We start from the raw sequence: 144179 nt of genomic DNA on the forward strand, positions 1-144179 counted from the left end.
CCATATTGGCAAAGTGCTGGAGCACTTCATGGAAAATTTGCAGCAGAAAGGTCCACATAATTGTAAAAACTGCCAGCAAAATGCTCTGTATGCCTCTGAAAATAAATAGTTTCTGAAAAGATACAGGAAAAGCCAGTGTCTTGTGGAACTGGATGAATTCTTGGGCTGTACACTAGCCAAAATATAAAAATTAACATGTAATTCAGCTGGGGTTACTATATAGTCTTCTATTTTTAGAGACTCTTTACAAAATTTATTAATAGTGTTATAAATTTAATTTCATTTCATTAATAGTGGTATTAACATTACAGCTTGGATGGCCTCCACACCACTTGTGCTCAGTATTGTACAAAATTATTGTGAAGAGTAACAACTTTTCTAAACAATCTACAACTAGACCCACTAGACACACTTCACATTTTACCAAAGTTTCCCTTTCTCTGTCCACATTTATGCCCTCATTTATCTATTGTGCCTGTCTTTTCTCATGTTCTTCTCTTTTTTGAAGCTGCATGTTCTTTGGGCTGAAAAAGTCTCAGGCCGCAGTTCCTAGCAAAAAGGGCCAAATCTTCAACAGAGTTAAATACTGGGGGGTTCTGTGGTGAAAACAGGACTGAGAGATAATTTAAAGGTGGTCTGCTGCTCAATTATCCCAGTGTCATTCCCTGTAGGACCTTTTTACAGGGGGAGATGGAGAGAATTGCAGTTCCAGAAGCACGCTTTCCATGTCGGAGGGAGGCCATTGCTTGTATCTGACACCCACAGTTGTGCATCCCTCATTAGACTAATCACCCCTCTCTCCTGAGAAGGATCAATTTCTCTGGTTTCCCTCCAGAGCAGGGAAGAGCATTGCAGCTGCCTTCTGCTGGATTTAGCTCTGTGCTTCCAACTGGAGAGGTAGAAGTCCTCTTTAAGGCCTGTTTACCACAGTGACAGAAATGATAGAAATTGGCAGGGAATTTGTAACAGTGATTACCTTTTGCCTAATTGGCATCGCCATCATTACAACTAATAACGTGGCAAGTTGTTCAGCTTGCTTGTCCATGATGAACAGTGGTCAATAGCTTTTATATCTTCAGAGGCCTTGCTGTCAAATGTGAGTTCTGCAGTAACTCTGGAGCGCTGTGGAGATCGAGGAATAATGAAACCTTAATGGATGGTTCTCTCTGTGAAAAACAGTTTGTTTCCATTGTTTCAAAGTGAAGGGACAAGTCTACACAGTCTGTCAGCAGAAGATTTTCAATAGGGGTTACATCTCCAGGCTGGCTGGTGCCCAGGCTAGATTTGCATCATGTGGGAGCCAGCCAGGCTTCCCTGAGGAAGGTGCAGTTTTAGTGGTGGAGAGCAAAGAGGCCACTGGCCCAAAGAAAATAGGTTTAGATTAGATAATAGGAAGAAATTATTTACTGTGGCGGTGGTGAGGCCCTGGAACGGTCTGTCCAGAGAAGTTGTGGATGCCTCTTTCCTGGAAACCTTCAAGGCCATGTGAGATGGCACTTTGAGCAGCCTGATCCAGTGGGGAGGTGTCCCTGCCCACGGTGGTGGGGGTTGAAACCAGCTTGTCTTTTAGATCCCTCCCAACCCAAACCATTCTATGATTCTCTGATTTGCAGCCTGACTTTATCATTCTTCATTTAAGCCAGGTATCCTAACAAGGGCTTTCCTCTTGTCAGCACTACCCTTGCTTGGGTCCTAATTATGTGCTAAGCTAAACTCAAATATCAGGTCAGATCTCCTTGATTTTGAAAAGTCATAGAGATCTCTATTAAAACAGGGGAGTGAGCATGGCTGCTCCTGTCAGGACAAAAGCCATCAGGTTAAAAGGCTCTACACGTGTGCAGAGTGTATCATCAAAGCCAATCCCAGATAGTGTCTGCTTTGTTTCTACTGGAGAAAAGTTGCAGCTCAATAAATAGACTGATTTGGGGATTTGGGAAGCAGCCAAGATTGAGCATAATTGGAGATTCAGGAAACCTGACAGCCTTTTGTACCCACTTCTGTACAAGCTGGCAGGAAACCTTAGAGAATTGTTTTCCCCTTCCTGTGTCTCAGTATCCCCATTTGAAAATAATATCAGTCTTCCTTATAGTATTTGAAATGCATGAGGAGCTGAATATCATTACACTTACTGGCTTTTACACTAGAACTTCACATGGCAGAAAACAGGCTGAAAAACCCATCAATAATCTTGCAATTTTACCCTCACACACTTGACCAGGGTTTTAAAATTCCAGCTTTCCTGAGTTCACATAGTGAGGAGCATTTGAAATTTTTCAGAGGAAACCTTCTAAAATCAAAGCATCCAGTAATAAAGGGAAACAAAGAGCAAGAGTACTATTTTTTCAACAGCAACTTTTACATCCAAATATTTTATGCATGCAAAAATATGCATCCATGCCTATTTTTTTAGATTTGTTTAAAATGCAGATAGCTAGAAAAGCAGTTGCTTATTACATTTCTCATATACACTTTCAAGGGTGAGTTACAGTGATTCTTTTTTTCCCAGATGGTAACTGATATTATTTTCTCTTTTGTTGTTTCTGTTTATTGTATAACATGTAACCAGAGATTTACAAATACCTGATTATTTATTATGCTGAAAGAAATTCTTCCTTATTAAATGTCTGCCTTTAATAATCATTTCCTCCATCAGTTAGATATCAATATTAGACTCTGTGATTAAATTTATGGCTTAAAAGCATTTGCTTTTAACTCTGGGAAAGTCCTATTTTATATTTTTTTTTGCTTAATCTATTTTTCATTTTCTGATTACTCCATTTTTTTAGGCTACCTTTTTTTGTCTCTTCTGATTCCTGTTTCTTATGATGTTATATCTAAAGATTACTAAAAATGGTTATCTGTTGCAAATGGCAAATATGACTATATATATTTCCTAATTGCTGTATAACTAGGATAAAATTTACAGGCAAAATTAAGCCCCTTAGGAAGTGCTGTGCTTTGATCTTTCTAAATTATAAAACCTGTATTACCAACAAGTGAAAAATGTTGGGTAGTAGTGTGAGTTGGTATTTAATGGATAGATAAACTTCTGCCATTCCTAATGTATTGTTTTTATCTGAAATCTCCTTATATTAAATGTGATACAGACTTTCATCCTGAAATAGCTTGTGTTGGATTAGTATGCCAAAGAATGGTTGTTCTATCCCACCAACCCACCTAATCACCTGTGCTGGAGATATTGATGAGAGTTTGGTCACTTAGTTTCAGTGTCATGCCCAGTGCTGTCTCTGGAGTTAATTCTAAGGGGAGTGCTCTTCATTTTTGTTATCGTTAATGAGAACTAGGAGAGAAGGCTCTGCATTTATTTAATGAGAATGTCACGGTTTGAGCAGAGCTGGAGAAGTGAATTTGAAAGGCTGATCTTTATAATGAACCAGAACATTGTCAAATCACATCAGCCATGATATGGAATTGGGTTTAACAGCTCTGTGTCTTACATGAGGTCGAATAACTGTGTGCACATGAATTTTGCATGTTTAAAAATATAACCTTTGTCTCTTATGGAAAAATTTATTAAATATATACCTTTACATGTGATACTGATCAAGCAGAGTATGTAGTGGGTTGGCAAATGCTCATCAGGGAGAACAAGGAAAAGAAAAAAAATTAACACTGCCACTGCCACATACTTTGTGCATTCACTAGGAACTAACTCTTAGAGGCAAAAGAGAGTAGGAACTGACATGGCTTAGTCAGTAGTGTACTAAAGTAATTTTGTGAGACCTTCCTGATGAAGGCTATATTACTTCTAGGCATGATGGAAATCCACAGGAGTGACATGGTAAGTGAGACAGGATCCCTCTGAAACAAAGAACAGTGCTTGGTTTGTACCTCACATTCAGCTGATGGCAGAGAAGATGCACAATGCACAGATGGACCAGAAGTCCAAGAAAATAAACTGCTTCCTCAGTCTTGCCTCTCAGTTTTTCACCAATTCTAGATCTGCTGTTGAGTGGTGAGAATAAGTTTTTCTTATATAGCAAAACCATGGGAAGATAATTGAAAATGTGTTCTTTATTATTCATAGGTATGATGGGAGCAGGAACCTGAAAAGCCTGAAAATTACAGAATACTCAAATAATTATCTTATGACTAAATACTTCCTCTCTCTGGTCTCTCCATAAAGTTAATCCTATGTGTGGTCTAATCCATGTGGAAGAATGAATTAGCATATCCAAGGAGCATTTTCTTTGTTGTTTACATGTTGGAGGATCTTCTCAGGAATTAAGCAGGATTGTTTCAGCTCAAGTGAGATATGAAGACTACTTAACTCTACTTAGAACATAACCACAGAGGTATTAACTAGGCCTGATCCTCCTCTCCTGAAATTGGTGGCTGCTCTTAAAGACAACAGTAATATGCCCTTTATTTGCACCAAAATTCTGTGGTAGATAACAATATAATTTCCCACTTGCAGTAATTTTTCAGGCCTGCACCTGAGAGATGCAGAAAGTCTACAATACCCTTGCTGCTTCAGTTCCTATTTTTGGATTTTACAGTTCACACAGAGCCCAAGGAAATTACTGAATTCATCCCCACTGATTCAGCTAATATGGAAACTGCTGGAACGCTGGAATAGACAATGCTCAGGCAGTGTGGACTGGTTTCAGCAATGCCACACAGCCCTCTTGAGCATTCCAGCTTCCTTTCTGGTTCATTTAACCAAGTGAAAGCAGATGAACTGATCAGCCCAGGCCTCCCAGGGAGGCTGGAACTTGCAGAAGAAAGTTGTGTAGTTCTCCAGCATGGAAAAAACCATTGGCTGCTAACAAAGCAGGGGGATATTGCCAGCAATTCAGAGTGTCTGTTAGTCTGTGAGCAGTCTGTTTGTGTGTATTTGGCATTCAGGTGAAACCTCAGGTGACTTTCACATGCTCAGCGATGCCCTGACTTCTGCACATTCAGGTAAAGTCAGAGGCAATGGCAGGCAACGTCTGGTACTGAAGCTAAACTTCTGGGATTGCTCAAAAAACCTGCACAATGGAGTTAAATAAGTGAGGTGATGATGGTTCATCCAAGATACAAAATAGTAGCAGCTACTACTTACAAAGCCGTCTGGTCTCAAAGTCTACCCATATACTTTACATACAATACAGATTACCACTCCAAACTCTGCTGAAAATGCAGCTATTGTTAGGGGCCTGATATTTTACAATATTTTTCCGAATAACCTATGACAATGAGCAGCTCCGACTAATTTTCCTTATCCTTCCTGATTATGCAGATAGTCCAGAGCCAAAGATTTGAGTTGCTATTTTCACTCTACTTTTTTATTGTCCATATCTTTATTTCAGATTGGAATTTGAAATCCAAGTGCATAACAGGAACATACTGCTGTATTTGGACATGATGTCTAGCTAGGACACTACCTTACCTGGGTCTTGAATTTGATCCAGGGAATGGAATGGAATGGAATGGAATGGAATGGAATGGAATGGAATGGAATAGAATAGAATAGAATAGAATAGAATAGAATAGAATAGAATAGAATAGAATAGAATAGAATAGAATAGAATAGAATAGAATAAGAATAGTTGCAAGGGACCTACAATAACACTCTAATCCAACTGCCTGACAACTAATGTCATCCACTTCAGAGGTTATTTAAAGAAACCCTACCTATATTCTCAGAGAACACACTTCATTGCTGTACTGAGGGAATAGTTTATGCCTTAAAAGATTTTCCTGCACCTTCCCAGACTGTGAGTAGTATCAAAGGCTCTAACTCAGGTTCCTTTGAAAGTTCTAGCTTCTCTTTGAATCTGGAACTCGGTGTGACCCTGTACCAGAGACTTGCCTGTCTCACTGTACAGTGAGAGGTTTCTGCTCCACAACTTGATTTTAGATACGTTTCTGTGAGCTCCAGGGACATGAGTGGAGCTGGGCTGGGAAGTCAAAGCTGGGTTAGTGGGACCCACAGATAGACTCGAGGACAAAGCAGAAGCAATCACAATTTGAGAACTAATTCCAGGAACAAGCTTGTGGTCTCACTCCAAGCCCTCTCAGGAATGGCAACCCATAACCCACTGCCCACACCTTTCTGCACTGCCTGTTCCTGTCTGGACATTGCCCAAGGGCTGAATTTTTGAAATGGTGGTCAAAACCCCACATGCTCCCTATCAGATCTTCTCTCCCTTTGGAAGAGCTGAAGCAATCACCTCCCCATTTTGGTCCCATATTATAAACTCCTATAGGAATATAGGAGAGCTGTCACTGCTGGCAGAGATGTCACCATCTCAGCCTCAGGATTCTCTATCCCTCCAGCTTTCCTTGCTTCAAGGGCCCTGGTTTTATTAGGCTTAGCTCTGAATCCTGATCCCCACTGCTTTGCTGGCATTGACAATCTACCCTCGCTTTCCTTTGTAAAGGTTAGAGTTCCCTGTCACTGGTCTCAGTCAAGAGACAGCATGGGCAAGTCCCCCTGCTTCTCTGCATGTGAACATGACTCATGCTGCCTTTCAGAAGAGCAGATCTCTGTGAGCTTGTTCCTGCTTAAGGCAGTGAGGGGAGCACCTGCAAATGCAGCTGCTTCAGCTGGAGGTGACAAGCAATAACAAGGCCTTTGGGGAGATATGTTCTGAGCAGGGAAGGCCAAAATAAATGAGACACAGAAGGGGATTTTTGCCCTGCACCTCAAAACCTACTGCTGCATGTATGCCATGGATCTTGCCTCTGTATGTGCATTGGTACAGAGCTGGGTGCTGGTATAGAGCAGCAGGGTGCATAAAAACTCATCTCCCCAAGGCTTTTAAATCCTGCCAGGCTGACTGCATGATTTGGGACCATATGCATATCAGCAGCCTGGCTATACAGTCCCATCACTGAGCTCCTAGCTGAGTCCTTGCAGAGGCATTTGACATATTTGTTGCTGCAAAATGCTCAGCCTGTTTCCTGCAGAAATACACTCCTGCCGCAGTTAAATACAGTGGCAGTGATAATGGTGAGATATGACTGAAGGTTCTGCAAGAAAAGCCAGGTGGTTTTTGTCCTGCTGAAAAATACGTGCATGATGGAGACACCTTCATCACTCACAACATGCGCTAATTTTAGTGTATAGGAAGCAGATTTGGCTCCACCTGCTGGCTTCAGACCAGTTGCAGGCCAAGCTGATGTTTTCCAGGGAAAATTCTGAAACACGCAATTTAAATTTAAATAAAAACGAGAACAAATAAAAATTCAGTTCTTTGGGGTAAGATAGCAGGCTATCTGGACGCAAAATTTAAATAAAAACAAATAAATTAAAATAAAGGAGAGGAAGATAGATATTTTTTCCCCATAATGTTGAGGGAAATTCTTCCAGAGGTATTGTTGACTTCAGGGAATATTGGAAGGAATGCAAGAGGAATTTTCTCTGAGCTAGTGCCTGTTTTGAATGGTCTGTTTATCTGTAGTCAAACTCCCTGTTAAAGATTTAGTGACATTCTAGCTTTTGGGTGCATAAGCTAAAGATACACATTCTCAATTATGTTGTAAAGTCAACTGCTCTCTAAAAGCTTATTACAATTTCTAGGGTTTGTGAAAATGATGATTATGGTGATTGCTACCCAAATGCCTTTCAATTTACTAATAAAAAAGTGTGATGAGTTTCTTATGCTGTAGCCATCTGCTCAATACTGAGATGTTCAACACTGACAGATGAGAGTTCTACTTCTGTTTGGTTTGGATTTTTTTTATAATAACTTTCAAGATCTGTGTAAATTTTAATTATGTATTTTCCATCATTTTTTTTATTCCTTGCTTCTGTGGGATAAAGGAAGATACGCAAAGAAGACACATCTTACATATAAAGAAGACTGTAGATTCAGATCCTTTGTCTGTCAAAGATTTCTTGTGTTATTTTATTGTGGAATTGAGGACTCTCATATTTGCTGCTGCTAGGGACCCATGTCTGCTTTAGAATAAATTTTCTGGGAAGCATTTCCTATTATTTTGTATGTCCGCACCTGTTTTTAGGAGAGATTTTGTTGTTAGTGAATGCTGCAAGAAGCAGGGCAGGATTGACAGCAGCAACAGCACACTCTTATACTTTGCATAATGATGAACTTTGGGTAGTAATTTCAGAACAAGAAAAGAGAAATTTTGTGAATTCTGAACAGCTTTGCAGGAATGGACACTTCTTTATCTGTTAAACCTGGGTATGACCTTTCTGCTACTGCCTGGAGGACAGGTTCTGTCTCTCTAAATAGTCCCTTTCATTTCTGCTTTTAGACCTTCTTTTAAACTAAAGAACTACCAAATCATTCCTGTGCACGTCCTCAACATTACACCTGACTATACAATCAGAACCATTTATATTTCATTTGGACAAATTGAATTAATCCTTCTCAATGTATGGGATAGAAAAGTATTTAGCTTATTTATTTTAAAGGCCTGTGGTAGAAACTGTCGGTGGTAGTTGGATCATTTTAGTCTTAAGTTTGATATACTGTCTTGGAAAGAAATATATAGATTAACTAGGTAGCTATAAGGTCTCTGACTCTCTTATCCCAGTGCTCTGCTTTTGAGGCTTATATTTGTGTTTCCCCTATTACTATATGGCCTTTCTGTTTTGACTGTGCCTGCATCTGACTGGAGAGAATTTGGAGAAAGCCATGCCCATATGATGGTATTGGTGATTTTGAAGGACACTTTTTGTTAGGTCCTTGACTTGCCATAATTAAAAGTAAGTCTCCTAAAAATAATCTGTGAACAGACCACACCCCAGCCATGCAAACCCTGAGTATCAGAGATCCATGACCCCCTTCCCAAAATCTATTCTGTGGAGCAGCTGTGGTGCATCTGCAGAGTCCCCCTCTCAAACAGCAGGCTTGCCCCTGCTTCCCAATCCCAGCTGCCCCAGACCTGCATGGTTTGGTGTCCTTCCTTCTCAAAAGGGACTTCAAGATGATTTCTTTCCTTGGCAGCACTTAACACAGCCCCAGATAATTCTAGGGACATCTCAGTCACTACCATAAATACAGGTTACAGGCTGGAAGAAAAAATGACATTATACTATCCATGAAATAAAGTAGTCTTTAGGGCAGACTCTCCAGCAAGAAAAGATTCCCGTCGCACCTTAGCACAGCACAGTGAAGAAGTGCTCTGTGTCTGTGATGTTCTGCAGCCCCCAGCCATCTCTGCTGCAGCTGACTCCAGCCTCGAGTCAGCACCAGGCAAAGACATGACCAGCACCAGCACAAGACTAAGCAATTCAAGGGAGAAACAGGGAATAAATAATTTGTTCATATGTTTTGACTGAAGTAACGGGTCTTAGAGGCAAAATAATAGATGATCATATTGGAAGTTGCTAACTGGTGGCCAGTGACAGATACCAAGGAAAGGAGAGGACAAAGGTGTGAAATGTCATGTGTCTCCAAAATTTTCTCCTGCATCCTTGTCAATGTCTGAGGTGCATCCTGGAGGAAATTATGTCTTTTCATTTAATGGCTTTTATGGGCTTTGCTTCCCTGGATGTACCCGATTGCTTCTTGGATCCACATACATTTTTATTTTCTGCAACATTCTTTGGCAAGCTGTATTTCACAGTTTAACTCATGCCATAGAGCCACAGAACCATTGAACAGTTTGGGTTGGAAGGGATTTTAAAGATCATCTAGTTCCAAATCCCCTGCCATGGGCAGGGACACTTTCCACTAGAGCAGGTTGCTCAAAGCCCCTTCCAACCTGGCCTTGAGCACTTCCAGGCATGGAGAATCCACAGCTTCTGTGGGCTGCCTGATCCACTGTCTTGACATATTCATAGTTAAAAATTTCTTCCCAACCTAAATCTACCCTTTTTTTCAGTTTAAATCTGTTACTCCTCATTATTATATTCCCTAATAGAATCTCCCTCCCCATCTTTCCTGTAAGGTCCTCTTTAAGGCTGGAAGGTTGCTATGAGGTCCCCCCACAGCCCTCTTTTCTCTAGGCTAAAGATCTTTTTTTTCTTTTTCTTTGCTCAAATGATGTCAATATAATTGTCTTTACTCATAAAAAAGCACCATGTAATATTTATATGCAGTGTGTTTATTATTAATAACTACAATAGTTTTAGAGCATAGGTTTGGGTATTCTCTTGGCCTCTTACTTCATTTCCTGTATATAAACAATTAAGAAAAGAGTAAGTGATGGTGACAGGTGGAAGACAGGTTTTGGAAGGCTTACTTGCCATGACTAGGAGCTGCAGAACTGTGTGAATTCTGCAAATTTCTCAGGGCTATGTCAGTGAAATAACTTATATTGACTTTCCCTGTAGCACAAAACAGCACTTTTTAATCAGCACCCACAAATTCTCTGTAGCACTCTCTGTGTTTTGTTTTAATCACATGATATATGCCAGACATTGAGTCATCATTTGCTAAAGCACATAAAATGGTATTCAATCTTTATGCTTCCCTAGCTGTACTGCTTTGCAGATTATTGTTTTACTGGTTCTTAGGTGATTATCTTACCCATACAATATTACACTGCATAAAACTGTTTCTCTTCATAGGAAATTGAGTTCGCATTGTGATTCATACTTGCAATTATTGTCTAAATCCTTTCAATGAGTCAAAATGACACAGTTAGTAAAAAAAGCCAAACCAATCTCCATGGCTAACATATCTGCCCCTTGCCTTGAATTTTTGATAACCTGCACTATTATGGTAGTCTTGTGAGCATAATCTCTGGAACTTTTTCATACTTCTCTCTTCTCCATGGTCATATAAATGGTGACCATAAATTCAGACGGGAAAGACCTCTGGAATTTCATAGCTGGAATTTAGTGCACTAACATTTCACCTCAAGGACTTTTTCACATTCCTTTAGTGTCTCAGTCTAGTTTCTCATTAGGCAGATTTCTGAAGACTGGGGATACTCCTCTGTCACAGTTTGAGTCACAGTCTGGTATTTCTGTAACATGAAGGCCTTGTTCTGTAGTTTATCTGATCAGTCTGGTACTCTTCCAGTTTTTGTGTTAGCACAAACATTTCAGAGTTTGAATACTGCTCTATCAGAGAACCTGTCCCAACTGGAGCCTTAAAAGAGGGTTTTCCCTCCAGAAAAAGAATAATGGTGTCACCTCTGCTGGCTTTGTTGACCTCACAAGACAAGAACACCTTTGCTCAGTAAGTGCTTCGCCATGGGAAACCATCTCATTTCACCATAGAGAGAAAATTTTAAGCCTGGGCACTGATTTGTTTTGGTCTGTTGTTATTCTCCCTTTGCATGGATCAGCACAGCACAGCTGCAATGTGACTCTAATAAGCTTCACACAGTGTATGTGAGCTTGGTTTGGTGTTTAAAAGCATTTGGAGCTCTGTACTTGCAGTGAAGTGTAAACGGAGAATGGTGTTTTCCTTTGGCAGGAGAGATGACATAGGAGGACTGTGCTAGATCCTGAGAACTTGGTCAAACTTCTTCTGAATACAGGCCTATGACTTATTGGAACATCTTCACAAAAGGGATCCCAGACCTGAACTGAAGGTTTCTGTGGTTTAAATCATCATCTTTGTTCTTCATAATTTGTTCCAGTGCAGTGAAATGGTTCTTGGGGAGAAAAATATGTCATGAATCTCACTGGGACAGAATAATCTTAGGCTTGTAGTGGTGATCTTCTTCAGTGGGAGGATTTGGAAGCAATATTTCCAGATAGTGTGAATATATTAAAAAAATATTATGTCTTAGCAGATATAAAATTTCTAATGGCCATGACTTGGGTGAAAATCTATCTCAGTTTCAAATGAAACTGTGGAATTAAAATTTCACATCTATTGGATTCTTATTTACTTCCATACATGCCCTTTGCTTCCACTCCCACAGTGTGGAGATGTAAAATTTTTCCTGGTCACAGATCAATCTCACTAGGCCTTTCTCCAAAGCTGTTGCTGTTTCTATGTAGAAATAGTCTCTGACCACTGACAAATATTCACATTTAAGCTTGGAGGAACACATCACATTTCTAGCAGTAATGTGACTATTAAAATATTTGATAGTTTTATGGCACAGATGACATTGAATATACAAAGTCAATATTTTGAACGAGGCACAACAATCAATACTTGAGCTCCAAAGGGGTTTATAAAATAAGTCAATATCACAGGTCTGCCCAAGATGTTTTAATTTGGTTGCATGGAATGTTATTCTTTAAGGAAAAAAGAAACACAAAAGCATGGTTTAAAGAGCACAGCAACTAATTGAGAAAATAGCAAGCATATTCTATTTTTTTAATTAAGTTCATTGACCTCAATACATATTTAGCATGATTCAGTTATAGGTTTTTTGCTTTGATAGCAGTTCTTCATAATTTGAAACAATGGCTCTACTAGGTCATGCAGTAGTGGGGTCCCACACTTGCCACTCCTTTCTTCCACTCAGTCTGCCATGCTTAGCATATGCATGACTTGGTGTCTGGGCTGTCTAAAGCACTCTGTCTTTTATACCTGTAGTCTAGCAGGATGAGTGGCAGTTTTCCTGAATTCAACCTGCATGAGTGACAGCTTAACTTCACAAGGTGGCACGTACCTAATCTGATTTCTTTTGTAGCTGGGTGGTTGTAGCTGGTTTCCCCTCTTTTTTTTTTTTTTTCCGTCTTCCCATAAAATAACTTTTACATATGCTGCTGAGCTGTAATGGAGATGTGTGAATGGATAAGAGTGTTGGGAGAAGCCTCCATCATTCACTCCATGCTCCATGCAGATGCAGGGTAACCAGGGGTGAATCCACCCTAAGGCTATTGATTACCCTGTCACTGTTACACACTGTTTACACATTATCTCAAGTGGCTCTGTCCTCAGTCTCCAGAGGTTGCTCCTGCTACCCAGCCAAACACAAAGAAAGACTCTTCTGCCAACTGCTCTTTCATTCCATGATGGATTTCAGAAATCCATCAACAGCTACAGCACCTGGTGCTACTTGGGCTTGGCCCACTGCTCTGGGCTGTCCTACAAGTTTCATAAGTAGAAATGTTTATATCTGTAAAAAATGTGCATGGTTTGTGCATGGCTTATAATAAGTAAGACAGAGCAAGCAATGCATTGTAGTGCAATAGCAGCTGGTTTCACTGCTGTGCATTGTCAAGATGACAAACTGCAAGTTATCTATCACACAATCTCATCTGTCAATCTGTTAGTCCTCGTTATCATTACTGGATGCAATTCAAAGACAAAATGAAATACAGTCAGGAGTGGGGGAGTTCTCAGTGCTTAATCTGATGTCAGTTGTTTGGCTTATGTGTATTTTAGGTTTCAGTATCTTTTCTGTAACACAGAATAGTTTTTCCACAAAAAAGACCGTAAGAATGCAGAAATTCATATATTGGATATCTGGAGAAGAGATGGTGCAGTGGAGTCTTTTTTCCAATTTTCAGATAAACTTATTTAAAATGAATAAATCAAAACGTCTCATGTAAATACATAACATATTTTCCCTTGCTTATCTCAAAATTTATAATGAGGAATAGGTAAGTATTTTACTATGACAGACACTATCACTGGTGATCTTTACCCATTTGTATGTACATACAAAAGAATGAAACCCTCACTCAAGGTACAGGTACATAGGTTGAGTGCCTGAACATTTATATACCAGTTAGACAAAAAAATCTCTGTTCCTTTAGTTTATCAGTGATACGTGAAAAAAATTTAAGGCACTTTACAATTTCAATTTTCCATGCCCTCATGTGAAGATTAGACAAAACAGGACATGCGACAAACTTTTGATCTTCCCTCAACATCATCCTGTTGCCTTGAACTAGGAAAGCATGGATTGTCTGATGATGAGAGCCAAGTTAATTCTAGGAATTGAAAATTTTTAGCATCTGTAACAATTCAGGAATGTTGCTATCAGACACACATAACGATTTTGGCATTTCTGATCCTTTGCCATGTAGACTTGTGTAATTGTTAGCATTACAAGGCCTTTCTTCTGAGGAGTAATGAGGTCTTTATCTCTTCCAAGAGAAAAAAAAAAAAAAGAATAAAAAAATTGTACTATTTTTCAATTAAATAGTGCCATATTGGTCATAAAACGAATCATTACCATTAAATTAAAAGAAAATGAAATGACACTGCAAATTTTGGAGCTAAAATAGGATTTCTTCTGCCTGGCATTGTTCATAAATCAGTCTACTATACTAATTGCAAAGTCGACATTTCACTAAAATGAAGAAAAGCTTTATCCACCACCTTCCTTCATCCACCATGTGGGTGCCTCCCTCAGCACCATCACTAGCACTCATGAGAAAGAACAGAAATGAATAACAGTCTGAATGTTGTTATAGGCTCTTCATTCTTGTGGTAAAACACCTAATTTGTGCTCCAGGGAGGCAGCAAACCTCCCTGAAAAGAGGGTCCTGTCTGCAAATGGGTGCTTCTGTTCCACACAAGAGAAAACCACCAATGACCATAACTCATGGTTGTTTTTCCTGGGAGCTGGTTGGTTGCAGGTTTTGCTGCAAGGGGTTGGTCTCTGACCTCAGCAAGATTTCTTGCACATGGCTTTGTCTAAGGTACCCAGTGCCCCAAATCTACTCTGTAACACTATCTTAGAGGGCTTTCCCTTTCAGCCCTGTGCTGTAGCCTTCTTACACTTCTCTTGACCCCTTGTAAAGCTTCCTTTCTCCTGGCACAAAGCAGATCCTGGACCTTTTTCCATAGTGGCCACACTGAGTTGGCTTCCATGCATCAGGGATGGCAGAGTACAGCTCCACTGACCAACCTGTCTCTGGCAGATTCTGGAACTTTCCTCAGTTTGCCACCTTCTCCTGCAGCTTGGCCACTGAACAGAGCAGGTCATCAATCTGGTCACCCTTCCTCACAGGCTTGCTTTGGAATCACTTTCCACCTCTCAGAATATCCCTTCATACATCCACAATCAGAAGTCTGGGTGGTCACATGCTTGAGCAGCAGCTCTGTCTGGGTATCTGCATTGTTTCTACTGGGTGCTAAAACCTCAGGAAAAGCAGAGGACACTGCCTTTTTCTGGGTGGTCATGATGCTGCCAACAGCTATTTTCCACTGCTGGACACCTGCCCACTGCAAAATGTAAATGCTTGCCTGTTGCAGTCTTCTGGGCTGATGGGTTTGGCCTGCTTAAATATCCTGCACTGGCAGTGCAGGCTCTGCCTCTTGTTGTTTCTTCCCATCCATGGGTCTCTGTTTTTCAGGGAATAATTCCCCTGTTTTCTCAAGTCTCTACTTGTCCATGAGTCTTCCCCCATGTGTCGTTTTGCTGCTGCTTTTTGCCTCTGCTCCTCTGACTGCTCCGGTGTCTCTTGAAGTCTGCTGCAAGGGCTGACAGTTTTAGGGAACTGTATTCTTTCCTTGCATGAGTATACTCAACTCCTCAGTCCCACAGATTTTCTTGATATTTGAGACAAGACATTCAAAGCAAACATGGAACCAAGTCCACTGTTCTTTCCCAAATGACTCTAAAGATTCTGTACCCATATGTAGCACAATCTGAATTTCCCTTGGTGATAGCCCTTTCTGAAAACTGTACTTGGATTGACTTCAGGAACATCTACAGTTGTGCTTCAGCCTGCAGTTTGCTCAGAGTTGTATCGCTTCCCCAGGTAGAAAAAGCCTAATGCCAAACACAATCTATTTCACTCAGGTTAACGAGTCCTAAATAATCAAAGTAATGACAATAATGGTGAGATTGTAATCACCAAATCAATATGCTGGGTGAGGACTGTATAACGCTCAAATGAATTTAATACACTTTTAAAACTAACAAAGACAACAAAGCCATCTTGTCAGGATTCCTGCATCTTTGCAATATGTATTTGTTCTGATGAGATATCTAAGTCTATGTACATGCAAAAAAGGGATAATTCAGCAATAATTGCATCTTATGCAGAATATATAGTGGGTGGTGGGGGATAAACAGCTTGTGAATCAATAAACCATGAGGCTGCAGGCTGAGTTATTTATTGATTTACGACCCACAGCTCCAAGTTTACTTCATATGTAATGCAATTATACCTTCTGGATTATGCTTCATTTAAGAGGCAAGGAAAATATATCATTTCATACCAGGAAACATGCTGTCTGCATGTTAATAATACTTCTAAGAGTTAGATACAATTTTGCATCTGGATACATTTTGGTGAGGTGTGACACTCAAAATCTAATGTGCTGTCTGCTTGACTTCACCTTTAAAAGCCCCAACAAGATACATTGCATAAGATTTGAAGAACAAACCTATTAGGCTCCATCAAATCATGTTACCACCCCTGACCTGTGCTGTTTTAAAACACTGTGAAACAACATTACCCCTTCAAACCACCACCATGAATTCTGCGTGAGTTAGCAGCCTGTTCTGTGAGAGACACAAGGGACAAAAGGCAGGAGTTCCATACAGGACACTAGACAATCATGTGGAAAGAAACCTGTATTCTTGGGATGTATCTGAAGAAGATGTGCTTTAGAGCACCTCTCAGATTATTTGTACCAAGGAATTTCTAGTGGATTCTTCAGGTCTGCAAGACCACGCTGGATGAGGAAATGGTTGTGTGTAAAGGGGAAAACCTCCAACCAGCTCCACGGAGCAGTAAATTGTTAGGAATGTTGGTTTGTTGGGCTTTATCCCTTTTAATAGTTTTTGGGGTTTTTTTTCCCCATAATAGATGTCCAAGAGCACACAGGGGACAGTTCTCTTGTACACACTGATAGCTTGCTTTGGGATTTATCTTCTGCAGGAAGAACATATCTCTGCTACAGGAGGGTATAAAGAGTGGTGGTACAAAAGCTCCACCCAGAGACAGCCTCATAGTGGCACCTCCTCACATTCCTTCTCTGCATTGCCCTGAGCAGCTCCTGTGTCACAGTCATCTCATCTGGAGCCAGGGGCCATGGAACATTTATTCTTAATACTGTAAGATCATTAGTGGAGTACTCAAATTCTTAGCTAAATCACTCTGATTCTCATGACAGTAATTCATTTCAGTGAAAATGTTTCCTTTAAGCAATAAAGAAATTATTCTCCTTCCTTCACAAGTACAACCCTTCAGACATGTCTCTATAAATCTTTCAATTGTTTTGTGACTTGTCAGAAGTATATTTTCCCTCACCAATAGCCTGAACCTACAAGGTTCTTAAAGTCTCTTTACAAAAAGTCCTAAAAGCCACACAGCTTCATTGTGAATGCCTTCTCTTAATCATGTAGAGTCCACAAGTTGTCCAAAAGAATGATAAACTCTTTAGAGCACATCAAGATGTGAACATTGTCCAGTGGAAATCCTGTCAGCATGTGCCAGTGTTTTGACCACACTCTAGGAGGAAGAAAAGTCTATTTATTCAAAGAGAGAAGGAAAGAGTTAGAAATGTGCTCTGGGACCTGAGTATGGTTTGTGTGAATTGGCATAGCCTGCCATAAATTCTTCCCCTTGTTTTGGGCCCATGACATCAGTCAGTGCAGCCTGGCTTCTCCAAGAGACTTTACAGCCCTTGTAATGTCTTTTAATCTTGTGTTTGTATTGGAGATAACATTTCTGTTCCCTTTGCCTCAGATTCTAGACTGTGTTATAAACACACATTAGGAACACAGTAATAGTATTTTCAGCAAATATGCAAGAGGGTGTACCATAATTTTGCTTCTATATATTTCTTTACATATTACACTACCTATAATCTACCATTGCATTTGCAAAACAATGGTAAGGTGCTGTCATGCTACACTGAGGAATGGCAAACATTTGGTAATGGGGAAGGCAGCTCTTGTGCCTCTCTCCAAGCAGTGTCACAAATGTCACCCTACAAGCAGCCATAAGGTGCTTTTTTTGTTAAACATTTGGACAGCAAATACTGGGAAGGAAGAGGGAGGTGTTTGAAAAGGACAACTTCACTCTCCCACCTGGGTCATCTGCTCTGTATCTTGCTGGACTCCCAAGCAGGGAAGACATTTGGTGAGATTGGATCGATCTAGATCACTTTTTATTAATCAGGTAAAATGAATTTATCCTTGGGACTGCAGAGGAAGATACAAAGCATTTTATCCCCTGGCATGCAGTATAAAAGCCTGAGCTGCCACTGAAGCCATGCACTTGTCCATTGCTGCCTTCTTGCTGTGGCAATGTCTTTAGTCCTGCTGCAGGTTCTCATTTTAAACTCTCATTTTGAAAAGATATAAAGTCAGAGCTGTTAATGATGCGCCCTTGTTGCTATGAGGATTTTGTAGCTCTTTTTTTCATTATTTATTTTTTTATTTATTTAGCTTTTACTCTGTGCAGGGCAGAGGAGTTCTTAATTACAATACAATGACAGCAGACTATAACCCTGCATTTTTAACATGACAAAATTATGTTAAGTTTAGTGCTGCTATTATGGTTAAATCATTTAGTTCAATGCCTGAAATCAACAGTGTCTACTCATTGCAATTAAAAATGGAGAATAACTCAAGAACAGCTTCATTGTGCCACAAGTAAATAAAGTCATTTGCTACAAGTTATTTTTCATCTCAGCAGAGACAAGAGTCTGAGAGCAGATTTTTAAGGGCAGAGGGCGATATGAAAAGCTTAGGGATGAAAATAAATTCTATCATGCTTAAAGAATTATTTGCTGCAAATAAAATACAATTCTCTGTCCCTAATACATTCAACCTCTCTTACTCCAGCTCACTGGGTTCAAAGTAATTATGTTCAAATGCAAGCATTTACTTCACATAGCATAATTCAAGGTGCCAGCTGTAGCATATATTTGTTTCTCCTTTTGATCAGCATTTTGAAGGTATGAAAATGACTGTGCTACAGCTACATCTAAAGAAGCACACAATTCTCTGATTTATATCACCTGGTGTGAAGTTGCAGGCAACAGTTGAGTGACTATCATTAGTATTTCAAAAGCACCAAAACAGCTCAGAAATAAACTTTAGTTTGTGGACAGGATACAAGTTCATACAAGTTGTGTTGGCAGCTTAAACCATTTTATCCATTGGTAAATGGTTACTTACAACAGCCTTCCAAACTGACTTGGTGTTCTAAATGATAGCTGAAATACATGGAGTGTCTATTAATGAATTCCAATAACTTGGAATTAAAGCCATCAGGTGATCAGGTGTAATCTGAGAGTTCTGGCCTAAAACACAACCTGTTAAATATTTAGTGGAAATCAGAAAAAAAGAAAGAAAAATTAAGGTAATCTTCAAAAGTTGTGCAAACCAAAAAACTGAACACAGTTGCTTTTCTGAGCAGGTACCAGGAAAAATGACTGCAGGGAGACTGTCCAATCTACGTGGATTTTAATGCAGTCGTGGGAGCTATTTCTTTCTAATTCACATCTCAAAATCAATTCTTGTAGTAAAACTCTCAGGTGGGCTGGAAAAAAAAAAAGCTGATTAATTGTAACATGGTGGCAAAATAAAGAAATTGCAATATAACCTCTGGTCAGGTATTTCTTGGCAAGAGATTTGTAGTTTTCCAGTGAGAGGCCAAATATTTTTAAGGTTTTGGTTTTTATTGACTTTTTTCTCTTATAATAAACTTATAATTCATAGGAATGATCATGGTAGAAGGGGAGTTCTTTAAAAAGAAAAAAGAGACCAGAAAAAAATGCAAAATTAATTAAGCAATCAAAGCAAGAGTCAGCAAAAACTTAAGGAAAGTTGGGGAAGCTATTTGTGTAAATAAACAAGCTGTGGCAAATGCATTCTGGGTGGCACAATTTCTGGATGAAATGGACCATTTCTGGAAGGAAATGAGGCTGTGGAACTCTTCTCATATTATGCATGAGCCCTTGAGAGTTTACAGAGATGAGATTTAGCCTTAGTTTACCAAATCCAAAGGTGAATTAAGAAATGTATGGTAAATATCTAACATTTTCATATCTCTCTCCAGCACCTACATGAAGGTCTCTGACTGAGCTCCCCGTCAAGACTCTTTGAGATGCATCTAAAAATCACTGGGTGAGGTATGGGCCTTCAGATTTTGTGCTGTTATGACTGATTTAATAAATTACAGCATCAAATATGGTTATGAAGTCCACAGTACAGCTCTTTGCTAAACATTTACATTATATTGCAAAGATACAGCAAACACAGGACACTTTTAGTAGTGTGATACCTTGCACTGATATTTAATATTAAAATGTATTCACAAATAAACTCTTTAGTCAGGACCTGCATTTTGCACAGATAATGTTGTGTTGTCTTGATGGTCAAGCCTCTCTTTTCTTGCAGACTTTTTAATAGACTAGACTAAACTACAATATCTTGAGTTGGAAGGGACCCACAAGGATCATCAAGTCCAACTCCTGGCCCTGAGATATAGTCCAGGGATCTTGACATAATTGAATTTTTTCCTTCAAAGATCCTGGGGGGTTTAGTCTCCATACAAAACAGTCATAAATTTTCTGGTTTTATGGAGACACAAGCATTAGTGTCTAGTGTAGGCATTATTTTGACTGTACCTGACCAGAACCTGTAGTATTTACCATAAAGTTGTCCTTGACAGTATTGACCAGGATGGCAGCATTCTAAAACTGAACAAATCCAAAGCCATTTAGTTCCCATCCTGCCTCCTCCTAGGCACCTGGACTTGCAGAATTTTACAAAGCCTCAATTTGTGTGGGTTTTTTTCTGTACAGACCAGGCATAATCATTATGGGGCCTGGCTGGGCTTATGTCCACAGTCATAAGCTGTGGCATCACACTGATGGTATCCAAAAGTAATGAATTCAGACCATCAAAGTACAGGAATTAAAATATACAAAGAAATTCACAGTCTTGCCCCAAAGTTCTTCCAGCTGGAAAGGCAGCACACAACAGCAAGGTGGAGAATAAACACACTTCGGAATGGTTCAATAGGGAAATGGCAAAATATCTCTATAGTTTAACGGACCCATCATCAAGAGGAAGAAAGGGTCATGCCTTTCCTGTCATGTATCCATTGTCACTACCAATATAAGGCACATAGTGGGGAGAGAAGTGACTGCTTTGTAATTTGCCCTTGGTTTGGACAAGTTTCTGAAATGCTGGTAGCCTGATTTATGAGTCTGTTCTCAACTGGAAACAATTTGATCATCAGATGTGCATCTGGCAACTTGCACAGTGAGTTCATTTTTCTAACCCATCTCTTAGCTGCAGGAAGTACTGCAGATAGCTTGGGAGAAAGACATAGTTATGATATGAGATACTTAAAAAAATGGTTGAGAACCCAGACCTGGAATTTTAAAAAAAGCCAACCAACTAAACAAAAACCCAATAAACCCCAAGCCATCCTAGATATAATGTATACTTCATAGACTCTATTATCAATAATGAAACATACAGCCTAGCTAACACAGAGCATAAGAAAACATTGCTCTTCATATCATTTTGCCCCCAGGAAAAGGGGAGAGAAAGAGAACACAAAGAATAAATATGTAGAGCAGAAGGATCCTCTGAAGGCTTGAACGTGTCTGCTCTGTGCCCAGGTCAGCACACCTCACTCATTCTTTTCTGCTGTGTTTGTGATCCAATATCCTGCTTCCTTTCTATATCACAAGACACTACAGATGTGAGCACTGTGTTTAATCTGCTTGTAGGCTTGCATTTTTTTGTTGCTTAAGTGTGTCTCTTATCTATTCTGATCGTATTTTTGCTTTGGTAGGAGAGGTAGGTCATACCCAACCCTGCTGAAATCCCATCTGCAAATGAATCCAAGTTTGTAATCTGCATGGAATGGACCAGGGTGTAAATCACAAGATCATAGAATCATAGAAACATAGAAACATAAAATCATAGAATCAATCACAGAATCATAGAGTCATCAAATCATAGAGTCATAGAATCCTAGAATCATAGAGTCGTAGAATTATAGAGTCATAGAATCCTAGAATAGTTTGGCTTGGAAGAGGCCTTAAAGATCATCTAGTTCCAAGCCCCCTGCTGTGGGCAGGGACACCTTTCACAAGACCAGGTTGCTCAGATCTCCATCACAAAAAAATAAGTATTAACAACCCTGAAAAATCAAAGTTCCTATTAAGTGCTGGCTGGCAGTACTTCCAATGAACAAATCCCCAACATTGCCATCCATGCAGTTTGGGTGAAAGTTCAAGCAGAAAAAGCACATCCCTTCACAAAGTGTTCTGTAAGGGAGGATTAATGAATATTCATTGTGTGCACACGTCCAATTTGGTAGTGATAGGTTGCAAAATTACAGTGTCTGTCCTGAGGGGAGGATTTGGAAGCATTGCAGTAAATAAGAGTTGGTATGCATTAAATCAGGCCTCACCAGAAATGAAAAGGAAAGAAAAATTAAGAACTAGACATTCAACGAGTGAAGCAGAAATCCAGGAGGAGCCAAACTGTTTATTATTAATAGGTAATGTCCTAAAGTTTGAGCCATGGGAAGGCAAACTAAGGTATCAGAGATAAATGTTCATTCTGGAATTCTCAAACTTTAATGTGCTGAGCTGTACAATGAAACTTCCTTTCATGGGAAAATTACAATACATTATGGCAAAATATTCAATACTCCTTTGTATAAAAATGAAGCAGGTTCAGCCTTAGACTTAACATCTTTGGGGAAAATTATGGGATCAAAAAAAAAGCAAGCGCTCAAGCTGCTAATCACAAATAGTCAGGAATGAACCTTCCCTCAGGAAACTTGCTGGACTATCATTGCTAATACCTAAAGCAAAAGAAGATGGTCACAATTTCTGACACTTGTAAAAGCCATCAGGAGACTGAAGTCACTAAAAGACTCAGCTGAAGGATACGCTGTGCAACTCTAAGGAGCTTTTGTGCTAGAAGGCTTGTCATCTGGAGGCCACTTTCAGGGTCTTTTTCATCTCCTTTCTGATATAAAATACCAGAGAGAGATGCATTTCTCATCCATGCCTCTCACATTTGCAGAATAATTCTGCCTGAGTGTTTCACTATATGGATCTGTGAAAGGCTGAATTTGTCCAGTCCTGTATCCCCAGGCATGTTCTCCTAGCACACAAATACACCAAATTTCTGCTATTATTCTGCAGATTTGGGAGGGACACTCTCAGGGCTTTTTTTTAGTTTTCAGGATCATGTCCTTCCATTTGGCACATGTAGAACAAAAATAAGATTTAGCTGAACAGTTTTGGTTGGTGGTGCCTTGTGCCTTGCACTATTTCTCAGTAGCTTTACATTTGAACAAAAATATTTTAGCTGGTAAGTGTTTTAAATATAAGTCTTTGGGGCTCTCATTCAAAACTGCAACAGCTTCTGTCCTCATCTTAGCAGTTCATGACTCTGGCTGGTGGAAATGCTGTCACAACACGCTCAATGCTTGGGTTTCTGAGAGAAAGTCCCTCTGCCTCTAAAAATTCACCATTTGAGCACTTGACATGGAGGCCACTTCTTACCAAAATGCAAATGAAATGTTAATGGTTGAAAAAGGAGCAGAATATTTCTCCGTATTTCCTACTGGCAGGAATAAAAGGAAACATTCCTCCACACCCTAAAGGCCAGAGCACCTTTCCTCCTGTGAAGCATGAAGTCATCTCTACTGCTATGGTCAGGTGAGATAATCTGAAGAGAAGATAGGAGAACGGTACAGTGTGATTGATAAATTCAAAAGATGTTGTATGCCAAAGATGCAAAACATCATAGTGGAGGAAACTTCTTTTGTCAAAAACTTTGCCTTTTAGTGAGAAGATTTGGACTTTGTCCTATCCCCTCACTCTTGGTAAAGCACATATCCAGTTAAGGGCAAAGAGACATTTTGTGTTTTCTAGCTTGTTGAACAAGGTGTACTTATTTAGGGTCAGTATGAGCAGCCTGCTTTCCTAGCAAACTCAGATATCAAGGAAAGTTGTCTCTGTGGACTGGTGTCACATTTGTTTCTATGGAGCCTGACTAGATCTGGCATTTCCAAATTAAATATTTATTTTCCCCTTCATCTCACCTTATAACTAGTCAATTCTCTTAAAATGTAGGACTTAAAAAACTTGATTTCTAAGTAATAGGGGTAAGGATATCATAGATCAAAAACTGGAAAACTTTTTTTAGCTACTTATGTGTTCTCCAGCTTTTTTTTCTCAGAATGCCTGCATAATTAAGACACTTTAACAATAAGCTGGAAGATAGAAAAATATCTATTTGGAGGGAGTTTGAGGGGCAGGGCAAGAGATTTTTGTTTTTCAGGAAAAGCAGAAATAGCATCCCAATGGAGAGAGGGTTGAAAGCTTAGAAGCAAAACAAAAATTTATATTGGAAATCAGTTGTGCCTCTTCTTGATTTGCTGCTGTTTGAAATTTTAATTCTATTTAGAGTAGGGCAGGAGAATGAAGGGAGGAAAAGAAAACTGAGTTTGGAAAAATGCAAGGCAGTATCAAGGTGGAAAATACAGCCTCAGAACTGGGAGGCAAGAACTTTCCAAGCTGCCTTCACTGTCATTGGATTTGAGAGCAGACACATTGTTTTCTTCCCTAGTTAAACTCCACTCATGGTCTACATGTCTACTTGCAGGGAATGGTAATACACATTTGTAAACTATGTTTCTGGGAACATGAAATTGTCAGGAATTCAGCTGGCATTCCTAACAGAGTGACCCTGCTCATCAGTGGATGAAGAAGAGACAGTGGCAACATTCCTTATCTGGAAGTCTTGGACATCTTCTGAGATCTGTTGTCAAGGAAGAAGATGTAATGGAGCAGAAAAAGAGTGAGAAAGTGGTTCTTAAGCACTCTGCCAAAATGTGCCGTTAACTTTGAGTAGCACTGTAATTCAGTGCCTCTGGATGCCTCCTCTAAGGGGCCATAGTGCTTTGTGGATGTTCCAGGACAGGTGGTGGGCATAAAGGTGAAGTGGAAAGTGAAACATCAGGCTGAAATGTGTCCTTGTAATTACTTGCTTGTTTAGTTGTTTTATGAAGTCGTGGGTTTTTTCAGCAATTTCTACTTTCTTACTGTCTTGTCCTCAACTCTAGACATAGGTATCCTTGTCAAAAACTGCACTTTCTTCCTTCAAAAAGAATTCTTTTAATTAATGCTGAGAATATTTTTTAGAAGGTTGTTATTTTCTTTAATTTCTTCTTGCTCTTCTGGCTTAAAAAGAAAAAAAAAAAATTACATTCCAAGTATTATTCACATTCAACTAATTTTACAAAGCCCTATTATTTACCAAGAAAAAAATCCCATCTCCTGCAGCTTTGGAGAAAGTAGAGTGACAAAGTCAGTCAGCTGTTGTCTCCAGGCACATCTGGGTTTTACCTCATTAACAACATTTTTGCTTCAGTTTGTATCTCATAATCTAGACTCTCCCTGATGTCAATGATAATATTTCTCGCTTAATAACACCGACAGTTTCTATCCAAATCCAAAACCTACAGTACACTCTGTGGGCCCCTAACAGGATCTGTTCCACTGCCCTTCTCTAGAAGTGATCTTGACCCAAATCACTTGTGTTATTTCTTCCCACACCCTATTTGGCATTTCTTTATTCATTGCTCTACTTCAGCTGTACATTTTCTCTAGCTGTATCTTAAGACCAGACACAAAAGAGTTTTTACATAAAATCTACTGCACAGCTGCTTAAAGATTTTCTTACTCCTCTGAGTTTTGGTATCAAGAAACTGGAATCTGAGACTGCTGAGAAAACATGCAAGATGACCTGTATATGTAAACAAATTAATATTGTTTATATGCTTGTCCTTCTCATTAACTGGCAAGCTGTGCTTTAGGGTAAAGATGGTAAAAAATGCTCTGCCTACAAGTCCCATGAGCATCCACAAGTAAAACATTTACGTGGAGGTGTTTTTTCGTCTCTTAGCAATTTCATTGTGCTTTAATTCCTCTTTATTGCATTAATGGTCATAGGTTATTTGGGAATTTAGACCCCCCACAGTAAAACTGGGAAGATGTTTCATCCCTTGGAGAAGTTATACTCTGTCAGAAATGCTATCCAGGCTGACAGAATTTTTATAGATAGAAATCATCACAATCTGTAGATGTTTTTGTTTCCCAAGGAACAGCATTTGTCACTTGACTGGGTGGCAGAAATGAGGTGGTACATCCACTCATAGCAAACTTTTTCCTTCCTAGAACAGACAGAGAAAATCTTGAACTATGTGGCATGTAAGGAGCACAAAGGCTGGCCAATGCTGTGGCACTCAGCATTGTCCCTGCACTGCCAGTCTGGGAAAACAGGACATGTACAAGGGAAGGCAAAGCAAGGATACTGCCTCTGCTGAAGCTGCCCTGCCTGTCAAGATCAGCAGCTGATATTTCCACCTAAGCTGTATGAACCCAACAGAATCCATCTGCTGAACCATCTGTGTGATGAATCACTAAAACTACAGTCCATCTGTTGTTTCACTGCCACAAAGTTTGCCAGCCTCACCCTTACTCCATTATTTGAATATTTTTCTTTCCCTCCGGGCCTCCTCTGTGCTCTTGTCTCTCTCCTTTTCTGCCTCTTTTTTGTTTTGTTTTGTTAATACATTGTCTTTCCAATCTATGAAATGTAAAGAAGGAGGAAGTTATATTCTTACTACTCTCTGGTTAGCCAGGAACTGCTCAGGGCAATATACAGATCTGTTCTGTGTATATCATCATTGCCTGTCTTCACCTGCTCTGTACCAGGCAAGGGATCAAGGCTGTTTCACACTCCTAAAGACTCTCCCCCACATTTAGGCTGCCACATGGAACTATTAGAAGTTCAGATGGTGTGTTGACTTTTCCCTCACTCTTGAGGGAAGTATTTTTATGTATTTTTTACCTCACAATTGAAAATTCAACCTTGCCTTTAGCGCCTAAAGAAAAGTGGGAAATGCCCAGTTACATCTTTACTCACATGTATCTTATATTTGGGGAAGGCTGAGCTGAAGGTCCTTCAGCAGAGGACGAGCTTTGGCTGGCATCAGCCACGGCATAGTGCTGAGAGAGTGGGTATGGGCAGGAAATGTGGCTGTATCCAAAATAGAAGGCTGATTTCTGTGCAGCAGAGTAAAAAAAAAAAAAACAAAAAACAGAGATATAATCTCTTTTACAGTCCTCAGAGTCAAATCAAGCAGATTTTCCTTATTTGCTCTCAGCTTTGATGTTCAACAAGGAGCAAAAGTACAAATTGGTCCTGTGTGGAGGCACAGAGAAAAGAGGAGACCTCCTCATTACTTGTCATAGATTTGGAAAGGAGACTGGTGTGCAAGCAGACACAAGGACTGTGGTATCTAAGAACGTGTCTGTAGTGAGCAGGTTTCTGTGGTGTCAGCATTGACATTGACCCATCCTGGGCTGGGAGGGCAGTGTTGGGCAGCCTGGGTACCACTCAAGGAAAGCATGGTTTGCAGCAGGCCCACATCTGTCCCCTCCTTCTACAGCACCTTCTCCATCTGTGCCCCTGCAGCCTCAGCTATGCAGAGTGATGTTACAGAGCCCTTCAGATCAGGGCAGGGGCATGCAGACATATCCCCAGCTCTCCCACAGTTCTTGTGAGATCACTGAGGGATGGGGGAGCATGTTTTTGTCAAGGCCTGATCAGACTGGAATGCCTCACTGTCATCTGTCCCATCCAAATGTAGAAATGCTGTCCAGTGCTAATCCATAACACAGCAAGGCTGCCTTGAGAGGGGCTTGATGCCTCAACCCTATCCATGTTAAAGAAGCATTTGGACAATGCCATTAGCAGGATGATTTAGCTCTTGGTCAGCCCTGCAGTGGTCAAGCAGTTGGACTAGACAGTTCAACTATTATTTAGGGACATTTTAGGTCCCTTTCAACTGTTTTATGCTATTCAGTTCTTTATAACCTGCAGGCACTGAGATGTTTAGATCAGCTGTTAGGCTTCTTCTCTGCATCCCCTTTGTCTTGAATTTCCCCTTCTCTCTAGACTTTAGAAGGACTAGAGAGACTGATCTCTTAATTTAGGCATTGGATTACACAGCCAAAAAGAGCTGTCTGAATCACTCCCCCTTGCTTTGCCTTGCTAAGGGTTTGAAGTCATGACAAATTCACTATCTGCCACCACCAGGAGATGTTCAAATGATTAACTATATTGCTAAAGTAAAGAAAAAGGCAACAACCTGGGCCTTTAATTTCAGATTAGCTACTATTTAGCTTCAACCTCCAGCCAGTGGATCTTGTTAGACTTTTATCTGCTAGATTAAAGGACTTTCTCCTGACAGCTATCCTTTTGTACAGGAATTTATATTCCCGCACTTGGGAACATCAGAGATTAAAATCAGAACATAAGGAACACTGAAAACTATTGTACTTTGCTTAGGAGAGGGTGGACTTATAAAATACCCAGACTGATGTGACCACTTTTCACACAGAAAGAGTAAATACCAGTGATGTGCTCTCTTGGCAAACAAATGAGAGACACAGCAGCAGGAGGGTGAGCCTGGGGAATAGCGATTTCTTGGCATTTTTGAAAGGACTACCCCTGCCCTTTCATGCCCCATTCACTTTCAAACAATGATTATTCAGTAGTTTATCTCAGGCAAGAAGCAGTGTCTTCTCTACTCCCTGCTCTACTCTAACAGAGTAGTCAATGGAATTATCTAGTACAAAAGAGATGTTAAACGTAAACAGTGACTAGAGAAGCCCAGAAACGGGATCAATTCACTGCATGGATGAAGAAAGAGAATAAAAAGCTGAAATATCGTGTTATGTTTGGGCCCATGGATCTAGCCCAGTTTTCAGAGGTACTGTTCTGAAAAGGTTAAAGGTAATGTTTCTGGGCAAACACAGAACAGCACTGTTCAAAGGACACCTATTTTCACTAGAATGCATCTATCTGCTTAAAATATCATCCAGTATAAGAAAAATTGCTGTGTTTCATGGTTTTCTTCAGTGTCCAACTGACTTGCATCCAGCTATTCGATTGGATTGAAATTTTTTGAGCTCAAATGGGTAGAACATTTCTGTGTAGCAAGACTCGATTATATCATTATAATTTGGAAGGAAGCTAGAGAGATCATCCAGTCCAGCTGCCTGATCACCTCAGGGCTGACTAAAAGTTAAAGCAAGCTATTTGGGGCATCATCCAAATGCCTCTTAAGCACCAACAGGCTTGGGGAATTGAACACATGTCCAAGTGAGAGGGAGAACGAGATGTTCCCTAGCCAGAGAACTGCTGCCTTGGCAGACAGAAGAGTATGGCTGCCTGGAGGAGCAAACACAGGGTGGTTTGCTGTCCCTGTAACAAGAACAGTTCAGGGAAGATGAAGGAGGAGAAAACATTGATCTTTTAAAAGACTGACCAACCAAGACACATGAGAAGGAGCAGCTATGTCCTTTACTCTCTCAGACACCAAGATCCATGGTAGGTAGGCAATGGTGTCTCGCAAAGAGATGTGATTGTGGGACAAGTGCTAAAATCCCCAGCCCTGCAAGCAGAAGCAGTCTCAGTGTGACAGACCTAGCTGAGATCTGGCTTGCTGGTCACATATAGGTGTGTTAAGCTACCTGTTAAGCTACCCCCTGGCAGCTCTGGAGCTGGCATTCCTGCTTGTCCCTGCACTGCACAGAAATGCTGTTGTGCTTATAGCTAGCTCAGGCGTCTGACACACCGCTGTGCAGGCAGGCTGGATATTTAGCGCCCATTTGTTTTTCCAGTTGGGTAATTTATAGCTCAGGATGGGAACTGTCTCAGCAAATGAATCCATGTGCTAACTGCAACCATCCAGGAAGACCCTCTGGTAGCTGTTTCTTCTTCTTGGCTTTCTCTAGGCTGTTCAGTTGATAGGTCTGCAGTGTCTCAGACCTGTCTGCATCTGCACAGATTTTGGTTTTTCTGACTTGGGGAAAATAGGTTGGAGGGCAAATGCAGCCTGCAATTATGTAATCTTTCTCTCCTAACAATAAAATCAACCAATCAAACAAAAGCAAAAAAACAAACAAACAAAATCCCAAAAAACCCTCTGAAGTAAAATCTGTGACGTTACAGCCCAAGGACTCAACCTGGGACGGTGGATACACATGCACTAGGCTATTTTTTTCAATTTATCCCTGTGACAGGTATCAGGTGAAAATTTCATCAACACACATTAATTCCTGAGGAAATATATTTGATTTGGAAAGCAAAAACATTTCAGGGAATTTCTGATAAGCTCTGCTTTGAACTGATGATTTTCTGAAAGTTATTTAAACAACAGAAGTAAATTGCCTCATACAATATGCCAGCTAATTTTTTACAACAACTGATGAAGGACAAATAGAGAGGGAGAATGTGGAAAAACAAATGATTCACCAGAAAATATTTGAGTTCTGTACAAGTAGTCAAGTAATGATAGATCCCAGTCAGAAATAATGTAGTCATAAAAAAAGATGAATTGGATAATTTTCTTGAAACAAACAGAGTAACCAACTCTACTCCACAACCACAAAAAATAAATTTATCTCATAGCAGATGACAGCACTTTCTCAGGAAAAGATATTGTTATACAGTCAGCATATACATTTTCAAAGGAACTGGCATTGGGAAAGAGAACTCTTCAAGCACTTAATAAAAGTGATTTTTCTTTATGACTTTCATTTAAAATACATTATGAAAATCACTTGATTCTACTTGGCTGCTGCCAGATTTTGGATAAATTACTTCCAAGGCCCACCACAATGCTGGAACTGATTTATTATATTAAAAGGAAACACTGTCAGAGCAGCATTTGGCATCAGTTACACTGCTTTGGAAATTTACCACCATGTAAAACCTCCATCATAGGATCACGGCATGAGACATGGAGACTGGTAGGAGCTCATGGAAGGGGAGAACTCTCATCCTTACCAAACATGCAGAAAACAGGTTCAGATAAAGGCCCTTGCTTTATGATTGCCTGCTGTAAGAAACACTTACCACAGAGTTCCCCAAAATTTAGGTCACCATTTGGGTCCAACTGAGTGTTGACCTGAGCTGGAGACTGCCCTTCCAAATGGCCTATCACATTTGTCAGTGGAAATCTGCCCTTCTCTTTACCAGAAAAACTGGAGTCAGTGTCATTTTCTTATGAATGCTGGTTGGCTACCTGCAGCCTGTCTGGAGGGGATCCTCACAGCAAAATATTGAGTTTGTCATGCATCTTGTCTGAAGCATCTCCAACAGAGCAAAAAAATACTGCCTATGAATTGTGTCTGAGGATTCTGTAATATTTAGACACTACTTGCTACCATCCAAATGTTTTTGAAAGAACTGGAGCTGGTCAAAAAAAATCTCATACAAATTCTTATGAACAAGGCCAGATTAAACTTGTCCTAACTTTTCGTTTAAACATTTCAAGACATGATATTCCTCCATCAGTGATGGTGCCAATACTAGAACAAACAGACTGCCAGCAGAAATGTTTATAAGGAGGCATGTCTTCTTACACTTTGGAGATAAACTGGAAGAGGAATTTCGTAAATTTTTAGGCTTTTGCAAATAGCAAACAAAACTTAGCTGGAGGATCTGCTGTCTTCCCTCCTGCCGTCTCTGTGTGTGGTCTCAGGAGGACAGTCAAAGGTGGCAGCTTGCACAAGGCTGAGAGTGTGAGCCAGTATGGGAGGACTGGAGCCTGTATGGCACATTTCTATTATTTATACACTCATTGGTTCAGATGTTGATTTCCAGGTCTACATAAAGGACACTGGAAAATGTTGTCGGTTGCAAGGGACTGTTTGCCATCTGTTGTGTTTGCTGTAAAGCATGAAGACAATTCCTTGATGTAGTCTTGCTCTCCTACCTGCTTCTCCATCTCACATTAATCTAACCTTAAAAAAAAAAAAAAAAGCATCTTTTTATCAGGTTGTACTAGGCAGCAGGAAAATTGTTGTCTTTGTAATCTATTTATCTGCAGATGGGTTCACCTAACCCGAGCCAATTTATACTGGTGATATGGTATCCCCACTAGTCACTGGAGAGGAGACAGGTAATTCACAAAATTATATCTGATCTTCAGATTTCTATCAAAAATGTAGGACAAAGTTATGTCTGCAAAGAAATGCTTTTGTTGTTGTTGTTGTTTTCTATAAACAAAGTAGTAAGCAAAGTGAGATTTGTACAAGATACTACCTACCAGGCAGCTGGAGCTGAGTAAAACCCATCTCTCTCAAGGTCTATTCCCGTTCTCCTTCCAAACAACTCAAACATGCTGCTTCAGCTGTTTCCCCTATAAATGTGTTTCAGTGGATACAATCCACAATTTATCTGCATAACTTGCTGTCTAAGCAAAACAAAATGAAGTACAATCCCTGCTTCACCCCATACCACAAAATTAGAGATATTTTCTCTTCTAACATATTTTTCCCACAATTTTTTTGAAAGTTATCCTTGAGAACATGAGTCCTTCCTTCATTCTTTGTAGATTTCTTTCCTTATGAAAGTATTCATTTCCTGAACTCTTTGACTTTTCTGCAAAATTGATGTGTATGTTTCAAATAGGTTTTATTGCTATAATCCTAGTCTTGAAACCCTCATCAACTAGCCCAAACAGACTTATTTCTGTGTTGAGCAGCTTCAGTCCTGTGGCTGTGAAGCACTGTTAATTTATTGCTAAATGCCTGAGACATTTTTCTATTAAGGAAATACAAGCATCCTCTAGGCTTTGTACCTTCAAGGCTGTTTTTTAAGCTAAATTCTACTGCCTATCAGAGCATTGCACCATTTTAATATCTAACAAGGGCATAATGCAAAGGCCTTTAAAAATCAGAGGCAATTTTTGCAAAAGATTTTTCACTATGCCTCCTGAAATACTACATTTTTGAATGAAAATAAATTCTTGGTACCCACAAGTATTTGTTCAGTGTCAATAAGATATAAACACAAAAGAGTCATGTCAATGGTTAAATTGAAAGATCTCAAGGCAAAAGTATTTACTACCTGGAAAATGGATCCTGAGGCTTTGTAAAAATAAATCACATGACATAAACATAAATGGCACACAAACTCTGTTAAGTACCATAATTTATTCCAGATTCTCAAATATCTTTGCTCACTGAGAGTGCTACTCTGCTGCCCTTCCCTGCAGCTCTTAATGCCACACTGAGAGTCAAGGCTTCATAATAAGGGCACTTACTTATTATATAATATTGATATTTGATATTGATATTTCTTTTTTATTGAATCATGTGGGAGTTATTCAGGAACAGACACTAGAAGCTCTTCCATTTTATCCTTGGGAGCAGGATTCTAGCGTTTCTTCTCGAAAATCTTGTTGCAGTACATGGAACAAACATGCCAATACTGCCTAGTGGTCTTTACAATAAATGGGTATCTGACAGGATTAACAGAGAAGACAAAGTATTTGTTTTGGTTTTCTTTATGGGTTTTGTATTACCAACCCTCAAGATACATCAGTGAAGAGATTTCTGCAGAGAGTGCAGATCATGAGGAAGAATCCCATTCCATTCCATTCCATTCCATTCCATTCCATTCCATTCCATTCCATTCCATTCCATTCCATTCCATTCCATCTCCTTTTGCTCAATTCCACTGCAGTTCTCTTAATTTTGTTTAATTCCACTGCATTCCATGCCATTCCATGAGGTTTCATTCCATTTTATTCTATGAAATTCCATTCCATGCCATTCCATGCTGCTCTATGAAGTTCCTTCATTCCATGCTTCTCCATGAGGTACCATTCTGTTCCGTGCCATTCCATGCCTTTCTATGAGGTTTCATTCCATGGCATGCCATGCCATTCTATGAGGTTTCATTTCATTCCATTCAATTCCATTCCACTCCATTATGTTAAATTCTGCAAAATTTCATTCCACTCCATTCCATGCCATTCTATGATATTTTATATGTAATCAGATCTACCCAGTGCTTTTGGCTTGTTTTCAGCTCAGAGAAAGAGAAAAAAAAAAAAAAAATCCATGAAGCATAAAACCCATAATTCCTTGGGCTGTGTTTCACTAAACCTCCTCCCCTTCTCCCAGGCTGCTCCTCCCTCAGCTCATTCAGTGCACCCACTTGACCTCTGAGCCCCTTAAGAGATTTTTAACTTGCTGCCAGTCCAAAGAGGTCATGTTTAACTCACACGTGGTGACAGATTGTTGTTACCTCCAGCAAAAGTCAGAGGGAATGGTATATGCTTGTAGAGAAGCTTCTTCACCAATTTTTTGCTTCTGTAGACCTCACACCAGGTGAGTAGGACATCACTTCATTTCCCTGACACATATTTTTATATCCTGACATGCCTTCGTTCTTCCAGCTAGTTTCTGGTTCAGGAGCTGGTGAAGCAGCTATCCCTCGCCCATTTCTCCTAATATCTAGCAAGAAGATGGTAGTACAGCCAAATTTTGTGCATCCAGATACAGGTAAGCTCCTGCTCCTTCACCTTGTTCCCTCCCACATCTTCAAAAAGGGGATTTTGAGGGCTGCAGCTCAGTAGGACAATAATTGTGGTGAAGTTCCAGTTGCATGGGTGAGCATTTGGGGCACTGCCCTTCACAGAAAGAGAGATCTCATCTGGACACGCATCATTTGTTCCACCCATTATTTTGGAAATGCCTCCACAGGGAGACCAAATTAAGAAGTCATCTAAATATGCAAAGCTGTATTGTCCTCTACAGAGACCACCTGGGCTTGTTTACCCATTTGCAGTGACCTAAGCCATGTCTCACACTCAAATCAGCCTAATAGGGACCCCACAGCCCCACTCCTACAAGAAAGCAAAACTGTGCTGGTGCCTGTGCTGTGAAAGCTGCATAGTAAATACCTTTTCTACACAGTAAACAATGACAACCTGCTTTGCAGGCTACTTACAGCAATGGGTTTCAGATTTGTAAGTTAATCTGTGACATTTACTTCTGTCTTAAATTGGCAGCCACAAGTGAGGTGAAACATATTTATTCCTACAATAGATGTGTATCTTTGCTTAAGTAGTTTTTCCAATGAATAAATACCTGCTTGACACTATTTCTCTGGGGAGGGGAAAAGCATCCTCTCCACATGCAAAATACAAAATAAAAGTGGGGAGGTACAAAAAGAAATAAAAATAGCATCTGCCATCAGAAGACACTGCCATCAGAAGATCATTTTACTGTTTGGAAAACAGGACATGAGGACCATAATATAAATAAATTATGTCCTTTAATAATATCATAGAAACAAATAAAATAATAACCTGTCTACATTCTTCAAGGAAAAATGCTACTGACTTTTAGCCCAGAGAATTGTTATTTCATGTGACAGAAACAACACAATTCACATGCATATCCTAGGCAAAAGATTACTTAGAAATTGGAATAGTTTATTGTGTTTGTGATGCACGAGTTTCTAGAGCTGTTGAATTTGTCATTATTTCAGTTTCTTTCAGAACAACAATCAATGTCCAGAATCAGAAAATGGGGTAAACATTTTTACCATGAGTGAAATTCTTTCTACATGCTTGAAAAATTCTTATTGAGGTTTAGTAATAAAAAAATTTTAAAAAAATAGCACTCAGCTTTTCACTTGACTGGGGTTTTTTTCAGAGCACTTTATAATCCAAGTTATGCAACTTTGCAACTGGAATTAACCTACCTTCCAAAACTTGAATTTCTCAGAAAAAATAGTTGAAAGACTTTCTTGAAAATATTCAGGAGAAGCATTCCTCTTTCCAGCTACAGAGCAAAGCATCTAACTGCTTAATTTAAAACATTTAATAAAAATATATGACTGAATCTAGGGGATGGTACTAGGTTTTTATGTTCAAAACCTGAAGGGAGCTGATAGGAAAGATTCAGAGAGAATTTTACAAGAACGTGTAGTGACAGGACAAGGGGGGGTGGCATCAAACTGAAAGAGAGTAGTTTGGATTAGGTATTAGGAAGAAATTCTTTATTGTGGTGGTCATGAGGCACTGATAGGGGTTGCCCAGAGAACTTGTGGGTGCCCAATCTGCAGTAGTGTTCAGGTTTGATGGGGCTTTGAGCAATCTGGTCTAATGGAAAAGGACCCTTTAAGGCTTTAAGCTCCCTCTCTAGCCCAAGCCATTATTTGAGTCTGTGATTCTATGATATTCAATGATTTTACTGTCACAGAAGGCAGAATCTAGTTGTCCATCTCCTGACAGAACAAAGTATTCTCTATCTTTGATTGTCTCCTATCTCCATTTTCCTTTCTTTTGGTTCCAGCTGGGAAGTTACCTGTTGTTAACAGCATAAATTATCAAAAGTATGTCCTTGCTAAAGTCAGCCAACAAGCTCTTTAAAACTCAGAAAAGAAGCCTTCTGGTCATTTGGCTCAAGTGGAGCCATATGGACAATCTACCTCCCAAATGGCAGTGAATTGGATAAAGAGATTCCCTCCCCCAACACTAAGAGGTGTTGACCTAATTGACAGATAAAGGATCTGGCAGGTTAAATGGAAAAGAAACTGATACCATCATTATTTGTAATGCTTTTTGCCTCTAGGTTTAAGCAAACAAAAGGAAGTTCCAATAAAAAAATGGAATTATTTGAATCTATTTTATGAAAATGACAGAGAACTTATAATTACCTACACTGTTCCAACGTATATATTCCAACATATACATAGGTATATGCCAGTAGCGTTTCCTGTTGAATAGTACAAACCATTGCAATGAAAGAACCCAAACCAAACCAAATCAAAAACAAAACAACAAACCCCATACAATCAAGACTCAGGAGTTACAGTAGATCAAGCTTTAACCCACAAACCTACAGCCACTGCAGAAGAACAGTGCTGGTGTAAACAAAACAAAGCCATTTATGTAGAGACTTGTCCTGTGGATACTGCATATCACAGCTATCAAGGTCATCTATGTGTGACCTGAACATTAATCTATCCATGACAGATGTAGCTGTTATGGGACTTCTTTTAGTAGTAATCCAACTCTTCAGCTATGGTCTAAGTCTAAACTCCCTTCCTGACACTGCCTTGCGGATTTGAGAGATTCATACTTCAGATACTTGCATTAAATTTTATTTCTCAGGCCAAAAAGCTTTTCCTTTCCTCCATGAGCCCCTGTCAAGGTCTTACAGACATTTTAACACTCATGCCTTAGCTAATGAAGATGCTGCTGAAACAAACTGATTTTTACAACTCCAGTCTTCATTTCTTCTGTTTTCCTAGACTCTGCATTTGCCTCAGATAACGTTGTTATGCCAGCTGCCTGGGGGAGAAGAGAGACTTCATTGCAAGCTGCAACTTCCTCATGAGGGAGCTGGAGTGACAAGTACTGATCTCTTCTCTGTGGTGACCAGCAGAAGGACTCAAGGGAATGGCCTGAAGCTGTGTCAGAAGAGGTTTAGGTTGGATATTACAAGAACACTCTTCACCCAGAGGGTGACTGAGCATTGGAATAGGGTCTTCAGGGAGGTGGCCACAGTCCCAAACCTCAAAGGGCTGAAGAAGTGTTTGGACAACACTCCCAGGCACAGTGGGATTCTCAGGACTGTTCCGTGAAGGGACAGGAATTGGACATTGATGATCCTCGTGGATATCTTCCACTTCAGGATATTCTATGACTGTAATTCTGTGGAAAGTTCTCATTGCAGCCTGTTTCTTTTCTGATTCAGCATTAAAGTTTCTTTTTGCTGCACTTTGAGAAACTCCTCTCACATATTATGACATGCATATTTTATAAAGCAAATTTATATGCTAAAATATGCACAAATTGGTTTGATTTTGCCTAAAGGCATCTGTCCAAACAGGGGGAAAAAACCTTCAGAAATTCATTATTTGCAGTCTTACAAATGATGTTCCTTACATAGAGATGGAAGAAGAAATCATGGCACAAAGAAGCCAAAGAAGGCCTTAAGTTCTTGGTTTGGTTGGCTTTTTTAATCAAAAACTGAATTGGGGAACTATAGAATCCAAACAGGTTTTGGTCAGATACCCAAAGAATTTCCATGTTCAAGAAGCTATTCCCAGGAAAAAGATGGAGATGCTCTTAGGTACAGAGTCCATATTTGAACCCATAATTCTCATTTGCTCGTTTTGGTTGAGTTGAGCAGGGTGCTCTGCTCTCGATAAGACAACCACAGAGAGAAGTGTGGAACTGCAGTGGACACGTGAACTATGAAAGGGAACATAAATATGTAAATGGATACTCAGTGAAGGAAAAAGCAATTATCTTGGACTGCTTCCCTTTCTGTCATTCTGAGCATCAAGAAGAGATTCTTCTGTTCAGTTCATGCTTCCTGACTCCCACCCAGGCTGGAGTCCCCTGGCAGAGCATTGCCACAAGGCTGTTTGCTCACAGCAGCACTCCTTACAATAGAGTCCTACAGTATAAGGTACAAGAAACTCGTTCATCCTACTTGATTTGCAATCTGATCAGTGAAGGAACCATCCTGGAGCCACAAGCTGCAGAATTTACTGAGCATTTTGCTGTTCACCAGACTTTGACTTCTCCTCACTATCATCTGGACAACCAGCTTACTAAAAAAATGCCCAAGGGTGATAGAAAAACCAAGTAGGCACAGGTTTGCTCCATCTGTATCAGGATAACAAAGCACAGACAGTGAAAGCAGCACCACATCCAGAGAGGCCAACACAGTGTTCAAGGCCACTCAAGTGAATGTTCCTAAATTGTGTGTAAAGTTTTGGCTGAATTATTCACGCATATGAAAAACTGCTTGTCCTTTCTTTTTGTGTCTTCTCTCCTTTCAAAAGGGAGGAAAACAGTTCAGGAAAAGCAGAGATATGAAAACTAAAAATCAAAACCAGAAAATTACTGAAATGTAGACAGGGGATGGTGGTAGTATTACACTTGAAAAACTGTGCAGGGCCAGAAGTTGGACTCAATAATCCTTGTGAGTCCCTTCCAAATCAGCTTGTTGTGTGATTCTGTGATTATTTAGAAAAGAACAGTAGCTTCTTGTATCCTATCATCTATTCAGTTAGTGCCCAAGAAGAGTTCTTCACCAAAATATCTTCTATGGCCCTTGCACTGATGATTTCTTGACAAAATAAGCAGGAGACAAATTCATACAGTGGAAGGGAAGAGGATAAGAACAAAATCACTGCAGTGGCAAACTACCCCTATAAACTTGCTATCTGTACCACTCAAAGGGCTTTTCTTCCTGAGATGCTGCTGATCTTCAATATTGTCATTCTTTACAATACATGAGGCAACATGCTGCCTTCACGGGTTTGCAGGACTGATCCACTTCATAGTTTCCATACTTTGATGATAAGGAACATCACAAGGAGGCAGCAACTTGTAAAAGTTACAGTGCTCTGAGTCTATAATCCTCAGAGCAGAGCAGCTGAGTGTCTCCTGGTCCTTCCCATTTCTAAAGCAAGCAGCTCCACTGTTCAAGTCCTGAAATATTCCTGTAGATCTCCATGCTCTACCACATGTCCCTTAACCATGCAAGTAACCATGTCCCTTTATTTCTGAGCTAGGATCTGCATGTGGCAAGCAAATTTGATACTTCCCAAACATTCACTTGCTTTGCCCAACATGACACTACACACCTTCATCTTCTGGAAGATGTCCCTGTGCATTGCATGAGGGTTGGACTGGTAGACTTTTATAGGTACCTTCCAACCCACACTCTTTTCATTATTATGGTAGGGTATGGATACTAGGGCTGTGTGTACATCTGGAAAAGGCAGTGTGAGATGACTGCAATGTGTCTTGCTGGATTTCTGCTGTTACATCACAATAATCTGTGAATAAGCAGAGATGTGGAATTGCCACACGGAATCCTATCAGCACTAACAGCAACCCCGTGTGTTCCTCCATTCAAAGTGATTCATGGTTAAACACCTGGCATTCTCTTGTGGCTCATTTCATAGGCCAAGCCACTGGATCTCTCTATCCAGGATTGTGTAGCTGCCTGGAATTGTAGAATGGTCCTGTTGGGTAGCTTAACTCTGTGCAGAGCATTAAATGAAACAAGAGAGTGAAAAGAAGGCATGTGTCACCCACCCATTTATTCTTCAGTAGTTTTGCTCTGTCGAGAGTGGTGTGCCAGTCCCTACCCCTTATCATCTGTACAGTTTGGTCTGGGTCTATTTTTAATGCTTGAAATACAAAGTTCTGCCTCTATTTTGGCAGATGAACATTACACCAGATGTCAAAACAGATGTGTGTACAAGTTAATGATGGCACTTGCCACAGTCAATTTTAGCCTTCTATAACTTATGCACGTAGAGACCAATGCTTGTTATGTTGAACAGAGACATTCAGAGAATGGTAAATACTGTGTTCCTGTCTGCTTTTAAAGATTAGTGAGATTCTGATCTGTATGATCTATATCTTTGAGAAACATCGAAGTTGGGGACTTAAATCTCACCCTCAACTTGCAAAGACATAAATGGTCCTTAACTTGCAGATTTTTGTACTTTAGAGAAGATTTGACTTAACACTATAAACTTCTTAAACCACTGAAGAAGTTTTGGGTGAATGTAGGAAGAGTGATATTTACTTTTATAACCTACCTCCTCCACTAACCACTCTGGTTACATTTTTTACATGTATTCTTTTCAGGTTTAGATCTTTACCAAGAAAGAGAGGAAGAGTGATAGAAAAGGAACATGCTGTGGCATTTCAGGACTAATTCTTCCCTGTTTGTGGCATGTCCTTTGTCAGATGCACAGTGATGACAGAATATTTTCTGCTTACATCAAATTCCTATCAGTGAGAGAAGAATGAGTGATGCAGCCCCATTACTCAATTTAACGGTAGATTTAAAATACTCCAGACTTCAGCATGCCTTACATCCAGGGGTCAGGACTGATCTGCTTTCAAAACAAAGATTTCTTTTTTCATAGAGATGTTTTTGGAGATAAACATCTTTCTTTGCCATGATACTGTTGGGAATTCAAATTTGTTTCCAGTTGTTTATAAATGCTCCAGGTAGGTAATGACTGTTGTAGACAAAGCTGCACCTGCTTTGTCGATACAGTTCCATGTAATAGCCATGAAAATACTTTGTGGCAATCCACCATTTCATCTTTCTGTAAAATTACAACGAATTTACAATCACTCAAGCATGAAAATCTCTTTTTTCAGGGCCTCCTTTTATAGTGATTTTTGTAAGAAAATAATCTGTGCTCTAAACAGGCCTGTTCATGAGTGAAAAGGTGTCAGTAAAAGATCGAATGGTTGTTAGAGACACCCAGAAGAATTCTTCCCAGCCTTATTAAAAAATAGAAAAACATTTTTTTGACTGCTTGGAAAAACAGATCAAACTGTGACTGCAGACAGAAGATCAAACAGATCCCAGGCAGCTCCTTCCCCTAAAGGAGTTAATCTGCCTTCTTTTATTAAAAAAGTTAAAAGCAAAAAGGCCTAATTCTTATCTACAGAGACTCATGGAGTGCTGGTGGGAAAGCAACACCAAGAAGTGGCACAGGAAGACACTCTTGCCCCTCTCTGCAAGCTCTGTGCTCCGTGCTGGCAGAGCAGGGGGTGGGAATGTCTCAGGTATGGCCTAGGAGAAGATGTGACCTGACTTGTTAGACCCCAGCACTTCTACCCTGGGTTCAAAGTGCCCACAGCATGTGGAGAGACGCTGAGCCATTAGAGTGGAGTGGATCAATCTGGGCTGCGCCTGCTGCATCCAGGGCACTGCTGTGGGCAAAAGCTGTCTTTGATGTCCAAATCTGGCATTAGCACTTGCACATCATAATGGCCAGGGTTGAACACGGCTTCAAGCCCTTGCCGGGCCAGTTTTGGCACCTCCTGTGAAAGGAGCACTCCAAGTTGTTCTTAAACAGGGAAGCTGTAGCTGCTGATCATCTTTCTATCCTTGCTGATCACCTTCAGTGTCCCTGTGGCCAGAGTCAGGAATTTTGGGAATTTATCCAATTTCCAAGCAGACACACAGCAGTCCAGCATTATCTTCCCCAGAGATCTCTTACCTCTAGACATGTCAAATTTAAGTATGTGAGACAGTAAGAAAACACCAGCTGCAGACCCCCTTATTAAAGATCCACAACTACCAGATTTTATTATTTTGGCTTGGGAATAGGTGCTTACTGGAAATGTAGGCTATAACTCAAGGGAGAAAATGAAAACAATCCTATTCTCTCCCCATCCCCATCTCCCTCTCCTTCTGCCTCCCCCCCTCCCCCCCATAAAAAAAAAAACAACAAGTCTTTTGCACTATTGCCAAGGTTCTGCTTAAAAGGGCTCCATGGTGCTATGAATTTGACTGTCAGCAGATAATTAGTAGATTTAATTACATGCAGAGAGCAAATATATCTGAGTGGCACATAAACAGAGTGAAATTCTGTGTCCCTGATATGGAAAACTGCCTGTGGATGTTATATTAGGAGGCGGATACTGAGTCAGGAAGGGTTGCAATTGGAAAATGAGGACAGTGGAGAAAACAGGGTGTTGAAATGCTACCCAAAGAGGAAGAGGAAAGGAGTTCAGCTTTCACTGACAAAAAAACCAAAATGCTAAAAAAGTTAAATTGTAAGAGGAGGAAGAGGAATCTATGCCCCTTGAAGAGCTCTAAATGCTGAAGTTTTTTAGGAGTGTAAAGAGGGATGGGATTTGTCAGAGCAGAAAAACATGGGATTGGGGAGATACGCTCAGAACTCTCTTATATATACTGGGCCTTTAAAAGCAGTGAAGACCTCTTTGTTCTCCCCTTTTTTCTGCCTGATCTGTCTTTTTGACGAAGTAATATATCACATATTCATTAAACCCTATTAAAAATAGCTTGAAGATTAAGGACGTCAAAAAGGTGTAGCTGTAATTAACTTTATGGCCATATAAAAGATGTAAGAAAATAATACATCAAATTAGAGAAACTGGAGGGAAAAAAAAAAGGCACAGGTTGAAGAAGATTTTTCTACTTCATTAGTGACACAATTTCAACATAGAAATGTTTTTAAATCTTCCTAAGATTAAAATCTGGTTCTTCCCTGTATCTTCACAGGCTGAATTTTCTGGAAAATTACTTATAAAGAGATGACAAATGAACAGCACCTAAAGCCTACAGTAAATAAACATTTGCCAGTGATGCTACAGCACGTTAGATTTACTTTTTTCAAAGTAAAGCTTTGGAAAACACTTCAGCTGTTAAGTCAGAGTATAAAAAAAGTTAAACAGTTTAAAGTCTTGAGAAAGCATCTGTTAAACTCTATAAAGCAGAATTTGTATGTTAGATGTTATTTTAAAAAAATTTGTGCAGGAGGGAAACACCTTAAACAATTACTCTGCTATAATCAATGGTTATTTCAATCTCACATAAGTCATTTTGCTTTCAATTTAGCTCTTGGAATGGTGTTTCTACAGGTTGGGCAGCTGTACTCTGGGAAAATGTATGTGAATTGTCCAGACACTGAGGTTTTCAAGAGCTACTGTTCCCAAATACTAGTGACATTTCAGCTGTCAGTTATCATTATACATTCTGGAAATCCATTCCCTATTTTTAAGGTGTTTCCAAGTAGTGAAGTCCAAGAATAATTCATTATGGTCTGTTTGCTTTCCAGGTTTTGCTAATTTTTTTTTCTTCTCTCTCGTAAATTATTGGTCCTCCAGATTTCAGTTTGGAAACAAACACATTCTGTTACCTTAGAAACTTGCAAAGATATTTTTATGCTTGTGGTTGTGCTTGTTACAAACATCTAAAAAATCCCAAGATTTGATTCATAAATATGTATATTGTGGGGAGGATAATAAGCATCTTTATAAACACACATACATGCGGAAATATATATTTAGAATTGAGTTTGAGGATATTTCTGTTCTGGGGGAGGAAGCAGCCAATTTTTTTTATTATAAATTCCCATTCCCCACTTAAAATGTAGCCTCTGAGATAATAGGTTAGAAATGGATTTCTCTTAAGAGAAATATCACATAGTGATAGGACTTAAAGATTTTAGTCTTTGAAAAAACATCAGATGTCCATTTTAAAAAGGCGATAAAAGGATAAAAGGCGAGTTGACACAATCCAGGCAGGTGCAATGAAAAAATAATGTCCCATGCTGTTGTAAAAGGAAAACAAGAGAAAAAGCCCCAAAAACTCAACATGGAGAGAAGAGAGAGATTTTATCAATTTCCTGCCCTTTCATTATGGATTTAATGTGAAGAACATGTCAACAGGCAAAATATTTTTTTGCAAGCAAAGTAAATTCCCAATCATTTAAATTAATAGGGAGAATTTTAAGTAGAGGATGAAATTGTCTAGCTTCAGAAGACCTTTTGTATGTGTTCACTATTTATGACAATGGATATAGTGCAGGAAAGGAACACAAGGCCAAGAGAAAATCATTTCCTTTGTATGCTTTTCACACAAAATGTAGTACTTCCCTGAAAGGATAAATGAGCCCCTCTACATGTGTGAAAAATGAGTGTACAGATGCACTTAGTGTATCTGAAACGATCACACATGGTTTGAATGGCAATACAGGAAAAGAAAGGACCAGGGGGGAAAAAAAGAAAACTCATTTTAAGGAACTGTATTCTGGCTGTTTTGAATAAAATAATCACTCAGCCTAAGAAAGCAAGAATCATGTATTAAAGCCAGCCAAATGAGACCATTTTAAAGACAATTTAGGAATCTGATCATTTCTGCCATCAGAAATCAGTGCAGTGAGACGCTTGGACCTTTCTCTGCTGTTCTAAAGGCTCCCCTGAATATGTATTTTGGCTGCCAGTGAGCTGGGCTATTTCCTTTTTCTATTAATGTTGAATGGCAAGTGCCAACACAAAGAGGTGTCAGCACTAACAGAGGCGAGGTACAAGCTCTCATTGCTAAATGACAGCAGGCTTCACAGCCCTGGCTGGTGCTTCTTTCACCTTGTAACTCAAACCTCCTGAGACTTGGATGACAGCCTTCTTTTGATAGCTGGGGAGAGCACTGACACCTCCTATGCATTAATACACTCATCTATTGTGCTTAACACATGGCGTGTTCATTTTCTCCTAGCACTGGCTCTCCTGACTGGGAAGCAGATGTTGCAAAGGAAGGTTTGGGAACAGTAGCAAGTGACACATATTTTGCTGGCGTGGAACAGCAATGCTCCCAAAAGCAGTCTGAAGAAGAAGTTGTAGCCAGATGCAATACATGACAGCTCATAGAGAGTGTGACGTAGTCAGAATATCTCCCTGACCTTGAGGAGAAGAGATAATGTTGGGGTTTGTGGTCAAAACATAAAGCAGTGGTACTGAGTCTCATTTCCACCAACAGTGGTGTGTTGTGGTACAACGCAGCATTTCCAGAGGAAGATTTCTCTTTAAGTCTGTGGAAATTTGTGTGAGATGTAGAGAGGGCTGGATTTAGCAGGGACAGTGAGAACCAGTGTGTGTTTTTGGGCTGTGAAGGCTGCCAGGCTGGCATTTGTATTTTGCCTTGGGGCTTTGTGCAAAATCTGCAATTTGAACTTCTCAGAAGAAGTTGTTCGGTCTCTTCAGATGTTTGGGACCCTGGTCTGGGATAAACATCTGTTGCTCCATTCCTCTCCTGTTATGCTGATGTTATTTCAGTGACAAATAGGCTGTTATCAGCTCTAGTGGCAATAAATCAGCTTTTGATCAGGCGGAGTGGGAAATGCAGGTTCAGCAAAGAGCAGCAGAGCAATGGGGCATTATTTCTCCCTGCTTCTACATCAAATGTCCTATTCAATAAAAGAAAAGGAGCTATCTTGCCCTAGCAATGTGTGTTGTTTGGGAATGCAGGAGTCCGCTCCAAGGTTGAAGATCCCAAGATCAAAGCCTGTTAAACCATGCTACATCAACATAACTCTTAACTTTTTCAAGGAAAACTCAACCTGAAGATGGGGTTATTGTTCATTGTCTCACTCACTACCAGCTGCTTTTGTCAGTTTGCTGCATTGAACTAGAGAGAATTTTGACTTTCCCACAAGTTTAATTTCCAGGGATTTCTCCTGATCTCTACACACATTCCTGGGGCTATGCCTATCTCCCCCTAGTAATGACGTGCAATGATAGGCACACTCACAAAGTGCAAGGAGCTCAGAATTCAAAGGGAAGAAAGTAGATCTGCTGTTCACCCCTGCTCCCTCTCCACTCCCTAGCAGTGCTTAATTCCAGCAGCTCAGCAAAGAATGCAACATCAATGACTTCAATGGTTACAGGTCTCTGGTGCACATCCTGTCTCAGCTCTTGCAGTTTCATGCCCAGAAGTCCTGATTTATTCTGAAACTAAGGTTTTGGATATTGGTGTTATTAGTAAAATCATTTCAGTAAAATTTAATAAAATACTAATATGTGTTGGTTTTCGTGTAATATTTTAACATAGATTTTGATTGTAAATAACAGGAGAGCTTCTCTTTTAAAAAAATCCATTATCCACAGTCACTGTCCTTGTAAAAAAATAAATTACCAAACATGCTATTCACTGCAGTCTAGCAGAGTTAGAATAATCTTCCAACAAAGAATGTAATTTATTTGAAAATAAAATAAACAAGTCACAGACATGTAAAAGATTCAGTAGCAATTTCAGCAGGAAAGACAAAGCACATAATTTCAGCTTTCATGTACCATTCTGATAATGCTAAAATCTTTTCTTTGAATGATTTCATGCAGATGAATGTATGAAAGGATAATTAGACAAATGGTTTGACAGACTTGAAAACATTTTGGTCATCCTAATCCAAGATATGACATTTTAACTTTGAAGAAAAAAAATATCATTTTGGCTTCTTTCTCTCATTTGGGATAACAATAGCATTTGGAGGCTAGAATTCTTTGCAGAATGAAAATGTGACTCCCTAATCAGCTCTGATTTTCAAAGGCAAAGTAAATAGTAATTAACTTAATTTAGAGCACAAAATTACTGCTAAATGCATGGAAAATCTTACTCCTGACAATGTTGACTGATAGGCAAAAATGTGGTGGAATATCTGGTGACAGGAGTTTCTAAAATGGGTTTTAAGAAACATATTAGTGAATCCAGATACAGTTAATTTTCTCCTAGATTAAAGAGGACAATCTATTTGACCTCTGGAACACCTTGCTTTTTTTCATTTCTGTGACTAACCATTGTCACTGCCACAACTGTTGTATGACAAAATCAGGTTAGAAGGGAAGTATATGTATGTGAGAACAAAAGCAATTTTAAAGGTTCAGGAAAGTGATTTAATGACTTCTTTGGGCATATTTTTCCATTATGCAATCAAATTCACCGGAGGTTTTTTGTTTGGGTTGGGACTTTTTTTAATTTTTTTTGCTTTTTTGCTTGTTTTGGTTTGGTTTGGTTTTGGTTGGCTTTTATTCTTGCAATCAGTTAAAGAGCAAGAGAGCAAGGAAAGCTAGCAGATTTACAGCATTGCTTTCCTGGTTAGACATCTGTGTTCCAGCCTCTTTCACATTCAGGATATTGATATTGGTAAAATTGATAATGAATTATGCTCCTTGAGGCTGTGGTTAATTGAATTGTCCACTCTTGTCTTTAGCACAGGCAGCTGGGGATTTCAACTACTTAAATTGTTGACTCCTACTTTGAAAAATTCTGCTGCATGATAGTCATGCAACTCATATGACAAAGATCCAGCATTATTTCAAGCTGTTAACCATTCAGATGGGTGAAAAAGATTTTAAAAATAATTAAAAGCATTTTTAAAATACAATCTCTTTGTGGAATGTAGAATGCCATAAAAGCAAATCAGGTTTTTCTCAACCTGTGTTTCTGGGGAAGTAGTGCTAAAAAGTGCATTGTCTCCTCTTATCTGGCATTCAGAAAGTTCTTGGATCTTTAGGAGCTATTGTAAAGCAGTCAGGAGGGCATTAGGTGTATTTATGTTCACACCTTTCCTTGGGAGCAATATGATGGAAATTCAAGAGCAGCTGGTGTGAGGCTGCTGTGACTGAAGCACACTCAGGACTAAGTATGTCTGACAGCCATTCTTGGTGAAAAGTTTTTCCTTCTCCTCTCCTGTGAGAGTCACAGCATTCCTCTGAAGGAAGAAGTGCTCCTAAACACATGGGAGAACAGGTAGCAACTGGTGCACCTCTTCTGCCTGCTCCAAAAGTAACTATACAAAACCAAGGCAAGCAAAAAGAGAAGTCACTTTCACAGCTTACCCTATTTAAACCTCATCAGTTGCAATAATACCAAGCAACTTACAGGAATTCTTCTCAAGAGCTAAAGTACAACTAAAATGGACAAAGAAAAGACAAAAATGTGATGCCTCCCTCTGGAGTTCACAGTCAAGGTAATGAAATGCAGAAAGATTGGGAAGCACAGGAGAGCGGTGAGGCAGCATCGCTGGCTATAATCAAACCAGGCCATCAAAGTGACACTTTTTTTACCTGACAGTGGTTGGTTATGCAGCACCAAGGCCTTTGCTGCTCCTCACACTGCCCCAACAGTGAGCAGAATGGGGGTGAGCAAGGAGCTCGGAGGTGGCACAGCTGGGACAGTGGACCCTGAGTGACCAAAGGGACATTCCAGACCACACAGCCTCGTGCTGAGCAGTAAGAGCTGAGAAGGTGAAGCAATGAAGAAGTTGAAGTGATGGCACTTGCCTTCCCAAGTACCTGTCATGCAGTAGGGAACCCTTCTTTCCCAGACATCATGGATACCTGCCTGTCCATGGGACGTGGGGAATGAATTCTTTGTTTTGTTTTATTCGTGTCCACAGCTTTTGCTTTACTTTCTAAACTGTTTATCTGAGCACAGGAGGGGTTTTTGCACTTTCACCCCCGTGATTCCCTTCTGCATTCCATTGGGGGGAGTGAACAAACAGCCATGTGGATTTAAATCAGCAGCGTCCTAGATGCATTTGAGGATTTTGAGGTTTTTTTAAAGAAACGGAAGTCAGGCTCTTCAAAACTCTTTAAATAATTCACACTTTTCAAGGACATTCTAGTCAGAATGAAATACTATACATGTAGAAAATTATCCTTAAAAAATGGAATAAAGTATGAAAACCAAGGTTTATACCACTTATTTTAAAGTTGCAGATTATAGGAATAGGAATAGGAATAGGAATAGGAATAGGAATAGGAATAGGAATAGGAATTTCCTTTCTGACCCTCATTTGGTCATTGATCAGACAAGGAATAGGAGAGTTTTCTTTCATAACTTCAGTAACTTTCAATAAAAATAAGATTTTCAAACAAAGTCCAATTTGTACTAAGTAGATTTATCATTGTCCAAAATGAATTTACTACAAAACAAAGTAGTACGTTTTTCCCACCAGAACATAAATACCACTCTGAAAAATGCAAAATTACAGCGCTGTCAACTTTTAAAGCAAGCATATATAATAAGTAGAGATGCCATATTCTGTGATATTTCAGTTCTCATAGGGATTTTTATTTGACTAAGAAAGACTTATTTAGATCTATTTTGCTGTTGCTGCCTAGTCTCTTGACATAATTAAATTGTTCAATTCCGTGTTTTACAAACTTGGAAATTTTTGCACTTCCACTTGTCTTGGGTAAAGTATGTTTTTCAGGAGTTTTGTCCCCATTCATCTCTCACTGACAGTGTTTCTAGGGCAGAGAGCTAAGAGTGGGAATAGGGGGAGGTTTTGCCATCCCTGTGGTCAGGACCTCTAAGAACAAACTGAGCCCAAGTTACTGATCTGTTTTCTCTTTGTGGAGAGACCTCATGTTCTGTTTCTAAACTGTAAGTTTAGCTTAGGAGGAGGCAGCCTTACAAATGTGAGATCCAAATCTCCTATGGAAAAAAATGTCACAGAGACTGCATTTGTACTGCACCTGTATGTCACGTCTTACTACCTTATTCTACAGAGGTGGGAATACAGAGGAAGAAGGTGTAAGTGGTATGTGCTCCCTTTTCTGTACTTTGTGCATCCACAGTGACGGAGACAACCTGTCTCTGTCTTCATCCTGCTCATTCACATGCTGTTTGTCAGTTCTGTGCACAGACTTTCCCCAGCCCCCTTCTCTTTTAGCCATATGTGATGCTGGAATACTTCATCTGTTACATTTACTGCTGTATATATATATATGTGTGTGTGTGTGTGTTTGTGTGTGTGTGGGTATGTATGTATGCATGTGTATATATGTGTATATATACATATATACATATATATGTATGTATATGTATGTATGCATGTATGTATATGCACACACATCATCTTTTAAAACTGGAAACCTCTCCAGAAGTTTCTCAAAATAACTTGACTGGTTACCCAAATCAGCTGTGCTATCTACTTAACAAAGAATCCGTGTAACGAATTGATGGATAAACAATTTTAGATTTTAGCAACTGAACCTTCTACTTTTGGTTTTGCTTTACAGGTTTTGCTGGTAACAGTTTTATGTTAATAAACTTCAATCAGAAAATAAAATGGCAACTGGTTCACTGTTTTCAGTAAGGGTGGAAAATTGGACAGAATTTCTATACTGAATCAAGGCTACTGAACAAAAACTCAGTGTCTGTATGTACCAAAGTTAGTCTTAAAATGTATGTTCACTATGTTGTCTGTAGAGATAGGGACTATCAAAGGTCCTTGCCATAAGCTTGGACCCAAACATCCTCCTGAGTGCAAAGAATATGAAGAGTTAAACACTTCTCAAAACACTACACACAGAGCACAACACTCTGCAAAGAGTATTGACGGTCAAATGACAACTTTAAGCTTCCTGGTGCCAAAAAATTAAAAATACAACACCTTTGATGCATAGTTTGCTTGAGTAATTTTAAAGAGAAGAAAATGCAGGAAAGTTTTACTTTCGAGTGACAGAAAGCCTACCTTTATTTGTTCATTGTAGACCCTCACTGAATTCTGTCTTTATCACTGTTCCCTCCCAGAACATTTAAACTTATTTCTGCATGGCTCTGCATATGCAAGAGATGTAAATGCAAAAAGGAAGCCTTTAAAAACTATCTCCCAAAATATGCTCTGAGTTCCTTAGCACATTCCTGGAATCTCAGTGCTAACTTCATTTCAGCAGTTTTCAAATATATCTTCACAAATTTCAAGTAAGAGAAACTGAAAGGCTTCCTCTCACACATATTACTGATTCTCAATCCTCCCCTATGGATTAACATTTTTTTCATATGTCTAAAACACTTATTGACTGGGCAGAGACAAACTATTCATTGCCTCATGGCATAAATTTTTCATTGAGAAGGAAACACGTTTAAGCACTTCAAAATTCATTAAATAATTAATGTGTTTCAACAGCACAAAAAAAACCCAGAACTAATTACCAATATCTGCCCAGTGAACTTTAAACACTTCAGCTTATTCTATAAGGGCTAATAATTATCTTACAGAAGCCTAGCACCTACCTGCAAATAAGCTAAGATACAACTGTGAATAGTTTCAAGGCTTAACTCTTATGTTCAAGCAGTGACTACTCCTACTATCTCAGGATTCTCCTGCATCCAGAAATAGCAGTTTGGGATTTATAATCACCTGGCACTGCTGCCAGGTTTTTTGGTCTCCAGGAGAAAAAGTCAGATCCAATGTACCTGAAAGAGTTTTACTAAACTCACTCAGACACAGTAGAAACTGAAAGTGACCACCAGAACCCAGCATAGATCCATCTATGCAGAAAAGGAGCATCTGCAAGTCTAGGAGGAAGAAGAAAGTGTGGAGAAAATTGTGCAGGAAGGGCAGAGAAATCTTCTCAGGTCATTATCCACGGAAAATATTTTTTATTGCCAGCACAAAGCAGGGATGTGTTAAGGTTTTGGTACCAGGCTCATATTTCTTGCCAATATCAGAGTTTTTAATCAATGAATCCCAGGGAAAATGAGTAAGAAATTCTCCTTTCAAAGAGACATAGCAGACTGGGTTTGAATTTTCAAACCCAGGAGTGAATGCTGAAATGTATGCAATGGGTGACTGCTTATAGCTTTTTCTATAAAGAAATCTTGCATGATGGCAGATGCTTCAGGCACTTGATATAACTCTCCCATTGGTTTGTGGAGAATTTTTCTCTAAGGAGATTAAAGGTGTGGAAAAACTAAAAAGATACATTATTTCATTTGTATAAAAATATTGTTTTAAATATGGTGCTTAATGCAGCCCAGAAAGAAAACTTGTTTTGCACCAGTCCACCTTGCCACCATCAATAAAAGCCAGGTCATGACTAACCTGCTGTACTACAGCTCCTTGGGCTTGGATTTTGTGTTTGGGAGAAAGTGGTGGGAGCAATTACCTAGTGATCTATGAGAGCAAAAATGTTTGAAGTCATGGGTACCTGACTTTCCACTATCTCTCCACCCCATATAGTCGTTTAGAGTAGCATAATTTTCAAGGAGGTTATATTTTATGTATCATCTCTGATGGGGTGTTTAGTGTGAGCCAACTGACTATCCAGTGCCTCCTGTAAATAAAGAAGTATTATGAGATGTGGCAGACACATGAGCACTGTTTGGACAGGATGCTACAGACCTGTTAACTATCTCAAGGTAATTAAGTCAAGGGACCATGAGGAAAATACCTTCTAAAATGCCTTGAGGAAAAAGTTGTCACGTTTCTGTTTCTTCTCCAAGGTAAATTTATTTTTTTCTTTTTCTGGTCCACCTAAGCAACAGCTGCAGCAACAAGATCTGCAGAGACAAGCACAGGAATTTTCACTGCATTGACAATCATGGCACTGGGCTTTAAACTCCTCCAGAGAATCCACACCACCACAGATGGGATAAATGGCCTTGGTTTGTCTCTCAGAAGAGCAAGGAGGAGACAGAAGGGACTTTTCTCAGGAACTGCACCCATCATCACAGTTCCTTTTCAAATAAATCTGGACTGCAGCAGGATTGATAGTGTCCCTGAGAGCTCAAGGAATCAATACAGGCAGCAGGAAAAGGCAAAGGCAAACTGCTGTAGCTTCTTAAATGAGAATTGATTTTTATCCATTGTCCATTCCCATGGCAAAGGAACAAGCTTATCACTTCAAACCAAGAATAGAAGGGAGACTAATTCTCTGTCTCAGGAAAGGACAGGAGCTCAGTAGAGGTCACTTAGATCAACACTGTATTAAAGAAATCTTTTTTTACTTGACTTCCTGACAAAGCAAGTGGACTTGGTCTACTCAGCTGTCTGTCTTTCCTTCAACTTTGTTGCATGAGGCTGCAAGAAAACCAGGGTACACTGCCAAGGGAAAAAAAAACCCAAACATGTTCATGCATTCCTCAGGAATAAAGGAAGTTCACAACATCTTGCAGGCAGAGAACTCTGCCTCTCCTGGGAGAAGCCCTGGAAGCACCAACAGCTCCATGTTTGGCACCAGCCAACACCATGGGTATCAGGGTTCTGTGGGTTCCCAGATACCCCACCTTGATACTGCATCAGCACTCCTCTGAAAGATGATTCCTCAGCCAGCTCCCTCTGACTGCTTCTACCATATGATAAGCAGCCTAGATGGGGTAAGAAAAAAGTTTTACTTCTTCAGGGCAGAAAGATGAAGCACAAGCAAGAAACACACCCTTTCATTTGTGCCTTTGAGTAAGCTCCACACAGCCCTAAAAATCATTGTATTCTCCCATAATTGCACACCAACTGTTACAATTAAAACAAAAACTATCAGTCCAGCTTTGCTGGTGTACAACTAACGATGCTTTGTGTCTCTAATGCCTTCTGCACTAGGAAAAATATATTCAGACACACATATATTTACATACAAATTTATTCACAAGGGTGTTTCACAAGCATGGAAAGGAGCAGATTTCACTACAACAGAAGATATACAGCACAAAAATATCTTGTTTATCTCCACTGCACTTCATCTGTGGTGTGGTGTGTGCAGAGATGCAGGTGGTCCAAGCTATACTGATATGGAACTGAGGCCAGGCAGAAGCTTAATGACATTCATGAGCCTGCTAAATTTGTGTCAGTTCAAAACCCATCAGAGAAGTCATCTGAAGCCCAGAAAAACAAGTGGTGTTCATTTATAGTCCACGTGCTGGTGTGCTTCTCTCCTACCATAGTGGCATCAATCTTTAGGTGTCGTGAAACTGGGGGGCCTCGTTCCTGAAGAGACAATGCAAGAAAAGTGAAGGAGAAGGGCACTCTTTCTGTACAGCAACATGCAGTAAATACATAGAGCTGTATGTGTTGTGTGTGGCTTTCAGACTGGATGCAGAAAACACTTGTTGGGGAGGACAGAAGACACTGCTCTAGTGAAGAGGATTTTAAAAAATTTTCAGTGATGGTGGTGTGATTTGTAACACACCTTCAGCCCCACTCTCCTTATTCATGGCCCTCAATTCCTTGGTCTTTCAGTTGGGGGCAGCCAGCACGTTCAGTGTGAGTACTCTGAAGTCTTCCTTTGGAGCTCCCAAATGCCTTTTCTTTAGCTTTCTGAGTTTGTTAAATTTTAAAGAAAAGAAAATATGCCAGTGTAAACTGTTCCTTCTCTTAAATCTCCTCTCATTAAAAGGGGTGGCTAAGCATGTATTAAGAATCTCAAATGTTTTATGACCCCTTCCTTTGGCAAAGAAGCATGTAGATATTACTGTGGATTTTGGTGAGGGGGTTGTTTTTGGGGGAGACGAATGAAAAAAAGAAATTCTCCTAGAAAGCATGTTTCATCAGTACCCATGACAGGGAGAAAAGTATTTTGGATGGGAGATAAATCTGTCAAGAAGCTGTCACAACTGACAGACCTTTTTGTTGATGTTATTCTGTCTAGTTTGGTATCATCTTGTCACAAGAGTGTTTCTCTCATAGTTGTTTACAAAAAGGTTTTCTGTCCTATAAAATAATTAGAAGCAATCACAGTCTAGCTTTGTGACTGGAGGTAAGGAGGAGGATCCAAAACACAGCTTTCATGACAGAAGGAGAAGAAGATAATTAAAATTAATTATAAAAGTTCTGGATTAATTCTACAACTTGATTGTTCTTCCCATATCACAGAAGTGGTATGGACCCAGCAGTTTTGGTCACAGTCTTTTCTTTGCATTTGCTCAATGAACTAACACAATGTCACATAATTGGCAGATTTGATTACATGATGATGATAATTGATATATTCGGTGCAAACAGTTCATAAACTGCCAGAAAATCAACCAATTCATTAAAAATCAACATGCCTGCCCCCAGAGATCAAGACACTGGGTTATGTTGACTAAGATAAACACAACTAGTAATTTGATTAGACAACCTATTATATAGAATTAAAGGGGGAAAAAAAAAGAGAAGTGGCTTCAAATGAGGCATACATATTCAAAGCCAGGAGGAAGAATTTTCATCAGTTAAGCTTAACTGAAAGATAAATGATACTCCTTTGAAGTATGGGATCACAACAAGACATTTCAACTCAGGGGAAAGATTTAAAGGTTTTATGGGCATGGTACCACACAGTCCCTGACTGGAGATTTCTTTGTTAGCAACAAGAAGTACCTCAATTAATTCCAAACATTTGTAGAGGATGATGAAGTGCCACTGTATTTTATTGTTTTTTGCAACCTTTGTGGAATATGAGTGCTCAGGTGTCACCTCTGGTAAACACAGATGGGGCTGGGGGATTAACCAAATTCAAGATTAAGGTGTCCTACACTGCTCACGGTGCTGGTGCCAGTGTTTGTAAGGAATCAGCTTAGCAGGCTCTTGGCAGAATTGCGCACGGCAGTAGGATCTTGCCCAATGCATTGCTCATTAAATCTCATGTTTAAGCCCAAATGTGTGTTCAGTACCATCAAGGGGTACGATTAAAATCCACTAAAATATAAAATAAAAAGCTGACACTGTGGGGGTCAATGAAAATGTATTTGTCATGGTCCTAAGTATATACACAGGAAGTTGCAAAGGAATCGTCTGCATCACTTCACACACATCTAAAGCCACTTTCACACCAGTGAGAGCTACTGCATGAAGGACACATTACAGGTATGGATGGATGCCATGCTTTCTTCTCACACCTTAGACAAATTGCTGACCTGAATGTATGCCAGCACTCTGTGAGCAGCATTTTTCTTCTGGAGTTGTTCTAAGTCTGTTCTGTAAATAGGGAAACACATCAGTTACTCCAAGGGAGGGGAAGAGGTTGTGCTCTATACCAAAGGGTGCCAGGTATGAATGGTGTTATTTTCTCACTTACAAACTTCCTAGAATTTAAAATAAGTTTTGAACACACTTTTGATGTGGGATAGAGGTCTACTTACTTACCAGGGTCAAAGGTTTGACACCTGATTGTGCAGCTGTTTGACTCATTCCCCCTTTTGCTTTAAGTACATTCTGAATTAAAATATTCTATCACTTGTTTTGTGCGTGAGCTGAGAATTTTGATCTAATATGCAGTGAAAGCCTCTGACTGACCTATCAAGTTAATTACTCCTGAAATACTGACGTCAGGGGAGGCAGTCCCTGGCACTGCAAGGATAATGGTCACCACCTTGAAAAGCCAGGAGCAGTGTTTGAGTGGGGATTGGTGTCTTTTCTTTTTTTAGAACCTTCTGGTTAGCTCTGGTGGCTCTGAGAATGCAAAGAAGCACCGGTTTGCTTAGAAATTTTATATATGAAGACAAATTAATGTACATTGCAACTGAGAGAAATGAAAACTTGGGCAAAGTTATATAAAAAAGAGGATAGGGATATTGAAGAAATCAGAATCACATGCAAAACACCAAATTTTTTCTCCAAAAACCAGAAATTTTTTCCTTCAGAACAAGCATTTGGTTCATTTATCACTCCCCCCTAGCTCTTTTTACATTAAAATTCTTTCCACATAGCTAAATTAATAAAGACAAAAATCCGTTTTATGACAATTGTCAGAAATCAGAACTGACACATCATATATATGTTTTCCAGATTTAAACCTGTATGTGCTTCGAGCTTCCTTGATCCAGTTATTTATAGTACTTACAAATCAGGTCAATATATAACTTATATTTGGCTGGACAGCTAACAGCTGCTTAGAAAATAAAGATTTATACTGTCTTACCCTTTCAGCATTCCCAACAATAAATTATTCTCTTTATGACAATTCAGAAACCACTGAGAAGACAGGTTATCACAAATTTCAGTCCACTTACAGAAATTTAACTCTCTTTGTATGTTCAGTTGTTTTTAAATTGTACAGTCTAAGTGATAGGGTTCAGCAAAAGAGGGAATGTTTCAATACAAATAAATCAGGAAAAGTAAAAGTTACAAATACAATTTTGGAACTAGAATTTCTGTAGTTTCTGAAAAGAACTCCCTCCCTGATTCTAGTAGCATTTATGCATGATGTGGAGCATCTTTTCCAGACGTGATTAATGGTCTTTTAAATTTGCATCTGTGTGACTTTCTGTGAATAGCTTGGGCACAGCTGGAAAAAATATCAGTTGTCAATGTTCCCCCTGACCCTAAATACAAATGTGCAACAGCTATTCATGAAAGGATAAGAAAATATGGATCATCCCTAGAATTTGTGTATGACATAGTTTTGTTCTTATCAGAAAGTGCAAAGATTCCTACAGCACAGAAAAAAGGATGAAAGCACTTTCCACTGGAGCTCTACCTTTACCAATTTGGCTTCTGTGGAGTGAAGAGGAAGCAAGGGTCTAGCAGACTGCTTTTCTCTTCTCTTCCCTCCATCTAGATGTATTTGAGGCTTACCTCCTTGTCAATCTCTTGTCATCCCTTGACATCTTTGTTCTTGAAAACTACAGCTGAAGTTAATTAACTAGCAACACTGATAACATTATTATCATTTTTCCTACTGTTTAACACCTGCATTGACACATAAGCAAGAGCTATATTGTTCAGGACAGTGCACAGATACTCCAAAAGATGGTATTTTCTTCAAAACATGTATGAGGATGAAAAAGGAGAGGTATGCACAACATTTATCATTTAGCCAGCATGTAGGGCAATTTAACCTATTAAAATGGAAATCATATGATAACTCTCACATTATGACAGAAAGGGTCACAGGTCAGGACTTGAAAATACTAATTCAGAAAGAATATGAGTCTTGCAGACCAGGAGCTTCCACAGAAGCTGAGAGAAGCTTTTATAGAATGTAATCTTTGTCAGTGTTCTGGAGGGCATTTGGGACTCGATCAGTGAGCTTCTGTCTCCCACCCAGACACATACTGGGGGGAGAGAAACACAGCTTGTGCCTCAACAAGTACTTTCAAGGCAGGTGATAGTACAGGTGGTGGAATTCTTCCATTTTAAATGCCATTTTAAACTTCTGATCAGGCAGTGAGACTGCATTCCTCCATCTGATCCCTAACTAGTGAGCTGCTAGACTCCTAGTGCTCCATCATCTCTGTGAGGATCTCTGTGTTATGATCTCTGAATTATTATCAGGAGTGCAGTAATCAAGTGATGCCTTTCTTTAGGAAGGGCAGAGTAAAGAGCAATGTAGGAAGTGTTTTTGTAAAATGATCAGGAGTTCATTCTGATCCTGCATATGGTAAATACAGAATCTTACAACCAAGTCATCAAAAAAAAAACCAAAAATAAGAATATGCTTCTTCAGTGTGTTGTTACCTTTCTAACAAGATTTTATTTGCACTTCCTCGTGTATTGATTTGAGTAGCATAAAAGTATAAAAACACAAGAGTGAATGAAACTCATAAAGTCCTACAGCATTAGTATCTTTTAAGTTTCCTGATACACATTAATGTTTAACTGTAAGATCTTTCAGTTATTTTTAAGCATTCCTTGTACTTACATCCATGCATATCTTTCTCTGCAGTTCTTCACCTTCCAGGAAGAAAAAAATAAATTAACATTTTCCATTCAGTCTGTGTTGTTATAATAAATAATAACAAATTTAAGACCCAGGGACTTGTAGCACAGGAAATGAAAAGCAACTTACCCTGCAAGTTTGGATCATTCCTTGCAGTTAGCAGAGATAACTTAGGATTCTGGGTTCGGGTGTTTTTCTGCTTCTTCAGGACTCCCATTTAGGAGGACACTGAAGGGGTTTAGGATCTGTAAAGACAGCATTGATGACCTGATTTGAATCATAATAAGGATATAAATAAATATCTAAAAGATCCTGGTACCACTAATCATATTAGTGCAAAGGAAAGTTTTTACGGGAGGAGGCAGAGAATGATGCTACTGGAATTGATACTACTGGGATTTTATAAAGTTTGTGGACACAGAGATCCCATTTGTCCCCCATGTAGCTGTTATGGTCCTGCTTGGCAGGAGAGAGGAAGAATCATTCAGGTGTGAAGAGTAAAGAGGGTGCATTCCACATCCATGTCCAGTGCTGGAGCAGAGGAGTGTGCAGCTGACAGTCATCCTGCTCTTGGGATGATGACAGAGGGGAAGGGAATGGGAGAAAAAGAGAGAACTGGGCAGACTTCAACAGAAGGTGACACAAACACTGTAAACTTTTGAAAGTGTTGATACTCACTAATTTTGTTACTGCACAGAGTTGAAATCAAAACACAGATGTCAGATCTGTGTACTTACCATTACCACTGTCAAGGTTTTTAAATGCCTTTTTTTCCCCACTGGCTTTTCATTTGCAGGGGAGGACCAGAAAAAAGTCTCAGCCTCATGTCTGTCAAATCAGCACTTCCTCCCCTTCCCTGTGCAGCTTATCAATATCAATTCTGTCTCGTTATCTGTGTGCATTGCTTGAGATATGGTTTCAAATGGGGCCTCAGGTGCTGCCATAATGGTTTGATCTCCACAAGGAAGTCACCAGGAGCTGTATGAGGGCATTCATATGAAATCAAACAGCTTTTGTGCATGTGATGAAGATCTGAGAAGTGACTCTCCCCCCAGACAAATAACCAAGGCTGAGTGAGAAAGCACAATTACCACATATTTATGGACATAACAAAGGTCTCAAATAATTAAAAATACTGTAGACACACCTGCTCACAACACTGTGGATCACATACCAAATCAACACCAAGCTTCTGCACAAAATGCTCCCAAATTCCTCCAATATCTGCCAGGAGCCTCGTGGCTGATTCAGGGATTTTAACATATTTTGAAAGATGTTGTAACACAGAGATTATCCTCATACAAGCAGTTCTACAACAATCTGCTTCTGATGACTTGTACTTAAATATGCATGGGTTTTTCTTTTCCTATTTCATCCTCTTCTGCTTCCCTTCTTCCTACCATGACGCACAGTCTCAATTCAAAGTTCTGCAGGTAGTGCTGCCTGTAAACAAAGGATAGAGCCCTACATAATAATAACAGCACAACAAAGCTGCTTTAAGTGAGATGAAAAATTTCTACAGTAAACTGTTGGGAAATACTGATAACTCAAAATGAAAATGTCCTGCAGATAAATGCTATTTTCATTCAAATTCGCAGTTGATAGATATTATTAAGTCTTACTATCAGAATATTGACATGTTTCATTGCAAAAAAGTCCAAACTTTTGTCCTTACTGTTTTCTGATTAAATAACAGAATAAGACTATCAGTTTAGCAGCTCTGAACTTAGTGAAATGAGATTCTCTATGTGGCAGAAAGAAAAATTTCTGCATGTTTTGTTTACAAGTTATTCTGAGATTTTCATCCCAATTTAAGACAACATAGAAGTTTGAAATTTCAGTCACTCAGACAGCAATTTCTCCTTCCAGCCCCATGGAGATATCAGAGAAAGAAAACAAAGCACCACAGCCCTCAAAGGAAGGAAAAAAAAAAAAAAAAGAAGAAAAAAAGAGAAAATACAACTGTTGGTAACTACAAAAACAACTGACTGAGAAACAACTAGTAGCTTTTCTGAAGCACTGTGCAAATAAGAAACTTTGTGACAGTAATTTTCTTAAATGTAAATTTTGATGTATTACTTGATTTGGCAAGCATTACTGTGAGATTCTCAATGTAGCTGCTGAATCTCTGTGTTAATTTACTTTTTATTCTCTTAATGCATTGAATATTCCTATTTTAGAACTCACATAATTTTATCAAGGACCTTGTTTGCATGGTAAGCTTTGCATTCTCTTACATACAGAATTATGAAGCTGGCACTACCAGAGACAGTTACAGATGCAAATCTCACTATCAAACCTCTGCCCACAAGCATTTCCAAACAAGACAGCAGGGAGTAGTTTATTCCCATATCTGAAAGCAAAGGCTTGGTGGCTACAAGAAGCAAAAAGTTTTTTTTTCCTGGAGTTGAGTCTATAGTTGTTTATTCACACAGCCAGCCAATGAACCACAGAGAACTGACAGTCACTTGTTCAGTGAAGAATCCCCTGCTGAATGGAGAATTACTCCTCTATTTCATACTTATATTTCTGACAAAACATCTTTCATACTGAACTAAGTGTGAAGAACCAGAGAAATTCCTGGGAATGAGGGGCTTGAAGCTGTTAAAAAGAAACAAAACAGTGATAGTGGGTATAGACTGATGGCAGAAACTCTCCTCCAACTGCCTTCTTTTCATTGCCCACAAAACTGCATTAAGAATTTTAAGAATATATTCAAATTGCCCTATGAACTAGAAGATTTAGTGATTAAACCCTGGAGCTAATTGGGTTATTTAATCATCAATTTAGACTATTTCTAGTTTCAACTACAGGGCTGAGTAACTATTTTTGGATAAAGTTAGTGGAAGGAAAGGCAGGTAAATTGTCTTGCTAGACCTATGAGCTGGGTATGAGCCCCCAAGAACTAGTGCAAAATTTTTGACCCTGCTCTTAGCTTCTCAACAATATTAGAAATGTTATGTTTAGAATATCAGATAGAGAAAGCAAAGGCACAGAGGAAAGGGAGCACAGACACTCTGCTGAAAAGCAATAATCACAAATATCAGCATCATCTCATCTCCTGCAAGATGCCTGCCACCCTTCTCTCCCCAGTCCTTGCCAACACAAAGTCGTACCAGTGGATTCAGTTGTACCAGTAACCATGGAAAGCACACTGCCACAGCTCCCTCCTTTTATAAATAAACACATCTATGCAAAGTCACAACAAATTAGAAACTTCTTATTTCTGTTCATTGAGCTTGATGGAATCAATAGTCAGCAGGGAGTTGGCAATGGATTTATTAAGGCAGCTCTCAAGTCCTCAGTCATTGGAGTGAGAAGTCACCCACTGGCCTCATTTCCCTGTAAACAGGAAACTGGGCTAAAATAAATCTCTGTTCAAGTGAAAATAATGGATAATACTCACCTTACATTGCATTCTTCTGCCATCTAAAACAGCTGAGCTTTTCCCTAAATAATTAATGAAAGGCTGTTCAATGACCAATATCTGATAACTGTACTGTCTCATCTTGTGAAAAGAAACTGAAATAAAACCAGAGAAACATACCTTAGCATTTCACGCTTATTTTTTGCCTGTCTGAGGAACATAAATCCATTTAAGTAGATTTGCTTTTGATTGAAACCAGTGTGTTCCATCTGACACATTAGAAATTCAGATGTCTGCAAAGTAGGTGTTTGTCCTTTTCTCTTGATGTGCAAGTGTATAACACTAGAGCTTAATATTTATTAGATACATTCACTCAGTCTTCTGAGTCTGCAGTTCAGTGGATATGTCACATATTAACAGGGCTGGGAATAAAAGTCAAACACAGTACCAGATGTGAAATATGACAGTGCTGTAAAATGATAAAGGATAGATAGAACTTCTCACTTTATTACTATTGTAACAAACTTTTTTACTGAGGAAGCCACAAACAAATAGAAGAATCTATTGTGCTGGGCACCATTCAGGTTCTTAACTGGGGAATAAATCTTACCCCAAATATTTTTCAATCCATGGCCTTGTAGGAATGCTCTTGCTGACCTTATTCTTGGAGCAGCTCCACTGACAGCAGTGCTGTCACAATGATAAAGTTGTGCTTATATGCACTGCAGAATTGGAGCTTTAAAAGATGAAACAAGAGAAAGAGTCACAGCCTACAGGGATCTGTATTCCCCATCATATTTAATGGCTGGGAAACCAAGGCAGAGATTACTTTGGGCCACCACGGTCGGGGGTCATCATTAGCCCTGGCAATAACTGGCAGACTTTTTTTGGTATTTTTAGCAGGGTGACCAAAGGTCCAAATGGGCTTGGTAGAAAAAATGCTGCTTTGGTAATCTTATAAATTTTTTAATTATTTTTTAAAAAATTATATTTTGCATTAATACCTCATTAAATTTTATTCATAAAAGCAAATTAAGGCAATTCCTCGGCAGAAATGTGAGTACTTTTCTGGAAAGGTAATAATCCAAATGTTGTTCTCAATAACTAACAATAACTTGAAGTTGCTATTCCCACACCAACAGACTTTGGGATAATAAAAAAATAATCTAAATATAATAATTAATAACCTAAACCACTACACTATGAAATGTCAGCCACTCTCCAAATAGTCCAAAGGCACTTTTTTAACAGTTTAATAATAAAAGTACAATTTAAACTACATTAGAGAAACAGAGTAAATTACAAGTTTTGGTCTGAGTATGTAAATTACAGATTTGAAACACTGAAAATTAACTAGGGAAACAATGCAAACAACTGAATAGAACATTTGAATGGGTTGAGGAACTTGAGCTCTGGTCCCAGCTCACTGACGTATTTAATCTTCCTGTAGCACCTGAGTGAACAGCTCTTGACTTTAGAAAGTATTTTCTGAAACTTTCTGAAACATCACTGTGGTTTGAAGCAGGCATAAACAAAAATCAGTGTCTAGGAAAACCCAGAACCAAGATAAAACATCTGTGTTATCTTTTTCTTTTTTTTTTTTTTCTATAGTGGCATCTGATAACTAAGGACTGTTGGGTCCAGTAGAGTTGGTCTCCAAAATAGGAAGGCTTTAGTAGGAAATGTAAAGGGGCATCACTGAAAGGTCATAGTGGAATTCATGCCCATGAGAAGAGCAGGAAGGAACCATGAAAAGCCTTATTTAGACATAAGTGGGCATAAGATTTATGTTGCTTGAAACCACCCACCAGACTCAGTAGAAAAGGTTTTTGATGGAGCCCTTACTAAAAGAATGGTCAAGACACTTGTTGCATCAAAATGTCATATGGCAGCATGCAGGTCAGAGGAGGATATCTCCCCTGGTACCTGTCTCCTTCCAGGGATTCCCATGCCTTGCAGTGGGTGCAGAAGGTTCTGCCCCTCACATGACTCTTTCCCCAGTAATTGCAGGCATGGAGACATGATGGAGACAAAAAAAATTCAGAAAGCATGAATAGTGATCCTTTGTAACAGCTTTCACAGCCACACGTCCCGAGGAAACGACATTCCCTTGTCAGCTGGTGTTTGCATCTTGCAATTAGACTGACTGAAATTATCTCCATTAAAAGAACATGCAAATAGCACCAGGCATAAAGACAGGATGGTAGGGGAACGGAGGATTGCTCATTCTATCTGGAGATGAGTCTGAATGGCAGTGACAGAGAATTCCAGAAGTGGGAGGATTTGAATTAAATGAAAAGTGAAAATTAACAATCCAGTCAGAGTAGTGTCAATAGTGTTAAATAATTTCATATGCAGGTTTGGCTTATCCTAGTCTACCCCTAGTTTGCATGGACCCACTTAGGCTAAATCTAAAGGCCTGTCCCTGCACTGTGGAGTTACTGGAGACACAAGAACGTTCTCTGTTGCTGCCATTCTTCACTTCTCTCTGCATAGTGCAATGTCTTACATGTAGTTCAAGAATTATAGATTGGGTGCCAGTAAATGGGGAAAAAAATGGGTTCGAATAGAACATTTCTTTTATAAATGTGATTTCAGATGAAGGTATATTGCAAGCTGCCACACAACACATTCAGCAAGTACTGCTTTGCTATCATAAGACATCATTCTGCCTCCAGATTTGATTTGTGTGAGGAGGGAACCAGGAGAGTCCCTCCTAAATTACATTGCTGACTTATTTTGCCATTGAATTTTGGCATACGAAGGTTGCATCAATAAACAATGCTTAGTTGCATAACCTCTAAAAGGTTATGCAACTATTATGTCTCATTGCACAGAGCCTATTTCTTCCACCAGAGTTTATATTTATTCAAATTTTACAGTATCAATGTTTTGTCTTTTAAGGAAAATGTTCACAGTGCAGTCTCAGACGCTTTCTTTCACATTTCACATCAAGTTATGCTCTTATGGGAATAGTTATGCTTAGCATTTCCATTTCTTGGACTTCCTATCAAATACTTAGTACTTCATTCCAGTATGCCTTTGAAAACTAATACCTTGGCTTCTTAAATTGATTTACTCGGATCCTTTATAATTTGCACTGCACAATACTGGGGTCAAAAATGATAAAAACAGAACAGAGGGCTACTTTACTCGCCTTTTATTGAATGTGTGTGCTATATTATTTATTGTAAAGTCAAGCAACATTATAGAAACACAGGATGATAACACAGACTCATAGAATGGCTTGGATTGCAATAGATCTTAAATATCATCCAGTTCCAACCCCCAGCCATGGGCAGGCCCATGTCCCACTGGATGGGGCTGCTCAAAGCCCCATTCAACCCAGTCTTGAACACTCCAGGGATGGGACATCCACAGCTTCTCTGAGCAACCTGTGCCAGTGCCTCAGCACCCTCACAGGAAAGATTTTTTTTTCTAATATCTAATCTAAACCCCCACTTTCAGCTTGAGTCCATTGCACCATCCTCCTGTCACTTATAAAAAGTCACTCTTGATTTTTCTTGTAGGCTCCCTTCAGGCACTGGAAGGCTGCAGTTAGGTCCCCAAAGCTTTCTCTTCTCCAGAATGAACAGTTCCAATTATTTCAGCCTTTCTTTTCCATCTCTCTGACCATGTCTGTGTCCATTCTCTGGACTCACTCCCACAGCTCCATGTCCTTCCTGTGCTGGCACCCCAGAGCTGATGCAGCCCTGCAGGTGGGGTCGCAGCAGAGCAGAGAAGAGGGGCAGAATCCCTTCCCTCACCCTGCTGGCCACACCTGACTTTGGATCATTTGTTTTCTGGGCCATATACACATATATACACACAGATATATATATATATTTTAGGCAACTTTTCTGTAGTTTTGGAACTATTTTCTTATCTAAATAGGTTTGTGACAAGATATACACAATAATTCTCTTTCACTGAATGCTTAGTAATGCTTGGTATTTCATTCCCAGAGGGAAGAGGGAGAAGATTTATTCAAAATTGTAAAGGTCTTTGGGAACTGGTATTATTTAAAACACAATCTCTAGGCAACACAAGCTCTTTGCGTGCAGAAATCCATAATGGTGGGCTCAGAAGTACTAGACTGAAATGTCCATTGTCAACTCTCTAGATCCCATTAATATTTCTTATTTCTTGCAAACTGACCCTGTTTTGAATGCAATTTATTTGTGTTTATTTCATAGAATGTCTTTGAAAAGCTAAACAGATAATGACACCCTTACAGCTTAACAATGAGTTCTGCACAGAAAGTAAAACTTTAAATTTCACTTCTCGCTTTTTTACAGTGTTTATCCCAGACCTACTACCCTTGACCTTCCTGCCACATATTTTCTTGTGTTTGCTTTAAGCAAAAAGCATTAAAAAACTCGTGAAGATGAAAGGATGTGTGCTTGATTACTTGATTATAAAGAATTTCCAGTATGTCCAATAAAGCTCTTGCATTCAACCTGTGTCAAGGCTATGGGCAGGACTGAATAGAGGGAAGAAATGAAAAAAAAGAAATTAACAGAACATCTCAAGTCTACTTCAGCTTAAGCACTTACCCTGCAGACTACTTAAAGGCCAATGTTTGCAAGTGACTCATTTCAGAAGTAGGGGTTTAGAGCTTTACAAAGACAATTGTAGTCCCCATGTCCCAATTGTTAAAAAAAGGGTTATTAATGTTTAGAAAATACCTATTCATCTCTGTGTGAATCATCAGACTTCTTGGTTCTTATCCTTGCCTAGCAGAAGAATCAACATACAAAGTCCAGAAGGTGGATTGATTCAAATGGAACTGATTGTGCACTGAAAATGGATGCTTATTGAACTTTTTTGGTCTGCCTCACATCTTCAGACAAACAGGAATTCTTGGTTATGGATAGCAAAGACTTACCCTATGAAGGAGGCATTCAAAACATTAAATTGGTTTTTGGGAGGAACTTTGGAAGCAGTGAAAAAATTCAGGTTGGTATTTCCTGCAATAGGTTATTAAGTGATAGACTTGAGAATCCAATGCAAACTCAATAAATACTAATTTGTAGTGGGATTTAAAAAATCATATTTCTTAAATAACTGTATTGTATTTAAAGCACTAAGAAGCAGGAGGGTATTCCCTGACTAAAGACTATTCTTCTGATTATGTTTTGCTAAGCCAGAAGATACCAAAAATCAAAGGTGAGAGGTTTAGGGCCCATGGAGCAGGCAGTAGACTGGTATGGAACAGGCTTGTACCCCCTGTCACTACACCTACAGAGGGAGTAATATCAGCACATAAAATTCGTAGCATCTAGGAAGAGCCCCACAGCTAAAGTTGAAACGAGTGAAATGAGATCTAAATTGCCATTCTGTTTTGTGTTTCTTGATGCTTGCAGAATCTGAGACCTTTCACAGGTATTCTCTTTTCTTCTACATGAGATCTGAGAGGATGAAGTATTATTCTTTCATGTTCATTTTACAGCATGTTATTTTGAGAGGCAGTATGTGTGGTAACTTGGACTGGAGTTAGTTAATGTACAACTGAAACATATAGGTTATCTCAGATGCCTTTAGTCAAAAAAGCATACAGCAATGTTATCCACCCTGTAAAGCATTTCAAACAATTTTCTAACAATTCCTTTGGTTCCTTATCCTGCTGTAATTCCTTAATACTTTGCAGCTACTGGCAACATATACTATGGAAATGTCATCCTTTTTGCCTACCTAAAATTTGGTTTTATTGTGACATGAAAAAATCTGAAATTACCAGAAACAATGTGAACATAACCAAAACTTGAAACAATCAAGTACCAGAATGCTGAGTGCACCTCTTACACTACTGTTGTCTCACTGTTCCCTTGCACTCACACATCAATCTGTGCTGGCCTTCTTCTGTAAACCAAATGGTGGAAGTAACATTTTCTGATATGTTGCCTAGCTGGTGCCCACCAGGCACCCTATTCATGATCAGGCATCCAAAGTGTTTCAGAACTAGGAATAAATGTAATGGAAATATTTCTGCAAGCTTTTTTCAGATATCCCCCAAAATATATACATTTGTGAGGGACAATCAAAAAACAATGCGGAAAAGTGTCTCCGGTACTTTTATCTCATGGCAGATAGCAGGCACTGGCCCGAGATAAGGGGAAAAACCCATCATTTTCCTGTTTATTTTGATGATAAAACTGAAATCTGCTGGGCTCCACAGATCTTTCCTCAGCTTTGTAGCTGAATGCCCAAGCAACTTTTGATACAGTCTCATAGTGGAGAGGGCTTTGACCTGTGCATTCTCTTGTCTTTTTGCTTCATGCATTTCTCCTTTCTGTCCAAAATGTGCTGATGATTTAGTCCAGCCCTGACTTGGCAGGAATCGAGTGATAACTATATACTCTGAAGGAAAACTTTGGACTTCCATTGATTAAACCATTTATCATATACTATAAATAGATTAAGCAGATCTTTCAAGTCCCAGGGCCACAAAGCACAATTGTAACCCCTCCTGCAGGTTTTTCTCTTGCTGCCATCCTGTTTTTTCTCCTGGAAGCTGATCAATGCGACCTGGCCAAACTGGACACAATCTAGGCACTGTTCTTGAAGTCAGGATTGCCAAAACATGAATTTCACTACACAGCCCATGCAGTCAAAGCACACAAGCTCCATGACTGTTTATCCTAGATTTCTACCACTCCTAACCCATCTGGGCTACCAGATATCTGTCAATCTTCCAGACAGCTGCACTGCATGGATTGGATGAGGATTAATATTAAAGCCCTGTAGTCCTCCAAAACTCATGCATTGCATGCCTCTGTGTTACACAAATAAATCTTGAGTCTGACACTTTGTTTATTCTCTCAGGGCAAAATTGACAAGCAGATCAAACAAGGGGCTGTATGAACTTGTTCTGCTAATGCAGACACAAGGCACTCGGCTAACATTTGTGTAATGCCTTTCTTTTTTAAAAGTATTTGTGAAAGAAGAGAAAACTAAGTTTGCAAAACCTGCAAAAGATCAGAGTTTTAGATACAAGGTCAGATTAAAATCAAATGGTGAAATTCATACTGACAAAAACAGAGAAGGTAGTCCAGGGAAAGAAATATTAACTTCCCCCACCACACACACCTTTCTAAGACACAATTTTGTTGACACTAAAAATGCTGTGACTTTGTGAACAAGTAATGAACTCAGTGTGGGATTATTTTAAAACTGCTTTCTTAAAAATTTTTAACTTCTTTCCAAATTCTCTAATTCATTTACATTCACATTTCAATTTGTATATAATAAGAAATACATTTTATTAAGAGCTGTATATTATCAAATGTTTTGGGTCTGACTGGGATGGGATCAACTTTCCTCAGTGTCTTTGCAGTGCTGTGCTTTGTATTTGCAGCTAGAAAAGTGTTGATAACACTCCGCTGTTTTGGCTGCTGCTGAGCAGTTCTCCCACATCTTCATGGCTGTTCCTCCAAAACCTGGGCCAGGGCAAGAGGTTGGGAAAGGGCATAGCCAAGACACCTGTCTTAAAGCGACCAAAGGGATATTCAATACCATTCAACAATTTTGAGAAAGGGAACATCAAGAATATCAATTAAGGAAAATGAGAAAAGGGTTTTTAAAGGAGCAGAGAGAGGAGGAAAGTAGCCACTGAGGCCAGCAAAGGAAAAGCTGTTTGCAAAGAGGCATAGACTGAGGTGCTGGGCATGATTTGAGTGCAGCTCAGTTCTGTGTATATGTTTTTGTATATATGTTTTATATATATATATATTTTTATATATATGTTTTTGTATATGCTCCTTCTTCAACACAGTAAGACCATACACTCCTTTCCTCATGGTGCTGCCAGAAATAATTTTTTTGCTGATGATGCTGTTTGAGCATGCTGAGCTTCTATGTACCCAAAATAATCCAAATCTCTGAGACAAAACCTGTGACAGAGGAGCCGATCAACTAACAAAGAAACGAAATTTTTAGTTTCTTACTTTTGAAATTTCAACTTGAGTCATATTCAGCAACCAAGTTTGGTCTTTGTCAACAGAACTTTTCATGTAATTCTTCTGTACTCCAGACACAGTATTCATCTCTAGCTTGAAGGTTGATTTTTAGCATTTTTTTAGTATTGTCTGAAAAGCTGTCATATTCTGTGAAAGCAGCAGCTTTTAAAGCTGCTTCTTTATCTAGAGGATCTTTTATGCAGGAAAAAGATTCTTTCTTTTTGCCATGAATTGCATTGGTGCTATGCCCTGTTTTCTCCCAGCTGCTTAGGATACAAATACTTATTACTTGCTGCATTTTAATGAAACACAAGTAGGAGCTCTCTTCCGTGCCAGAATTTTAAAAGATCATTTATCATTGTTAATCCCAGCAGGTGGAAAGCAGTGCTTGTGCTCTGTAACTCTGGCCACAACTTGAGTTATGGTGCTGGGCAGGTGAGAAACCTGTCTTTGAAGGGCACCATGGTCAGTAGACGGTGTCAAACACGTGGATGGACAAAGCCAGCCAGGCCCCAAAGGACCAGGCAGTTGCTGGGAAAACAGGGCTTTTGCAAAGCACTTCTATCAATAAACACTGAAACAGTTTTTTCTCAGCTCTTGGCTTTCAGCATGTTTCTCTGTCTCCCTGGATTGTAGCTCCACTTCAAGGCTGTTTGAACCTGGCAGCTGGGCTTTTTTGTGTTTGGGGTTTTTTTCCTGCATTTTTTGCCCCTCTGTGAAATTCCAACAGACTGGTTTCAAAGAAAGGCATCTGTTACCTTCAGTGCAGAGCTGTTGAAAAGCAAACTGCCATTCTGTGCCTTTGGAATAGCTTTTCTTTGGATTACCTGCAACTTTAATGAGTCAGGATATGGGACTTGCCATATCCCAGCTGTTCATGAGGCTTCCATTCCTTCTGCTGTGAGATTAGTTGAAATAAAATAAACTTGAAACAAACTCAGACTGACTTCAGAGGGATATACACAGCAGAATTAGGAGCTGCAGTGCCATGCAATGTCTGATGGTTCCCTATACTATTTCTCATTGTGGAAGTACTCAATTGGGAAGATGCTGGAATGTTAGCAGGGCTGGACAGAGAGAGGTCATTAAAACATTTCTACTTTACCAAAGGAAGCTAACATACCATCACTGGCATACATGTTTAATTTTTTTCACTCAGATTGAAGTTAAAATATCCATTTTCTTTGCAGTTTTCAATGGAGGAACTGAAATATATTGTTCATTAGATTTTTTCTTTTTTACTTAAATATATGTATTTGCTAGCTGTGGTGCATAGTTCACCTAGTCAGTCTCAGGAGAATGTCTGGTCCATCTGTTTGGGCCTATGGCTCTACGTGCAATTTTTCTGAGGCCAAGAAATATAATTTGTACAGTATCTTGCACAACAGAGACTTTTCTCTATGCCTGGAGTCATAAAATGTGAGAGCAAAATAAACATATAAATGATCAAGCTGTTCCTAAGAAGTGTGTGCTGTGAAGAAACCTGTGAGGAGGATATTCCACCTTGAGCCTGCTCTGTGCAGTCCTTCCACCCTCTGCAGGTTTTAACACTTCCCTTTGAGTTCTTTCATCCACCTTCCAGTAAATGAATAAACACCTGCAACCTCACCTGTCACTCAGGGAAAGCCTTTCAAGGGACAGGTGAGAAAAATAATTTCTGCTTCTGATCACCGTTGCTCTTCACATTGCAATGGTAGAGAAACAACTGCTGTAGGTGTTGCCTTACTTGTCACAGCTGCTACTCCTTTGCCCACTTTACTGGGCAAGTTGAAAACTGAATTGCAAGCACTGAGATCTAAAAGAAGGAGCAGTAGCTGGGTGAAAGCTTCTTCATGTCTGGCTTGAGTGCTGAAGGAGCTCTGTTTGTGGGGTTGGTCTTTGTGCATCAGATATATGGAGAAATAGTGCAAGATTTGTGCAAAGCGTCTTCTACACATTTTAAACTCCAAAGTGTACAGTATACTGAGATATCTTTATCTCTTAATATAATCTCATGCAGTTCACAGCTGTTTGATCAAAGCAGAGTCTCAATACAGCTGAGCAATGTGAGCCAACACCAGAACAGAGAGGAGCAATCTATATTATTGAACTTTGTCTTTTGTATTAACAGAGGAGGAGGGGCAGCCCAGTAGTACCACTCTATCCTAATTTGTCTGTGCCTCTCTCCATTCTTCAATTCTCAACCAGGAAAACATTTTGGTTTCTTTAGCTTTTCCTCAGCCCTATTCACTCTATTAATTCTGCCCTTCAGCATGGATATATAAAGCAAAATTTACTTATCGAATTTCATTTTATCCTACTACATTTCATATTTCAGTTTCTTCTCCTGGGAAGATCCTAATGTCTGATGCTAGAGGGAGCTCAAAACCAGTATGAAATCTCATCTAGGTTACTGGATAAAACTCTAAATAGATTGACAGAGTATTTAATGTTACATAGAGAAATTGTTCATTCTGCTATGATTATTTTTTTTTTTGGTGGGTTTTTGGGTTCTTTTCTGCATCTGTTAGAAGGAGGAAAAAAAACATCTAACCTTGATGGGATTATTTTTTTTTTCCTAGTTATTAATTTTCCCTGATACTGGTGTGACCTACCACAAGCTTTTGTTATTTTCAGGTGAAATGTTTGGATTTAAGTTTCTGGGCCATTTCACAGTGAATAATTTCCAGCTCAATTTCTGATCTTTTTGCACTAGTACAGGCAGTCTTAAACTTACCATAAAGGTATAAATGAGCAAACATTTCATTAAAAATGAAGAGGCTTATGACAATACGTATTCTCCCCAAATGGAACCACCTGAGCTTTTCTAATAGCTGGTGACACCCATTAGCACTTCTCTCAGAAATTGAAAACATTTTCCATCTGTTCATACACACTCATTACAAAGTAGTTAAGAGCCTATGGGATCACACAGACACATTTTTGCAAATTAAAAAATATCAAAATGAGTTATTGAAGAAGCAGGGATGACTTTGTAATAAGCACCGAAGCCTTAAACTTTCCCTTTCCTTAGACACTGCAGACACCCCATTAGCTGAAAACTGTTTAGTCTGTAACCTTCCTGAATATGACATTTTGAAACTCTATGCTCTACATCCTGTGAGAAGTCCAGCCAGCCCTGCCCATTTACACTACTCTAAGAGCAGAAACCAGTCATTTTTTGGCAGACATCCCTGAGGTCAAGTAGCTAAGAGAACGCCAATTAAAATGAAGCATTTACATAAACAATGAGATCAGACAGTATTATATTCATATGCAATAAATTTCATTAATAATGTGCTTGCATGTTTTCATGCCTGAAATTATCTCTAAGCAGTACGTCTGGATTTGTCTTTCCTGAAGGAAAATTTATTGGGTATGGACATTTCTAATAACTTCCTTCAGTCTGCAAGATGATGGAAGATCAGTGAAAAGCTTCTATGGGCATGGCTTCCAGAATGACAGAGAAGGCTTGGTTGGAGACACATGTCAAAAAAAAAAAAAATATAAACACACTATGCATTCAACTTAAATATATTTAGAGGTGTTCCTCAAAAAATCATTCTTCTTGGGAGTGATTCCAGTACCATCTCACTCCATGTATTTCTTCACATAACCAACCTCCAGTCTGTACATGTGTCTAATTGATTACTGAGTACAAATTGAGGGTCACCATATTTTATATTGTTGTGTCCTAAGCTTGATTCAGAGCTCCAAAAGCTTCTGATTTTTTTTCTGTAAAGTCACTGCCACATGTCTTGGTCTTGTTGATAGTAAAAGGCCTTAAAATCTTAGAAAATTCAGGGACTTAGAAAGAAAGTTAGGTTTGAAAAGCCCTGGGAAAAGCAGTCCCTGGAAATGTTAGGCCTTGTGCTTGCTAAAGACCAGGTCAAGCTGCACCTGTGTAGTCAGTATATGATAAATTATACAATTGTTTTATGTGATTAGATATAATTATAGTTTAGAGAACATGGGGAACCATGTTAGGGGGCTAAGGGGGGGATCACAAGAAATCCATGCTTGGGTAAAAACAATGCATACAATAGAACAATGTAAGTTTAAGAATTAATATGTAAGTTGCACAATGATAGAGTATAAAATATGTTCAACTCGAAAATCCAAATCAGGTCAGATTTGGGTATGTGTACCCCTGACAGCCAGAGCTCTTCAATAAAGCACCTTCATAGAATCATTCTGTGATTATGTGTGTTCCTGAACGCTAACATTGTGGTAACCTCAACAAATTAGATTGCAGAGCAATCACCAACTCTATGAAGTTTAACAAGGGCAAGTGACAGATTCTGCAGCTGGGACAGGGCAACCTTGGATGTATGTGCTCAGCAAGTGGGGATCAAGTGGCTGGACAGCTTGCTCAGCAAGGAAATATTGTCTGGGAAGAAGTAAAAGTAACTGTGAAGGATATATAGCAAGGAAGAAGAAACTTTTAGTGTGGGAACCTTGGATTACCCATTAGTGGTGTGCATACTATGCCCATGTTTCTGTCCAAAGTGGGTGTCATTGAACTCCTGGCTGTAGGAGAAAGGTCTGTATGACCTCACTCAATAGAACAAATGTAATCAAATGTCATACAAATAAACATGAGCATGAACAAAGAAGGTGGCACAGAACAGAATGGTGGGTCATCTGCAAAAATGGGATGAAATAGGGTCCAGATGTTCTTAGGATTCATAAAGCAAGAGGCTGACTAAGATATTTCTCTGCAGCCTTCCCATAGTTTCTATTAAGCTGTGTGATGACAACATACCTTCCAGCTCCAGGATCTTCTGTCCTACTATACCAGGTGCTGTTTGGAAAGTGGTTGGTTTCTTGTATTACATGAACACTGAGATTAAAATCTTAACCTGAGCCAACATTTGTCACTGTCGGACCTGAAATAATTCACACAGACACAGCTTAAAGTGTGACTAAAGAAGAAGAAGGTTTATTCTGTCCTTTCAGTATTTATAGATTTTTGACAAGGACCAGGGATTGGACAGTCAAGTCACCACCTTCCCAACCACAATGGCCGTGAGAGACATCCATCAAAAGGCATATCTTTAACGGAATGTATAAACACCTATGTTTATAGTTACTTTCTTGGGAAAGTGGCTAGAAATTATGAAAACAATATCAAAAGGCCTGATTCTCAAGGTGACAAACATTAGAGCAGTCAATTGTTTACTTCCATTTTATATATCAGATATTCTCCGCCTCTGTTACAAATGAGGAGTTTGTTACCAGAAAGCTCCTATTTTTTAACATCACTTACAATATTTCTTCTTAGTGGCCCACAGAGAAAACAAGGAATCCTGCTTTACATAAAACTCTTAGAAGGTGGCTTTGACAAAAGACTAAATCCTTGCTAAATGTTGACACATTGCCAGCAGCATACAGTAACAATGGAGACAGTCAGAATTAATAGCACAATTTAACACTGTGTGCAGAGTAAGAGCAATTGCAGTTGTTAGAAGATATTATCTTTCAGCTGGTTGGTTTCATGCAGACAGAATGAAGACTGAATGATGAGGGAAATGAGAGTCCTCCTGTCAGCTGTGATGCATGAGGAAACCTTCTATATCTTAGCAATGAAAGCCTTTTCAAGCATATGTAAAGTAAGATGAGTCAAAGAGAGGTGATGTCATGCATTATAGAAATGATAATGTAATATATTACTACGGGGGATTATGGCCAACCTTCCCCAAAATCATTGTTTCTGCTCTGTATTTAATCACCAAATGATCTTAGCCAAGATTTTTAAACATAAAAAATATAAAGTGAGTCTTTATAAATTCCCAAGTCATCTGAATGTCTCAGTTGCATAGAAAAAGGGAATTGTACTTTCACTGCCTTTTGAAGAAAGTCTTGTGTACATAATGGGGTGGACAGATTTGAAAATTTCTCTCCTACTTTTGTGATCAGGCTTCCAAATATACACAATATTGGTGAAAACATGAAGGGTGAAACCAGCATGCATAATAAAGGCATGATATTTTTTAAAGGCCCGTTGGATCCTGGTGTTTTTGCTAACATCACTGCTTTAGACAGCAGAACAGACAGGCCATGTACTGTGGGTCGTGGGAACAGGCAGAGTGAGAAGATACTTTGGGAGAATTCTGAATGGGTATTTCCACCAGAACCTATCTGTGCTGAGGCTGTAGCCTCAGCTTTCACAGCTTTCTGCCACTGTTGACACTTCTGCATTAAAAGCCTCCATGTTTCTTACCAAAACCTGAGCAGCCCTATTTTTCAATGCCAACTAACTGCCAGTTTCCTGGATCAAGAACTGTGAGTAGCCTAAGAAACGTGCAGGTCCAGGTCTTCATTTATTAAGACTCAATGTACTTACACTGACTTTATCATCTGATATTTTTATCATCTTTTATCATCTGATGATAGATCTCCCTGTTTAAGCAGAACCACATTTCTACCCTGCCTGTGAAATCCAGAGTCTGCATTACCTTCAACATTTGCAGTGACATGGGACCTTCAGGGAAACAGCATTTCTTTTCACATGATTTTGTATTTAAAGGGAAAAATAGAACAAGTCAGCTACTTTGGAGCAAATAGTGCTGTGAACTTAATGTGACCACACTGTCAAATTTACTTCAGGATGATGCATTTGTTCATTAATTATGATATTTTAGGTGAATGTCATACTTTTCTTTATCTGCATGTTTAACCATACTTCAGCCTTTTCAGGAGGTTTTCCATTGACTCATTTTCTCACATAAAAGTATTGCAGCCATGCCTGCCTTTTCCTTAGAAATACCTCTGCAGTTTTCCTGACCCTACTACTAGCTGAGAGAATAGATTAAAACTTCTGAGCTGTGAGTTACATTAGTGCTATCTATGGTTATCAGTGATAAAGCAAAGTGTTGGCATGTCACATGAGGAACAGACTTCTTTCTATATTAAATAACCTTTTCCTATGGATGATGAAAAAAGCTCTGGTAGAATCATAGAAAGATTTGTGTGGAAAGGGTCCTCTGGAGACTTGTTGTTAGATCAGACTTCTGAGAGGCTTGTCCAGGCAAGTGCTGAAGGTATCAAAGGCTCTGGATTTCATTGCAAAATGGTATCCATTGTAAGATAGTCATTCTAAAGCTGAATCACATAACAAGCAAATGCACAGCAGGGCCACCATTAATTGAAAGTGAAAGCAGCATCCAAATGAACCCTGCTCTACTTCAAACGAAGCCAAAGATTCGCAGTCCTACTCACAATGGACCAAAGCTTTCATCAACTATTTTGCACCCAGTATTCAAGTTATTCCTTTGTTGACTTCAAAGGAAAAGCACAGGGGTAACAGGCAGGCAAAGAGGAAGGACCCTAAGTCCGTAATCCAAGTGGGAACCTCACAGGGTTGATATGCTGGTCCTGCTGGACCATGCAAGAATTCTTTGTTTGATAGTCATGATACTGATTTCAGATCTGGAAAACTGCTTTACAGGAAATTGTAGAATAGTTTGGATTGGAAGGGACCATTACACATCACCCAGTACAACCCCCAAACTGAAGGACATAAGGCATCCACCTTAATTAATGTACAAAAAAAGCCAATGTTTTTAAAAGGAGTTAGAGTGGTTAGGTAGGAGCTAACCTAAGAGGTTATGTACTACAGTCCTAGGCAGGAACTGTCAAGAGCCACATTCTCCCAAACCTTTGCACTCAGCAACAGCCCATGCTGAGAGAGAATCAGCAGTCATGAATCAGTTTTATCCACGCTGGATAAAACAGAGATTTTTGTCTCAAGCATGGAGACAGAACACTCTGTCTGAACAATATAATTAGTAAAAAAAAGGAAGCCAGAAGGTTGGCTGAGCTTATGTAGATATGTATTCATGACTTTTCTGCGAAAAGACTGTTAAAGATGTGTTACTTTTCTTTTTAAATGTCAGTTTTTACTGAGCAATCCATTCTGCTGTCCAATGACTTATTAAAAAGAGACAGACTTTGAAATGCTAAGCAAGCCCAAGATCCCAGAAAGCTGCTCATATCTGTTTGTTTATTTATTTACCCACAATTTTTTTCTTGTAGGTCCAGCTTACCTCCTGCTTAAGAGAGCAAACAAACTGCAGATGCAGAGCTGATGATGTTGGGCCTAACAGAGCCCTCAAAATAAAGCCATAAATTGTTTCTTTGAATTACCAAGGAAACGAGACTTTCCAAGTCAAAGTTCAGAATAGATCCTAAAAACAGTATCAGTCCAGTGTGTGCTGAAGCTATGAGGCTTCAATGCTTTGAGTCATTTGTTATTTCTTTTCCTGTTAAGGACACCAGAATTCATCCCCCATTTACTACTTTTTGTCTGTCATTACTAAGTAAGGTATTGCTAGAGCAGATGTTGCCATCACATCTTATGTGTGTGTGTGCATTATGTTACTTATACAAAAGACTCACAGTTCATATTTTAAAACAAAATCAAAAAGAAAAGCTCTCATGTTTATCTTGTAAATTTGGGGGCAGCTTCTGAACTGATGTTTCAATTATGCAAAGTTCTTTTGCCAAAACCACAAATCCACACTGTAAGTCTGTTTCCCAACTCTTTTGTTCCATAATAAAATCAATATATTTTTTAAGCTGTTTGAGTTCAAACTGTAAGTTTTATCTAATTATATCAGAAATTGTTACCAATATCAGGTTTTTTGTTACTTTCTTTGTACAGTGAAACAGTTTGCCAAAAGTAGTGCTACATCTATAGATGTACTAATAACAGGCACTTGTCCATTTCTTGCTTTATGGATTAGGAGCACTGGAATAAAAAAGGTCTTTCATGGTAGTCTTTAATTCAGTTGTTAACCTGACAATGAAAGTAAAGAGTAAAATTACTGTAACTGTAACCAATTGGCCAGTGGCAGAAGGAAACTCATTCATAACATGCTACATGCAAAAATTCATCATGTAAGGTCTTTATACACACAATTCTATATTTAATTGTTCTGCCTTAGTTATAGACGCCCAAAGCAATGGGAGTGGATGGTAATAACAAGAGAAGGACCTAGGATGGAGAGGTTCAGCTTGAATTTTGCCTTCTTATTCCAACCCTTTTTTTCTCAAGCAGCACACAGTCCCTGGATTTCCTTCCCTTCTCCTACCTATACCATTTATACTTCCTCAGTCTGCTTCCTTAAGGATTTAGCTCTTAATCTTCTGCTTCCAGAGCCCTTCGGAGCAAAGGAAAGCTGGGCTTCCAGCTCCAATACCAGGATTCCACTCCATGTCCACAGAAGCCTGATGTCATAGGGGGTTGGAGACTCAGAAAGAACATCTGGAATTCACCTCTGTGCTTTTACTACTCTTTCATTCTTCCTTGGAATGGCTTTTGGCCATTGGTAGGAAGGAGGATGGGAAGTATGGCTTTTGGGACATGTCAGTTCTTCTAAAAAACTCGTGCCAGTCTACCTCTTGCCCAGAGTGAGGAGCAGCACCCCAGCAACTGTCCTGCTTTGTCCCAAGGAATTTGGTGCATATATCAAGTTTTTTCCGGAGTATATCCTGCTTTTGTCTTCTAAAACACAGAAATCTCTGTTCTGTGCCTGCATTCTGGACTGGTTGTTTTCCAGACTCCAAAATTACTGTGCAGCAGAATGACCAGGAGTCCTAGGCTGAACCTTACCCAACTCCTGATATCCAGACACATGCAGGATCTTAATTAAAATGCAGGAAGCACCTGTCTCCTGTGGGCATTTCTTCCTTTTAAAAATTCAGAATCAAACTGAATAAAAGTGTTTTGTGTAATGATTTCATGAACAATTAGAAAACTTGTTTAATAATATAAAAAGCCATAACATTTTGATGTTGGGAGGAAATTCTTTACTCTTGAGTGTTGTGAAGCACTGGAACAGATTTCCCAGACAAGCTGTGGTTCTCCCATGCCTGGAAGCATTCAAGGCCAGGTTGGATGGGGCTTTTAGAAACCTGGTCCAGTGAAAGGTGTCCCTGCTTATGGTCAGAGATCTGGAACTAGATGATCTTTAAGATCCCTTCCAACACAAGCTATTCTGTGACTGTGATATATGCTTTGCTACAGAAAGTTGATTTCAGTCACTTTAAATTAGTTGCTCTGTAACAGGACTTTTGTATGCATCAACAATACACCAAGTTTTTCTCCACTAACAAGCACTTCCCAAGGGCAGGTGTAGGAAGTCAGGAACCACTGTAGTAAATTGTGTGTGTGTGAGAGGACATTGATGACTGCAAGTTTTTGACTAGAGCATGAAAGAACCAACAGCAGCAGTCTTACAGGACTCTGAAATATTAGAGTATAGAATGCCAAGAGCACAACCTTATGGGATTAATGAGACATGATTAAAATAAATTAAGTATATGCATAGCATTTCCAGGAGCATCATTTTTTGACATCACTAAGACAAGAGTAGCTGAATGCTCTTAAAGCACACTCAGTCTGCATCTGTGATTGTGAAGAAAAATGTGTACTATGAGGGAAGGGCAGGCAGACATTCTAAATCTTTTGGAGCATGCTGTGGCAAATTTTATCTGAAAATTGTTAGAATTAATCACAAAACATATCTTTAAGAAAGGTGAGTGTAACCATTATAAAATAATAGGTGCATATTATACTTCATACAAAGTCATGACTTCAGCACATCTCTGAGTCACAAAGGGCCCTTGCTAGCACTCACTAGAACAAGTTCATAGAAGAAACTCATAGAAGAAAATCCATCAGGGTTATTTAACATTATAATACTACTACTTGCTCAGCTGCACATTGCTGGTAGCTGGCAAGGTGTAACTAAGAAAGTACTACTACATAACCTGCCATAATATTTTTTCCCCCAGGCACCCACTACGGTACATTATTGGATGCATAATGCAGACTTAATGGAATCCATTCAGCTATGGTTGAGATACAAGGATTATGAGTACACAAAATAGGTTTATGGGTTATTTATTTTATTCTGTCACTAACATGCCAAAGTTAAGGAGACTTTCTTTAAAGGAAATGGAATGGAAATTCATTCAAGATAGTCTCCAAATTCAAAAAATTCTGAAAAAGGTGGGAGTAAAGTCAGGGCAGTAGTTCAGCCTTGACTGTAATCTTTGCTATGTCTACCACTGTAATCATTCACTCCCAAGTCCTGGATGTTTGCCCTAGACTGACCAGAGTATAAGAACTCCCACTGAGCCCATGAGGGTCACAAAGATGAATGGTGATAAATCAACATGTTTTGCTTCCACCAGCTGTGATGGAATAATTGTACTGAACACTGTAGTTATTAAAATCACATTTGTCATGGGAAAAAAAAAAGGAAAAAGAAGATATCAAGGACTCAAAGAGTCTTATACATAAATCACGCTTTTCTATAGGTACCTTATTTTCTTTTTTTAAAAAAGGTAACTTTTTTAAAAGTTTTTTTCTTTTAAAAAAGATAACAAAAAGATTGCATTGGACTGAGAGAGGAGGAAGAAAGATATGTTGGAGAACAACCAAAATCAATTCTTTTGTGGTACCAGTCGCTCTCTCCCAGTTCCAGTAGCTAATTGTCATACTGGGGCATGCAGTGAGGACACTGAAAACAGCTCACAGCAGCAAATGCCTACTACACTCTAGAATGCATGCAGGCTCCCTCCACCTTGCTTGGCTTATCTGTTTGCAAATAGTTTCCTTGGGGATCAGGTTTTGCAAGTGTTTAATCATTTTTTTGCGTGTATTAAATTCTTTGGCAGGCTACACAGACATGAGGAAGAAAAGGGAAACCAGTGAAGAAAAGGGAAACCAGTATTTCTAAAATCTTTCCCCCATGTGACTTGCTTATGAACAAAGGCCAAACTGTGTCCAGGGGATATCTTCCAATTCTCTGTGATGATGAAGAAACCTGAGCTGAATGAAGTGTGCACACTCACCTGTAGGCTGGTTTGCATACACCCACATCAGTAATATTTTCAAACAGGACTAAGATACAGGAAAAGTAGGAGATATTCCCTTTATTCATAACAGAGCAGCTTTCAGACTGCTCTGAATTAATCAAAGGATTGAAAGGATGGAGAGGTAAAGCTGATGTCAGAGGAAGTTAAAAAAAAATCACAAAATCTTCACAGCAACTATGGGGTGATCTTGAAGCTGTGACAACAGGATGCTGGAACAATGGAGCTGTGAAGAGTCCCCAGGAACATAAAGCCATGTGAAGAGGCCCTAGGAATAAGATAATGTAAAACTTTATTTCTTTGACAACGAATTGTTCAAATAGGTTTAAGCAGAAAGTGTAAGAGAGTATAAGGTTAAATAATTACCATGTGGTATCTCCTGGGGTGGGTCCACTGGAAGATAGCAAAGCTGATTAAGGCACTGGAACACCTTCTTGCAAGAAAAGGCCGAGGGAGATTGTTCACCCTTGAGAAGAGATGACTGAGATGGGATCTCATCGATGTCTATGAGTATCCAAGGATAAAAGGAGAGGTGTCAAGAGGATGTTTCCAGGCTCCTCTCAGTGGTGCCAAGCAATAGGAAAAGAGGCAATGGGCAGACACTGAGGCACAGGAAGTTCCACCTGAACATGAGGAAGAACTTCTTTCTTTTCTGTGATGATGACTGAGCACTGGAAAAGATTGACCAGAAAGGTTGTGGAGCCTCCCCCACTGGAGATATTCAAGAACTGCCTGGACACGATCCTGTGCCATGTGCTCTAGGATGGCCCTGCTCAAGCAGGGAGGTTGGACCAGGTGATCCGCTGTTTTCCATGCCAACCTGACTCATTCTGTAATTCTGTGATTCTGTGAGTCTGTGATTAGCTGATTTTGTCTGCAGTGAATAACACAAAATGCCTGCACAATTGCTTTTCAACAGCCAGAATAGACTGAAAGAAAAAATAAATGCTTTCTGCCCACTGAGCGTCACATCATATATCCTGCACTTCTGCAGTATTAAATTCTTCTTCTAGAATCATAGTTACTTGCCTCTGCATGAGCCCTTGTTTCCCACAAGGCTTGTTCAGCTGAAAATTAAGTTGACATTTCCTAGGAACTGGAAAATGAGAAATATATGAAATTATTATATAAGCAGGGCGATTTTTAGTTGGGGTCTTCTTCCCCCTGGGTCTACAAAGATTATTAAGGGCATCTGGTCAATTCCATCATGAAGTTTGGGGGAAATAAAAATTTTTAAATTATTATTTACAGACTTCTAATCATCATTTTTAAAAGGATTCGTCTTTTATTATGAAAAATAAAAGTATGAAATCTGAACCTGTTGAAAAATGCAATAATTTGGGTTTTTTTTTTCCTTTTTCAATGCAGGATTGATACTAAATAAAGATCAATAGGAAATGAGATTCCTCTCCTACCAGACCATTGTTATAAAAGCTAAAAGAGCAACACACACTTATTTCTGTATGGAAAAGAATAGGATTACTATCTATGCAAAATTATACAGCCAATATACGTCAGTCTTTTATTCCTAAAGGGCAGCAGAATAGGAATGCTCCATTTTTCTAAAACCTCAACACCTACTTCAAATGAAGTTTGGTGTGAAAAGGTGATTGAGGTGCCCTCTAACTCAGAAAAATGTTAGAAACTTATTATCTACATGGGAAAGCCATAGCAAGGAACTCATGTCAGGAAGCAGAGACAGACAACATTCAGCTGACAAATAAAAATGGATTTTATGACATAAGGATGATTGAGGGATAAATTCCTGAGGGATGTTTTATCTTGATTATCTGCAGAGATGCCTTTCTGGAGGGCAGGATTAACACCAGCACAGAAGATATTGCTTGATGCAAGAGTGATGTACATGAGATTCTCCACCTTGAAGTAAGATTGGATAATCATAAAAATCCTTTTTGTCTTTAAATGGCATGACTGATTTCCCAGACATGCACAGCTCTGAAGTAGTGTCTGTTTAGACTGGTCTACCCAAATTTTCAGGCTGGAGTTGTGAAAAATGAGTGAAGTAAATATATTTTAACTATGCTCTACAACCAGCTGTGGAAGAGAGCATAGAAAATATTGTACATACTAGATAAGTCACTCTCCTGTGTGTTAAGATCTGATTATTGAGAGATGCTTCTAGCCAGAAGAAGGTGCAAACGAGACCATATGCCAAAGTCAGTAGTGTGGATTTTATTCAACAGTAAAAAATGAGGTAGGGAGATAGACAGAAATAGAAAAGGAGTTGGGGATTAGAGAAAGAGAGTGAGAGAGAAATAGATTAAAGAGAGTCACCATGCCTGTGGATACAGTGGTATCCTCATTGGTCCTTCTTAATCATGGTCTTCTCTGTGGTGGGATTCCTCCAGTCCCTCAAAACTTCTCATACTTTATACATTTTAGCAAACAAAGGAATCAATGTCCACGGGCTACATGATTTTCTCAATTCCAATGCTAATCAGTCTCATGTTCAGTCTATTTCTTTGAGTTGGTGGGTTTCCCCCTTTCAGACCAATCAGAGCTGATTTTCAGCACAGTTGCTGAGCTGTCTTTCTTTGTGTATTCTTTATGTCCATTATCAGTGCTCCCCCAGCTTATTTATCTCTTCCTTAGTTTGAGATAATCAGACAACAACACCACCATTACCTTATCTCAGGTTCCAGTCAGGTGCTTATTTAACTGTCCAAACTTCCAGTAATTTATGAAGGCATACTTGTGTGGAGGGGGGATGTGTTCAGAGGTCACAGATGATTGAGCAGGTCCTTCTTTCTACAGTTTGCCATAGCAGACAAAGTTCTTCAGTGATCTTAACAGTGTGTAAGGAAATTATGGTCTGTAAGTCTCTTACACTGTGGAGCCAATAACCATTCAGGTCTCACCCTTTATATCCTGGCCTGGGAAAACTGAGCACAGAGGAAGATGTAATACTCTGTTTCCCCTCAGCAATGTAATATGAATATGTTAGGGATTATCTGACACCCCCTTATGCTGCTCCACAGAAAAATTCACCTTTCACATCAACAGAAACGGTAGTGAACCTGTTTACAACATGCAGAAAGAAACTATGAAATTAAGAATAAAAAAAATTAACTCAGAAAGGGATTCTCATTGAGGACTCTCTGCCTTTCTGCCCTCACAGGAATGAGAAAGAATGTATGAAGGCAGCCCTCAGAGAAGTTTGCAACATATTGTGCTTTGAACTTATACGCCAGAGAGGGGAACAATTGCGAAAATTACATCCTTGTGCTTCACTTTAACAAACAAGAACAACCTAGAAGAGTGGTTCAGCTTTAAGAGAATGTGTCCTCAAATAATTGTATTAGCAACTTGCTTACCTAATCCAGAGTTAATTGGAAGAAAAGAACTACTCAATGACTGTCTTATACGGCCTTTCTAATCATGCCTCCCCCATTATTTGGATAAAGATTTAATGGATGGGCCTATATAATCTTGCACTAAATTCCTATTTTACAGGGATGAGAAAGTGTACTTTGTACTCATATTGCAATATTCAGATAACCATCTTTATAATTATATCTATCTGTATAACTTATAAAGAACAGCCTAGAATCAGGCTACTAAATCCATACTCCACCACTACAACTGTAATAACTGAGCTGCTTTATATAGAGATTTTCCCTACTACTCATTAGTTACCTACATGGCAGTCCTGGGAATGTTGATTGCATGGAGGGAGAAGCCACAGAAATGGGAAAACCAAACAATTATGATTCCAAAATACACTTTTAATGAGTTTGTTTCATCATGGTGATGCAAGAGCCTTGTTTAATTTACAGCTGCATCTTAGTTTCTATTATAAGTCCAACATTGTTTTCTGATTTTATTACATAAATTGTGGATAGCACTGAGAATTAGATTTTAATCAAGAAAAGATTACTCCTGGGCACTAAATCTCTGACTAATGCACCAGTCCAGGAGAGCACTGTAGCATGTAATTTTATCCCTGCTTAGCAGAGTATATAAAGTCATGCTTAATTTGAAGGCTGTGACAAGTCCCAATGACTGTTAAAATAAGCAGGTTTATGAGAATCCAGAAGAGTCCAGTGCACAAACTCAGTAGTTAATATAATGAAAATTAGAACAGAAGACAATAAAAGTTGCTGATTCATTCTCTCCCATTCTCCTCCCAACTGGCAGTTATTCTGCTGTCACGACATTAACATTGTTCATGATTTGTGAAGGTTTTGTGCCGTGACCCTTCTTGTGTACAAGATACCCTACAAACCCCAAAAGATAATAATCCCACCCCAGGTGGTTTGCAGTCCATTTCTAGCTGATACTGCAATATCTGTCACCACCCTTACCTAAAGGAGACTGAAATTCAAAGTTTCTTTGAGGTCTGTTTTCCTGGCACCTCTGCATTTTTATTAATGACACACAGTTTTGCAAAAAAGCTGAATTTGTATGCTAGACTGTGTTCTTAACATTGCCAAAAACCCAAACATGAAGCTGAATTCATATACAGTGTCTTACAAAACTGATTAAAAAAATTAACATGAATTGCTAAGTACTGCCCAAATTAACACAAATCAGAGTTCATTACGTAGCATTAGGAGGCAATTTATTGCAATCATTATGCCTGCTGTTACAGAGAACCATATGCCAACTCCAGAAATAACAAGCATTCTGAATCAGGGTCATTGCTGTCATATTTGCATGTGAAACACATTAATTGATCTCCTGTGCACATTAAAATTTAAATCCACACTTTTTTGCTGCTGAATGCTCCATCATAAATTTGTTGTGAGAAGGGACAGACTGGGTGGAGAGAGATATTTTGGAGGAATACTTATCCCAAACTGTGGTAGATTATTAAATAGTTACATCCATTCTGCTTAACTAAGTGAGGTCCTAAATATCTTTTGGTTCTCATAGTAGGAAGATATGCAGTCATACATGTCAGACATGTGAAATAGCATGGTCTTACCTATGTCATCTTGTTCTGGTGGTCTCCCTCAGGGGGCTGGATCTGTAAGAACTAAAGGGTGAGCAATTGCACAAGTTGTTGGACCATGGAAAAAGGACAATAAATCTCATTTTTCAGTCACAAAGAGTGAGAATGTTACCATGGTCTTCAGCTGTAAGTCCCACGAGACACTGCTGCTGTGCAAATTTAAATAGCTCAGAAATCAAGATATGTATTTTGCTATTTCACATTGTATCCAAGATATGTATTTTGCTATTTCACATTGTATCCAGAATTTTCATGTTGTCTACAGATAAATAAAAGGTGAAAAGAAAACCCTTATTTAACAAAAATAAATATAACAGTACTACCTTAGCCCCCTGGTACTTTTGTTGAATCCTGGACAAATGCAGTGGGAAACTTCACATTAAAAATAAATAAATATTAAAAATAAATTTTTAAAAAACAGCATCTCTTTCCAAGGCAAGGGGAGATCATGGTGGGAGAGAAGTTGGATGTGAAGTAACATGGTGGAAAAGTCTTTACTATACCATACGTCATGGATTTGAGAGTTGGAGAGTTGACTTTTGGAAGCGGAGTGAGTCAGTGAAATATTTTGAGAAAAGCAAAGAGATGATCAAATTAGACAAGCCAGATATTGGAGTTGGACAGGGAATTCTGACAAAGGCATGAAAGGTGAAAAAAAATCTGAGACAACTGGGGCCTGAGAAAGGGGGTTGTCAACAGCCATTGAAGACAAGATGGAAGCATTAAGTAGGATATAAAAGCAGCAGAAATAGTGGCTATCCCAGATTGTTTGTCCTGCAGTTGATGACAGTTCATTGAGCATGAGGAAAATCATTCCTTCTTGTGTCTTGAGAAGAAGATGTATCTCTCAAGCTCTCTGCTAATATAGTAGTCCATAAGGATTTCCTGTTTGGTTGAGGTTTTCCCCATCAAGTCACATGGGTTTCTCTAATCCGTATTCTCCTTGATTTTTATAGGCTAGACAGAAAATTATTTGAAAATGTGGTATGATTGTGGATTGTTCTGCTCCACTTTGCTTTATGTGACAGCAGATTTTCCAGAGCACATTCTCTGGGGTTTACTGCACCAGCACAAAATTGTCCTGCCCCGTAAGAATAAGTCACATGCCTATCTATATATCCTTTACCAAGTGAAGACAGTATTTCTGTTGTAGTGTGTGACTGTTACAATACAAATGGAAGTAAATTAGGATATAGTACCTTAAACAAAAAACAAAACAAAACAAAACAAACAAACAAAAAAAATCATTCTACCAGCATGGGCAAAATAATCCAGAAAACCCTAAAACTTTTCTCAGTTAATGTGAAAATGACGGCAGTTCAATGTTAGCAGTGCAAACAGCTCTTGTGCTTACCTAGACAGAGGGCAACTTCTCTGTAATGATGTGGGTTATTAAAATCTTCAGAGATAACATTATCAGGAGCAGCACACAATGCTACAGCATTTATCATTCACCTACTCTATTCTTGTCAGTGCAGAGAATATAAACACATTGCTCTCTAAGCAGGAAGTCAGATAGGCCCAAGCATGAATTTGAAAGCTGTGTGCTATTAACCTTCAGCAAATGTGAAGATAGCAGATATGCTTCAGCAATTGCATAAGGAAAATAAGTCTGTTGCAACCATGTTGTTTTGCCCTTAGTACCAGTAAATGTGGGTACTCAACTCAGCACTGCACAGACACCTGCCATCCCAAACAGCAAGTCACGTGTTAGCAATGGCAGAGACTGATGCATTATGATTCCTGTTGGGAAATCCAAGAGATAAGGGATTATGGTCAGTAAAGCATTCTGCCATCACTGGAACACCCAGAGTGCTCTGTGACCATTCAGGCTCCCTGTAAATACGTCAGTGAACTGAGCACTGGATATCTGGCTGGGATACACATCAGCTTGCATGCTGAGCAGGGAGTCATCCACAGACAGACTCAAGGAAGCAGGGAAAGAAAGGGCTGAAGCCCTAAATCCAGAATGCTGAGCTGACCTTTGCTACATCCATAACATACACAGCATAAGACACTCCTTATGGGGTGTCAGACAAAGAGAAACATTGTTTTTCGATATGCTTTGGTTTGAGCTGGGAAAGAGCAGAGGGTGGACAAAAGCTGCTTTTCCAATAGTTTTAAAGACCAAGAGAGATGCCTAGTGCCTTGTAAACCAGCCATATGACTTCCCAGAGAGTAGTGGTACAAACAGAGCCTTGATTAAGTCTGCGTCTATGCCTGAAATGTCTCTTTTTCCATCCTTTCCAAAGTATTTATTGGTAGGGTTACATGTAAAGAGGTGATGGTGTTTCCTATAATGTCCATCTGTATCCAATGATGGTGGCATGCAGGTTCTGTGAAATGTTTTCTCTTCCAGACAAAAGAAAGTCTAATAATGTCAACATGCTGATAAGGGAGCTTACAATTTGCCTTTAGTTCTGCTTAGCCCATATTGTAATTTATTCTTGACAAATGCTCTTTGTCTGTATATATACAGAGACAAAATCAAAACAGGTTTCAGACAAGTCAGTGCTCATTTCCTTCCTGATTTCATAGTGTGAGACTACCTGTTAGATAACAGCAAAATTCAAGGAAGCAGAATGATTTACAGATCCTTTCCGTTTAATGTCTTCTCAAAATCTGGTTAATACTCTCACTGTCCCATGAAAATAATTATTTAATAAAGCCTCATAAGTCTTCTGATGTCTGTCCAGTCTGAAAGACTGGTATATTGGCAGCTTTAGAAAAGAGTAATGCCTTTCTATCAATATTGTTCATGTTTCTTAAAGATTCCATAGATCCAAAAACCATTGGATTAGAGGAGAACCATTAAACCCCAGCCAGCCCAGTTCATAAAGGAGATTCCTTACTCCAGGGTCGCTCATACTGTACAAAATGAAAGAAGAAATTATTGGCAAAAATGGTCTATCCCTTGCATCACTGTCTGGAGACCATGTTAGTCTCTGCTCAGAACATAGCCAAACATTTTTTTGTTTTCAATCTTTATCTCTGCCCAGACATTCTTCCCTACAGTCCCACAAACAGCCAGACTGGCAGTGCTGACAGGTGTGAACAGCAGCAGCAGGAGGGGGGCAGGCTGCCCACAGAGAAAAGTGAGACCTTCCAGCCTGCTTTGCTTTTGGATAAATCTCTCATTTTTTCCTCCTTAATTGGAAACGTTTGTTTACCTGCAAGGGAAAGGGAATGTGGATGTAAAAGCTCAGCATCCTCACACTCCAGTTTTTCAGCCAGCTATTCAGAAGCAGAGAAAAAGATTTCTTAGGGATAAGTAGAAACATTTTAATTCCAGTATGGCTATTATTTTAACTTTTTTTTTTTCATCATAGCAGGGACCTAGCTCTTTTTTAAAAGAAGTCTATAAACATGCAGCGAAATTAATAGCTGTTTTGTGTAATAGAAAAACAGCAAAGTGCTCCAAAGAGCAGATGTAATTTTTGGACTTGTGCTTATAGGAAATGTAAAAGACGATCTTTTTAAAACACAGTGAAACCTTTGCTTTACTTCTATGACTTTGATGCTAGATTGGAGCCTGCACTGCCTTTTTGAAGGAGCTTATAATGGAAATGGTGAGACATCCTTAACTGCAGCAGATCAAATGATTTCCCTCACAATGCAGCCCAGCGTGGGAAAGTAACAGCAGTTAAGGAGACTAAAGGAAAGTGTGAACTGTCCCCAGAAGCCATTACATTAGTGAAGTTTATCTCAGCCGGGTAATTCACCTCAGTCAGGAGCGGAATTAAATTTACTGTTGGAGCAGCAGCGGGCATAGCAGTGCTATTTGTGTGCTCTTTATCTAAGGCGCTATATATTGTGCTCAGAGATAAAAAGTCATACTTTTTTTTTTTTTCCTGGAGACAATTTAGATATTAGCAATCATGAGAAAGTGTTTCTCACCGTGCAGATAACTTCTTGTATGCGTCTTTGCATTTATTTTCATGATCCTTAGCCTAACAGCTCCTTGGAAAGGTTGTAAACAGGAATAACCCCAGTTTATTAGGGAAGAAGCATATGGACCATAGTCATGAGGACAGTCCCTCAAAAGACATCATGGTCATCTCACTAGAAAGGAAAGTGCTGTCTGCAGAAGTGCAAGAGGAGAAGATCAAAGATATCATTCCGGGCAGATGGGTTTTCACAAATCTGTCTCTTTTGGGAAGACTAATTTCTGAAGGAACCAAGTATTTCTCCACTCTCAATGTCAATGGCACAGCTTTTTGATGTTCCAGGAATAAGGCATTCCTTAAGAGAAGATAAACTGCAAGATTACAGAGCAGCATTTCTTTAACCCCTCCACTTAACCACAGCAAACTGACAGCAACTTTCACGTCAGCTCCTTGGTTTCAGCCCTCAAGCCAGAACATGGTTTATCATGTCCTGGACACCAGAAGTTTTAGAGTCAATCCAACCATACTGCAGCAACAAGCAATCCATTTTCATCACAGGGGCACTGTTGAGACAACAAACCCCACTCTCTGAGGTGGCTGGAGCCTATTTGTTCCTAGTGTGGAGCCAGTGGAAGGGCACCGGGTGTTTGTGAGATTACTGTCCAAAGGCCCATCAGGTTAATGAAACATTTCCTGCTGCAGTGGAAGTGCTCATGTCTGTTTCTCAGATGGCTTTCAGGTGTACACAGAGCTATCAAAATACTCTGAAACACTTTCAGGAGGTAAGAAAGCACACAGGCTTTTAGGCCAGGTACTCACTTGAATTCTGCGAACCAACACTCCCTCATGTGTCCTCCAAAAACTAAGAGAAAAGAAAGCTTATAATCTTCAGTCAAAGTGCAAATACTGCCAGTGGAGCTCATCAATTAAATAATTCAGAGCAGTACTGCCAGGAAGGGAATGGATCTTTAGCAATGTGACCGATCTGGGCTAGACTCACTTCTGTTGTCCACCACAAATTGATATTATCACGATGAATCTCTTTAAAGCACTTTACATCTATTTCCTGTTTCAAAATGTGGCCTCCAAGACATTCTGCTCCTCCTAGCCTAAGGTGAATATTTCACCCCCTGCAATTAATACTCTTTCTGGAGATTCCTATCTTGTCATGGTCATTTTAAACATCATCATTTTATTAAAAGTTTTCAATCATCTCAGGTGATGAAAAGATATTCATGTGCTTTTTAAAGGTTGTGAGCAGCTCTTCCCTTTTCTAGGCAGAATCGAGCTGTTTGGACATGTGTCCATACAAAATGAATGAGAGGAGAGTATGGGAGGAAGGATTTGCATGATTGATGGGAAGAATTAATTACTTCTAGCCACCCAGCAGTACAGTAATTGATGTCTGGGAGACAGCTGCAAGTGCCACATAATAGCTGTCAGTGTCACAGATGCTCTGAGTGCTTTGGTGTGGAGATAGCACTGTGACAAAGGGATTGGCATGGTGTGAACACACCACCACCATTCTTGGCTGGCAAGCTCCGGCAGGGCTGGCAGCACTGTTGTGCTGTCCCACACAGAAGATGTCTCTGACTGTTCCCTGCATCTGAAAAGATGACTCCAGAAAAGAAAACTGAGAGATAAGAGCAGCAGCAGAGGGACATGAAACATATGTGCCTTTCTACCATATCCTTTCAGATTCCTAGAGGCTAAGGGTTTTTTGGTTTGGTCTTTTTTCTTCTTCTTTAATTTTTTGATGCTGTGGAAACATCTTGGAGAGAGAAAAAAATTCTTTCTGAAGACTGAGGGAATTTTCTAAGGTTCTCACAAGGTATTGAAAGGTAAAAATACCTCATGACTTTATGAATTAGCTCCCATGTCATCCTCAGCACTTTCGGATAGAAAAACAACCAGCACTATGACTTGGATTATTGCATCACACACTTTAGCTTCTGCATTCTTCTGGCATTGGAAGAGACTCCCCAGGGAAGTGATCATAGCACCAAACCTGACAGAGTTGACTCAAGAAGCATTTGGACATTGCTTTCAGGCACATGGAGTGATTTTTGGGATGTCCTGTGCAGCATCAGGAGTTGCACTGAATGATCCTTGTGCTTACATTTAAACTCTGGATAGTCTATGGTTCTACAACTCCATGATTCCATGATTCCAAAATGAGTACTGTGATTCCAGAGGTCAAAGCACTGGCTGTGTCCTCAAGTGACTGGCTCAGGAAAGGAACCCAATTCAGAGTACTAGGAATTAGGGAATTTTTTAGATGTGGCTCTCAATCACTCTTTATGCCTCTTCTGCATGATTGTTTGTTTATTTGCTATTTATCTTCTCCTGACTACAGATTGTGGGCTCACCATGTGGAACAGTCCATCCTTTTTATTCTCAAACTTTTGTTTGGATGGAAATCTTGAATGCTTAGACTCTGGTTTTCCCTTGAAACCTGACTTGCACTCCTGCATATTTTAGAGATGTATTTTGTTGTAATTTTTGACGGTATATCAAACAAATCAGTAATCCTTCATTAGGGATGACACTTCTTGAGGCAGAGCTTGGATCAAAGCAGAATTTTATGTTAATTCTTTCCTGATCTTTAGTTTAGCCATGGAGGGGTCACACTCTAGTTTGATATGATCTCGGAAAACATGATTTACAAAACAAAGCAGCCCATTTGGATGCCTCTACCCTCAGACAAAATTAGTTTGCTCATAAAACCAAATGTTTATTTAGCACTTATTTAAGGTTAATGGAAGATTATTTTTAGAGATAATAATTTATGACATAAACCAAATACAAGAAAAAAAGAATTAAATGATTAAATAGATGCATAAAATGGATCTGATAACATTCCTTTAACATGAATAAGCAAAACTGGTATTAATAATTCACAATCAAAGTGGGTCTGCACTTGTAGAATCCTAATTATGAGCTGAACAACAAGATAAATATTACCTCCCTCTTTTTATATATCTAACTCTTTTAGAAACAAATCACTCAAGATACTTACATGTGTTAATTGACAAAACCATTTTGGAAAACATGTCTGAATACTGACTTCACTCAGTGGGAACTGCTAGGCCCAACCTTTACAGAAGATGGTACTCCCTCCCAAGTGACAGAGTTGTCTCAATACAGAAAAGTTTTCTTGAACTGGGGAAATAGATCCAATACAGCCAATACAGATAATTTCTCACTCCCTGCATGATTTTGAAATTCACAGGATTAGGATGTTTTGCACAAACTGAAGGTTTGGCCCTAAGACTTGTTATTTCTGAAAAGAAATGAAGAGTAGTCTACAGCTGAACATTACCAAAATAGATAGAAAATTTCTCTCCTTCAGAATGAGAAGCCAGCCTGTGTTACCAGTGCACAAAAGCAAACTGTGATTAATGATTCCAAATGGTGTTTAAAAGGAAGCTAAAAGCTTGGTTTTCAAGGCTCCCAGACAAGAAAAGTCTTCATGCCAAAATCTTGGTTAGCTGATCTTAATGTGAAGCAAATTTTGTTGAGAGACAAAAGCTGAGCAAAGTATATTTCAGTAGACAACCTACTATCTCATTCACACATTTTTTAACTCACTCACTAAAGTGATAGAGTCTTGGCACACCAATGATCTCGCATTCTAAAACACAGAAACCATTTAATGTTTTGATTAGTGGGTGATATTAGAGGAATGTTGTAAAACACATCAATTAAACAAAAAAACATTTCACAGAAAAATCTGTTTCAGTACCTCCACTTTGAGTCTAAGTTTAAAAAAGAGCTTTTCATCCATTAGAGAGAGATGAAAAGAATTGGCACATAGATTATTCACAAGGTACATTTTGAGGAAAATTTAATTAAAGAAGACAGCAAGCAAATAATAATAGCTCAGGGTTCAGCATATTGATGAACACGATGAAGCAATTTATGTTCTGCTTTCATTATGTTTGTCTTCCAGACAAAGCTGCTCTTCTTCTCCAAGCAAGAATGCTGCATCTGTGAGCTGCTAAACCATGATCTCCCACCTTTTTTTTTAAAGAGACAGGAGGAGCACACAGCAGGGACATTGAGACCAGTGGCTCTGGAACTTGCTGCACCACAGAGTAGTAGTAAGCACTACTAGTAATGAGTTGTCTTGGTAGTAGGCACTACCAAGAGAGCAGCAGGAAAATCATAACGAGGCACAAAACCCCTGCTTCTGTTCACTGTTGGATTTTTGGCATTACACAGCCATGGATTTCAGTTTCCAGCTGAAAAAGGAAGTAATTATGTATGTGTCCCTTGAGGCTGAGGGCTGGGAGGTTAGAGAAAAAGTTCCTATATAGATAGCTTAGGGGAACTCCTTGCTGGATAGTGGTTGATTAGCTTTGCTCATATAGTTACCAGAAGGGCATTTAGTCACTGAAAGAATGCTTCAGGACAAGCATGCCTGGTTCCATGGATTCTGATGGCTCCACCGGGACAGGGTATTGATTTCAGTGCTGGTGGATCTGCTCTGCCATGTTAGCTTTTGCTCTTTGATTTTATCAGTTCTAGCCCTTCTGGTCCTGTGAGAATATTTCCTCTAGTGATGGATTTTGTGAGTTTCAGGGTATTTGCAAGTCAGCAGGAAGAGTTCTGAAGACATTTCTTTCAAGCCACAATCTTCTTTTAACACATGTAATGATTTTTTAACGACTTTGAAAATTTCAATACATGCTAGTTAAGGCCTGTGCAATGTTAGCAGATTTCTTTTTGCCTGGTATTCGAGGGAATCCTTCAAAAATTCAGTCTGTTTCTCGGAAGCAGCATTCCTTACAGGTTTGTGGTTAACTTTACATTATTGAGATGAATGTCAGCAGAGATTTCCATAGACCAGTTACAAAAACATTGAAAGATTTTGCTATACATTACAGCTTTCAGAAAGGAGACTAAAGTCTATTGGAATTCCACTTAAACCCTCTCAAGTGTCAGTGTGTGATGGCAGAAACCACTTTGCATAAGTGAGGATACTGGCAGTGCTCTAGAGCATAGTGGTGATGAGACCTCATGCATTTGCATGTGAGTGTTGCCCTCTGCCCCTTGCCTAAGAGAATGTGATCACACTTGCCCCTTTTTTGCCCAAAAATTGTCCAAAATCAGACAGATTGCCTTCTGTGTTTCCTTCTCTCCCTCTTCCTTGTACCCAGGCCAGTCCCCACAGACCTTGAGTTAAATATGCCCTAATTTGTCATGGCTCCACTTTAACTTTTCTCCATTAAATGAGTGATGGGGAAATATTGCATCAGAGCCCTGACAAACTGTTCAAGAAGGACACAGCATGATGGCATGATCCATCATACAGAGGTTAAGCAGGACTGGCCTTTTAATTCCTGCCTTTCTAGTTTCATGCTGGCTACAGAGTGGGTGGCTCAGGGAGTGGGATGGAGGTATAGGACATCCTAACAGGCATTTTTCTGAGAAAATCACCATTGGTGAAAGTCTGCTTGGTACAGAAGGGAAACGTTATTTTTTCTTCATTCCTCCAAGCTGCGGTGTTAGGCTATCTAAAACCAGAAGTCTAGCTCAAATCTACAATACTACAACCTGTCCTGCTTGTTTATTGGAGTCATCAGGAGCAATAACCCTCTCTTGCTGTGGATTAGAAAAGCATCTCATAGACATTAATTTCACCTCAGAGATCTAACCCTGTGGATTGTCTAAATGGGACAGATGGAGGTTTTCCAAGGCTGTGTTTCATCAGCCCTGTCATCAGCAGGCCTCCCTGAGACATCACAAGAGGCAGTCTCATGCTCTCTGTTTTGGTAAAAGACAAAAGAATATCGAATTTCTTGAAAATGGTATTGACATGTTTATACATAGAAATTAGACTGTCAGATTTAGTAATAAGGAGATTGCTTTGAAATCATAAAGCTTTTTACCTGTCAGCCTGTGAGAGATACCAGCAGTTTGCATGTTGGAAATACAACTTTAAGTGACACAGAAAGAAGGGAAAATGTAAAATAGCCACTAGCACTGACTGAGTCACTCACATATCTTTGCGTTTTTTACTTACTCTTGTGATGCAGAAGTGGAAATCTTAATGTAGGTATTAGGATGAAGGTCTAGAACTCCAAAATAGCTGTTCTTTGTGACTGATGTCTGCCTTCCAGAAGTAAGCAGTTCCCAGAGATGTAAACCTGCTTAAAAAAAACACAGTGGGATGCAATACACTTGTAAAGGCACAAACAGCCGCAACAAGAATTTGTTTAAACACTTCAAATGAGCAATATCCTTCTCCTGTACCTATACAGTCTGTTTTTTCTCTCAATCCAAAGCCAGTGAAAATCTTCCTACAGGTTTTAGAGCTTCAGACTGGGGCCACAGAGATGGTATCTCCAAGCAAGGAGCCAACCTGGCCTCCTTTCTGCTGTCAATTATTTACATTCAGAGAGGAAGAACTGTCCTGGTGTTCTGGGCCAGGTGCTGAGCCAGGTGCGTTCTTTGACACATATATAAACTTTACAAGTTAAGCACCTAACCTTCAATACTTTTGATTGTGATAGTGTCCTCTATTGCACAGAATTATGGAAAATGTAAATGCTTTACTTTTACAGTGATGTTTAAAATCAGACTTAGGTTTTAAATGTGTAAGGTCTCATTTAACACTAGATAACCATAGATCCACATTTCTAAAACTGAGGAGATCTCCTGATACGTCTCTTATTCACATTTTTTCAAAGTGCATATCTTGAGTCTGATTTTTATTTATAATAATGTTTCTACTCACATGGCTAACTGCAGACTACACTCAGAAAAGAGCTTTAATTGTTGCCAGAATTGTCCTAAAAGACCTAAGAAAAACCAAGAATATGCTATTTCCAGTTCATCCTTGAGCAAATCATTGTACACTTGTGTAATGTATGGCCTTCATCAAAAGTGGTGGAAAAGAAGGATACACTTTGACAAAATTATATTTCTGCTTTCTGCTATCTTTACTCTGAAAGTCATCTTAATGATTTCAGATTAGACATGAATGAATGAAATCATTCATCTCAAGCCAAAAATCACAATTTTCATCTTGAGTTAGTTGATGCCGTAAGAGGCTACCTGGAAAAGAGGCTAGACAGTGTTGAAGGAATAAAGTAGATATTTATTAAAAAAGCCTTCAAAGGACACACCCTGGCCAGTACATCAGACAGGCTACACTCAGATGGACAACGGGTCACAAGTTTTCACACTTTTGTAAGTTTTGGTCCATTTACATATTGGGGTTAATTACCCAATTACAGCTTCAGGTTATGAACTCCCATCCTCCCAGTTTGCTCTCCTCAGTTCACTGTTTTTTATACCTTTTGGGTCTGAAGCTGCAATGGTGTCCCTGGTTCTCGGGCTGGAAAAGGATCATTTTGTCTAACTAAACTGTGAGGAGAACTTGCTAACACTTTACATGAAGTTCAGAGTTACATACCAATGCAGTACAGAATCTGGAAAATATGAAAGCTAAAACTTATGGCATCATAACTTAAGGATAATTAGATTAAAAAGAAAGAAGGACATCATTAACAAGAAGGACAGCATTAACAAAAGCACCTTCCAGTGAATCTTTCCTGCTTTTTATACGAAGTACAATATAAGAAAAAAGTTTGGTGGAAGAAAAGATCATGACATTTAAAGGAAATTTTAGCCAAGTGCTGATTTTTGTGTTATATGGATGCATGATGGATTGCACATAAATGTGCTCCAGAAGCAAAGACCTCTTGAAAAATGACTGCACTATAAACTTGCACAGCTATTACAAGACCTCTCCATTTGGATAGTAAAAGTCTCAGTTCTTAAACCTTCTTGCCTTTAGCATCAGGAAGCCATAAGCAGCTACAAAAAATTGTAAGTTTTATAGTTTCTGTCTATGACTTATTTTTTTTGTCTTTCTCCTTGGCTCCTTCCACAACAATCTGACTGACTACAACATCTTGTGTCTCATTAATGTCAAAAAGCAAAACTCCAAGCACTCTTGTTTCTCGGACTCTTTTTTTATTTATTTATTTTCCCTTTCTTTTCTATGAAACATTTTTGAGGGTCTCATATGCCAGGCCTTTCTTCATCCTCTAATTTTTCCTTTTACTTTTCTTTGTACTTACTCCCTTGGTATTGATCAGATATTTTCTACTCAGTTATATATCTCAGGCTGTATCTCATTTCTAAGGAGATACTGCAAATTTTTTCCAAGTTCATTTTTTGTTGGTATTTGGTGTATGTCTGGTAACTACCTAGAAATCTCAAATTTAGCAATGTTTTTATAATATAGCTGCATTTCCCACAGACAAAATACTACACATGACTTTGCTGTTTAATTCAGAGAGTGCTGATACTTTTTCCATGACCTGGATGCAGACTTCATCTTGTATAGATTTGTTTTTAACCTGAGACAGCAGGCAATAAGATATAAACAGCCCCCAATTCTCAGTAGATACTACTATAAAAAGCATATGGGAAGAAAATGCTACTTTTTTTCCCCAACACTAACATAAAACTTGCAAAGCACAGGGTACTCCTTTATTTAAAGACCATGCAACAAAATGCAATAAGCTAGAAGGCGTAACATCTTCCAGGGTTTGAAATCAATGCATTAAACCCTGTTTAAGTTGTAGCCCTTTTCAGCCAAAATATTTTTCGTTTTCTCCTATGGCCTCCAATCCATGAAAATGATTTAAAGCACAGATATGCAAGCTGTTATGTAAAATATCTGCATTGGAATGGAAATTCTCTGAATGGCAATATCACCTTTGGCAATGTTTCGGCTAATTTTCATCAATAAAAATGAGTAAGCCTATTTTGCTGCAGAAAGGACACATCTGCTCACTGGCTTAGCATCTTGGTGTTGAGGTGACAGACTGAAATACGTTGTTTTGGAGATAGAGTTCAGCAAGAATTAAATAAAAAGCATTCAGGAGAGCATCTTCATAAAATTGATACACTTCTTTCACCTTCAAGAAACAAAAACAACTGATGAAGGCTGCATTTCACACAAGGCATACAATGCAATTTTCATACTTGTTCAATTCCAATAAGAAACATGAATGTCCACTTTCCAGGGAACAAATTGTAAATGTGTCAGCTGAGGCCTTGAGAACATCAATGAATTACAGTAGCATGAAATACCTGCTTTAAAATATTTCTTTATATTCATCCATCTCTTCTTGGATTTTTAGGTGTGTGACTGTAAATTGTCTGTTCTGCATATTAGGTTCAGATTTCTGGAAGTGAGACCTCTTCCTTAAGTAACTGCAAAAAGGAACACGAACACAAAACGCAGATCTGATGTAAAAGAATAAAGTTATAATTCCTTGAAACACAAACATGGGCCTTATTTTGTTTTTCTATGTATTTTGGTCTGATCTCCAGAAGTAGATTTGTTTCTGACTGAAGATGTAACTGGCAGATTCCCTTTCTTATTGACACTGAACATCACACAGGGACAACCACATTACTTGGAAATTACCCAATGTGTATTCCTTTCTATCTCTAGTATCTGTCATTTTTTGGAAGCCTTCTATTGACTAGTAATTTGTGAACTATTCTCCTTGGTATTTAAAAATGCATTTTAAGTCAGGAGAGAAAATGTTGATGTGGACCATTTAGGGTCAAACTCAAGTGGCAGGCATCAATTATTTCACCTGAGATTTTTGAAGTGCTTTGCCAATTACTGGCCATATTTTCCCAGGATGAAGAGCTCCACAGTACATCAGTCTTAGTAAGAAATTAGAAACCATAAGAATCCCATTAAGTCCCTACCTAGCTCTGTCCTTGCTGGTCCTCACATGCCTTTTTTCTGTAGTCCTGAAGCACACAGGACACAAGAGGGGAGCTAAAATGATGCTACTGATAAAATACAAGTGTTTTTAATTCTGAGTATCTCTGACAATGGCTTTTTTTATTGTGTACTCTCTAAATTTTAAGCTTTGCTTCTAAACAAAACATGATGATACTTGCACATGCCACCTGAAAGTGTTAGAAAATCTCCTTTCCTACCAAACCTTCCTAGGGCCACAGGGATATATTGCCTGGCTTCTAAAAAACCCTAGCCTAGTTTAGGAAAACAAATTGTACAAGTTTCTTCTACTGTTCCCCCATTTTTTTTCTTTTTCTTCTAATCTACTTCCAAAAATATCAATAAAATATCTTTTTGTATGCCTGAAGAAACTTTTAGAGTTTTGTCCACATTCTCTTTATGTATAAGAAAGTGAAAAGTACGTACATCCTTGAACAATAAAGTACACACTTGGTTGCAAGAGAACGTTAAAGAAGCTGCACATAGAAAACTTCTGTATGATTTTAAATCACACAAACAGAGCATGAACCTCAAGGCTATAGTGATGTTATTACTATATAAAACAAAATTGAAATAAAGAGGCAAAGCTGACACTGTATTTATAAAAATAAAATTGCTCGCAAGTTTTCCCACAATACTTTGTTGCATCATGCAACAACATCGCCTGAGAGCAATCAGTACTTTTTCAGCCCAGAGTGCACAACAAAAACTTGAAGCACACCAAAGACAAGGGATGGGCCTCTGCTTGGCTCCAGGAAGCATTTCTTTCCTGAAGAGGGTCCAGGGACAAAGACCAAACTGAGTGGAGGGTCCAGGGTTATATAAGGGTAAGAGGGGGTGGCTCAAAGCGTCAGGGTCCAATGGGAATGGGTAAAAGTGGTGCAGAGGTGGGGTTAGGAGCAGGAACCACCAATAGGAAACCAGGGGCAGAGGACTGCAGCAAACCGGGGCCAATGGGGATTGAGGGGAGGGAGAACATTCTAAGAGGTTTACAAATAAGGTAAACGGGGTGGCATAAACTTGACAAAGCAATGGGAGAACAAATTTAGCTGTACATTGGCATATAATTGTGAAGATCTGTGGGAGGGAGGCCTTCTCTTACCCCAGCCTCAGGAGGTGTAACTTGTTGCCTCCTTTCCAAGATTGGGGTAGATTTTAGTTATAGGCCCCTGGCCCTTCCATAATACTTCACTGTCTTGAAAGCACATCTTTTGTGATAAAATATTCTGGTAATAAAAACAAATACTGGAACAGGTTTCCCAGAGAAGTTGTGGATGCCCCATCCCTGGAAGTGTTCAAGGACAGTTTGGATAGGGATCTGAGCAACCTGGTCTAGTGGGAAGTGTCCCTGCCCACAGAAAGAAGGTTGGAATGAGATGGCCTTTAATTTCCATTCCATCCCGGACCATTCTATGACTCTAGAACCTTGTCATGACAAGCATCAATATGGGAGAATGTAGAGAAGGTGGGAAAAGGATCACTGATGGCTTTTATCTATGTTTATGTCTGTCAAAAGCTACTGCAATCCTCACTCTGCTCAAAGTGAAGTCATTCTGAAACTGTTCTGGCATAATTGCTGTTACATAACACACACAGAGTTCATGTTAACCCCAGCTTTGAACATGATAGTAAAGACCCTTACACAGACCTTTCCAGCACTGTTTATGCTGACATTAAATTTCCTATGCATATTTTTGCTGTAAAAAGCACCACATTTTCTGTTACTGTTTTCTTTCTCGTATTGTTGATAAATGTAATGCTTGTCAGAGAGGTGTGTGACAGCCCAGAGAAAAGAGCAAGATGCTAGAATAGTTACAAACCCCTGTCAAAATTGCTTCTTTATGTAACATCAATGCCACTGGCTGTCATGCTTTTAGAGGCCACCCTTAAATGTCACACTGAGAGATGAGTAGTATGGTGGAAGGGGCAGTGAAATTTCTGCCAATAAAATGCAACTTTCCTGAGGGACAACAGCAGGGATTTGAAAGGTGGCATACACAAAGTTACTATTATATTTTTCTCTTTTTTTTTTAATTAAAACCCTTCACACTCTCAAAACCTCCAGACCAGCATGTGTGGATAAAATAAGTAATTATTGCAAAAGAATGTGATTAGTCCTTTAGGCAGAAACTATGATGTTTAAACATCATAGCATTTAAAAAACTAAGTCCAGAGGTCAAGTTTTATGTATGTGTTTATAACATAGAGCAGAGCAGGTTGTTGTGCCCAGGCAAGACTCTTGGCACAACATTTAGACATAGTGGTGCTGAATGTAGTAATCTGTAGGTAATAGTTTCTTTCTGAAGGAGCATTAACCTTGGAATACTTGGTTTTTTGCATTGCATCTGGTTAAGACTCTGATAACTCTTAGCAGCACTGTGAAGGAAGGTCTAGACTCTGGTTTAGACCCTCTGCCAGAAATTATTTCTCCTGTCATAGCACAGCCTGCCCTGGTTTCATGATCAATTTTCATTTAATATCAATGTAATAATTGGGTTTCTCCTCCATGGAGACAAGACTCTCTTGTCTCCATGACAAGAGAGATATCACCTCTTAATAAGAAATAACTGCATATCCTGGCCTATGCTTTAGATTCTATTTTTGGATATTAGTTTCAAGACTGGTCATGTTGTTTTCATTAAAAAATTATCTATATTTTACCTAGCTCATAATTCCATATGGCAGTGTGGATTTGAAACTAAGATATGCAGTGAAAACATAGGTCCTATAATGAAAATATAGTCTCATCAACAGAATGGAAATTATGGCATTTTTGTGTGGCTTTCAAACATGCAAAGTGACAGGAATACATTTTTTCCGTATTTTGGTTCTCTTTTACCCAGTGTGCACTGCTTTTCCAGAGAATGAGAGTTTTCTTCCTGGTTGTTTTAAAATTGGGCTTTTTTTGATTCGGTTTGGTTTGATACAAGATCTCTCTGAGAAGCAGTAAGAAATGCATCTTTGTTTTCCAGGTGTTAAATACAGTCATAGTGAGGGAGAGAGATGAAAGGAATTTGAAAGCATTTTTATCCCCTGAGAGTTGAAATATCTGATCTAAATCTTTTCTTATTCTAAATATATTAGATTATCTTGTCTGCACTGGAAAATGAAGGATCTGTTACATGCCCTTGCTATATTGTCTAAGTAAATGAGCTCTCTAAATCATCCAGGAAAATCCACTTCATGCTGTGCTGACATGAGTTAAACTGAGATATTAGGTCTGTACTGCCCTGATTTTTATATCTGTGCAAAAGATTGATTTAGAGGGGAGTTTTAGAGAAGTTACAGGTCGCTTGGCACAAGATCCCAAATAACCCTTAGGATCTGGACCAAATACCATTCCAACACAAATTCCACATTGATACGAAGGAAAACACAGCATCCTGGTGTAATAAAGGGAAATTATTCGTGCTAACTAAATTGTAACTATTTGGGAAGTTATTATTAACAGCAATCAAGGGAATTAGTGTTACGAGGCACATGTAACCCTTTACAGATGTTACATGTTAAAATTAAGATACAGGATGTAGTTTTGAGATAAGTAACGTCCTAAGACAAAATCGACCTTGAAATGGACAAAGTTGGAGCGACTTTAGGCATAGGGCCTGAAAATTATAAAATGTAAGACTAATTAGTGGAACATAATGCTTACTTACATTACACAACGCTTAGTACACATGTGCAACCTGTAAGGCCATCCAGAGGACAATGAGGATGAGTGTAAGCCTTCATCCAAAAGACCACCAAAAGACTGAGGACCCCCTAGCAACAAGTGAGGCATGCACCATGAAGAGCAGTGATGTAAAATTAAAGAATCGGAAATAGGAGGAGATTTATGGGAAACATTAATGAATATGTATAAGCATATAGTATATAAGTTTGGTTTGAATGACTTTGTTTTGTATGTGAGGTAGGGTGAGAAGCCCTCCCCATACCCCAGTCGGTTTTGCTTGTGCTTTAATCATGCTTAATTACTGGCAAGCTATGTTTATATACATATATATATATGTATATGTGTGTGCATGTGTGTGTATATGAATATATGTACTAAATGGTACTCTTTTAATAAATTATATTCCTTTTATACCAAATTGTTATTCAATCCACTAAATTGTATTCTTTTATTAAATTGTATTCTTGTATTCAATTCACTAGATTGTATAATTTTTTTTCTTGTTATTAAATTGCTATTAATTAAATAGACCTAGTTGTTAAAATTCTAATTTCATTTATAACACTGGGTAGCTGAGTTCTCTGGCTGGAGCCCACAGATATAGCAGTGAGAAAATCAGCCTAAGCCTTTTCTGGTTTCTGGATTGAACTCACACTAATGCTGATTAATTTTCAATTTAGAAAAGAAAATGTTCAAATTGATTTCACAAAAGATTCTAGCTTTCTGTGGAAAATTCAGAGGATTTTGTTTCTGTTCAAGAAATCAAATGACCATAAATTTTACCTGCATTTTTATAGTAAAAAGTGGTAGAAGAAAGCTTTGAAGAGTGTCACAAGGAGTTACTGTACATATGTACATACATGCAGAGTTGTTCTTCCAAGGCAGAAGTACTTCATCATGAGATACAGAGTTGATGGGAAAAAAACATGATGAGATGCCATGAGAGTCAAAATCTAACCTTCAGGACAAAAACTCATGGGAAAGTCCTTAAAATACTTCAGAGAAGATCTATATAGAAATTAGCTGAAACAATCAATGTTTTCTCAGCCTTGTGATTGTTGGGGGAAGTTTAGAAATGAGCAGGGCTGGAAACAAAATCTGCTGTGCATTTCAACCATTCTGCTATTACAGAGGATCTCTGAAATATCCAAGTCATGAAAGACTGCCAGCAATGAGATACCAGTGAAGGGATCACATCACCTGATAAAAATCAAAGCCTTCTGTCACTGTCATAATTGTCATTGAAACTGGCATGGCTGTATTTAATCCTTATGAGTTTCCTCACTCCTCAGTTCTAAATTGCCATTTTTGCCTTTCCTACCGAAGCTAAAGGCACTCTGAACCTTGTGCTTTGTGCAGTGAGTTATGAGACATTTTAAATTATGGTGTATTGAAGAATAGTTTACCTCTGGCTCTCACAGATTTGATCTGAGATTTGTTCTGTAAGCTGCAGTAGAGTGAGAAATTTGCAGCTTAAAAGGATTGAGTTGTATTTATGTTCTGACTTATCCTCAACTGTAATAGACTGAGGAATGTTTTATCTTTAACACTTGCACTTTGCTCTGAGATTTGCACCTTTTAAAGGGGACTGAAATGGTGCTTGTGCCTTCTCTCTCTCTGATAAATGACTTGAGTTTCTGAGATCTTAAATGAGTGCCACAGTGAAGAAATGTTAAAAATTAATAGCATGTAATTCCCTGAGGCACAAATAAGATGCTGACCTCTTTTCATTCAATATGCATTGATAGAAGGAGTAACTTGGAAAGGGAAATGCAGACTGACCTTAATTTGAGGGATGATGTGCTGGCGAGGGCCCTCTGTCTGCCCTCTCAGTGGAGGTAGGGGATGGAGACTGATGCTGCACCAAAGATACAAGAGTTATTGATGTGTTAGGAACTACAGAAGCACCTGAGAACAACCACATAGGAATTCAGGCTTCTCCTCCCTAAGGGGTGGAAAGAACTGGAGTGCCTCTACACCAATGCATGCAGCATTTGCAACACACAGAGGAAGTTCAAATTCATTGTGGAGTGGGAAAGCTTGGAAAGCAATCACAGAAACACAATCACAGAAACACAATCACAGAAACACAATCACAGAAACACAATCACAGAAACACAATCACAGAAACGTGGTGGGATGACTCACACAACTGGAGTTCTCAGAGGATGGCTATAAACCCTTCAGGAGAGATATGCAAGGAAGAAGAGGAGGTGGGGTAACTCTGTATGTTTTGACTGTCCAGAGCTCGATGATGGTGATGAAAAGTTTGAGTCTTTATGGGTAAGAATCAGGAGAAATTTCAACAAGGCAGCATGGTGGGAGTCCGGTACAGACCACCCAGCCAGGAAACAAGGCAGACAAAGCATTCACCTACAGAAGATGATAAATGACCCTCAGAAAATGTTGCTGTCATTCTGCCACAATATGGAAGACTAGAAAATTGTGAGAATTATTTTCTTGCTGTGTCTGCACATAGTAACTGATGTGACTTTTTTTACATATGCAACATTTAGAGGTCAACATAGTGCTTAATGGAGGATGTAGCTGAAGATAAATCAAGTAATTCAGCAGTGTTAGTTGCTTTTGTGCACCTTGAAGCTCTGACAAAACTGCACAGGTAAATCTCTTGCTTTTCCCTGTGCTTTCAGGAGCTTTAGATAGCTCTGACCATCATTTTATGACTGGAAGGTGGATGCAGGGATACATATAATTGTCTTACAATCCATGCTTTTCATCATCCATTTTCTTCAACCTACAGCTGCATTAGCAAAAGAATTTGTATGCCTGTTAAGAGCAAACAATGGACTTTTTGTCCAGATTAAAACTGTTAACGTAATACAGAGCCCCTGCCTTGGCAAGTATGTGTAGGAATGATCCTAAGTTCCACTTCAGATTTGGCCATTTGCTCTGATTTGCTTTCTATGTTCAAATAAATACAAAAAGCTGTGATAATTAGGTGACTTTTTCCCACTATTACTGCAAATCTGGGTTAGCTGGGTCTGTGGACTAACAGACCACATGGCCAGAAATGGTGACGAGGTCTTAAATGTCACTTAGCTAATGAATGCCATAATTATTTCCAGAAGATAAGAAACCTCATGAAAGAGGGGGCCATGAGAATCTCCATTAAATATTGCCTGCATTAAACATTTACATAGCAACCATACTGCTGAGGTAAGGAGTGAAAATGAAAGGATTTGCAGGCCTTTGTGATTGTGACAGATTATCTGAGAGTGTTATCATCTGATCAGGCATTCCCATGTTGTCCTAAAAAAATACCCTTAACTTTTAAAAGGCAGATCCTTTTGCTTCTTTCTTGTTTCAGGTGTCAGACACATAAAATCATGGAGTCTGTCATGTATCATGCTACGACATGAAAGATCATTAAAGTTTTCCAAGACAGTCCCAGGCTTTGAAAGGAATTCCAGTTTCCAGGAGGTGTTCAAGGCACCCAAATATGTTGGCTTTTGGTCTAAAATGTTTACTGGCAGTGATGTGTAGTGGTATATGTTCGCCAATTTGAGTTTCCTGGCCAACATACCAAATAATGTGGTAGGTTTAGCGCTGGCTAAAATCACCAGCGCACTTACTCATTTCTTGCTGTGAGATATGGATTAGGAGGAGGGCAAAACAGGTTCAAAACTTAAAAGGTATGAAGAAAAGTTTATTAATAGAACTAAAAGAAGCATCAGAGTAAAAAGCATCAGAGTAAAACTTTCAGAACACTTTTTCTCCCCCTGCCTGACTTCTTTCCCAACTGACAATGTAGAGACAAAATCTTGGATTTTAAATCAGTTATTGTTTCTACAATAGTCTACAATAGTTAATCAGTTCTTGTAGGGAGAGGAGCTTTCTCTTGCCATGCCATAGGGACTTCTAGACAAGAAACAGTTCTCTCATGGCTTTTCATTTCCACGAATAGCAGCTGCCCAGGGGAAAAAAAAACTGCAATTGTGAAACTCCTCCCATTTTCACAGCCATCCCACAGCTGGGTAAATGGGCCATATCAATTTATGGGGTATTATTTTAAGGATGAGGTGTTCAAAGGCAAAGATTCTCTTCATCTATCTCTGTGATCATCTTCATCTCTGGGAACAGAGGTCTTCTCTCCCTGGGAGAGAAGAGTCTTCATCACTCTCTCTGTTCAAGCTTCTCATGAGATCACAGTCCCTTCAGCATCTATTTTGCTTCATTATTGATACCTCTGCTCACATCTACAGTTTGAACACTTCATATGCCCATACTTTCTCATGAATTAAAAGGGATATTTTAGTGTATCATAGTCCATCTCCATGGCCCTACCAAAAGAACTTTCAGTCTCAATACTAGGGCATCTCCTCATTATCCTTCCATCTGAGACTTGACTCCTTCTTTACTGACCTTGGTGTCTTCATGTTGTTTTCTATGTGTCGTCAGTCTGTCCTTTTCTCGCTTTTGAGAGAGGATCAAGGTCTGCAGGTCTCATCTGTGCAGTGAAAGGGTGAGTATCTCTCCCAGGCCTGCAGATGTTCATGAGCAGTAGCTGAAGCAGTCACAGCATTGAATTTCAGGCTGTGCCGGGCCCCAACCTCTGCCCGGCAGCCACTGGGAGGGGTGTGGGACCTGTCCCAGCCTGGGGCCGCTCCCGGGGCTCAGCAGACCCCTGCTCAGCATGGACTGATGGCAGGGGCTCGGTGTTATTGAGATATTAGCAGCTGTGAGCTGGCCCAGCTTCATCCACCGCCCTGTGGCCTCCTGGCCACCACCCAGCCACCGCTGGGGCCCAGCCCAGCCCTCCCAGGCCCCGGGTGGGCCAGCCTCTCCAGAGCTCAGTTACCTTTTGAGGCTGGAAGAAAGAGAGAGATTTCCTGGGCTTGCCTGTTTTTAAAATGTGAAATGCACAGAGGTGGACACAGCTTCTAAATGGTTTAATAAGATGTCAACTCTCAGAGCTAGCCAGCTATTGTTTTTTTCCAGGCACAGAGGAAGCCCTTCTCAGCTTCTCTCAGGAAAATCACTTCCATGGGTGGTTTCTTTCTTCCTTACTAAATATCAATTAATGCAAAACCAGGACAGATGTCAGTGGTCCGGGTCAACCAAGAACAAGCTGCTCAATAGAACAAGTGGTCAGAAGGCAAGGAGGTCAATGACCATCCTATCTCTAGTGCACACAGCAAATACTATTGAGCCTTGCCTTGTGTTTCCAGGTTGCTGAAGGCTTTTGAGAGCCAGGTCCAATTGTGAATCAACAGGATGTGATGATTCCATCTGAGAGAGCCAGTTTAGTTCCTGGGGGATTTGCTTCATTTTAGGAAAACAGAACAAACCACCAAAAAATTGCTCAAGACCCCGCTCTCCCTTTCTAAGAAAAGCAGGGAAGGCAGAGAGACAGCTGCAGGAAATTGGGAAACATTTTTATACACAGAAAAAAAGCCAGGGAAAAAAAAGGAGGGAGAGAACCTTACTGCAGGGATGTTTTTTGTAGATGAAAATGCAAAGAAATGGTGCTTAGGGTGTTCTTTTCTTGAGAAGAAAATTAAATTAATCTTGGTATTTTAAAGCAAAGACTTGCTTGTTATTTATAGATTTTCGAGGGAACTTGTGCCATCACAGATCTCTGTGAGTCCTTGGAGAGTGTGGTTTTGGAAGGTAGAATTTTCTAAGTGAAATGGCTGCTTTAGAGTTTGATACTAATTTACAGGGAGGAATTTACTGTCAATCCAAAAAGAAGAGGTAGGTGGGATGAATGCAAGCATGGGGATTTATTTTATTTCATTTAAGAGGAGAAAATGCAGGATAATTAAAGTTAAGATTAAGCATTTGGGAGGGTGTTAGAAAAAACTATTCAAAAATGAAGGTATCACAGCAGAAGAGTGTACCGCAGAATAAAGTTTGTCTTCACAAGGGTCAGTAAAGGAAAAGGCAAAGAGAATACTGGGAATGAGATAAGTGAAAGCTCAAACATGGGGCAGGAAGATTTCTAAGGTTTTTGGGAACTGTTTTTTATCATCAAGAATGGACTGAGAGTCCTTCACCTTGCCTCAAAAGAGGATTGGACTTGGAAGGTCCTTGCAATTTCTGTTCCAGTTTGCCTTTCTCTAATCTATGTAAAAAATCAGGATTTTTGCCATTAAACCACAAAACAGGAATTAATCATTGTCCTTCTAACAAATGAAGTATTTCTTGATTTTTAATAACATGCATTTTCTTCTGAAGATAGCAATCCTTGACTGAGTGAATTTCTGAAAGTATGAATCAGTATGTTCAGTAAAAAGTACATATTTCTGAGGCAGGACAGGACTCATAGCTTTGAACAGAAAATACTTATCAAGTCAGATAGGAGTGAAAATTGATGCCTGTTGCTTCTTGTCAGCACTTGTGTGGCAACTACCTGCCATTCACTCATGTCCAAATGGAAATACTTTTCAAAGAGGGAATGCAAAGTGATGATGGTGCCCAGCTTGAATTCACAGTAAGAGAAATTTTGCTCCAAACCCCGAGTTCTTCCTGCTGAGATCACTGAGTTGTTTAATTATGCTGATGCACACATTGCCTCAGCATTTAATCTTTTCCATGACATCCTTTAACAAATAACTTTTCCCAGTCAATGAGGAAAGCAAATAGACACTGCCTTGCCTTTCATGTGTTTTGCCAGTTTCAGTCATCTATATCATATTCCATTATGTCTCTATTAGCCTTCCTCTCTGTGCCTGTTTTCCTGCTCTGAAGAAGCATCTTTACTGTCTTCTTGGATGTATTTGGGTGTAAATGTCTAAATATGTCTAATCTCATAATTAAATGAACAAAATTTTCATTCATAACTAGTCATAACATTAGAGTGTCTTAACAAAACGTGAGCTTGATTTTGGATCTCTCTCCCCATGTAGACACCAGCTTAGGATTTTGTTTCTCAGGCTCATGTTTAAACAATCCCTCTTTAGTGCTAATTCTGGTCTACAGAATATCCCTTTTACAAGCACGAGACAATCAGTAACATTTCACATGTCATGCCTGTGTAAGAAAATTTCAGTCCTGCTCCAGTTCCCTCTTGTAAACCTCTTCTTTGGTGCTCTCCTTCCCTTCTTCCTACAACAAGACATGAAGGAGCAAGATCTCACTCTCAAAGCTTTGTTGTCATGTGATTTTCTTAATGAGTTTGGGGTCTTGAGTTTTCCTTTTTCCAAGAAAACTGCCTGTCGGGTGTTTGCCATAATATTTCACCAGGAATCATTTAAATATTTTTCTTCTAAAATGTCTAAGCCCAGGAAGATTAAATAATTGAACCTGTACTACAAACAAGATTAAAGGAGATTATTTGTTGGGGGATGGCCTAATGGAATGAGGAATTTGGAGTATGGAATTTGGGATATGGTTTGTCAATTAGTGTAGAATTTTCTAAGTATTTCTTTTCCAGGACTGAAGAGCAGCCTAAAATAGCTGCGATCATGATATCGGTTTAATTATTTGACATCTGTAATTATTTCAGTGCTCCTGTACATGTTCAGACATGTACATATGTACACACAGAGTAATATTTTACTCAACTTTTTAGAAGATAGACGCTGATACCAACGTGGAACATTCTAAGAAGAGACTTAGTTCTTCAGCTAATTCTTCTCTTCAATGTATGAAAATTGTTGTTTTAATTTCACTACAATCTGTTCCTTCCCCAAGTGGAGTCTATGTATTGTGTTTCATTGTGGTTTAAATGTGAAAAGATTGAAGTGTTTTATACTGTTAAGATAATTTGAATCAAAGGAAAGGTAAAGAACATCTTAGAAGATGTTTCATGTGTTTTAATTTAGAGTCCAACTAGTAAGTTGACTTGGAAATTCTTCCTAATGAAATTCCTTTGACAGTAGGCTTTTCTGAGTGTCCAGCAGACTTTTTTCATTACCAGATGCAGTCAATTTCTATCCTCTCAATCAATGCTGGGGTGGTTTGTGCTTTGAACCACATGATTTTAAAGACTCTTATCTTGTATCCCATTACTTCAGATTCTTTGGACATGCTTAGTCCTGTGGAATTTATAAATTAAATTCCAAGCAAATATATTTTTATAAATTTACTTTGTAATTAAATTCCAATTACAGATTCTGCAAAGGCTGAAACTACAGGTTCTGCAAATGCACCAGTATTGCAAGTTTCTGATTGTAGCTCTTCTGCTACAGCTTGGCACATTCTTCTCCCACCAGTATCTCCTGCTCAGACTCCCATCACCAATTAGTTAATTTTCTACTTTTTTAGTAAGCCCTCCAAACACTATTTCATCTAGAATTATTGCTACTATAGCTACACTAACATAGTATGCTTTAGCTCAAGATAATATCCAGGGGCTCACAGGCTAAGATCTGTCAAAAGCAGGCACTGAACACCGCCCTTTTTGCTACCAACATTTGCCTGAAAAAAGGTACAATCTGCATTTATTTTTGAAGTGAGCTGTGTATCAGATTTACTGAAGCCATTCTACTTTTTTCTGCCAAAGCTACATGAAAACTTTTGGCCAGTCAACTTTAAGGGACAAGGCTTTTTTTACATGCTGGCTTTTCAGTTGCTCACTGCTGGGAGGTGCAGCTGAAATCTCTGTTTAGAAGTTCAGCAATTATCCATCACGCTCTTTACTCTTTGAATTGAAGCTGGAGGCTTCATTTTACTCGTAGCAACACAACTGTTTTATCTCGGCCTCTGCTGAGCGTTTTAAACTGTTTTTGTTGGTTTCTGGTAGGCTAAGGGTATCTCTAGTTGTGCTCTGAATAATAGCATTTTCTCCAAGCAGGTTTGCCCAAAGGAACATGGCGTTGGTTCTTTATTGTTAATTGAATAGAGTTCATGTTGTGGTAATTGGGGTTTCTCTCAAAGGCTGCTAATGATAAAAGGGACTATTGATAATAGATTTCAGCAAGGTTTTGACCAGGTGTTCTATCATTTTCTCACAGATTTACAACCTGTATTATTATCAAATACTTAAATTAAAACATCTCAACAGCTTCTAAAAATGCAAACGTAGTAAAAGGGAGTCAGAGGAAATACAGCAAGAAGGACAATGTGACTTTTATGATTAGATGAGTTGCAAACAACAGTTGCCATTCATAATGACAGGCAATCATACCACACTTTATGCTAGTTACACACGTCAGCCTCTTCCAGCTCATTGTGGATTTTAATGTTTAATTAGATCAGCAATTAATTATTCATTAGAGAAGAGGGAAATTCCAAATTTTTATCTTTTGAGAAATTCCCATGTTTCAGTGTGAATTTTTATGCTAAATTGATATGAAAGGATCATATTACTCAGAGACAGGGCACCAGGTTTGTGACATGAGTTTTTGGAAGCCAGCCAGAGTATTATGTCCAAACCCACAAAAAATGCTTTGCTACACAGTGGAGTCTGGATGTTGTACCAATATCAGCCTGAAATTTATTACCTGTGGAAGCTAAGAAGGAACATTTTGCTTCTTATGAATAGGAGATTTTACTTCTGAGATTGTTTATTATTTTACCCCATGTGAAGCCCTCTGGTCTGATTGTGGCTGTGACAGAAAGCAGATGGTGCTCCTAGGGAACGCCGGTTGTCCAGTGACAATATCTCAGTTCTGTGTGGCCCTTTCCTCTGGTGTACTGTGACTGAGGCTTTTCAGGATGATGTTTGATGGTTTTCCAAGTTATCTGGTGTGCTGTGTCTGAAGGGACTGGATAAACTAATGGGCCTGAAAAATGTGAAAAACTGAACCTTAAAAATTGTCTCTAACAGATGCAGATGGACAACCCAGGAAATGGGGTGTAAAAGAATACCCAACCCAGGAAAAGGGGTTAAAAAAATCCTTCATCCTGGTAGCTACTGACTCTTGCTATGGATGCTTATAAGGAATAACACAATGCAGCCATTGTCAGTCCTTCTCCCATTCTCTTGAAGCTCATTTGAATGAACAAACCTCAAAACTGTGAAAAATCTGGAAAAACTGAATTTACCTTTGACAGTCTGCCAAGGCCTACAGTCTTAAAAACTTCTAAAGGTTCCAAAAGTATGTAAGTTTTAAGACCCTGAAGCAGAATCAGAGTGCAATTTTGGGTTGGATTGCTACAGCATTTCCAACTATTATTTCACACTGCAAACAGATTCCTACTAAGGTCAGTAGGCCTTGTGCATCTAGTTCAGGAATTCAGCTGCAGGTACACTGGAGCATCACAGCAAACAATCAGCAATCAAGCAATCATTGTATATAATTTTCCACTGAAAAGTAGTTCCTTCCCCTTCACATGCTTCCTCCTGCCCCTGAGAAGATTCTGTATACTTTGAGAGAGAGAGAGAAATCAAACTACTTCAAGAAACCAGATTGATGGACCTACCAAAAAAAATTTTTAAAAAACCCCACAAAAATATTGAAATTCTCAGCTGTTTTCTAAGGCAATTAAATTCTGATTGGAGGAAGTGCCTTACATAAACCTGGAGGCTGCACAAGGATGGACCTCTAAGCTCAGAAGGAACACACTGAACAGTAGCACATCCATTTCTTGCTTTAGGAGCCCTGTACCCAGTGGGCACAATTCAATAATGGAAAGGGCTGTCACTGTAATGATTCCTGCCCTCTCACTATTCCTGAACAATAGCAGATACCCCTAAGGTGTGAATAACACTCCTGAGGTGTCTCCTTAGTTTTCAATTCATTACAGATCCTGGGCAGGCAGCTGGCTCCCCTTCATCCAGCACTACTCATTTCAGTCACAGAAATTGCATCCTTAGTTATCCCCTTTTCCTAGGGGATAGAGAGGCATTTTGGAGGTCTCTTATCTTAGGGCTACAATTTCATGGAACCAGACCCAGTATGAGCTAACCTGGAGTGATATCTGCACTGCCTAATCTAGACCCTAATTTTAGCAGTGGGACGGGAGTAGGGACGGATTTAGCAGGGCAACCAAGTGATTTGCTAACTGAACTAGAAACACTGCAGATCTCACTTGCCAGCTCAATTCCTTCCCACCTCTACCATGCCACCAGTCCCTTCACAGGGTCACCATGTTAGGAGAAAGCAAAACCCTGACATTTGGGAACAATTCCCATTTTTAACAGTATTACCTGAGGATAACTGCACGGAAAATGTCCACCATGCAAAAATGCTTCCTGTGAAACCTTCTACCATGAGTACTCAGAGGAGAAGACGGTTAGGATGGGGAATGATGTCAGATTCCCAGGATAGCTGTGACTACAACATGCCAGGCATGTAGAATCAGATCATCAAATCTTCTTGCAGTCTCTGTTAAGTAAGAGGACTTGAATATCAACACATATGATCACTTGAACTCCAGAGCTGCTAATGTTTTAAAAGGCCAAAAACTGCTGCTCTCCTTCTCCTGCTAAATAATGGGCGTATATAGACAAGTGCTCACTTTGCAAGATGTTCCAGTAAACAAACTTGATGGATTGAGGTGGCAAGATTTAATTTAAGGGCAGACATAGAAAGGTGTGCAATTATTAGTCAATTACTCATCCATTAATAGGCTACTGCACTGAACTATTAATCATGCTTGAGCTTAATTCTTTCCCCTCTTGTTCTTTAAAGGGCAGCTAACCCTTTTAAAGAGGGAGAAATGCAGTACTTCAGGGCAGTGGCAGTTCTGTCAGTAGTAGGAATATATTTTGAACTCCCAAATACAGGGGCATTTATGGATTACTGTTTCTCAAGGGAGAGCTGTAGTGCTCTGCATTATTATTTGTCATGTTCATGCCCTCAGCTTTTAGGAACTGTGGAGGAACTGTGAAGTGGCTGTCTGGAGTACTGGTTTTTGTTACAGTTATAGATGCTTTGGATAATTACAGTCAGATGGCTCACAGAGTTGCCTGTTCTTTAGGATAGCTCTGTGTCCTGGAGGAAAGAGCCATGAAGTTCCTGCTAGATGTATTTCCATGCTTTAGCCTTTTGACATGTGTTTCTATTCTGAGGATCTTTGCATTTCAGCCTTTAAGAAATCACATCCTCTTTATTTTGAGCCTGAATAAATTAGTTCAGGGGAGAAAAGATTGAAGGAAATGTTCATTATGTCTCTAGCTGCTCTGGAGAAGCCAAGTGATTTTGAAGCCTGGAAAAGCATTATCCCTATACCTAAATAAAAAGATTTTTCTATTCATCCTCACATTGTGGGACCAAGGGATAGAAGAGTTCCAGGAAGTGTTTTAAGTTCTGGTAGCTTATGCAATTTGGACAGCTGCACTGTGTGAGTGTATCCAGGATTAAAACCAGCTGAGGACTTGTAGGTTTGCAGAATTTCATTCCTGCCACTTTGTTTCCCTTTCACTGTAATTTTGGAATTTCCTGGACTCTCACCTGCAGCTTGCTTCTGCTCATCTACAGAAGGAAACAGCACTTACTCAAAAAAGGCAACTGTAGATCTTTGTGGGAGCTGCCTGTAAACAGAAGCATGACTTAGGGCTGCATGTGTGAACCTTTTCATTTTGGAATACAGTTATTAACTTTCCCTTCATCCCTTGCTTGCAGCAGTATTACTTTCTTGCTGTCCTTCTTCTATTTCAGGTTGTGTCTTCCTCTTTCTTCCCCCTTCCTCCCAAATATTAAAACAATTCCAAAGGAAAAAAGAGACGACAAGAAGCAAATACAAATGACAGTGTTATTTTCTGTAGGCAGAGAACATTTGTATGCAGACCTGGAAACAAGCAATTTCCTTGGGAATGGGTGGGCAGAGGAGCTTGCTGCTCTACCTGCAGACAGTGAAATATGGAATAACATCTCCTAATTGATCTAATGGATAAGGAAGATGGAAGAAATGGGTGAGGTTCATTTGCTCTGACTTCAGGCATAGGAAGGACACTTAATTCAAACTCCAGGGGTCCAAACTAAAATGGTAGTGTCTGTGCTGCCTCTAAAACGAGAGACTTGAACACCTTTTGGGAAATTCATCCCATCATGAGACTGAGATGGGTTTAATCCAAATTTTAGGAAAAATGTCAGCTGTTCAAGGAGTTAGTCAATAAGATCCTCTGGTTAACTACCCTTCAGAACAAGGAAGGAGGACCAATCTGGAAGACTTTTAAACACACTTTCCATACAGCACAAGAACCATCTATGTGTAAGAAACCAGCAAATGAAGGGCACAGACTGGCATGGATGAGTCAAGACCTGCCTGTGAGATTAAAGGGCAGGAAGCAAATGCACAGGCAGTGGAAACAAGGACAAGTAACATGGGAAGAGTAGAAAGATGAAGTCCAGTTGTGTGTGGATGAGGTTAGAAAGTCAAGGTGAAGCTGGAGCTGAGTTTTCCAAGGAACACAAAGAATATAAAGGGCTTCCAGAGGTATGTGAGACAGAAAAGGAAGGTCAAAGAAGGTGTATTTCTCCTGATGAGCACAACTGGCAAACTGGTAACAACAGACAAGGATTCTCAGGTATTCAACAACCTCTTTGCCTCAGTGTTCACTGGCAGCCTCACTCCCCACACCTCTGGAGTGGATGGATCACAAGACGAGGACTGGGGGAGCAAAATCCCTCTCACAAAAGATCAGGTCCATGCACATGAAAGGAACTGGATCATATTGAAATCTGTTGGAGCTGATGGGATTGATCCCATAGTCCTGAGGGAAGTGGACTGGATGACCTTTAAAGGTCCCTTCCAACCAAAACCATTCAATGATTCTACTAGCAATGGGTTGGACAGAGAAACAGCAGAGAAATAAGGTGAAAAAATGCTACCTATGTGATGTTGTGAATTAAGAATAAAATTAATTGCTAAGTAATTTTATTCAAAATACAACTGTCATGTTAGAGAAGTTTACAACTAGATTAGAGAATTTTCTGACATAAAATGCAATGAGACTTTAGAACAAATCCAATATAATTGGCTGATGAGGACTTCTTTTGTATAAATTAGCATATTGAATCTCCTTTTAAAAGCAAATAAATGCAGAAGCAAGCATTGTAAAATGTTCTAAAAGTACAGATATAATGCCAAAGGGTCTTATTCCTTAGTTGTGTAGAATGATTTCAGATTTTACCACAATCCAGTTGTGCAAAAAGATTCTCATAAAGAATCCAAATTATTTTTACTGAGTGTGCTTAATGAGTACTTCTCTTAATCTATGTATCAAGATGAGTACCTATCCCAGTAGAAATGTTATATCAATTCTTCATGGCAGATCTTCTGCTTGCTTCAAAATTCTTCTGTGTGATTAGTCTGACCTCTTCCTTGGGAAGGAAGATTTATAAGCATCATGGAGGTGAATTTTTTTTAAAAAAAATTAGTGTTCTTTTCCTCCTCATTTTATTTCCCTGAACAATGACAACAACAAAAAAATTTAAAGCAAAAGAAAAATAGAGTGAAATTTAGAGAAAATGTAATATTTTCTCAAGTCATGGGAAAAATTTGACAAAGGTAATTCAGCTGCAACCAAATTTTGTTGCAAAAGCTTTTCAGGACAAATATGCCATCTTGATCTATCAAAGGATATCAGTTTTGTCCTGTTCAATATATCTTTCAGTGTCATGGAGAGCTATCTAGATGTCCTTTGATTTGAGAAAGTACAGGGCACATCACTCTCTCCTGGTGAGATTTCAGAGGAATCTTTTGAAGAAGATATTTGTCAGCAATATATAATGATGGTTCAATTCCTTCTCTTATCTTTTTGCCACCAATAACTACTAATGGGGCAAAAATTACAGGCTGCTTTTCTCAGTGATGGGAGGAAGAGGGAGGGGCATACAGGGAAGTATCAGCTACTCATCAAGTTCTTGTTGCAGAGAAAAGTTTTTTCTAGAGCTTTTTCCATCAGACTTCCCTTGCACTTTTATGTGTCATGGACTGTATTTGGTCCCAGGAGGGAGTGTAATTATTAACAGTGTCAGGAAACAGAACTTCTGTGGCCTGAATTCCAAGATGCTTTCTGAGTTGCAAGCAGATTTTCTGCGGCCTAAATTACGAGATTCTTTAGTCTGATGTCTGAAAGTCTCCCCCAATTACACAATATGAAATTCACTCAGCTCCCAAAGAAAGAGAATCAAGCATAGCAAAATTATATAAATTGTATTGGCAACTAATGTTGAAAGAAGTAGAGGGCATTTTTCAGCTGTTCTCATCATGGAACTCTGGATCTTCACAGGAGCACAGGTCTGGAAGAGGTCACCTGCTTTCTGAATCCAGTCATCTATTCACTTTTTCCAGGGAGGATTTCAGACTTGAAATTTCATCTCTGTAATGACTCACACTTAGCATTGTATTCCCTGCATTACAAACAGTCACTTAACAAGCTCTTAGTGGTCAATACATAGATATCAATAGTTCAAAAACACAGTGCAAATATTGCTGGAAATTTTGTGTGTTGGCATCAATTTTTAAAGCACAGGTTGAAGCAGTGCCTCACAGAAAAATGTAAAGGCACATCTTTTTAAATGACAAATTATCTGAAGTCCTCAAAAGGCCAAGGCTTTTGTTTTAACCATCATTTTGTAAGTCTAAGCTGAGGACCTAGACACTGCTGCCACCTGGGCATATGCAAATGATTGATACTAGCAATTGCTATCAGGAATTAGATTCAAAGCTTTGAAATACATGGAAAAGCAGTGACCCTGATCCACATTGAGTGTGGTATCTAAATCAGTTTCAATTAAAGAGTTTAAAATGTCACAGTCCTCACAGGCTGGACCTTAAGAACCCTTCTATCAAAATTTGAGGTCTCTAGGTTACTCCTATTTTTTAAGTAAACTTTCTTTCTGGCCATTACTCTTCCTTCACTGCATCTTTCCATGCTTTGTTCTACACCTGCAAGAATGGATACCACATTCCTTGCAGACAATGGATGCAGGGAATGCAGAGCTACTGAATGCTTTCTTTGCATGTCTCCACTGACTAGACCAGCCCTCCAGAACCTCTGACATAGGAGACCAGGATGAAGGCATGTTGGAAGGAAGACTTTTGCAAGGTTGAGGAAGGTGATCCTGCACTTCTACTGAGACATAGCGAGGCCTTTCCTGGAGTGCTGTGTCCAAATCTTGGCTCCTCAGGAAAAGAGAGACATTGAGCTCCGGGAGTGAGTCCAGTGCAGGGTGAGAAAGATGGAGGGGACTGGAGCAATTCTCTCATGAGGAAAGGCTGAGAGGGCTGGGCCTGTTCAACCTTGAGCAGAGATCACTGAAAGGGGACCTCATCAATGTCTATGAGTAGCTGAAGGGAAGTGTCAAGAGGAGGGAGCCAGGCTCTTCTCAGTGGCCAAGCAATAGGATAAGAGGCAACAGGCATAAAATGGAGCCTAACAAGAAGTTCCTCCTGAGCATGAGGACACAATCCTGTGCCATGTGCTCTAGTGTGACCCTGCCTGAGCAGGGAAGCTGGACCAGATGACCCACTGGCCTTCCAACCTCATACATTCTGTCATTCTCTGATTTTGTAAACAGCCAGAGACTTGGGACTCTTATGTAATTGTTGATGTGCTTACGAGCATGAGGCTCTTCAAGGAAAATATCCCACATATTGAAGACTTGACAATGTCACCGTTGCCCAGGGTGTGTTCACAGCTTTGAATTCACCTGCTAAATCCCTTGGCTTAAAGGTAAAAAAAGGGGCACTCAGCACCTTTGCAAAACCTTGTCACCATCTGTTAGACATTTCCACTGATGACATGAGTCTTCACTTCTCAATATCTAAGGTCTACTGCTTGTAATGGGACAATAATTATCACCTAGTGTGGGAAGGTGAGTGGGCTTGAGATACAATTAATTAGGATGCATTCACTACTTGAAGAATCTGATGAGTGCAATATTTCAAGAGGGACACAGCATTGCTATTAATTATAATTGCTACACCTTTTATCTCACAGACTAATTATTTCCACAACTTCCTATTCTTGTCAAATTGTCAGCCAGGACATCCAGAAATGGCATTTTTAGAGTCATAAATCACAGGAATTCTGACAGTCTGCACACATGGCCTTCCAAAGGATAAAACCACAGGCCATCACACAGAAAAATGAGAAGCACTTTCTTCCATGGAACAAATTATTGTTGTCAGTAACCCATAAGAAGAAGGGGGATGGATTGGATAACTTCCTTCCTTCCTTCCTTCCTTCCTTCCTTCCTTCCTTCCTTCCTTCCTTCCTTCCTTCCTTCCTTCCTTCCTTCCTTCCTTCCTTCCTTCCTTCCTTCCTTCCTTCCTTCCTTCCTTCCTTCCTTCCTTCCTTCCTTCCTTCCTTCCTTCCTTCCTTCCTTCCTTCCTTCCTTCCTTCCTTCCTTCCTTCCTTCCTTCCTTCCTTCCTCCCTCCCTCCCTCCCTCCCTCCCTCCCTCCCTCCCTCCCTCCCTCCCTCCCTCCCTCCCTCCCTCCCTCCCTCCCTCCCTCCCTCCCTCCCTCCCTCCCTCCCTCCCTTCCTTCCTTCCTTCCTTCCTTCCTTCCTTCCTTCCTTCCTTCCTTCCTTCCTTCCTTCCTTCCTTCCTTCCTTCCTTCCTTCCTTCCTTCCTTCCTTCCTTCCTTCCTTCCTTCCTTCCTTCCTTCCTTCCTTCCTTCCTTCCTTCCTTCCTTCCTTCCTTCCTTCCTTCCTTCCTTCCTTCCTTCCTTCCTTCCTTCCTTCCTTCCTTCCTTCCTTCCTTCCTTCCTTCCTTCCTTCCTTCCTTCCTTCCTTCCTTCCTTCCTTCCTTCCTTCCTTCCTCCCTCCCTCCCTCCCTCCCTGCCTCCCTGCCTCCCTGCCTCCCTGCCTTCCTGCCTTCCTGCCTTCCTGCCTTCCCTCCTGCCTTCCTGCCTTCCTGCCTTCCCTCCTGCCTTCCTGCCTTCCCTCCTGCCTTCCTGCCTTCCCTCCTGCCTTCCTGCCTTCCCTCCTGCCTTCCTGCCTTCCTTCCCTCCTGCCTTCCTGCCTTCCTTCCTTCCTTCCCTCCTGCCTTCCTGCCTTCCTTCCTGCCTTCCCGCCTTCCTTCCCTCCTTCCCTCCTTCCTTCCTTCCTTCCTTCCTTCCTTCCTTCCTTCCTTCCTTCCTTCCTTCCTTCCTTCCTTCCTTCCTTCCTTCCTTCCTTCCTTCCTTCCTTCCTTCCTTCCTTCCTTCCTTCCTTCCTTCCTTCCTTCCTTCCTTCCTTCCTTCCCTCCTTCCTTCCCTCCTTCCTTCCCTCCTTCCTTCCCTCCTTCCTTCCCTCCTTCCTTCCCTCCTTCCTTCCTTCCTTCCTTCCTTCCTTCCTTCCTTCCTTCCTTCCTTCCTTCCTTCCTTCCTTCCTTCCTTCCTTCCTTCCTTCCTTCCTTCCTTCCTTCCTTCCTTCCTTCCTTCCTTCCTGCCTTCCTTCCTTCCTTCCTTCCTGCCTTCCTTCCTTCCTTCCTGCCTTCCTTCCTGCCTTCCTTCCTGCCTTCCTTCCTGCCTTCCTTCCTGCCTTCCTTCCTGCCTTCCTTCCTGCCTGCCTGCCTTCCTTCCTGCCTGCCTGCCTTCCTTCCCTCCTGCCTTCCCTCCTCCCTCCCTCCCTCCCTCCCTCCCTCCCTCCCTCCCTCCCTCCCTCCCTCCCTCCCTGCCTTCCTTCCTGCCTTCCTGCCTTCCTTCCCTCCTTCCCGCCTTCCTTCCTTCCTTCCTTCCTTCCTTCCTTCCTTCCTTCCTTCCTTCCTTCCTTCCTTCCTTCCTTCCTTCCTTCCTTCCTTCCTTCCTTCCTTCCTTCCTTCCTTCCTTCCTTCCTTCCTTCCTTCCTTCCTTCCTTCCTTCCTTCCTTCCTTCCTTCCTTCCTTCCTTCCCATTTGCCCTTATCTTTGAATCCACAAGTTTTGCCCCTCTCATTTCCTCATATCTTACCATTCTGCTGCTGAAATACTGGACAGGGTGAAGCACATCATAGGCTCCACAGCTAAACCACACACTGCATGGTCAGCATCCCTGCAAAGACCTGGAACTGCATTCCCTGAAACTAGTGATGTTTGCTGTTTTGGAAAGTGAGGCTTCAGAAATTTCCCAGGCTTATCTGGAAAGGTGACTGTGCTGGGAGGAAAGCAAAAAGATGAGGTCCTTCTTTGATTTGAACAACAGACCTAAGTCCTGGAGCAAGGCACCACTGATCTGTAGCTGTCAAAAGGGTGATATTGCCAGAGAGGAGGGAAAAATCATTTTACTATCCTAAGAAATGTTCATCACTTGCTGTCTGAAGGAAATACTGAAAGATTTTGACACAGTTACCTTGCTATTTGCATAGATAGTTCAAACAGGTGCTGACAGGGTTGAAGGCATGGACATGCTCATTAAGTCCCTTTAACCAATTCTACATCTTCTTGGAGGACTTTATTTTTTGTACTTTGTCCTGAACTTTTTGTTCAGATTTTATTACAAGAAGGATGTCCAACAACCTGTTTGTTGTTTGTACTGAAACTTCCCTATGCATCTTAATCAGGTAAACATCTGTTTCCACAGGCTGTCCTTTCATGTCTGGAAAAAAGCAGCTGGTTAGTTTAAATCAGCCTCATATTGTGTCAGAACAGAGATGGCCTCTCTTCTAGCTTTTGAGATATGCTGATGGGCAATAATTTTCCAGGTGTGGATATTAGAAACATTGAAAGAACTGAAATTGAATTTCCTACCCAAAGAGATGGAAGGCAGGGGTGGAGAGGAAACCCCAGTAAGCTCATTAAGCTCAGATTACCTACGTTACTGCACACATCCTAGAATGGAAACAGTCACAGAATCACACAATCAGTTAGGCTGGAAAAGACCTTTCAGATCATTGAGTCCATCCTGTCACCTAACATCACTTTGTCAGCTGGACCATGGCACTCACTGAGTGCTATACCCAGTCTTTCCTTAAACACCTCCAGAGGTGGTGACTCCACCACCTCCCTGGGCAGCCCATTCCAATTTCCAATCACACTTTCTCTGAGGAATTTCTTCCTAATGACAAACCTAAATGTCTTTTGATTCCAAGTTTATTCAAGCAAGAAATCTCTTGACCCACAGGTTGTTGAAATAATTATTTGTCACCTAACTTGCCTTACTTTAAATTGGAGAGAGATTGGTCTTATGCCAAGCAAAATTTCCTCTCCCTTACCTGCTCTGCCTCTACTTTATTTTTTGCTGTTGTTCATTTCTCAAAGGAATTTCATGGTTTAGTGAGAAAAGAAAACCAGAGACTAAAACATATTTGTGCTTTGAAAAGGGAGAGGATACTTTAAAATATGTCAGAGAAGAAGGTTGGCTCTCTTGCTGTGCAACTAAACACAAAATACAGAAGTTTCTATTTTGGCATCACAACAATCTTCTTGACAAAACAAGACAAGCAACTTGGACTTCAGAAAAAAACATTTTTTATAAAGCAAATGCAAAACACCTTCCTAATCTTCTGATGTTTTCAGGCTGACTGTCTTCCTGCAGAGGTGTACAGCCAACATTGCTGTTTCTTTCCACTCCCTCTGCAGAAAACACCTCTGCAGTCTCAAGGCTGTTTCATAAAGCATGAAAGGATTTTAGAGTACAAATCCCAGTGAAAGTTGGTGGTGCCCATTGCTTCCCCAGACATGCAGTCATGTCCACCTGCTTCTCTGCTTACATTTTTTTTCATTTTTTACACTGTAAGCAACCTTCTGAGTGGGCATCAGGCCAGAGAGATTTATTGCAAGCTGCCTTCCAGGAACTGCAAGCAGTTTGAAAAGCATGGAGATGCTCTTGGTCACAAGCAGCAGTGTTTTACAAGGGGTGATAGAAAATAAAAATACTGACACAACAGAAAGTAATCGAGCATGTTGCCCTATTTGAAGCTACTTTTCTTGTGAGAAAATAATGCAGCAAGGTTTGATAATCATTTTGATGCATGACCCAACTTGTACTCTCATCTCTGCAGTTTTCACTTCATTTCTTAGGTTCAGGACCAAGATTTTTATCAGTTTTGAGGTTTTTGGTTAACATTTCTTATAGGAAGAGTGAGCTTCTCCCTAGAGATGAGGTAGCACAAGGCCATGATACCCGTGGTACCAGTGGAGCATTGGTGATATGACTCTCTGAAACCACTGGTTTTAGTTTAAAGCACACTGGGCTGTGCAAACCTTCTACTGCCATCAGCCTGATTATGGTCAGATAAAGAAACTTAAAAGTCTTCCTGAGAATAAACATAACCTCAATTTCCCCCAGGCTAAATTCAGAATCATCCAGGTAATCAAGAATGTTCTGCTCACTGTTCCTTGGGACCTAACAACCAAAAAATCATATAGCTTCTTCTCACCCTCCTCCGGGTTGCCTGGATACAAACTACCTCTATCCAGGGATGATTAAATATTCATATGAAATACTGGGCAGTTGTAGTCCATATGAGTTCCACTTGGAAATTTGCTGCTTCTCTAGGAACTTATCAAAAGTCTGCTTTATTTCCATGTCTCAGGCAATTGAATAAAAGATATTACCTCTCCCTATGAAGCTTGCCTCGTATCATTTGATTATTATCTCCTTTTTTCTCCTATCACTTATGGATTTTTGGGGGTTGGATCAGTGAAGGCCCAGTGCCACAGAACAAACCATTATTTCTGCTCCTGTGACTCTTGCTTACACTTTTGTACTCTATAATCAATCCCAATCCTATCTTTGCTTTTCTGTACCTATATCACATCTAGTGCATCTGCAGAACGCCATGTGATTTGCTTTAAGTGAACTGAAGATCAGTCAAAAGTTTTAAATTAAAATATCATCTATTGACAGACCAACAATGTTCACAGAAAGTGTTTGCTTGGCTTGAACTTCGTTTTTTTAATCAGAAGTGGAAAAACAAAACAAAACTCCACCACCCCTGAAAACCCAAACAATCAGAAAAACCCAACACCCCACAAGAAATCCAATATATTTCATTAATGAGCTGATTAATGAGCTGAATTTTTTTTTTAAATGTAACTCCAGAGGAAGCAAGAGATACTAATGTTTCCTACAGTGGAAGGATTTCTGGCATGGTCTTTCTTCAGACAGAAACCACCTACAAAGGTAAGTCTTTTGTTTCATTTTGTCACAGGATTCAATCAATACTGCTACAAAGCAGACCTGTATGATCATATTGAGATGGCATTTGGGGCTTTTATGTTTCATCAGTGCTTGGTTTCCTTTTATTATGACCTGTCAATTTTTCTCAAGTGATTAAATTATCAGTTCTTTTATTTATAGATTTTCTTGAACTTCTGACATTAAAAGAGTTGTACAAACAGTAAAACAAATATCTTTCCTGTGTTCACAGGGTAGGGAGTGAGCAATTTGTTAAAAAAAAAAATTTAAATATTAATTTTCTGCAGCCACAGAGAAATTTTTCCATCTCTTCCAGCAGAAGGCTCTCCCTAGGAATTGAAAAATGTTGTTCCTTCTTCATGTGACAGCAGTATCCCTGTATTTGGCAGCAGAAAGAGAAGCATCTGGCAAGAGAAGTGACTCTGTAGCTGAGTGCACCAATCTCCAGTCACTGCTCATAGGCATTTTGAGGAGAAAAGCAGTGCTTAGAGGAGGAATTCAGAAGTGGATATCTACTCAGTTGTGCTTTTAAAAGTTTGTGGAAATATTAATTTTTCATAGTAGAGCCAGAGCTGCTCCACAATCCAGCCAAAAGCCAGGATCTCATATTAATGGAGAAAGCTGGAAGGAAAGACAGAAAAAGTAAGGGAGGGAAGGGAATTACATGAAAAAAGAGAAAGATTATTTTAGTCTTTCTAACTCAGAGAGTGGGGAGCTTGCTAGGGAAGCAGTCCAGATGCTGAGTAGGGAATTAGAAGTTTTCCTACCCCCTTTCCAGTGCAGATGCACTGTCAGTGTATGCTTCAAACTCAGCATCCAAACCAGATCCTTGCACTGCAGATTTTCATCTGGGGTAGTGTTCATTTTCTTCTTAGCAGCTGCTACAGGGCTCTGTTTTGGCTTTAGTATGAGAATATTATTGACAACACACTGATGTTTAGGTTGTTGCTAAGTAGTGCTTACTCTAAATCAGGGCCTTTTTAGTTTCCCACACTCTCCCAGTGAGGAGGTGCACAAGATACTGGGATGGATATGGGTCAGGCAAGGAGTAAAGTTACACCCTTGAAGTTTAGGAAAGCAGACTTCCAGCTTTTCAGGGAGATAATCAGTGGGATCCCCAGAGAGCCTGTCCTCAGGGACAAGGCAGTGGAACAGAGCTGGCAGATTTTTAAGGAAGTCTTCCATAGAATGCAAGAGCTGATGATCACCAGGAGCAAGAAATCAGGCAAAGAGGGCAGGAGACTGGATGGGTCAGTAGTGAAATGCTGGTCAAAGTAAAGGGCAAGAAGCAACAGGTATTGAAAGCAAGGGCAGGTAACCTGGGAAAAGTAAGCTGTGTAGGGTTAGGGTGAGTAAGGCCAAGGTGAAGGTCCTTCACTGACTCTGGAAATGAACCTGGAAAGAGACCCAAAGAATAAAAGGAAAGGCTTCTACAGGTATGTTATCCAGAAAAGGAAGGGCAAGGAAGGTCTGGTCTAGAGAAAAGTGTCCCTGACCTTGGCAGAGGGGTTGGAACCGAATCATCTTTAAGGTCCCTTCCAAAACTCTGCTTTTACTGGACTGGCTTCCAAGTGATAGGTTTATCTCATGACCTATGCTGAAAAAGTAATTCTGAACTGAAAATGACATTGCTTTTCTAAATAAACTGCAACAAACAGGAAACAGGGAGGCCCCAAGTATCATTTCATAAATACATGCAGATCCTAAGTGAATTCAGTTGAGTTCTTTTAGGCAGCTCTAGTTAAATTTCTTCACTCTTGGTGTCTAGTCCATTTGAAACATCTTTGTCTCCCCCAGGAGCATCCACCTACCCCAGCCATCAGCCCTGTGCATATGAGGCTGTGTTGTGTCCAGCGTGGCAGGCAGTGGTGTGTGGCAGTTTCACGTTCTGCGGGGCACCTCGAGTGACACGAAGCAGCTGATTTGAGTCCACTGGGTGCTTTACTGTAAATGTGACCAGAGTTGTCAGAAAGAGAAACTGCTGCCACCTGACCCCTTTACAGGTTTTACATTTACAGACAGCTGGTGCCTATTATTTAGACTCTTTATTTGCAACTCAGCTGAACTGAGATCTGACTGTTGAGCCACTGCTGGGACAGGGAAGATTTGATTTTAACCTAAGTCAAATAGGTTTTTCCAATTTTTTTTTTCCCCTCTGGTGCATTCCAGTACTTTGGCATTCATTTTCTCACCGTGAATTGTGGCCAACGTTGCAGGGTTCATCATGTAGATGAGAGTCTTACCTGCATTTTCTCTTTTATATATCAAAACACTTCACCTCCATTCAGTTCCACATCAAATTCTTTCTCCTCAGTTGCTGCCATGGCATCTGTGATTTGTGGTTTCTTTGCTTTATGCCCCAATTCTTCCCCTCTTCCCACTGTGACACTGCAGATCCCATATGGATGCCACATGGTCACAAAACTCCAACAAACTTGGTGAGCCAGCTAAGGGGTGGCAGTGGTGCATCACAGGATTTATTTTTTAGCATGGGAGTCCTTCCAAAAGAAAATGTAAGATACTGCTCTATGACAAAAATGAAATTAGAGCTCATCAGAGTTGCAAGTTTACAGAAATCAAGATTTAATTTTCTCCCTTGCTGAAATCCAAGCAGTTTACTCTCTTTCTCTTAATGATTCTGAGAGAATCAAGAAACTTCCCTGTAAAAATATGACTTTTATTTTATCTTCTAGTTCTTAATATATTTTTATTGTTTTAGTTAATAAATATATTAAAGGATGACTCTTAATGGAGCTTAATGAGTCTATGTCAATGCTAGTTAGCATCTTACATTATTGTGACAGCTTCATTCTCCACTCTCTATCAGCACCCCAAAGCAGAAAACAACTGCATCACCATTTTAATAAAGCAAAAAAAAAGTTATTTTATTTTATTTTATTTTATTTTATTTTATTTTATTTTATTTTATTTTATTTTATTTTATTTTATTTTATTTTATTTTATTTTATTTTATTTTATTTATTATCAAGAAGAACATAGAACTTGAGAGCTTTTCCTAATAAGGTATCTTCTGCATCTGCTGTGTAGGTAATGCATTTCTCTCTAGCAGTCTCTCAGACCTTTATCGTAATTCTATAGTGCTAAAATATTTCTATATGGTCAGCATATGGTAAGAAATGTAAATGTTAGCAGGGAGCCTGAAAAGAACTCACATTCACACACATCATCTTAAAAGATACTACATTTTCAAATAAAACCTGTGAAGGCAGACCTCATAGTTATGGAATATAGATGTCAAAAATAAAACAGATAATTTGTGTTGGTTTAAGGAATCTGTGCTGCACTTTACTCAACAGGAAAAAAGGTACACCTGGAAAAATGTTATTTTTCTACCAGTGATGTGAAAGCAGTTTTGCAGTGTGGGTTTTTTTTAAAAAAAAAAAAAAAACATAATTTGGAGCCTATCTAGGAGCTTCAAGCTCAGAGCAAATCCTTCATTTTAGAGCACCTTTAGCATAGAGCAGACTCTTGTCAGTTCTGCAAACAGGGAATTGCTTTCATCTGCCAGAAACCAAAAATACTTCAAAAAAAAGGGCCAAAGATCTCATCCAGGAGGTGGGATCATTTGAAAAGCCTAGGAGAGCTGTCTCCAGAACAGTAGAAGGTAGTTTTACAACCTACTCCTGGGGAAGAGGACAGGTAGAATAGATAATGCCATCCAGTGTATGAAATCCAACAGCAAGGAATGTGAACTAAAATGAGTAATCCCTCAGGCTGGCATCCTCTTTCAGGGAATAAACTGTTGTATCTTTCCCAAAGACACAAAGCCTTTCTTCGGTGTACAGGGAAAAAGGACTAAAGCTTGAAATGAAATATGGGACTCAACCACCAGATTACTGGAAGGGTTTTCTAACACCCTCCGCTTCACCAAAGTGCTCACAGGTGTTACTCTGATGGTACAGATGCCCCAAAGCCAGAGTTATTTGCAGTAACAGTGATCATTTTAGAAAGCTTCTTGGAGCACTTGGCAAAGACTACTGCATTTATTCACACAGTATCTCCACATGAGGGATGTGCATTTTATTGCCTTGGAGACTGATCCTAAGCACTCCTATGCACTCATTCTCTTCACCAAAATCCTGTGCATGAGCAAACACATTTTGAGCCAGAAACTTTGTACAGTGAGCACACCGACATCATACTCCTCAACCTCTGCTTCCAGCAGCTTCAAAACCAGTATAAAAGGAGATGTGACTGCTCTGCCTTGTTTGGGCATAATAATTTACACAGTTTAGGATCTGATCCAACATGCAGGTTCTGAATGAGATTTCCTTCAAGCCTGGGGGCTGACATTTACTTAGATGAAGAGAAGAGCTGTTTGGAGGAAAAACTGTAGAAAGGTAATGTGCCATTTCACAAAAAACAAACAAACAAACAAACAACCAAACAAAAAAAAATTAAAAAAAAAAAAAAAGCAGAAAATCTAGGCTAGTGACCAAATTCATCATTTACATGTGCCAATAAGACTGTTTGGGTTTTTCTGCTTCCTTCTAACCTCCTCTGTTTTGGTACATTCTCATCTTTTTTTTCAGCGAAGGTTATTTTATTTTTGTTTTTACTGGTGGATTATTATTCATGTAGTATTCATTCAGATTACATTGTAAGTTATTTTTTTCTTTTCTAATTCCAAACACTAAGAGAAAAAAAAAATGACAATTTTATTTAGTGTAAGAGTTTCCTATTCTCTTGTTTGCTGAGAGTTAAAACCTGGCATTGATAGTATAAACTGAACTGCTTCCTATGGCTTGCTCACACAGGAAAATTTGACTGTTTTGGTTTCTAGTACTATTCTTAATTATGTTTCAGATATTCATATCTGTGTAACTGAAACTGACTTTTTTTCTTCAGTCAAGTTGGGACACCAAACCACTGCTTTTTTCTGAGTGTTTGTGAGAGAAGTTTATGTTATCAGAAGCAAATTTAAGATGTATAAACACCATGGAAAATCTACCAAGTGTTTCTAGAAAATCTCCATATCTGTCCAAGCAGTTCAATAATCATGTACATTTTAACAGAAGCTTTAATCTGGTGGAAGAGTCTCAAAGGCTTAATCTAATTGGACTTTGTCTCTATGTCAAGAGAGTACCTAAGCTGGTTTTCTGGACTCATGCTATAGGAACTGACTTGAAATTAATTCCATATTAATTGAAATGACAGGGTTTAATATTTACTTATTTTGATGTGATTAATTAATATTTTGATCAAAATACAGGCTTAGATCTGCATTTAAAATGCAGACAGGATGCTGTGACTCTAGCTAAAATTATGAAAACTTTCCTATACAGAAGGCACTTATGAAAGCTTTAATCCTCAGTATTCAAGGCATAGGTTCTGTGTCTTATGCAAAAACCACTTTCACCACCAACACAGCAGCATATTGCAGAAAAGAAGCTCTGGTAAAAATAATAAAGTTAAGGAATGTCCAATCAGATTAACTTCTCAATGAAGCAAGGGAAATTATGCTGATAAACTGTAATGTTAAATGAAAGCTTAAAGAAATCTAGACCCTCTAATTCTGACTGTGCATAGCAATACCTGAACTTCAGCAAGAGATAATAAAAGCTCTAGGTGTAAAAAATATTAAATTAAGGGGGATCAGGAGCAAGTCTGAGATGTGATCCAGCCTGTCCTGGAAACTGGAGGGTGCCATAATTCAGCAAATGGGTTTTAGTGAATATTAACTTCGAAGAAGACCATTATATATGGGGATTCTGTTCATAGTAAAGGCAGTGTGAATCACACCAGTGTTTGGTTTAGGAGAAAGATGCCTACTCTTCAGGTGATTTATTTTTGGGTTGGACCTATTAAGATATAACTAGATTTATTGGCATTTCCCTGGAGTTTATGCATTTAGTTCTCAGTGTCAATAATGCAAATAGCAGAGGACAATTTATTTTTAGCTCTTGATGAATCATCTGCATCCTAAGTTTAATTTCTCAACTCCTCCAATTACTTTTGTCAGGGACAAAAAGAAGTAGTCCCTATTCTCATTTCTATGCCATTCAAGCTTCTCTGCTTATCTTTTTCTGTTCTGGAAGGTCAATAAATGACCCAAAAACCAAAGCTTGTTGATAACTTTAGTGAGTGGGAAGGGAAAGAAAAGGACATCTCACAGATAACAAAAGCATCATAGAATAAATAAATATGCTGGGGAGATGATAATTTTGTGTACCTGTTCACTGCTCAGTTAGTGTTGTCGCACACTACATTTGTTCTGTCACAGCAAGCAAGCCTGGGACAGTATTTCATCAAATACTGTGAAAACACAGACTAAAAGGCAATTTCTGCTTCTCCACAGAGATTTGCCTGGCTGCAAAGCTTACAGGATCTTTTCCCCCAGTGAGCTCAATTTCCAGCAGATGACTTTCAGAACGAAACCCCCTTGCACGGAGATCTCAGGACAGGCAGTGAGCATGGGTTTTTTTGCCAAGGATGCTTGTGTAGCTGTCACTGGAGGTGTCAGAAGGGAAACAAATGCTTTCCATAGGAGGATATGACCATAGCATCTGGAAATGTCCTATGTTTTTGTGTGCCTGGGAATTCTTCAGTCCCACTAGAGGAAGGATGGCTGGATGGACTCCGTGGCAGGGAAGCAGACGTCTCCCGGTCAACATTATGGGATGTTATGAGGTCACTACCTCTGGTGGCACCAGGACTCAGGGAGTGGTCTTGCCCAGCTGCTGGACATGAGCCTTGTGTGGCTGATGGATACAGCTGTTGTTTTCCTGTTTGCAAGTTCAACCAATAGCAAGGCTGAGCATGTATTCCAGAGATCCACACAGACAGAGGGAACACTTATGTGGCCTCCCTCAAATATAAAGAATCCTCAAGTCCATCCTATTGTCCCCTTCTTAGCAGTTACCAAGTGAACAATCTGTGACCTGAGAGCTTGGGTCTTCTCCATTGTCTCTGTTATAACTTACCCAACATGTGTGTGCCTCTGGGCAGGGTTTTTTGTCACTTCCTGTTACTTACTAGTCCCTGTAAACAGAAAAGTTTTTTGTGTGATAACCTCAGTGAATTGGAAGCTCTTACATTTTAAACACCCTTACAAATATGGTGTATGTCTGTGGTCTGAATCCAGTGGGAATAGCTAAGAGAGGAAAGGCAAGATGCTTGCCTGCATCCAGGCACGGGCTGGCATTTATCACTGCAAGGTCTGCTGTCCTACCACGTCTCATCACTGAGACATACACTCCAGTAAAATGCTGAAATGCCTCTCTTAGGCATCTTGCAGAATCTCTAATGTTTGGTTGTCAGAACTCTTCTGTGACTTAAGTACAGATGCAGCCAAGGCAACTTTCAGATTCTCACATGTGATAGAGAAAAGAGCTTTCTCCATGTATTTACAGCTTTTTGAGGTTTGCAGTGGAATATCAACTCCTGCATTGACAGGCTACATCCTCATCAATCCTATTAGGCAAGAGCCAAAAGTCCCTATAGCTCTAGGGAGACATGCTGGACATATACCAGCACAGAAAAGAAGTTGGGGGTAGGGAGGTTGACACGACACAGCAATTTTTTTCAATAATTCTGCTTTATAAATCATCATTCAGTGCTGAAGTTCATCCTCATTCCCTGTCGTCAAGGGCAGAATCCTTGTTTCTTAAAGGAACATCTGCTTTTGCTGCTTATTTCTCTAAACCAAATCAATTTGCAAAATTGCAGTTTGTTGCAGTAGAAATCACAGAACCACAGAAGGGGTCAGGTTGGAAGGGACCACAGTGGGTTATCTGCTCCAACCTCCTTGCTCAGGCAGGGTCATCTTGGAGCACATGGCACAGGATTGGATACCTCCAGCTGATAACTCATAAAAACTAAATCTCTGAGAATTTTACAGTACCTGGTATAGGTAAGTAGCCCTTGCACGTTATTAAGCTCAACTCTGATAATCTAATAAGCATTAGGGGTGCCATATTTTAGCAATTAACTATGACATTATTTATATAAGAAGCTATTGATGCAGTGTTACAGCTTGGTAATGGCATTGGAATACACATCTGTATGCAGTAGTGGCAATCCACATTTCATATGGATTGTGGTCTAAAAGATACATTTCTGTTTCAAATTTTCTTAGAGTGCCTGTAATGACTTCATAGCACTGTCTGTTACTTACAACTGACTCTCGCTTCTCTTACTAAACATTAAAACATCAATTTTCAGCTCATAACCACTAAATCACAGAATGGGTAAGTTTGGAAGGGACCACTGGAGGTCATCCAGTCCAGCCTTCCTGTTCACGCACCTTACTCAGGTTTGTGTTCAGGTAGCTTTTGAATATTTCCAGCGAAGGGAAACTCCACAACCTTTCTGAGCAACCTGTTCCAGTGCTCTGTCATCTTCATGTTAAAGATGCCCTTCCTCATGTTCAAGTGGAACTTCCTGTGTTCCATTTTCTGCCCATTTCTTCTCGTCCTATTGCTTGGCACCATTGAGCAGAGCCTCGCTCCATCCTTGTGACACTTCCCTTATGGACATTGATGAGGCTCCCTCTCAGTTGCCTTTCCTTGAGGCTGAACAGGCTCAGTTCCTGAAGTTGTTCCTCATAAGAGAGATGCTCCAGGACCCTCACCATCTTTGTTACCCTCTGCTGGACCTGCAGCAGGAGATTCCTGGAGGAAGAGCAAAAAAACTGAGGCTTCCCTTGTAATCACCTGCTGCATCACCCAGTAGGATTCAGTAACAGCAGGCTGCAAGAAGAAGCCTCCATGCTGCTGTCCAAGGGAAAGATCCTGGTGACAGCAAAAACTGATAACTGTAACTGATAAACCAAGGGACACAGAGGGAAACTAAATAATTAAATGAATAAAGGAGATACAATCTTCTTTGATTTTTGGAATGGCCTTCAAGGAGTGAAATAAAATTTCCAGGTGAAACCTTGGTTCTTTTGAGTCAATATCTTTGGTACCCTGAATAGCTCTCCTCTCCTCTGTAATACAGGGAATGATAGCACTTCTCTGCCTGAGTTATCTGTTTAGTTTGCAGGGCTTTTCAGAAAGGAATTATCAACCAAAGTAATTCAACACAGCACTTGCCTGGGGCCATCAATGCTTTTGCAGTACATTTAACAGTAATAGTTGCAATAAATAATAAGGTCCTAGAGGAAAATGATAGTCCAGCAAAACATCCTTAGTACATCCAAGGCATCCCCAAGGGCTTCTTGAGGCCATTTGACTACAGATGCAGGATAGGTTTCTAATCTCAGTGCTTCTCTATATTCTACAGAAGGGTACTAGGTGAACTTAGTGTAGCCCTAGCAACACATTCCCTTGTTTTGCCAAAACCTCACTTTTTTAACACTTAATATTAACCTCCTGTTGTCATCTATTGTGCTGTCTCTTGCCAATGTCATCCAAAAACATTTTCAACACCTCCTGTTGCTCTCCTGACTGATCTATAGTGTTTGCCCACTATAAAGGTAAATGTAGATTAAAGAAACAGCTGGAAATCAATCTTTCCCTTCTTTAATATTTCAGGTAGATTCATTATCTTCCAAGCTAGTAATTTGTCACTTTAATAAGTACCTGAAAAGTTAATTCATTTAATAGGAGCAACTTCTTCATTTATTAGCCAAGCAGCAATTGCAATTCAGGTGGCAAGAAGAGATTGATGAAGAATGAGTAATGCTCGAATGGTACAGTAAATGTTATTGAACTCATTTCATCTATTAGTTTGAAGATAATTAATCTGACATTGTCAGTATCAGGAGATGGACTGATGAAGCCTTGAGCTCTTTGGCCATTTCAACCTGAGGCTGCCCATATTTTGTCAATGTGGAAGGGCAATGCAAAGTTAGAATAAGAAAAGTTTGTGCAAAAATTGAAACTAATTTAGGATATTCAATATGTGGGGAAAAAAAATATGTTACATTGTTCCTTTCTAATACTTTTTCTTTAGAACTTAACAAATGTAGTTTTGGTGGAAAGAAGAATGTCCCTGCATTCTCTGTTCTTTACTTAGAAAATGGGCACAGAAGAAGACAAAATTTGAACTGGGTTTTGTACTCAAAGAAAGCTACAAAGTTCCAATACATGCTGAATTGCTCTGTGCTTGGAGGTGGAGCCAGGAAAGAGAGGAAAGAAAAGAAATTGTGCATATGGAAAACTACTGTGAGTTCCAAAACACCCCTGCAGGGACTTACTTTCCTGTCATCTTCCCCTCTCCTCTACTGAAGATTTCCTTTTCCCTAAGTCTTAAGTATTTGCAATCCAGTGAAGGCTTTTCAGAGCTCCTCTGAAGACCCTTTCCCAGGACACACTGGCTGCACAAACACTCCTGGCTCTGTTTGGTGCCCAAAGCATCCTCTGTTCCCACCCACTGCTCCCATTCTACTCCCAGCTGTGTGTGTTTCATCCCTCAGTTCTCCTCCTCATGAACACTGATCAAAACTCAAGCCTTCATAGTCCAGGAGAACCTTTCACTTCCACAAAGTCCTTCTTGGGCTCTGTTTGGATGTATGTATTTCCTATGCTTGGCAATTTAATGTCTCTTTCTGAAGGGGCAGCACATTTTGTGTCTTCAGCTTCCTCACCCACCAAATATGCAAGAGCAGTTCAACTTCAGCTTGACCAACATGATGACATTCCTTAACTTTCAGACTGCAGCCTGCATTCTTGTAAGACAAATACTGCAGTTGTTCAAGCACCTGAACACATTTCCTTGTGCAAATTTGTGTTCATCTGTGCACACACACACATTCACAAACACAGTGTTTCAAAGGAGAGACTATATTAAAGTCAAGGGAGTTGAATTTTCCTTGTTCTCAACCTTTACAGTACCTGGTATTGTCAGCTCTGTCTTTTTCAGCAGGTTGTGTTTGTTTGTCTGTTTGTTTGTTTGTTTGTTTCTACTGAGATCAGATGCTTACATGGGAGTCTCAGGTCTGATTTTAAAAAAAAAGGAAAAATGTATGCTTTGTGTTACTTTGCAGGTGTATGAAAATGCTGGAATTGTGTCTTAACAAAGAGAAGCCCATCAAAGGAGCTCGTATTTACTTGTGTTTTTTCAACTTGCTTGTTTTGAAATATGCCACAAGCCTTGCATTTGCAGCGTGTTATGTTTGGGAAAACAAAGATAAGCATTGCATAATGATATCTCTCCAGCCTGTCTTGTCATGCTAACATTTGTACAAAAAACTTGTCCTACAGAACCCCCTAAGGGTAGGATAGGACAGGTTACCTAACTGTAAGAAATAATTGCAAAAATATTTTTTTTAAATAACTTTTTAGCCGAGAAACGCAAAAGCCTGACTGTGGATATAAGTGGATCTTCAACTAGCCCTCTCCTATACAAGAAAAGGCTCTCTCTTGCCATGCTACAAAGAGGAGACAGTTGTTTTCATGTCACTAAGAAAACTACTTTGCCCTCACAGTTTCATCAAAAGCCTCATCAAGCACAAACCTGGAGCTCTCCAGATATTTTTGAAGTTGTCACCAAATTGAAGGAGAAATCACAAAAGAAATAACTTCAGAGAACTGCTAAAGAGTCTGACTAAAAGAGAAAGGAAATTATTAATAGTTAGCTCATTAAACAGAGGGATATGGAGGAGTTAAAAGGGGGTCCTACAGCTTTCTCACACATCTCATAACAAAATTTGCTAAAAAATAAATAGAAGAGACAAAACTTATCTGGAAATGGGAATTGATGTTTAATCCATTGCCACCAAATCATCTCTTAAAATAAAATAAAATTTCTTTCCTGGTGGAAACAGTCCAAAAAGAGAAAGGACAGATAGTACATTATCAACCATTCTGTCCCTGATCATTAGCTATAATTACAGGCAAAGGAGAGAGATACACTTGTAATGAATTACTTTGTGGTAAGTAGAGTTTTAATAATTACTTCCTTAAATTGAGTTTTTATAATTGATTTCTCCTATAAGATCAGATATTGTAAGAGCTTTAAAACTGCCAGATCTTAAACAATGTCTATTACATTTTTTACTGAGCAAAAGCTGATGCATGGAAAATTAACTTGTTTTCTCCTCCAGAGTCCTTGGCTTTCTCTTGTTTGTGTAATAATGCCTTGGACAGTTGGATCCAGTTGTGTTATATTCTGCAAGAACATTTCTGCATAGATCTGTCAAATGGACAGCAACAATAACTCATTCCCAAAGGTTATAGGTTTAAGAGATTGTTCTTCTCATCTAGAAAGGAACATGTAAGAAAAAGTTCCCTAATCTTTGGATTTTAGGAAATAGATGCCCGTGTTATTTGCCTTATCTGTAGAAAGAGAAGACATTAAAGACAACTCTGTTTTTCAGATTTTTTAGTCGTCTCTGCCTGGAACTATAGGCTTTCTGCTGTCCTCAAGAGTCTTTTTTTTTCCATACAAGATGATATACACTTTCAGTAAATTGTTGATTTTCTGCTTGGGGCTCTTGTTAAATTAATGCTTCCATTCAAGAAATAACAACAAAAGTGTCAACCCACAGGCACTTATAGTTGTTTGATTTTTATTTGTATTTCTTGCTTCAGATGTGTCATAGGGTGAGCTGGTGGGACCTATTATGTGTATAAAACTTGCTTACATGTGCTGGGGAATTCTAGGTTTTCTGTTGTGCTAATAAGTGTCCAAGAAGGAACACAGAATATTTGATCTGTCTGCATTTAGAGTAGAAAGCACCTTGTTTCCTTTGCCTGAGGTAGATTCTTGCACAAAAAAAAAAGAAAAAAACAAAAAAAAACCAAACTTGTCTATGTGCATTAGTTTAGGCTATTAACATAATTAGACAAAATGTAATCAGGTCTCCCTAAAATAGGGACTGTGACACATTGTCCTCACTGTTAAAACCCCATACAGCTTTTGATGGGGTCCTCTTTGCTCCATTGATCAGGAGTCTCCTAGCAGCTGTTTGGCCGTTCCTCCCTACACACCCCTCTGCATGCAGTAATAACTTCAAACCAAGAAAAGAGCTCCTTGTTTTAATGGCCTAATATGGGAAAAGATGTGAAAGTGATTTGCTTCTCACTGCTGACTGTGACTTCAGCTCTTGCCTCCCAGAGTGCAAGCATCTGCCAGAGTTAACCTGTCACAGTATCCCTCTAAAGAAATGAAGGAGTTTTGAATTTACAAACTTGATGCAGGCCATGGCTTCATGCTGTCTAGAGCCTGAACTCATCTGGGCTTTTCTGTTCCCTCTGAAGATGGATGGGTTTAATCAGCAGACAGTGATTGTAGTGTGAAATCAATCCTTCTGGACTAAGCAGTGAGTTTTTGAGAGTGGCATTTGGAACAGACACGGTGGAGAAAAAAACATTTCTGAAATACAGAAGTGAATACTGAAATGCCCAGTCGAAACATTAGACCTTCCTAAGCCCTCCTCAGACCCACTGAAAGGCAGAGTTTAATTAAGTGCCATAGGGCACCCACATAGATGACAGAAAATGTCCTTCTATTGCATTATAAAATGGGGCCTCCAGGTCTAAGCAGTTATTTGTGGTTTGCCAGTGGTAAGCAAGTGGAAGACAGTAGTGTTGGACAGGAGACTGGGCTGAACACACAGTGAAGGAGGAGCCCCCCTCACCTTGCTCTGTGCATGTGTGGGAAATCCCATGTATTTAATGGTTAAAATCTGGTCATCTTATACTGCGTGTATCACTTTACATCATATGCTGCTAGAAAAAGAGCTGCAGGTTGCAGTGCAAAATAAGGTTTCTGTTATTTTCCATGTGAATGAACTTTCAGTAAGTAAGTACATTTAGTATTATCAAAATTCCTTAATGCTAACAAGCTTTTAATACAGAAAAATTAATGCTAACAAGCTCCCCAAGGTGAAATGTATCATATCTTATCTTCAACTGAAGAGAATTCCTGAATTTCCTCACACTGCTAGAGTGCTTTAATTCCCTCTTGATTTCACCTTTAGTTCTGCAAGGCACTGCTCAAAGCTGGGTAGTTTGTTTTACTAAATCTGTCTGAGCATTGAAATAAATAATCATGACAATTTCACGTACTTGTAGAAATCAGGGATGAAAAAGGTTGAAAGCTATAATCCAGATAGCCTGAAATCAGCATTCATGCCAAGTGTTTGAAAAATAGGGATGTTGCCTTTTCATCTTCTGAATTTCCATTGTCAGACAAAGTTTCTGCTTTCAAACCAGGACATTTTTTCCAACAAGTTTGAAGAATGAAAGATAAAGATCTAACCTGGTCTGTAAAATGTTCTTTGCATTTATTCAAAGAGAAATGAAGCCCAAAAATCTCTTGAGCAACTTCAGAAGGTGAATTTCCATCCAAATTTCAGAAGAGGCCTTTTCTGTATGAAAGTTTTCATGTAGCTCCAGCCTAAAGCCACAGAGTATTTAATTGCTGTCCTGTGAGTGGATTGTTACTTAATGAGCGGATCTGATCCTTAATTCCACTACTACAAGCTGAAAGTTTGCCCTCTGCCATGGTTTAAGCCCAGCCAGCAACTGAAGACACACACAGCTCGTTGCTCTTTCCTTCTCCCCCTGCACTGGGATAGGGGAGAAAATCAGAAGAGTAAAAGTGAGAAAACTTGTGATAAAGATAGTTTAGTGGGTACAACAAAAGCCATGCACGCAGGCAGTGCAAGACAAGGAATTCATTTCCTGAATTCTATGGACAAAGAATCCACGTGTTTCCAGCACAAATCAACACACAGACCCGTACTAGCTACTGTGAAGATCATTAACACTATCCCAGGCAAAACTATCAGCCCTTATGGATCCTTTCCTGAAGAAAGTTCAAGTTACCTTGTCTCCTAGTACCTCCTAGCTACCATGAGCCGAGGGAAAAACCTGAGGCCTGACTCTGGTTTAGTTTATTTTTACACTGAAATAAATTCCTGGTTTTCAATAAGCTACATGACAGCTGGAACCAAACTTTGATTGTGCATCTTTCCCCAGGGAAGCTGAGGTTTCTCTGAAAGAGTCCCAAAAATCAAGATGTCAAGTTTACCAGAGATGCCATGAAAGATGAGAGCATACTCCAGATCATGTCAGACACATTATTTGATTTAAACAATTTAAGTGTTCTCTTAGCAAAGACCAACACATTCTCAAACATCGAGCCATATTCCAAGGTGGGAAAGTGAGAATGAAAAAACAAAGTTACTTTGACAATAATTTGCTTACTAAATACCAAGGAACATTGTTTAGCACTGTGTCATCAAACACCTATTTGTGTATGTACATATGTGAGTATTTGCTTAGGTAGTTTCCATCCTGGTTTACATTTATGGCTTGTTCATGGCAAGAGTAATTCATTATAAAAATATGGCCATTTTCCTGATAAAATTAAAAATATATTCATTTTTAACTAACAAGGCTATTGAGGCACATATATACCTGAAAGGGAGCTTTGTGTGATCTATTTTGATTCCTGGATTGTGTTATTAATAATGCAGAATGTCATTCTGCAAGTGTCAGTGGTATTTATACCAAGATAAGATTTGGAAGAAATTTTTTTAAAAATCAAAGGGACATTAAATTTACTGTGATTGCAAATCTGCTGAGTTTGAGAAGGTTCTTCAGATTTAATTTTAGAGTGACAGAGATATCCTATACTAGGTTTCAATGGAAAATGCAATGTACTCCTGCTCTTTGAGGAATAATCAAAGACATGTTAATACAGGCATCTTAACACTTCATCAACTTTTGCCTCTTTATTTCAGTCTTTACCAGAACACTCTGGTTACTAGACAACTTCTTACATGGAATGGTGAGCCCAGAAATCATTTCATCTTGTATAAAATTGTGCAGCATATCTCAAGATAGGTAGTTCTATAAATCAATGGATACTATAAAAAATAAGAACAAGTTTACAGAAAAATCCAATAGAGTTTGAACCTTCTGCATATTTTTCTGCAGAGATATATCTTCAGTATCATACAGACAATACACAGTTAAAGTTGTATGCACTTTGGACCCTTTTTTCCCTCAGAAAAATAAAAACCCTTTGTCTGCAAAGTCCTGTACTGTAATCCATAAAATATGTCAGTTGTCTACGGGCAGAATTCACGTGTCGTTTCCATGCTGCCTTTGTACATCAGCAGAGGGGCTTTAGTGTCACTGATTTTGGTAGTGGATAGCAATGCCTGCTTTTGTTTTAGGGGCACTCTTAAACCCACTCCCTGCTGCATCCTGCTTATTATTTTTCTCTGATTATAAACAAAGATTTTAAGGAGCACACCCTTAAGAAAATCCTGCTCTTGATGATGTTGAGTGGGTTGAAATTTTCACTGGAATTCATGTGCATCACAATGAATTTCTTCTTTAAATAAGTCAGCCTCCAAGGCTGGGCCAGTCATAGAAGGATGGAATTCAGGTTGTGTTTTGTGCTTTTTCTTTTAGGAGCTGTAATACCTGTGTGCTTTCAAGTAGGTGCCTGTAATTAGGCAGGGGCAGAGGGAAAGGCAGTGGGGGGTAAAACACCCCTTTCCCCACCAAGATGGAAATCTACCAGGATTATCCATTTCTTAATTTAGAAATTAGAATGTTCTTCCATTCCATAGAAGCCTACTGGGTGCTAAACTTGCTGTGTCATCCAGCCTGTTGTGCTGCAATGTGCCTGTATCCTTCATGTACACATCTTTTTTAACAAAAACTTTCTTCTTCTTGGAGCCCAGAATTCATAATCAGTTATTTCCAAGATGTGTGAGCACATGGCAGCTGCTGTTTTGCTTCTGACAGAAGTACCATACCATCTTCCTCATTTTTTCCTAGATATTCAAACTTCATACTTCCTACCTTCACTGTGTTAGTGTTTTGACTACCTATAGCAAACCTCATCCACTTGTTCTTCCTGTCAGATGGCCTACAGGCAGCACTCACTTTAAAATCACATTCTCTCTTTAATCCTAGCACATAAATTCTCTGTTGGCTCCTCATCCATCCCCAGGCAGAACTTCATTTTCCCCAGCTGATTCCTCACCTCTCCCACCGAGCTCACATGACACATCTCACACCTCATCTCACATTCCACAACTCACACCCAGCTCTTCTTTCACTCTCTGTGTTCCCCATCAAGCTCCCACCCTGTGGGATGGTGGGTGGCCAGGTTCTTCCACAGGACAGTATGGTCACCAGCACACCCACGGTGCTGAGCAGCTTTAAGGCACATGATGTCATGGCCCCACTCACAATCAGGATAAATTTAACATTAAATTACTGCCTAAAGCAGGATTATTTCACTGACTCTCGTGTGACCAAAGCTTGGAGCAACTTCAGATTACACCATCAAGAATGTCATCTTTCAGGTCAATTTTGAAAAATAACTATAAGCAGAAGCAGTCAGATATTGTTCATGCTGAGCACTTTGTAATAACACACTGCAAATCTGTTCATTACTGCAACATCCCTGCCTGGAAAGGGACACAGATGGCCCTCCCTGAGAAGCAAGATTGGGTAGTGCTTTCTGCATCTCACAAAACGTATCAGGATTTGACCAAAAAGCAATTATTTTGGGCTCTGTTTGCAATACCTACCTTTTTCTAGGAGCAATGCTAAACCCTGGCTGTTATCTACATTCCATTGCTAGCTTACTTGAGCAGCTAGGAGATGTTAATCAATGGTTTGAGTCATTTTGGTTATCTAAAGAGAAAACAGTATTGGCATAATTTCACCCTCTGTGAGATAAAATTGCTCAGAACATAAAGAAACATAATTTTCTGAGAGCATGGAAACATCCTTTAAACCCTTCAAATCACTGTCCCACCAGGCAATGCTAAAGTTTTCCATGAAATACTGCTCAGATATTGTCTTTATTCACTGCTCTGTATCAACAAAATAAATTCCAAATCCAGCTTTCCCTGAAACACAAGCTATCCCAAAGAAAGCATAATGAAAACCGAAAATCCTCTCCAAATTAAACAACATTAATTGTCACTAGTTGTTTCACCCACAGGGGAAAATTAAATGTCATGTTTGTTTCAGGAAGGATCATTAACAGGAGTGATGGAGATAGAGTGAAGAAAGGATTGTCATGTATGGCATTTGAGAATTTACCTTCCCTCTTTGTAAATACAGATTTGATAGAAGTACTTACAGAGAATGGGACTAATATACAGCAAGAATTACATCCTGATATACCCTTTTAGAAGAGCATACATTGATCAGGTGCTAGGTGTTAGATGAATTTTGCTTATGGGTCTGAGTTTCACTGAAATACGTTCTTGTCTTTGATTGTGAAATGATTTTTCTTTGGAGAGAGCAGTCAGCAGTCTGTGTGCACTGACAGCCCTTAAAGCCCACGGGCAGCCTCACCTGTTCATCAGCACCATGAGTTCTGCACTGACACACTGGCTGCATGTCGGACCTGTCTCATCACCACAAACTTATTTCATAGTTTGGATTCTGTTTCCTTTCCATAGGCTTTACATAAATAAATAAATAAATAAATAAATAAATAAATAAATAACTTTAGGGAAAAACAGAGCAAGCTTAGG

The 144179-nt window shown here is 39.4% G+C and overlaps 3 long non-coding RNA genes across 10 annotated transcripts; 1 reads left to right on the plus strand and 2 right to left on the minus strand.

Annotated features, from left to right (window-relative positions):
• Positions 1-33389: 33389 nt before the first annotated feature.
• LOC147653123 (uncharacterized) lies at positions 33390-39461 on the minus strand. The gene is made up of 2 exons (XR_015287001.1): positions 39283-39461; positions 33390-35981 (listed from the first exon to the last, which is right to left on the minus strand). It is a non-coding gene; the product is annotated as an uncharacterized LOC147653123 (long non-coding RNA).
• Positions 39462-53329: 13868 nt separating this feature from the next.
• Positions 53330-108825, minus strand: LOC111928804 (uncharacterized). 4 transcript variants are annotated; one of them, XR_002864321.2, is made up of 6 exons: positions 108235-108825; positions 96423-96546; positions 58472-58587; positions 58325-58356; positions 55599-55659; positions 53330-53691 (listed from the first exon to the last, which is right to left on the minus strand). It is a non-coding gene; the product is annotated as an uncharacterized LOC111928804 (long non-coding RNA). The 4 variants fall into 4 exon arrangements; XR_015287002.1 differs by having other exon boundaries at positions 96423-96549; positions 108235-108614; XR_015287005.1 differs by lacking the exon at positions 58325-58356.
• Positions 90966-99705, plus strand: LOC111928806 (uncharacterized). 5 transcript variants are annotated; one of them, XR_002864324.2, is made up of 4 exons: positions 91008-91176; positions 94347-94497; positions 96706-96841; positions 99594-99705. It is a non-coding gene; the product is annotated as an uncharacterized LOC111928806 (long non-coding RNA). The 5 variants fall into 5 exon arrangements; XR_002864323.2 differs by lacking the exon at positions 91008-91176 and adding an exon at positions 91936-92235 and having other exon boundaries at positions 96685-96841; XR_002864322.2 differs by lacking the exon at positions 91008-91176 and adding an exon at positions 91936-92235.
• Positions 108826-144179: the final 35354 nt, after the last annotated feature.

Source organism: Cyanistes caeruleus, chromosome 5 (assembly GCF_971803275.1).
Source record: "Cyanistes caeruleus chromosome 5, bCyaCae1.hap1.1, whole genome shotgun sequence".
Lineage (NCBI taxonomy): Eukaryota > Metazoa > Chordata > Aves > Passeriformes > Paridae > Cyanistes > Cyanistes caeruleus.